This window comes from Salvelinus namaycush, chromosome 23 (genome assembly GCF_016432855.1).
Source record: "Salvelinus namaycush isolate Seneca chromosome 23, SaNama_1.0, whole genome shotgun sequence".
In the NCBI taxonomy this organism is placed as follows: domain Eukaryota; kingdom Metazoa; phylum Chordata; class Actinopteri; order Salmoniformes; family Salmonidae; genus Salvelinus; species Salvelinus namaycush.
Window position 1 is genome coordinate 31,845,724 of NC_052329.1, and position 142,898 is coordinate 31,988,621.

The 142,898-nt window shown below is 43.0% G+C and overlaps 8 protein-coding genes, 1 long non-coding RNA gene and 1 pseudogene across 13 annotated transcripts; 6 read left to right on the forward strand and 4 right to left on the reverse strand.

Moving 5' to 3' along the window:
- The first annotated feature begins 15,851 nt into the window (after window positions 1-15,851).
- LOC120018791 (sodium/calcium exchanger 2-like) lies at window positions 15,852-45,005 on the forward strand. Of its 2 annotated transcripts, XM_038962003.1 has the most exons (13): window positions 15,852-16,037; window positions 22,446-22,583; window positions 22,868-23,095; window positions 23,383-23,724; window positions 24,125-24,580; window positions 27,201-27,577; window positions 29,587-29,690; window positions 31,942-31,971; window positions 33,757-33,767; window positions 34,903-35,025; window positions 36,833-36,932; window positions 38,977-39,255; window positions 44,629-45,005. In XM_038962003.1, exons 1-13 carry the CDS (start codon window positions 15,966-15,968, stop codon window positions 45,003-45,005), a joined length of 2,637 nt encoding a protein of 878 aa, XP_038817931.1. In that variant the 5' UTR covers window positions 15,852-15,965. The 2 variants fall into 2 exon arrangements, with proteins under 2 accessions (XP_038817931.1, XP_038817930.1); XM_038962002.1 differs by lacking the exons at window positions 31,942-31,971; window positions 33,757-33,767 and having other exon boundaries at window positions 34,901-35,025.
- A 9,954-nt stretch (window positions 45,006-54,959) lies between these two features.
- On the forward strand, window positions 54,960-60,166 carry LOC120018315 (serine/arginine-rich splicing factor 7-like). 3 transcript variants are annotated; one of them, XR_005472209.1, is made up of 9 exons: window positions 54,960-55,155; window positions 55,700-55,931; window positions 56,137-56,319; window positions 56,783-56,863; window positions 56,958-56,999; window positions 57,210-57,254; window positions 57,372-57,458; window positions 57,971-58,645; window positions 59,480-60,166. XR_005472209.1 is itself a non-coding variant. In XM_038961444.1 (8 exons), exons 2-8 carry the CDS (start codon window positions 55,708-55,710, stop codon window positions 59,529-59,531), a joined length of 714 nt encoding a protein of 237 aa, XP_038817372.1. In that variant the 5' UTR covers window positions 54,960-55,155; window positions 55,700-55,707; the 3' UTR covers window positions 59,532-60,166. The 3 variants fall into 3 exon arrangements, 2 of the variants coding, with proteins under 2 accessions (XP_038817372.1, XP_038817373.1); XM_038961444.1 differs by lacking the exon at window positions 57,971-58,645; XM_038961445.1 differs by lacking the exon at window positions 57,971-58,645 and having other exon boundaries at window positions 56,961-56,999.
- Window positions 60,167-60,919: 753 nt separating this feature from the next.
- LOC120018316 (heterogeneous nuclear ribonucleoprotein L-like) lies at window positions 60,920-69,275 on the forward strand. Of its 2 annotated transcripts, XM_038961446.1 has the most exons (14): window positions 60,920-61,046; window positions 62,347-62,465; window positions 62,844-63,081; window positions 63,176-63,261; window positions 63,590-63,686; window positions 63,792-63,864; window positions 66,686-66,721; window positions 67,156-67,227; window positions 67,522-67,793; window positions 67,889-68,010; window positions 68,157-68,358; window positions 68,459-68,516; window positions 68,606-68,713; window positions 68,820-69,275. In XM_038961446.1, exons 1-14 carry the CDS (start codon window positions 60,972-60,974, stop codon window positions 68,876-68,878), a joined length of 1,617 nt encoding a protein of 538 aa, XP_038817374.1. In that variant the 5' UTR covers window positions 60,920-60,971; the 3' UTR covers window positions 68,879-69,275. The 2 variants fall into 2 exon arrangements, with proteins under 2 accessions (XP_038817374.1, XP_038817375.1); XM_038961447.1 differs by lacking the exon at window positions 66,686-66,721.
- A 133-nt stretch (window positions 69,276-69,408) lies between these two features.
- ech1 (enoyl CoA hydratase 1, peroxisomal) lies at window positions 69,409-75,310 on the forward strand. The gene is made up of 10 exons (XM_038961449.1): window positions 69,409-69,701; window positions 70,226-70,394; window positions 71,080-71,168; window positions 71,324-71,448; window positions 71,559-71,607; window positions 71,757-71,821; window positions 73,334-73,404; window positions 73,558-73,629; window positions 74,123-74,273; window positions 74,517-75,310. Exons 1-10 carry the CDS (start codon window positions 69,668-69,670, stop codon window positions 74,619-74,621), a joined length of 930 nt encoding a protein of 309 aa, XP_038817377.1. The 5' UTR covers window positions 69,409-69,667; the 3' UTR covers window positions 74,622-75,310.
- A 270-nt stretch (window positions 75,311-75,580) lies between these two features.
- Window positions 75,581-86,701, forward strand: LOC120018317 (thymus-specific serine protease). Its single transcript, XM_038961448.1, has 12 exons — window positions 75,581-75,777; window positions 77,296-77,471; window positions 78,367-78,466; window positions 78,687-78,816; window positions 79,149-79,272; window positions 79,401-79,478; window positions 79,647-79,694; window positions 79,816-80,100; window positions 82,690-82,831; window positions 84,032-84,211; window positions 84,915-85,069; window positions 85,374-86,701. The coding sequence occupies exons 1-12, from the start codon at window positions 75,717-75,719 to the stop codon at window positions 85,431-85,433; spliced, it is 1,539 nt and encodes a 512-aa protein (XP_038817376.1). The 5' UTR covers window positions 75,581-75,716; the 3' UTR covers window positions 85,434-86,701.
- Window positions 86,702-105,693: 18,992 nt separating this feature from the next.
- meis3 (myeloid ecotropic viral integration site 3) lies at window positions 105,694-113,698 on the forward strand. Its single transcript, XM_038962079.1, has 12 exons — window positions 105,694-105,705; window positions 109,022-109,161; window positions 109,368-109,542; window positions 109,716-109,766; window positions 109,913-109,963; window positions 110,157-110,306; window positions 110,553-110,661; window positions 110,966-111,111; window positions 112,461-112,537; window positions 112,886-112,944; window positions 113,114-113,200; window positions 113,508-113,698. Exons 1-12 carry the CDS (start codon window positions 105,694-105,696, stop codon window positions 113,696-113,698), a joined length of 1,248 nt encoding a protein of 415 aa, XP_038818007.1.
- Window positions 113,699-118,042: 4,344 nt separating this feature from the next.
- LOC120018861 (ras and Rab interactor 3-like) lies at window positions 118,043-122,333 on the reverse strand. Its single transcript, XM_038962081.1, has 5 exons — window positions 122,135-122,333; window positions 121,161-121,814; window positions 120,645-120,962; window positions 120,380-120,511; window positions 118,043-119,135 (listed from the first exon to the last, which is right to left on the reverse strand). Exons 1-5 carry the CDS (start codon window positions 122,172-122,174, stop codon window positions 118,519-118,521), a joined length of 1,761 nt encoding a protein of 586 aa, XP_038818009.1. The 5' UTR covers window positions 122,175-122,333; the 3' UTR covers window positions 118,043-118,518.
- Window positions 122,334-125,531: 3,198 nt separating this feature from the next.
- LOC120018801 lies at window positions 125,532-126,122 on the reverse strand. The gene is made up of 3 exons (XR_005472258.1): window positions 126,048-126,122; window positions 125,859-125,950; window positions 125,532-125,595 (listed from the first exon to the last, which is right to left on the reverse strand). It is a non-coding gene; the product is annotated as an uncharacterized LOC120018801 (long non-coding RNA).
- A 4,842-nt stretch (window positions 126,123-130,964) lies between these two features.
- On the reverse strand, window positions 130,965-135,773 carry sirt2 (sirtuin 2 (silent mating type information regulation 2, homolog) 2 (S. cerevisiae)). Its single transcript, XM_038961450.1, has 16 exons — window positions 135,593-135,773; window positions 135,369-135,415; window positions 134,969-135,020; window positions 134,776-134,883; window positions 134,421-134,462; window positions 134,139-134,245; window positions 133,956-134,012; window positions 133,772-133,840; window positions 133,545-133,674; window positions 133,310-133,369; window positions 133,101-133,156; window positions 132,859-132,935; window positions 132,640-132,691; window positions 132,469-132,536; window positions 132,294-132,360; window positions 130,965-132,113 (listed from the first exon to the last, which is right to left on the reverse strand). The coding sequence occupies exons 1-16, from the start codon at window positions 135,606-135,608 to the stop codon at window positions 131,763-131,765; spliced, it is 1,359 nt and encodes a 452-aa protein (XP_038817378.1). The 5' UTR covers window positions 135,609-135,773; the 3' UTR covers window positions 130,965-131,762.
- Window positions 135,774-137,671: 1,898 nt separating this feature from the next.
- Window positions 137,672-140,524, reverse strand: LOC120018640 (annotated as a pseudogene).
- Between the last annotated feature and the right edge of the window lie 2,374 nt (window positions 140,525-142,898).

Genomic DNA, 142,898 nt, shown 5'->3' on the forward strand with positions numbered 1-142,898 from the left:
CCTCGCTGAGGGTCACGACCCCGGGGAGGGAGGGATGCCATTATCCACGTCGGACACTGTTCCCTCGCCATAACGCTCACCGCCTCCACCTCCCGCCCCGCTGCTTACCCAGATGCCTCTGTGTTGCCCACTCACATGTGACATTTTGTTATGGACTGACACATCAGAGGAGGCTGGTGGGAGGAGCTATTGGAGGAAGGGCTCATGGCTGGAATGGAACAGAGTCAAACATGTTGTTTCTATGTGTTTGGTACCGTTTCCATTGATTCCATTCCAGCCATTACGATGAGCCCATCCTCCTATAGTGCCTCCCACCAGCCTCCCCTGTCACACATAAAGGTGATATAGGGACAGTGTGGATTCTTTAAAGATAGTGAAAGCAGGCCGTGTCATGAGTACTGCATAGTCTCTGGCAGACAGATATAACAGTAGAAATTCAGCATGAATAAAGAATTGAGATCAGCTTTGATTGTGCTGAGCAATCAGCTTTTATTGATGATGGCATTTCAAGCCTTTGCGAAAGCAGACCAATGGCAATTAGGAAAATGAGCTGAAGGACCCAGACACTTATCCAACTGAGTGCTTTGCACTTCTGATCTGGTTTGATTAAGGAATCTACTTCTCATCAATCAACCTCTTGAATCGGCTTTTGTGGGGGGTTTTCCTGAGAGAACAAATGGTGCGTTAGAAAAGTAGATGCCCTGCAAAAAGAGGGTGAGGGATGGCATGAGGGTTTGGCAAGGGCGTCTGAAGGGCACCTAGCATAAACAGAGCTGTCAACAGAGAGGGGGTTTCTGGGTGGGTAGAGTCTAAACCAGCTCAGAGAAGCAGACAAAAAATGGCAACAGAAATAGATTAGAGAAGTCCCCTTGGACGAGGCTGCCTCTTTGGAAGGCTGTCTGGCGGTCATCTCCACCTAGGGTGGTTTTTAGATGCTCGTTCAATGGGAGGAGAATTCCACAGGGATCTCTGCAGAAAGCTCCTCAACCCAACACCCCAGATGTAGTCAGTGGTATGCTCTTTGACATGAGCTTTTTTCCCCTCCAAGTACTTTTCCTTTGAAAAGTAAGCCGAGCAAGGTGTTTCTGGTGGGTAGCGTAGTGGTAATGGTTTCCTCAGTGAGAGCCTCTCATTCTCTCTGAATGTTGTATTGATATCTAGCATTGATTTTTCCATTTAGAATGTCCTTTTCTTAGGAGGCAAGATGGCCTGCCAATAGTCGCCAGCATGCAAGAGGAATCATACATTGATAGAACCATGCTAACGAGAATAAAATTACAACGTTACATCAGGTGACTCCTGACCGCATGGCCTCAACATCCATATTCCGGTAGATCTTGAAAATGAGCTAATATTATTGCTTCGAGCATGACATAGCTAGACATAATATGATGTATAACAGCATTGATGTACAGCACCGTATTGGCTTGTCTGACTACTGAAGCCACAACTATCATCAAGGTGTCACGCCCTGGCTATAGAGGTTTTTTATTCACTATTTTGGTTAGGCCAGGGTGTGACTAGGGTGGGCAGTCTATGTTCTTTTTTCTATGTTGTTGGTTTTCTATGTGTTTGGCCTGGTGTGGTTTCCAATCAGAGGCAGCTGTCTATCGTTGTCTCTGATTGGGAGCCATACTTAGGTATCCTGTTTTCCCGTTTTGTGTTGTGGGTGATTAATTTCTGTTTAGTGTGTGTTGCACCTGACGGGGCTGTTTCGGTTGTCACTTTGTTGTTTTTGCTTTTTAGTCTTCAGTTTCTATTAAACATGACGAACACTTACCACGCTGCGTTTTGGTCTTCACCTTCTTCCGACGACAGCCGTTACACAAGGCTCCTCCCTAAGACAGCACTAGATAGGGAATAGGGTGCTATTTGGGACGCATAGTCATTATTTTCTGGGTACTGTGTGTCAGATGAGTGGGATAATTATGCATGGTCTGTTTTTACTTCACAGTTACTTGATCATTGAAAATAGCTTTTCTAGGGCCTCCCGAGTGGTCAGCGGTCTAAGGCACTGCATCACAGTCCTAGAGGTGTCACTACAGACCCGGGTTCGATATCGGGCTGTATCACAACCGGCTGTGATCGGGAGGCCCATAGGGCGGTGCACAATTGGCCCATAGGGCGGTGCACAATTGGCCCAGCGTCATCCGGGTTAGGGGAGGGTTTGGCCGGGGGGGCTTTACTTGGCTTATCGCGCTCTAGCGACTCCTTGTGGCGGGCCGGGCACCTGCAGGCTGACTTCGGTCATCAAGTGAATGGTATTTCCTCCAACATATTGGTGAGTCTGGGTTCCAGGTTAAGCGGGTTAAGCGGGCGGGTGTTAAGAAGCGTGGTATGGCGGGTCATGTTTCGGAGGACGCATGACTCGATCTTCACCTCCCGAGCCTTTTTCTTTTTTTTTTTTTTTTTTAGGGGTGGATCAGCTTAATATTGCGGAAAGAATGTTGCTTCCAATGTAATCGTCTGCATCATTTCCAATCCCCCATATTTTTTGGGGTAAATATATATATCCATACACGTATGCATACATATACACATATATACATACACATACCTATATAGACATACATACTTTTTTAAAGAATATACCTTTATTATTATTCCCCGCAAACCCTACCACCGATCCCCCAATTGGAGTAAACTGATAAACATTTCCGTTTTTACCTTCAATTTATACATCTTATACACATTTTACAGACACAGTCTACTTTATAATAGTTCTCTCTTGTTTGTTCTTAGTCCTTCCTCTATTTCTGTTGTCCATCCAGTTTGATTTCCACTTGTAACTGTGCTATTTCACAAAAGCTCCGCCCCTATACACATTTCACAGATCCCGTATGCCCTACATTGTTTATCTTGTTATTAGTCCCACCCTTCAGCTCCACTCAACCCTTCCCATCTATCTTCCAACATCATCCATTTCGGATTTTTATTTGCCATATATTTTTCAACTGTGCTGTGATGCTTCACAAAAGATTTGAATCTTCCTATTCTCATAGCTTCCACGGATTGTAAATTAAAAATAAACATTTTTGCTAAAATAATTATTATATTATTGATTGATTGACTATGGCTTTTCAAATCCCCCAGTATTGCTATCTGTAGCGTTAGTTCTACGCAAATGTTGCAATTCTTCAGCCATTCCTGGACCTGTGACCAAAAACGAGCTACATACGGACAATACCAAAATAAATGATCTAGTGACTCTGCCTCCTCACAGCAGAATCTGCAGAGCTGGGAAGATTGTATCCCCCATATATATAACATTCTATTAGTTGCAAGAATTTTGTACAGTAATTTAAATTGAAAAATTCGAAGTTTTGAATCCGGCGTTGTTTTGCGTATCAATTCATAAACCATGTGCCATGGAATGGGTACATCAAAAATCTCTTCCCAACTATTTTGCAATTTATATGGCACAGCTGTCAGTTTTTTGGTCCTTAAATTAAATTGGTATATGTTTTTATTTATCACACTTTTCTTTAACCATTTATGTTCTTTAATATAGGGCCGACATACAAGTTCCTTACTTTTTTCCCCTTCTACTTGCCTCTTCCATTTTTGTGGTAATGCTGCAATTAATTGGTTGTAATTTTGGGTAGAGCAGACATTTCCATATGTCTGTGTTAGCTGCATGTGTGACATTACTCCACCAGTCCTATTTATGATATCATTCACAAAAATTATACCTTTTTTAAACATTTCTTCGATAAATACATTTTTTTTTATCAATTACTATATTTGAATTTAACCACAATATTTGTTGTACTATTTGTTCCTTCCTTTCAGGTGGATTAAACTGAAATTGCAACCAACTTTCTAAGGCTTGTTTAAAAAATAAAGATATTTTGGAGATTATTTCCTTTTCAAACAACCGAAAGTGAGCAGGTGTAATCTGAATAAAGGGAAAAAGGCCCTTCTTGAACATAGGATGAGACATTCTTACCAATTTACTAGAGAACCAGTTTGGATTTAAGTATAACTTTTGTATGACTGATGCCTTTAGTGAGAGGTCTAACGCTTTAATATTTAATAATTTCTGCCCTCCGAATTCATATTCGTTATATAAATAGGCCCTTTTAATTTTATCTGGCTTGCCGTTCCAAATAAAATGGAATATTTTTTGTTCATATAATTTAAAAAGCAGGTCACTAGGTGTAGGCAAAACCATAAGCAAATAGGTAAACTGTGATATGATTAAAGAGTTAATCAGGGTGATTTTCCCACAAATAGACAGGTATTTTCCTTTCCATGGTAGCAAGATCTTATCTATTTTTGCTAACTTTCTATAAAAATTTATTGGAGTGAGATCATTTCTTTCTTTTGGGATTTGTATACCGAGTATGTCCACATCTCCGTCAGACCATTTAATTGGTAAACTACATGGCAATGTAAAATGTGTATTTTTTAGTGATCCAATACGTAATATGGTACATTTATCATAATTTGGTTTTAATCCAGAGAGGATAGCAAATGTATCTAGATCCTCTAAGAGGCCGTGGAGAGACTCTAGTTGTGGTTTTAAAAGAAAACATGAATCATCAGCGTACAATGACACCTTAGTTTTTAGGCCCTGGATTTCTAATCCCTTAATATTAATGTTTGATCTAATTTTAACAGCTAACATTTCGATGGCAATAATAAATAGATATGCCGATAGTGGACAACCTTGTTTTACTCCTCTAGATAGTTTAAAACTTTCTGAGATGTAGCCATTATTTACTATTTTACACCTAGGGTTACTATACATAATTTTAACCCATTTTACAAGAGATTCCCCAAAATTGAAATATTCTAGGCATTTATATATAAACTCCAGTCGTACTTTATCAAAAGCCTTTTCAAAATCAGCTATGAAAACCAGGCCTGGTGTCCCCGATATTTCATAGTGTTCTATTGTTTCCAGTACTTGCCTTATATTATCTCCAATGTATCGTCCATGTAAAAAACCTGTCTGATTAGGATGAATAATATCTGACAAAACTTTTTTTATTCTATGCGCCAAGCATTTTGCTAGGATTTTTGCATCACAACACTGAAGTGTAAGAGGTCTCCAATTTTTTTAAATGGACTGGATCTTTATATATACCACTTGGGTCCTGTTTCAGTAATAATGATATCACACCTTCTTGTTGCGTGTCTGATAATCTATCATTTATATAGGAGTGGTTAAAACAAGCTAATAATGGTCCTTTGAGTATATCAAAAAAAAAATGGTATACTTCCACTGGTATGCCATCCAGCCCTGGAGTTTTCCCATCCTTAAAGGCCCCAATTGCATCAAGTAGTTCCTCCTCTGTAATTAGGCCTTCACATGAGTCTTTCTGTACAGATGTTAATTTTACATTATAATTAGGGAAAAAATCCATACAGTTAGTTTCAGTTAGTGGAGATGGAGGAGCCTGAAACGAAAACATATTCTTAAAGTACTTTACTTCCTCTTTCAAAATATCATTTGGTGAATCATGCGTGACTCCATCATTTGTAACAAGTTTTAATACGTTTTTTTTGGTAGCATTTCTATATTGAAGATTGAAAAAGAATTTGGTGCATTTTTCCCCATATTCCATCCAGTTCGCTTTATTTTTATAATATATTACACCGGATCTTTCTTGAATAAGTTCCTCCATTTCTTTTTGTTTTTCCTCTAACTTATTCTGTGCCTCTATGGTACCGTTTTTATTGTTATCTAACTGTACTGTTAGTCCTTCAATTTCCTTTGTTAATATGGACTCTTTTGATCTAAATTGCTTTTGTTTTATAGATGAGTACTGAATTGCATGGCCTCTAAAGGCACACTTAAAAGTGTCCCATACAATATGGGGATCTGCTGTACCTATGTTATGTCTAAAAAAGTCAGTTATAAATTCTTCTGTCCTAGTTCTAAACAATTTATCATCTAGTAGGCTTTGATTAAATTTCCAATATCCTCGCCCACGTGGAAATTCTGTAAGAGTAATATATATGCCAATTATGTGATGGTCCGACCGCATTCTGTCCCCTATCAAACACTTTTTAACTTTTGGTGCCAGAGAGAATGATATAAGAAAGTAGTCAAGGCGACTAGCTTGATTAAGCCTCCGCCATGTATATCTCACTAGGTCAGGGTATTTAAGTCTCCATATATCCACTAATTCCAATATATCCATGACATTCCTGATTTCCTTAAGTGCCTGAGGGTGATAGTTTGTAGTGTGATTTCCTTTCCGGTCCATAGAGGTATTTAAGACCGTATTAAAATCTCCCACTATAATAATAGAGTCTAGTGTTGCTTGTAGTTGATACATTCTTATATATATTGTCAAAGAAGCTTGGATCATCATTATTCGGACCGTATAGGTTAATAAGCCATATCTGTTTATTGTCCAATAACATATTTAAAATAATCCATCTACCTTGAGGATCTGTTTGGACAAGTTGCACATTTGGATCAAAATTACTGTTAATTAAAACCATCACCCCTTTTGAATTTCTTTGCCCATGGGAGAAATATATTTCGCCCCCCCAGTTCTTTTTCCACAAAACTTCATCTAAAACTGTTGAATGGGTTTCCTGTAAACAATAGATATTATAATCCTTCTCTTTTAGCCAGGTAAATACTGATCGTCTTTTCTTATTGTCTGCTAAGCCATTACAATTGTAACTGGCTATACTTATTTCACCACTTACCATAATGAGACACACCTTTCAATTATTTTTATCAAAATATATGTTTGTAAACGTCCTATTAAAAAGTAACATAATGATTGAGTGTCTATATAGTTGTACCATGATATTTGCATTGCTACTAAGTAAATCTCCAATTGGTCCCTACTATTGCACCCGCTAAAAGCCCTCATCTCGAGTTGGGTTGTCATCCCAATGCCCGGCAGACCACCCTCGACCCCCTGTATCCCATAGCCCTGGACCGACTGGGATCCATCCTTTGAAAAGGGCACACAGCGCCATCCACCGAACCGAAGCAGATCCATTGCCAAATGCATTTCCATCGCCCTCACCTCGATTTGTATTATATATTGCTGTGGATCATCCTCTATAGTCCCTAACATCTTTTACTTCTTTCTTCGCAACAGTTGTGGGATACACACATACACCCACACACATTCAGCCCTTACCCCCACACAACCATAAGCTCACTTTCTCAACAATTGCACCATCCCAGAGCCCAACTCAAGATAGGTCATGATTTACAAATGTACTTGCAGTTGCAGCTGCATGAGAAGGCCTGCAAGACCGCACAAAAAATGAGCATAAATGTAGAGATTTATTTACCATTGTCACATCCTAGATGATGGAGGTCAAATGTACACCTTCTTCCTGAAACACCCACAATACGGTCATCTGTCATGACCATGTTCCCAAGCATCTCCATGCAGTCCGACTTTGATTTCGTGCCACCAGGGCCACAATGATATACCCCCTCTCTGAATGTCCGAGTGTGACCCCCTCCCCATGGGTTACTGCAGCTAGTGTTGCCAGCACTGCCACTGCCTGGGTGGGGGCACCCCACCGGAATCCCCACCGGCTAGGTACAAGGTCATCAAGGTTCTCATTAGCAGCTTTGAGAATTTCCTTGTTTATTATGCTCTCCCTTTAGGGGGCTTTGGCTTTGCAGGACCAACCCTGCCAAGCAGGCTCAGAATCTTGAGGGGGCAGTGCTGCTCTTGGTCTCTGACCTCATTTTGGCTGCATACAGACCGCTTACAGCATGCACATAAAACAGTTAGGGACTTCTCCTTAGTATCTGGGCCATTCATGTGGGTGTCTAGGGTATAGGGCCATGGACCGTACCATTAAAAATAGGATATTAAATAATTAGATATAATATATTTTAAAAATGTAGTTCCCCATGATAGGACAATAAATAAATAAGACGTATAATTCATTATAAAAGTATATCCATCATCTGAACAACATTGAAAGCCCTCTCATACCCGGCTCACAGCAATACATTGGCTCTGGGATATGCAACCATTTCATTACTCACTCACTCAACTTTCCAAACATAACAAATAAAATAAACACACACCACACCATCCACACATACTGTGCCTTCTGTTTACTTAGTTTTTATCTTCACTATGTAGAAATAGTGCTTGTGTGTTCAATTAGTTATATGTGAAGATTTATAGAAAAGCTATATTTTTTATTGTATTGTTACAATCAATAACCGGGCTTGAATTGTGTTTATTTTCCTCATCTATGAGAACTTTGTAATTTTTAAAATAACCATGGAGTAGTCTTTGTGTCTCTGAACAACTGGTTATCAATATATAGTTTATCAACGACGAGAGCTACTCGTTTCGCTTTTAATCTATTTTCTTTGAAAATTGGATACAGAACTTTGCGCCGTTCTGCAATTTCCTTCGGAAACTGATCATTCATGCCAATTTTGGTCCCAGCAAGTCTTTTACCCAGGCTTTTAACCATTATTTTATCTTTAAATGAAGCAAATTTGGCAACGATTGGGCGTTCGTACCTCTGCCCTCTCTGTCCGAAGCGGTGTACACGTTCAAGTTGGATCTTGTCGATAACTTCGCGTGGAATCTGAAGCGCTGTAAGAAGGAACTCTCTAACTACAGATTCAGGAACTTCTCCTTCTTTCTCTTGGATATTTGTAAGTACCAAATTCTCTCTCATGGATCTAGTTTGTATGTCCAGTAAGGCTTCCTTCAGAACGGTGTTCTCCTTTTTAATTTCATTCATTTCGGTTTCAATCTTATTGACTGACCCTTTTAGCTTGTGTGTTTCCTTCTCCAATGTCGCAGCTTTTTCATCACTCATCTCTAGGCTTGCCTTCAACTCTTTTATATCTTTACTAACTAATTCAAGTATACCCAGTTTGTCATTTATTGATTTTAACAGATCGGTTTCGACCTTTACCATTCCCGGTGGTGAGAATATTAAATCATCAGTGTCTGTTGAAGAGTCACGTTTTCGTTTTTGAATCGGTTGTTTTCGTAATATTTGTCGATAAATGTCTCTAGTCTTAGGATTTGTTTTGTGTTATTATCCAGATTGAAGGTTATCACCCACCAGATTATTTAGTGCTAATATTTTAGTCTAATTTAGCAGATATTTCGAATATTATGTTTTATCTTGAGGTGCTCTACATAACTTCGTTCAGTCCGCCATTACCTTTACGTTACCTTTACGTCCGCTGAAACCGGTAGTTACCTGTGGTAGGACCTCCCGAGCCTTTTGGGCAGTTGCAGCATTGAGACAATCGAAAAATGAAATTATATTTTAAAAAGTATTTTCTAAATATACCCAACAAACAGATGACATTCATATTCTAACTATCTCTGAAACGCACTTAGATAATACACTACGATTAAAACATTTGGGGTCACTAAACAGTACCCACAAAACACCAGTCTCAACGTCAACAGTGAAGAGGCGACTCCAGGATGCTGGCCTTCTAGGCAGAGTTCCTCTGTCCAGTGTCTGTGTTCTTTTGCCCATCTTAATCTTTTCTTTTTATTGGCCAGTCTGAGAGATGGCTTTTTCTTTGCAACTCTGCCTAGAAGGCCAGCATCCCAGAGTCGCCTCTTCACTGTTGACGTTGAGACTTGTGTTTTGCGGGTACTATTTAATGAAGCTGCCAGCTGAGGACTTGTGAGGCGTCTGTTTCTCAAACTAGACACTAATGTACTTGTCCTCTTGCTCAGTTGTGCACTGGGGCCTCCCACTCCTCTTTCTATTCTGGTTAGAGACAGTTTGCACTGTTCTGTGAAGGGAGTAGTACACAGCGTTGTACGAGATCTTCAGTTTCTTGGCAATTTCTCGCATGGAATAGCCTTCATTTCTCAGAACAAGAATAGACTGACAAAATTCAGAAAAAAGTCCTTTGTTTCTGGCCATTTTGAGCTTGTAATCGAACCCACAAATGCTGATGCTCCAGATACTCAACTAGTCTGAAGGACAGTTTTATTGCTTCTTTAATCAGAACAACAGTTTTCAGCTGTGCTAACATCATTGCAAAAAGGTTTTCTAATCATAAATTAGCCTTTTAAAATTATAAACTTGGATTAGCTAACATAACGTGCCATTGGAAAACAGCAGTGATGGTTGCTGATAAGGGGCCTCTGTACGCCTATGTAGATATTCCATAAAAAATCTGCCGTTTCCAGCTACAATAGTCATTTACAACATTAACAATGTCTACACTGTATCTCTGATCATTTTGATGTTATTTTAATGGACAAAAAATTAGATTTTCTTTCAAAAACAAGGACATTTCTAAGTGACCCCGAACTTTTGAATGGCAGTGTATGTCAGTGGCTTGGCCGTATTACTAGAGATTGAAGAGGGACTTACATATATCCTCCTATCTGTTTGCGCTTACACATCTGTCACACTGACTAAAGTGGCCTGAACAGTATGGTCTAAGCAGAACAGATCTCCCCGAGCAAATGTTTGATGCAAAGTTTGGAAGTGGAATCTTGTGTGTTGACAAAGCTACACTACCCCCCCCCCCCCCCCCCACCAGACATTCCGTGTCTGACACCTGCCGGTCTGATAATGGCTGCTCAACCTTACAGAAAGGCTAACTCGGATAGGGACTGAACTCAACAAAGTATACAAGGGCTTTTCTTTTACAGTGTGGCGGGCAATCCTCAAGTCTAATATCCTGACTCCCTCACCCCTCCACCTACTCACTTATTTGGTAAGGGCCTCCACCTTAGAATATTACACAATAATCTGCCTGGCTAAAGCCTAGACTAATTCCATTCAAACTTCAACCAATAATTTGCACAATCACTTAAAAATCTCTCATTGATTTTGAACAACATACATTTGTATGACTCTTTTGATGACACAGGGTTGTAAAATAATAAGGTAAACAGGTAGAATAGTCCCAATTATTATCACAAATTCACACAAGCAGTATGATAAGCTGATAAATCAAGATATGTCCAGCTCCCTTATCTACACCTTGTTAGGCTACCAATGCACAATTTTTGGTCTATTCAAATTGTATGAGAACCACAGCTTTTAATAATAAGAAAATGGGGTCTTACCTCTCTTACAATACAAATAGTATTTCAATGGTGATCGAGAACTCTAATCCACTACTTAGATCTATCAGTAAGGTAACCTTAAAGATTACTCCTAGACTAGACCTAAAACTTAACAGTAAAAACAAAGTAGAATATTAATAATGAGTAATAATAACAATAATAATAATAAACTCAAACTATAAAGCTGTGTAACAGTATAACTTTACGGCGTCCCCTCGCCCCGACACGGGCGCGAACCAGGGACCCTCTGCACACATCAACTACAGTCACCCACGAAGCGTCGTTACCCATCGCTCCACAAAAGCCACGGCCCTTGCAGAGCAAGGTGCAACACTACTTCTAGGTTTCAGAGCAAGTGACGTAACTGATTGAAACGCTACTAGCGCGTACCCGCTAACTAGCTAGCCATTTCACATCCGTTACAGCTGTAGCAATGCATCAATGACCAAGGCATGAATGAGCGTAAGGGACAGAAAGATCTAATCTCCTTATATACCTTACAGCTTCACTTACATTTGTACATTCTAGTCATTTAGCAGACGCTCTTATCCAGAGCGACTTACAGTTAATACATTCATCTCAAGATACTGTAGCTAGGTGGGACAACCACATATCATAGGCAAAGTACAATTTTCCTCAAAGTAGCTATGAGAAAAGGGTTGGTTCAGGTTAGGTCAGCTTTACCACAGTTTAATACGTTTCATCCATTCCTTCCATAATATGCATATTCTTACCCAACCTTAAATGAAGCAATATTATACATTCTTACAGCATCTATCTCTGCACCCCATCTAACCTCCGTCCATACACATGCTATAGGCCTTTTACTCCTTAATCAACTTTTTTTTACCTACTTGGCACTAGCTATCACCTGACTACAATCAGGTACCATTGACCCAAGGCTGGGCACATACTCTAACTCTGGGTCCGTGAGTCCGTGGGTCCGTGGGTCCGTGAGTCCGTGAGTCCGTGGGTCCGTGGGTCCGCGGGTCCGTGGGTGTGCACAAGCCCAGACTTCTGCCTGATGCATGCAAGCATAACCAGAGTGGTGCCTCTTTCAGTCTCTATGCCCAAAAATGGACTTCCCTTTCTTAGAGCTCTGGTTAGGGGTCACCCCAGACCAGACCAATTTATTTTATTAATTTGTTTTTATTTAACCTTTATTTAACTAGGCAAGTCAGTTAAGAACAAATTCTTATTTACAATGACGGCCTACCCCGGCCAAACACGGATGATGCTGCGTCAATGACTTATCCTAATCCTTCATATATATATGCAATTATAATTAAACAGCAATTTTCCATATTAACTCCAATTCAATCAAGTCTCCGTCCCAATTCACTTCTTCTCATGTGTCTCTGGATTCAATGTTCATTGTCAATGTTCACTGTTCACTGTTCTCTGTGCTTCGTGTGTGTATGCAGGTCACTGCCTGCACATCTGTAACCACAAAGCGCTTCATGTCACATAAATGTCACAGGTCACATAAATGTCACAAAGAAATATAGGCCCAAGCTGATTCTTCTTGACTGTGTGTGTTTGTGTACGTGCAGGATTGTGTGTTTACATCTGCTTCGAGCGTGTGTGCGTTCGTGCGGTTCAGCAGTTTTGATGAGGCAGCTATACATACCCCAGGCCCCGAGTCCCGCCCCCAGATCCAGCCTAGCCAACCGGGCTGCTTGAAGAGCCCTTCCCCACAATACCCAGCCACAGAGGACACTAGTGGACACGTCCATGAAAGGCAGTATGCTTGTGACGAAGAGTCCTCCTAGGCTCTTTGTTTCTTCCTCTCTTCTCTCTCTCTTCTTCCCTCTCTCTACTTCCTCTCTTCTTCTCTCTCCTTCCTATCTTCTTCCCTCTCTCTCCTTCCTTTCTTCTTCTCTCTCCTGTTCCATCTGTGATGCATCACCCTCCCAAACCTTCACCAGGTCGTCATGGAAACACTCTGGCCGTGCTGAGAATATCTATTAATGCACTCATCATAGCAGGACTACCCCACTATTTATTTTTTCTCTTTCCCTCTCTCATCTCTCTCTCTATGGTTTTCTCACTCTCTTCCTCTCTCTCGTCCTCTTTCTGGTCCTCTCTCGCTCTGCCCTTCTCTCTCTCTCTTTCTTTTTCACTCTCTACATTCAATTCCCCCTTCTCCCTGTCCATTATACTTAGTATCAGCAACCCTCCTCTCATGGACACCTCAACCGTCCTCTCATCGCATCTCCCATTTAAACATCTCTTCAGATTCCTTTTTCCTCTTTTTTTGTCCTGCAGCATCCCTCCATGTTGTCCCCCAGCCTTGGAGTGGCTCTGATTAACAGGTCACAGAGGAACACAACACAAACACTCTACTCTGAAATAGAAATTGCATCCTTAATGGCAGCATATTCCCTATATAGTGCACTTCTTTTCACCAGAGCCCTATGGGCCCTGGTCAAACGCAGTGGACTTGATATGAAATAGGGTGCCATTTAAGACCCATCCAGAGAGTGCTGCTCTCTGAACAAGCGCAGACCCAGTGTAAGCAGCCATCCTCCCCTTCTTCCCACAGTGTCCCTCTCTTATTCTCCTGCTTGATATTCAGGTATGGTAGTGTGGTGCTGGAGGTGCATTCTGGTAGAGTGCAGTACGGAAATGGGCTACATCAGCTCTGCATCATTAGACATCCATCAGTCAGACTGGACTGTCAGCCTGAGGAGACAGACCGAACACGACTGCACACTGGAGGGGTGTGTGTGTGTGGGTGTGTGTGTGTGTGTGTGTGTGTGTGTGTGTGTGTGTGTGTGTGTGTGTGTGTGTGTGTGTGTGTGTGTGACAAAATAATGTGTGAGTGAGCGAGTGTGTGCATGTGTGAGTTCAAGTGTATGTATGTGTACGGAAATATCTTCTACTGTTGTCCGTTAAGACCAATTACATAGAATCCCAGACTGAGTATGACCTGCAGTAGCAACAATGCATTGCATATAACCTGAGATATTCCTACTGCAAATGCATTAGAGGATGGTTTTTGGGCAGCCTCTCAATATAATATTTTTGACAAAGGGATACTCATGACTATTCAGACATACACTGGCATGTGTATGTTTGATGGATGTGTCTATAGCAGTACAAGCATGTAATACAATTATTTTCTGTCAGATAAATCCTACTTATTGTTGTCTGGTGCATGTCAAATTATACTGTATATAGACAAGTGTATTGAGATGGATAAGCTTTCAAGGGCTGCTCTATAATGTTAACGCTGGACAGGCAACGTGACAGAGAAAGATAAAGAGAGAGAGAGTGTGCGTGTGTACGCATTTGAGTGTGTGTGCGTGCGTGTGTGTGACCAGGTGTCTTCACCCCAGGCTATCCTCAGCAGGTCTCACATTGTGACTGTAATCGACTAAACTGGCTCTCTGCTCTATACATTCTCCCTTACATATGGTGCTCACACACTGCTCACAGAAACTACACACAATACAATACATACAGATACATTGGGCTGTAAATGACACCCGGTGAAAGAATGGTTGAATAACAGCGACTGTATACACACACACCCTCATATACTGGACATGTGAGTGTATGTACAGGCCTAAAGTTGTATGTATCTGTTCAACAATTCTACTCACTAGCCCCTTCATCCCAAATGAAATGGCACCCTATTCCCTATGGGCCTGGATCAAAAGAAGTGCACTATATAGTACATAGGATGCAATTTGGGACACAAGCTAGTAGAACAAACAAGCAAGCAAAGAAACTAACTTTCTGTACATCCCGCTTCAAAACCACACTGCCAGTCAGCCATGGACACTGACCCACTTTAACAGCAAGAGAGAGTGTGTTAGAGAGTTTCTGAGTGTCTTGCTGCTCAGTGTTCTGGCTCTCAGGGTCATTGTGTTCTCGACCGAGGGAACAGGTCTTTGTGCAGAGCCTGGTGCAATGTCACGAAGCCTGTTGGAACAGCGTCACAGAATCCACCATGAACTATCTCTCCCATCCAAACCCCAGCCTTCTCTCTCTCCAGGGCCAACATTCTCCCCTCCGCTTTGGGCTTTAATGACAGCACTGTCATCACAGAATCCGCCATGAACTATCTATCTATCTCTCTGTCTCTCTCTGTCTCTCTATCTGTCTGTCTCTCCTGTCAATAGAAAGCAGAGAGCACGTAGGCCAATCTGGGAACCTCCGACTTGAATAGCCGTGAAAGGTTTATATTCATGATTCAGGGGCATGACTTTAACATTTACTATTCATGTGCATGTTGACATTTTTGTTCTCATATTGCAGTTGGAAACCTTCAACAGCAACTGGAAACAAGGACGATGGTTGAAAAATGATTTATTCTATGTCAACTGCAGTAATATCTCATGGTTCAGTTTTAATTTAGTTTAAAAAAACTGAAAATGATTTTGAGGTAGATGGTTTATTTATTTACAGGTCCATGAAAGGCTGGTGTATGTTTGCTGCTGGCTACGCCCAACATCTAACCAAGTATTGTTCTCTCTCTCTCTTTTCTCTGTCTTCTCTTTACTCTTCTATCCATCTCTCTCTCCTCCTAGGTGAGCTAGTCCTACCCCTCCCTGGCATCTTCTCCTCGTCTCTCTTCGTCCGCCTCATCCCTCTCTTCCCCCGGCATTCTCCACCATGGCACTCCTCCCCATCTCTCTTTCTGCCTCCGTCCCCTTCCTCCTCTTCCTCCTCCTCCCCCTTCCTTCACCCTGCGCCCTGGAGTCTCTACGAGGAGGAGTAGGAGAGGAAGAGAACCGCTCCATCTCCACCATGTCCTATCCCTCCATGTCTCCGGAGTTCTGGAGCAACAGCAGCACGGGGCTGGGCGGCAGTTCAAAGTGTTCGCAGCCGGTGGTGTGCAGGCCGGGCACCCTGCTGCCCGTGTGGAAGCCCCTGAGCCCCGGGCTGGGCGACCAGGTGGCCAGGGCCGTGGTCTACTTCACCTGTCTCATGTACATGTTCCTGGGAGTGTCCATCATCGCAGACCGTTTCATGGCCTCTATCGAGGTCATAACCTCACAGGTTGGTGCTGTGTGATAGATTGACTCATATGATAGACTGTGTTTATGTAGAGTTGTCATTCACCACATAATGGAAATTACATAGAAATAGAATGAAGAGATTGTATTTCTACAGAGAGAGCTCTCCCACTCTTAGTCCCATTGGTTGGCTCTCTCTCACCTCTCCCTAGACTACATTAACTGTCACTCAAACACAGTGAACATCGAAACAGGTTGAACATTCTATGATAAAGTCATTGTAAAACTCGCCTGTGCAGAGGTGATAGACATAACAGTTTCTTTCTCCAGAAATGCCGCCTTGCTTTTCGGTGTTACCACAGACAGCTCAAATGAACGTGTTATTTCTATGTTTGGGTTTTCACATTTCTTGTAGTGACTGACTTTGGGCCCATATGGAATTCCACTATTTACAGTATGTTCATTGAAACACATCCTGATATGCAGACTTAGTGTATTTAATTATTGGTTCCATCTGATTTAAAGTTTGGGTAATTGGTTCAGATTCTGACATTGTTATGAATTGGATTTCTCTACTGACGAGAGATAGTGTTGACTCAAGAAACTAAAATAGATTCTAACCTTGGGCTGGAACCAGTTCAGGGAACAAAACTGGAAAATAACATTTTTCAAGGAACAGAAACAGATCCAGGAACGACAGTGATAGATACTGTTCCGGAACAGAACCATTATTTTAAAAGCATGGGAACCGGTTAATAGCATTATTTTACATACCGGGCATGTTTTTATAGTCCCACAAAAAATGCAACAAAGTGCCTATGTAAAGCCCTCACTCTGTCACTCAAACTTCTTCCAGTGTCTGCCTGCCTGCCAGCTGAAATTTTTTGCCAGTGTGTGTGCACGTGTGTAAGCTACCTGCCCCTCCCCCTCCGAAGCATAGGCTACTGTAACCTACTGACGTTTCAGCATGATTCAGAAGATGGGGAGAGAGCGCGCGGGCGACGGAGAGAAACAAAATGGTGCCATTTGAGGCCATGTGGCGGAGAATGATGCGGGCGCTGGAGATGGGGTTGTGAGCATGTTCGTCTGGGCAGGTGTGATGTAGTTGATGTTTGTGTGATGTCGTTTATATGTGTATGTTTTGTATTGTTAAAACTAAAAAACTAAAATCTTAGAAAAAAAGACAATGGGAAGAGATTTTTTATTAGAGAAGAATGGATTTTCAATGCTAGTTAAAAAAGGAACAGAAAATAATGATATAAACAGGTACTTTTCAAAGTTTTGCTGGTCGGAACAGTGGAACGCGACCCCCAAAAAATAGTGGTTCTGTACAGAACGAAACAATTGGAAAATAATATGAGACTTAGTGAATTATTGATTCCATCTGATAAAAAAAAATGAGTTCCTACAAATATTGAAATTTACATGGTTTTTAGAGTGAAATACATTGGAAAAAAGCAAAAGAAAACTGCAAGACTGAATTGGAGACAAAACAAGCAACAAACAAAGAAGATAGGCTTTGGAAAAAGTAACTATTTTTCATAAAATTGTAGTTATCTTAGCTAGCTGAATTGTTTACCAGTTGCTAAGCAGTTGCTAGGGACTCTCCTGGAAGAAGCTAGCTAGCTAACAAAGAATAACAAAGAATATCTAGTTAACAGAAGAAAAGAAAGACAAAATAAGGACAGAAGAAAAAGGACATCAAAGTGAAACAGTCCTCTAAAGACAACAGTACAAGAGACAACGCTTCTATTGCGTTTATATTCTATTTCTATAGCTTCTTCAAGGTTTCCAAGATGGCGTAGCAGTCAGACGTCCTTTGTCCTCGTCTTGTCCCGTGTATATATGTTTTGTATCTTTTTCTTCGCATATCTTTTTATATATTTTTTCAAAACACTCTCATGCAACCCGCCTCACAAAATGTGGTGTGGATCTGTTTTTTCCCCCAAAAGTATTATTCACCTCGTATCCGAAATCCACAACAGAAGCTAGCCAGCTCACTAGCTAACGTTAGTATTCAGCTAACCACGGCTAGCGGTCATCAGCTATCCTTTAGCTCGGAAAGCTTCCAACGATTGTGACAAAACTCAAAAAAAGTTCTGTGATATTGTAAAGTCCATGGAGAATAAGAGCACCTCCTCCCAGCTGCCCACTGCACTGAGGATAGGAAACTCTGTCACCACCGATAAATCCACTATAATTGAGAATTTCAATAAGCATTTTTCTACAGCTGGCCATGCTTTCCACTTGGCCACACCTACCCCGGTCAACAGCACTGCACCCCCCACAGCAACTCGCCCAAGCCTTCCCCATTTCTCCTTCTCCCAAATCCAGTCAGCTGATGTTCTGAAAGAGCTGCAAAATCTGGACCCCCACAAATCAGCCGGGCTAGACAATCTGGACCCTTTCTTATTAAAATTATCTGCCGAAATTGTTGCAACCCCTATTACTAGCCTGTTCAACCTCTCTTTCATGTCGTCTGAGATTCCCATAGATTGGAAAGCAGCTGCGGTCATCCCCCTCTTCAAAAGGGGAACACTCTTGACCCAAACTGCTACAGACCTATATCTATCCTACCCTGCCTTTCTAAGGTCTTCGAAAGCCAAGTTAACAAACAGATCACCGATCATTTCGAATCACACCGTACCTTCTCCGCTATGCAATCTGGTTTCAGAGCTGGTCATGGGTGCACCTCAGCCACGCTCAAGGTTCTAAATGATATCTTAACCGCCATCGATAAGAAACAATACTGTGCAGCCGTATTCATTGACCTGGCCAAGGCTTTCGACTCTATCAACCACCACATCCTCATCGGCAGACTCAACAGCCTTGGTTTCTCAAATGATTGCCTCGCCTGGTTCACCAACTACTTCTCCGACAGAGTTCAGTGTGTCAAATCTGAGGGCCTGTTGTCCTGGCCTCTGGCAGTCTGTATGGGGGTGCCACAGGGTTCAATTCTTAGGCTGACTCTCTTTTCTGTATATATCAATGATATCGCTCTTGCTGCTGGTGATTCTCTGATCCACCTCTACGCAGACGACACCATTCTGTATACTTCTGGCCCTTCCATGGACACTGTGTTAACAACCCTCCAGACGAGCTTCAATGCCATACAACTCTCCTTCCGTGGCCTCCAACTGCTCTTAAATACAAGTCAAACTAAATGCATGCTCTTCAACCGATCGCTGCCTGCACCCGCCCGTCCAGCATCACTACTCTGGACGGTTCTGACTTAGAATATGTGGACAACTACAAATACCTAGGTGTCTGGTTAGACTGTAAACTCTCCTTCCAGACTCACATAAAACATCTCCAATCCAAAGTTAAATCTAGAATTGGCTTCCTATTTCACAACAAAGCATCCTTCACTCATGCTGCCAAACATACCCTCGTAAAACTGACCATCTTACCGATCCTCGACTTTGGCGATGTCATTTACAAAATAGCCTCCAACACCCTACTCAACAAATTGGATGCAGTCTATCACAGTGCCATCCGTTTTGTCACCAAAGCCCCATATACTACCCACCACTGCGACCTGTATGCTCTTGTTGGCTGGCCCTCACTTCATACTCGTCGCCAAACCCACTGGCTCCAGGTCATCTATAAAACCCTGCTAGGTAAAGTCCCGCCTTCTCTGCTTGCTGGTCACCATAGATGCACCCACCCGTAGCACACGTTCCAGCAGGTATATCTCACTTGTCACCCCCAAAGCCAATTCCCCCTTTGGTCACCTCTCCTTCCAGTTCTCTGCTGCCAATGACTGGAATGAACTACAAAAATATCTGAAACTGGAAACACTTATCTCCCTCACTAGCTTTAAGCACCAGCTGTCAGAGCAGCTCACAGATCACTGCACCTGTACATAGCCCATCTATAAATAGCCCAAACAACTACCTCTTCCCCTACTGTAGTTATTTATTTATTTTGCTACTTTGCACCCCAGTATTTCTACTTTGCACACTCATCTACTGTCAAATCTACCATTCCAGTGTTTTAATTGCTATATTGTATTTACTTCGCCACCATGGCCTATTTATTGCCTTTACCTCCCTTATCTCACCTCATTTGCTCACATTGTATATAGACTTATTTTTCTACTGTATTATTGACTGTATGTTTGTTTCACTCCATGTGTAACTCTGTGTTGTTGTATGTGTCGAACTGCTTTGCTTTATCTTGGCCAGGTCGCAGTTGTAAAAGAGAACTTGTTCTCAACTTGCCTACCAGGTTAAATAAAGGTGAAATTAAAAAATAAAGCTTTAGATAATTGGTCCAGACTATTTGACATTGCTATGAATTGGATTACTCTGCTGACAAGAAACTGAAATAGATTCTAGCCTTGGAATCAATTAAATAATCAATTAACTGGGGCAGTTAATAATTTTTTCACGCGTTATTAATCCATTTCAGTTTGTTGGGCCATCGGACACCATTGTGAATTTACTAGTTATCTGTTTGTAATATTGTCCTCTTTATAGCCAACCATGCGTTCAACATCTGTTCATAATCCCTTTTTCAATTTTCTCTCTGACCGAGCAAATTACACACCATTTTTTTTCGTAAGTTCACAATACGAGCATCTATCATGAGAGTAATTTCCAGAAGTTCATCCATTATGAAGGATTTAGACCACCCCAGTCACCTAATTGGAGTGTATTGTAACAGGTGGGCTGTTCCACTGTATGTCCTGAGGTAATGCAAGCTTAAGCACACTATGAGAGTGTCTGGATTTTATGCTGGCTCTCTGCGAGGGGGGGATGGATAGAGGGATATGGAGATGGGGGGATGGAGATGGAGGGATGGGGATGGAGGGATATGGGGATGAATGGGGATGCGGATGGAGGGATGCGGATGGAGGGATGGGGATAGAGGGATGATATGGAGGGATGGGGATATGGGGATGGATATGGAGGGATGCGGATGGAGGGATGGAGGGATATGGGGATGTGGGGATAAGGATGGAGGGATGCGGATATGGAGGGATGGAGATATGTGGATGGAGGGATGGAGATATGCGGATGGAGGGATGGGGATATGTGGGGATGGGGATGGAGGGATATGGGGATACAGATGGAGGGATGTGGATATGTGGATGGAGGGATGGAGATATGCGGATGGAGGGATGGGGATATGTGGGGATGGGGATGGAGGGATATGGGGATACAGATGGAGGGATGTGGATATGTGGATGGAGGGATGGAGATATGCGGATGGAGGGATGGGGATATGGAGATGGAGGGATGGGGATATGGAGATGGAGGGATGGAGATATGCGGATGGAGGGATGGGGATATGCGGATGGAGGGATGGGGATATGGAGATGGAGGGATGGGGATATGGAGATGGAGGGATGGGGATATGTGGGGATGGAGGGATGGGGATATGGAGATGGAGGGATGGGGATATGGAGATGGAGGGATGGAGATATGCGGATGGAGGGATGGGGATATGCGGATGGAGGGATGGGGATATGCGGATGGAGGGATGGGGATATGGAGATGGAGGGATGGGGATGGCGGGATTGAGATGGAGGGATGGGGATGGGGAGATGGAGGGATGGGGATATGGAGATGGAGGGATGGGGAGATGGAGGGATGGGGATATGGGGATGGAGGGATTGCGGGATGGGGATATGGAGATGGAGGGATGGGGATTGAGGGATGGTGGGATGGCGTAGCCATTTCCGGCAGTCAAATGAGTCAGTGGCCTCATAGGTGGAATGTTATTCATATTTTTCATAATTTCATCATTAATAAACATCAGGTTTCTATATCAAACGGTTTTGTTATATTTCAGTCTTCTGTGATGATATAAGGGGTAATACTGGGATGCAATCTCAAAATTGAATAGATTTCAACTCTTTATCTGACATGGTACAGATGTCTTCTTCTTTTTTAAGCCCATAACCATGTGTGTGAGGTGTATACCTTTGTTTGAAAGTAGATTTGTTTAAGATTACCAAGAAACACTCTGTGACCCTGATTTAGCCCACTTCAGTAAAATTAACCAACCCTACATGTCAAGGTCACTGTAAATGTAAAGGAACCTGCAAGTAAGCATTTCGTAGGACGTTGTATACCATGTGTATCCCGTGCATACGACTAATAAAATTTGAGTCTCCATAGCCCGCCATCCATCACTCCTCCATTCACTAGATTAGAATAACAGATTGTCCCCTTCCCTTCTGTCAGGGTCGCGTCCTCCCTGATGGTAGGATACTGTAAATACCATCCGTCATGCTTATATGTGGAGAAGAAAGAAATCTGTAACTTCCCACTACCATCTCTGGCCTATGAGCAGTTGTTTTTATAGTAACTGGCTAGATGAGATTAAGATATGTATGAGTCTGGTGGTGAGATACTGGAATGGTATGGGGGGAATAGAGTGATGACCTGTGTGTGTGTATGTATGCATTCATGTGTGTGTGTGACCCCTCTCTGTCCTGCAGGAGAAGGAGGTGACCATCACCATGCCAAGCGGTGAGACATCTGTGGCCACTGTACGTATCTGGAACGAGACTGTGTCCAACTTGACTCTGATGGCTCTAGGCTCCTCCGCCCCAGAGATCCTGCTGTCTGTCATCGAGGTGGGTGTCGTGTCATAAAGACTCCCCGAGCACAACTCATAAGTGGGTGTCACATCAAAAATACTCCCCCCAGCGACAACATATCCGTGTTTGCAGTGTATACTAGTACTGGAATGAAGCTGAAAATGACAAAAAGAAACGGATATCTACTTTAAAGTTATTGTGAAATCTTACCAACATAACATTTGGCCTTTTTATGACATGGCCTTTTTGATTTATACTGCACAAAAGTTCTCCAAAAGGAAAAGTTCTTGGTCTTCCTCTCCTCTGTCTCCCGGTGTTAGGTGTGTGGGCATGGGTTTGAGGCGGGTGAGCTGGGCCCTGGCACCATCGTGGGCAGCGCCGCCTTCAACATGTTTGTGATCATCGCCATCTGTGTGTGGGTCATCCCTGAAGGAGAGACCAGGAAGATCAAACACCTGCGTGTGTTCTTCATCACAGCCTTCTGGAGTATCTTCGCCTATATCTGGCTCTTCCTCATCCTCTCTGTCATCTCACCCGGAGTAGTGGAGGTACACTTTTGTGTGTGTGTGTGTGTGTGTGTGTGTGTGTGTGTGTGTGTGTGTGTGTGTGTGTGTGTGTGTGTGTGTGTGTGTGTGTGTGTGTGTGTGTGTGTGTGTGTGTGTGTGTGTGTGTGTGTGTGTGTGTGTGTGTGTGTGTGTGTGTGTGTGTGTGTGTGTTAGCAAATGTGTATAGATACTGTATGTGTGTGTAACCAAACAATCAACCCCCTTCCAGTTTGGATGTATGTCTTGTAATGGTCCCCTGTCTTTGTGTGTGTGTGTATGTGTGTGTTCAGGTGTGGGAGGCTCTGGTCACCCTGCTCTATTTCCCAGTGTGTGTGATCCTGGCCTGGATCGCCGACCGACGCCTGCTCTTCTACAAGTACATGGCCAAGCGTTACCGTGCCGACAAGCACGGCATCGTCGTGGAGACGGAGGGGGACACAACCCCGAAAGGCTTCGAGATGATTATGGACGGAAAGTTCCCTCCGAGCGGAGGGGGGGTGGGAATGATGCCCAGTGAGAACTACCAGGATGGTGCCAACAATGCGGCGGGCACCATGGCTTATCTGCCCAACTCCAACAGCACCATGGTGACCGTAGAGAATACCAAGGAGCTAGACGAGAGCCGCAAGGAGGTGAGAGAGAGACCTGCTGTTAGAGGGATTCAAGAACGTCAGGGGGAGAGAAAGAGGGATACAGGTACACAGTATGGATAGAGAGAGAGAGAGAGATGAAGAGTTATAGAGGATACACTCATCCCATTCATGTACACCCACATAGGCCCTCTCAGGAATATATAAAGGCACAGTGGGGTTAGAGAGAGTAAAAAGAGATGAAGAGGATACACTCAGGCAGTTCCTGAACACCCACATACTGTAGGTACTCACCTCAACCACACATACAAACACACTCAAGCAAAGGAGACTATTAAGAGCTACTAACGTGCTGAACCTACAAGAGTTACAAACTTTCTCTCTGTGTCGAGGTTGTGTGTCTGTGTCCCTCTTTTTTCACCCCCTGTTCCTCTGCCCCCAGGTGATCCGCATTCTGAAGCAGCTGAAACAGAAGTTTCCGGACAAGGAGCTGGATCAGCTGGTAGATCTAGCTAACTACTACGCCCTCCTCCATCAGCAGAAGAGCCGCGCCTTCTACCGCATCCAGGCTACGCGCATGATGACCGGCGCCGGCAACGTGCTCAAGAGGCACGCCGCCGACCACACCCGCCGCGCCGCCGCGGTGGACGAGGAAGTGGTCTGCGAGGACGACGACCTGGCTGAGTGCAGCCGACTGGCGTTTGAGAGCACCCACAGCCAGTGTATGGAGAACTGCGGCGTACTAAGGCTGGCTGTGGTGTGTCAAGGGGGCCTGGGGGAGAGCACCTTCTACGTGGACTACCGGACCGAGGACGGCTCGGCCAATGCCGGGTCCGACTACGAGTACAGCGAGGGAACGCTGGTGTTCAAACCCGGAGAGACACGCAAGGAGATCAAGGTGAGGGGTCAGTGGAAGGGGAGGAAAGGAAACAGTAAAGTACAGTTATAATTAATTATAGCAATAATCGTTGCACAACTGTGCTGCCTAGCAGATCCCCAGCTAGGTCGTTAGACCTGCTTGGGAGTAGTGCCTTTCCTCAGGCACAGTGTGTTATATGTGCAAAAGTACTATCTCACAACTCGATGAAACCTTCACTCTTGCGCAGACATTTAGAAACAAAACATGGCAATTTGAAAAAATACGCCACGGCAGTTTTTGGAGCGAGAATAAAGACGACTTTCGATTAGAAACACATGTATAAAAGCAACAGATACCATTAATAAGAAGGGTCTAGAGGTGTCTTATATGGTGAGCTACCGAGTGGCTAGGACAGGCAAGCCCCATACTATTGTGGAGGACTGAATTCTTCCTGCTGCCACGGATATGGCTGGGACAATGCTGGGGGAAAAGGCCCAAAAACCTATACAATGACTTCATCAAACAACACTGTTTCGCGACACATCAGTGACATGGCAGGAGATGTTTTGAAACAATACCTGCTTTTGAAACAAGACATCCTCTTCTGCAAACCACTGGAAACCAGGACAACAGGAGAGGATATTTTTAAAGTACTGGACAGCTTTGTGACATCAAATGGACTTTGGTGGTCAAGATGTGTTGATATCTGTACTGATGGCACAAAAGCCATGACAGGAAGACATAGTGGAGTGGTAACGTGTGTGCAAGCAGTTGCTCCCGACACCACTTGGGTACACTGCAGCATCAACCGAGAGGCTCTTGCTGCCAAGGGAATGACTGACAGCTTGAAAGATGTTTTGGACACTACAGTGAAAATGGTTAACTTTGTTAAAGCAAGGCCCCTGAACTCTCTTGTATTTTCTGCACAATGCAATGATATGGGCAGACCCCATGTAATACTTTTACAACATACTGTGCTGGTTATCAAGGGGCAAAGTATTGACACGTTTTTTTGAATTGAGAGACGAGCTTAAAGTTTTCTTTACTGACCATAATTTTCACTTGTCTGACCGCTTGCATGATGAGTTTCTCACACGATGACGAGTTTCTCACACGACTGGCCTATCTGGGTGATGTTTTTTCTCGCCTAAATGATCTGAATCTAGGATTACAGGGACTCTCCACAACTAAATTCAGGCTATGATTAAGAAGCACTTCTCTGTCTGCATTAGCACAGGTCTTTCCATCATTGTATGATTTCTTTGGTGTGCAAATCAACTCAAGCTTACGGACAATGTCAAATGTGATATAGCGAAGCACGTGATTGATCTGATTATCTTGGCCAGGTCGCAGTTGCAAGTGAGAACTTGTTCTCAACTAGCCTACCTGGTTAAATAAAGGTGAAATAAAAATAAATAAACAAGTTGGGTTGGGAGCGCAATTACGCAGGTACTTTCCTGAAACAGAAGACACAAACAACTGGATTTGATTATCCCTTTTATGCCCTGCCTCCAGTCCATTTACCGATATCTGAACAAGAGAGCCTCATTGAAATTGCAAAAAGCGGTTCTGTGAAAATGTAATTTAATCAGAAGCCACTGCCAGATTTCTGGATTGGGCTGCGCTCAGAGTATCCTGCCTTGGCAAATCGCGCTGTTAAGACACTGATGCCCTTTGCAACCACGTACCTATGTGAGAGTAGATTCTCGGCCCTCACTAGCATGAAAACTAAGTACAGGCACAGACTGTGTGGAAATTATTTAAGACTGAGACTCTCTCCAATACAACCCAACATTGCAGAGTTATGTGCATCCTTTCAAGCACACCCTTCTCATTAACCTGTGGTGAGTTATTCAGTTTTTGATGAACAATTAAGGTTTTACATGTAAGATGGTTAAATAAAGAGCAAAATGATTGATTATTATTATTTGTGCCCTGGTCCTATAAGAGCTCTTTGTCACTTCCCACGAACCGGGTTGTGACAAAAACTCACACTCATTCTTATATTTAATAAATATATCGTATAGTGTGTGTGTGTGGCAGGCTTACAATGATGGCAAAAAACAACATTTGAGAGTGTGCTGGCCCTGGTGCTAGAGGGGTTGAATGTTTGAAGGGGTACGGGACTATAAAAAGATTGGGAACCACTGTCTTAGAGGAACCGGTAGAGCTGGAGAGTCTTCCGGAAACTAGAGCACATTAAATTCTGCCTTATCGTCCTGACTGACAGTGAATAGGACTTCATCTGAATGGGAGAGGGGAGAGACGGTGAAAAGAGGAGGAAGTGAGCTTTGAAGTATTTTGTCCTTGGAGATGATGTTTCTCTCTTTGAACGCGTCGTAGTTTTCGTGTCATTTCATGTTCACGCTTAGACAGAGGACAAAGAGAGTGTATTTCTGGATAGCAGGAGGAGTGTTGAGGAAAGGGAGAAAACAAGGAATGTGTAGAGAGAGAGAGTTAGGAAACAACTCAATTGCTACTCAACCATTAGTTATGAATGAGTGACTACAACAATCAATCCCCTAGTGTCCCATGACTATGACCATCAGTGTGGTTGGTTTGATGCGTGTCTCTCAAGCGTTTATGGTCTAAAACAGCTGCCACTTTCTATCTTCATCTCTCCTCCACCCCTCCTCCCTCCATCCTACATCTTTCCCAGGTCGGCATCATCGATGATGACATCTTCGAGGAGGATGAGCACTTTTTCGTGCGGCTGCTCAACCTGCGCATTGGTGACGCCGAGGGGATGTTCGAAAGTGATGAGCCAGGAGCGGGACCCAAGGGCCACCTGGTGGAGCCACTGGTTGCCACGGTGACCATCCTGGACGACGACCATGCTGGCATCTTCACATTCCGTGATCGGCTGGTGCGCGTCAGCGAGAGCGTTGGCACCATGGAGATCTCAGTGGTGAGGAACTCGGGCGCCCGCGGCACGGTGATCCTGCCCTATCACACGGAGGCGGGCACTGCGAAGGGGGGCGGCGTGGACTACGAGGACACCCGGGGAGAGCTGGAGTTCTCCAACGACCAGACAACGTGAGTAGTGATGGACGGACGCACAGAAAGGCAGATAGATAGATAGACATACAGACTCCCTACCTCTACACATCTACTCTATTTGTTTATTGGTTTCTTCCATTTCATCCATCTTCCTCTTTTCCCACTCCCCTCTCCTCCCCTCCATCTTTTCCCACTCCTCTCTCCTCCCCTCCATCTTTTCCCACTCCCCTCTCCTCCCCTCCATCTTTTCCTTCTCTCCCCTACTCCTTCATTCTCGCTCCCTCCCCCTCCCCTCTCCCTCCTCCATGCCTGACACTGTTCTCCATTATTCATCAAGGCCAACCTGATGGGAGCTTTAACTCCATCAATGGCTTGAGTGTTTGTGCTCAACTCATAACCAATACTGTATTCACACTGCTATGTGTTGCTGCCTTAAAGTAGGCTACACCATGCTATATTACCATGCTATCTGTATTCATGTCTGTCTTCTGGTTATCTTTCTCTCTCGCCACAAATCTGCACAGTAATGGTAATTTTAACATCTTGTTTATTTCTCATTCATCTCTAATTTCGCTCTCATCTCGCTGTATCTATTCTTCCCTTCCTCTTTCTCTATTGTCTCTCATTCTCTTTTCTTTCTCTTGCTCTTCTCTTTCTCTCTCGCCTCGCTCTCTCTCTCTCTCTCTCTCTCTCTCTCTCTCTCTCTCTCTCTCTCGTCTCTCTCTCCCTCAGCCTCTTATCTTCCTGTATCTACAGATGTAGGATCTCAATATGATCACCCTGTTGCAGGAGAACAAGGCTTCTGAAGTTTGTAATTTCCACTTTGAAATTTCAGGCTTGATTTTTACCCCCCAAAATATTTATCAACCCCTACAAAAATGTCCGTTAATTATAATTCACATAATAATTTACATTTCCTGTTGCTGCAAGATTGTTTTCCTGCTGTAGCAAATGTGGCTCAAATTAAGATCCTACATCTGCATCTCTTTCTTCTCCCTCTTTCTCTCTTCTCTCTTTGTTTCTCTCTCATCGCTTGTTTATGTTTGCGCCGCCAACAGGGAGACTGTTGCTGTGGTGACATTTTCAGGCACAATGTCCTGGGAGACATTATCAGGACTAATGTGCATAATAACAAAGTGAAACACGTCTTCCAACTCCTCCTCCCCTCCACCCCCCCTATTTCCTCTTTTCACCAGCCACTCCGCATCAGCCTGAAGTAAAAGCTGACCGCCAGCCCTGCACTACTCTGTAGGGGGGGGGGGGGGTGTGGACCCTATGGTTGAGTGCCAGTGGGATCCCCAAGAGACGCTTAGGCTAAGGTTGCTCAGTAGTAGGTAGAGTAAAGGACTTACAGTAGGTAGTACATTAGGTAGTACAGTAGGTAGAATCACAGGATGGAAGGAGCTAGATGAGGGTTGGAGCAGTGGCTGAGGGTTGGAGCAGTGGCTGAGGGTTGGAGCAGTGGCTGAGGGTTGGAGCAGTGGCTGAGGCTTGGAGCAGTGGCTGAGGGTTGGGTCACAGTAATAGGGGATGATATACAGCCGAGGTGACGCCCCTCTGTGTTGCAGACCTCTGGGTGTCCCCTCACTGGCTGGTGTGCATGTCTGCATCTGAATTATTCAGCCGTGGAGGGATATTGCCGTGGGTCCTCTGTAGTAATTTAAGTGCAAGCTGTGTCTGTTAATATGTCTGGGGCGGCACCGGGGAGGAAGACATCTTTGTCTGGCATTGTGCCGCTCCCCTCCCTGCCTTTTGCTCAATAGCTGTACATGGAGTACGGTTAGCTCATTGATATCTGGGAGTGACCCATGGTGGAAAGAGAGCCTTGTGGCTCTACATTAAGGGGGGGGGGGGGGGGGGGGGTCGTCATCTGTGTGTGTGAGGTGAGCTCTCTCTGTAAAGTAAAATCCCTGACTAACCCCTGGGACTACATCCTTCCACTGATCTCTTTAACTGCTGAATAAAGTTAAAGAAGACAGTCTAATCCATTTGTTGGTTACTGACCTCTGATACTGACCTGTGTGTGTCTGTGCGTGCGTGCGCAGTCAGACCCTGCAGGTGAGGATCATTGACGATGAGGAGTATGAGAAAAAGGAGAACTTCTTCATCATACTAGAGGAACCGCGCTGGCTGAAGAGGGGAATCTCAGGTGTGTGTACTTGTAGTGTGTGTGTCCGTTTGCATGTCTGTGAGTGTCTCCTTTCCAGTTTCCCAATATCAGCTGAACCTCAGTGAACCATGCCAGCCATGTTGACCTAGCACTCTCTCTCAGGCTCTCTGAGTCTCCAGTAATACAACAGGTGTGATAACAGCTGATACGGCCTTTCTCTCTCTCTCGCTCTCGCTCTCTCTCTCTCTTTCTTTCTCTCTCTCTCTCTCTCTGGCTCTCTCTCTTTCTCTCTCTGTCTTTCTCTCTCTCTGGCTCTCTCTCTCTTTCTCTCTCTGCCACTGTTTGTAATCTACAGTCAGTCTACCCACAGACAAACAATAAATTCAGCTGAAGCTCACATTTCAGTCCTTGCAGGAGAAAACAAACAGGGAGAGAAAGAGAGAGTGAGTGTGTAGGGGTTTGTTTTTCCTGATGTCAGTGGTTGGGAATGAGTTGGTGCTGACGGGTACAGAGTACTACACCTTTAATGAGTTGTGGCACGTCTTATAGAATACTGGCTCTAAAACACAAACCCAGGTATGGTACAATTAAAGTAAGTACCTGTACCTTTTTCATTCCATTTCAGGCACTGACTGAGTTGGGCCTTATAGCTAGTACCAGTCAGGCACTATAGGTAGCTTTGTTTGGTAAAGAATGGATTTTCAATTCTGCTGGTGAAATGAAGATACAAGTAGAGAACTGTCAGAGTCGCAAAGCCAACCAAAGCGTGATGTCCAATTGAATGTGAGGCGAAGAAAATAAAGAGGAAATAGCCCTAGTGTCTGAGTGTGTGTTTTGTTTGTGTCTGTTTTGTTTGTGTGTGAGAGAGAGAGAGAGAGCACACACTGGAGGGAGTTTCCACCATTCTTAAATCAATGCGATAATCTTTGCAAGTGTTCACTTTAGGAGAAGAGTGGAGAATCAGGGTACAACCAGAGAGAGAGAAATAGAGAGAATGTTTCAAACAAAAAAACATGTTTTTACTGAACCGAGGCACTTAGAGGAGAGTCCACAATGGCTGTCATGACATCAGAGCTCTTAGTTGGTGAAATCTCACAAGGTCAGGGAAGTGTAATGGTGTGATAGCATGTCATACTGCCCTTTGACTTGTCTGGAGTTTGGACTGCTGTACTGACTGTTCTGTTCTTCTGTTTGGACTGCTGTACTGACTGTTCTGATCTTCTGTTTGGACTGCTGTACTGACTGTTCTGTTCTTCTGTTTGGACTGCTGTACTGACTGTTCTGATCTTCTGTTTGGACTGCTGTACTGACTGTTCTGTTCTTCTGTTTGGACTGCTGTACTGACTGTTCTGATCTTCTGTTTGGACTGCTGTACTGACTGTTCTGTTCTTCTGTTTGGACTGCTGTACTGACTGTTCTGTTCTTCTGTTTGGACTGCTGTACTGACTGTTCTGATCTTCTGTTTGGACTGCTGTACTGACTGTTCTGTTCTTCTGTTTGGACTGCTGTACTGACTGTTCTGATCTTCTGTTTGGACTGCTGTACTGACTGTTCTGTTCTTCTGTTTGGACTGCTGTACTGACTGTTCTGATCTTCTGTTTGGACTGCTGTACTGACTGTTCTGTTCTTCTGTTTGGACTGCTGTACTGACTGTTCTGATCTTCTGTTTGGACTGCTGTACTGACTGTTCTGTTCTTCTGTTTGGACTGCTGTACTGACTGTTCTGTTCTTCTGTTTGGACTGCTGTACTGACTGTTCTGTTCTTCTGTTTGGACTGCTGTACTGACTGTTCTGTTCTTCTGTTTGGACTGCTGTACTGACTGTTCTGTTCTTCTGTTTGGACTGCTGTACTGACTGTTCTGTTCTTCTGTTTGGACTGCTGTACTGACTGTTCTGTTCTTCTGTTTGGACTGCTGTACTGACTGTTCTGATCTTCTGTTTGGACTGCTGTACTGACTGTTCTGATCTTCTGTTTGGACTGCTGTACTGACTGTTCTGATCTTCTGTTTGGACTGCTGTACTGACTGTTCTGTTCTTCTGTTTGGACTGCTGTACTGACTGTTCTGATCTTCTGTTTGGACTGCTGTACTGACTGTTCTGATCTTCTGTTTGGACTGCTGTACTGACTGTTCTGTTCTTCTGTTTGGACTGCTGTACTGACTGTTCTGATCTTCTGTTTGGACTGTTGTACTGACTGTTCTGATCTTCTGTTTGGACTGCTGTACTGACTGTTCTGATCTTCTGTTTGGACTGCTGTACTGACTGTTCTGTTTTTCCTTCTTTCTTCCAGCCCTTCTGCTTAACCAAGGTAAGACCATCAGCAACTTGCCTCACACAACCAGCCTAGAAACAGCCCACAAAGAACATTTTATTATCCCTAAAGGCCCATGTGGGGGAATTGGTTTTGGTTCAGAATCATCCATAAAAACAGCAAACATTTCACATGAGTTGGTACACTATATAACAACATCAATTTAAGGGTTTCTGAAGAACCATAAATGGGATGGCTCTTTGAAGAACCATACAAAAATCAAAATCCAGAAATGTTTCGGCCCTCCAGGACCAGAATTGAATAGCCCTGCATATTATTTGCATATTTCCCAGAGTGCCTTTTGAGTGAATGTTAGTGTTACCAGTATCACACATGACTGTGTTTGCTAGTGACAGAGACATGGTTGTCGAATTCATTCATTTTCAGTCCTGTTGCCTTGACCAAGTAAGATCCTAAGTGAATACATTGTCGTATAATATTTCATAAAGCCTTCTTCAGGGGGCCTAGTTTTACCCGAATCCTCCCTGCAAATCACTTTATGCTGGCTTGCAAAGTGATGTGTAATTCCAATTGGAATCCAGCCAGAGTGGGGATATCCAACGTTTAGAATTTATTCACCCACAACCTGCATTCAGAATGACTGTCAGGGTTGCGAAGACAAAGATATGAGACTACCTTAAACATCTAAACTGAAACAACCATTTCAGTATCGGGGGCAATAAGTCCAAGTAACAGATTGGAATAGTTTATATTTGAGTAGCATAAGATTAAAGGTAGACTGAGCTAAATGACGTTGCCACAAGCAGCACAGCAGATATTTAGATGAGCGAGATTCACGACTTCACTCTCTCACAGTCACACACAGTATCTGCGCGTGTGCACAGGTTCACTTCACGCTCTTACAGCATGGGAGCCACAAGACCAAAACAGAGGAGAAGTTGAGCCTTGCGCTTCAATGTTTAGTTGTTGCGGAAATTGACCCACTATGCTGTTTACTTTCTGCATCTACGTTATATCGCTGAGTCTACCTTTAAATGAATCAATCAATGTGCATGCAAAAACATAGATATTGAAACAAACTATTCTAAAAATCAACCTGCAATAGAGCATGCTGGGAAATGTGATAGTAAATGATGTGGTTTTGGTTCAACTCTGGTATTAACATCAACACTGGGGTTCTGTTAATTTAACTCTTTAATCAACACTAATTAACACTGGCCAATTTGCTGTGTGCTATGAAAGGCCACCTTTTAGAATTCTGAAGAACCGTAGATGCCACGTCAAGAACCCCACACCTAACTCAAAGGTACTTTATCGGGCAAAAGTTCTCCAAGGAACCTTAAGAGTTGAGGACCCTTATTTTGATCACACCTCTGACGCAGTTAGCCACTTAGGGATTAGCCCTCAGTGTGGCCTTGGCTATTGTGACATCATTTATTGATGGAAATCTATTTACAGCATAAATCCAAGATAAGGACCTGCTCGCTCCATAAAATGCATCACTCTTACATCGATTTGTATCCATCCCTGGAAAAATATGATATAGGTATATCTTGCACAACTGGCCTCTCTTGGATAAATATTAGAGTACTGTCCTTCTACAGTAAGCTAACAGTGTCCCATGCCATACTTTATTCGAATGCAGATCTTAGAGGTGTTGACGAGCCCTACCCAATCAGGGTACATATTCATAAAGCGTCTCAGAGTAGGAGTGTTGATCTAGAATCGGTTTTGTTTTCTAGATCATAAGAGATGGACAGAGATGGGGGGGGGGGGATCTGATCCCAGATCAGCATTCCTACTCTGAGATGCTTTGTGAATATGGACCCTGAGCTGATGATGCAGTAATGTACCCACAGTAACCGCAGACCAGCAGTATACTTCATCATCATTAGAGTGTATTAGTATTTAGTATTTATTAGGATCCCTGGTGTAACCCTGTAAGAGCAACATGGTGAAGGAGCTGGAGCGTTGGGGGAATACAGTGGGACAGTTGCCATGTGGTGCCTGGCAGCTCTCTACTCCTTTCATAATTACAGCTTGTGCTTTGAAGGCAGAGGAGAGGAACAAAAAGAGGAATAATATCTGCCCACTCGCCACGCGGCGACGACGACACACAAGAAAATCTTTCCGTGCGTCTTCGCGGCTCACAGTCTTTGTCGTCCCTCCAATGAGAGGATGAGTAATTATACGCTATATGTAGACATGGAATATGATGCTGAATGGAAGCAGGGCAAATGGGTTTAGCCCAGCTGTTTATAGTGTGTTTGAGGTGTTATTTTAGATGGGACTTAATGATGGCCCAGCTCAATATTTGAATAACAGCCACTAAATCACACTATTGGAACATTGGTCTCTGCCCACCTCAAGCATATATGATTGACAGCCACAAAATCAATCATTTGGGACATTGGTCTCTGCCCACCTCAAGTCAGCATAAATCTACCCTAATTTACACTCACCTTCTGTCTGTTTCTTTCTCTAACAAAATGTCTGGCTATCTTTTTGCTGCTATGTCTCCCAGTCCTACTTTCCTCTTCTCATGAATCTACCCCACTAGTCTGTCCTTAGCTCTTCTCTTTTCCCCTCTTGCTTCCCCATCACACCCACACATTCACCACCAACCTCTCATCTCTCCTTCTCTCTGACTGTCTCCCTCCCCCACTCACACACATCTCCACAAACATGCGCTAATACACATGAGTGATATACTGTATGAAGAAATAATGCTGACTCAAACTCAATTATTGATAGGACTCTGGCCTTATCTATTTGTGAGGCATGTTGGCATGTTTGAGTTACACTTTCTCTCTATCTCTTCCCTCACCCCCCTCTCTCCACTCTCCACCCCCCTTTCTCCACTCTCCACCACCCTCTCTCCACTCTCCACCCCCTTTCTCCGCTCTCCACTCTCCACTCTCCTCTCTCCTTCACTGATCTATGTATCTCATCCCTCCTCTTTCCTTCTATCTCTTAGAGGATCCTGATGGCCAGATGAGTGCAGAGGAGGAGGAGGCGAGGCGCATTGCAGAGATGGGAAAGCCCATCTTGGGGGAGCACAGCCGGCTGGAAGTGGTCATTGAGGAGTCTTATGAGTTCAAGGTATGTTACCTCTCTTCTCCCCTGCTTCACTGTATTGGCCACATCAGAGCTCAGTATATGTATCAAGGATCTAGGATCAGTTCCATCATGTCCATATCATCTTATTCATTGTTATCTACTAGGCAAAACTGATCCAAGATCACATACAGCCCCAGAGCCACACAGTGGTTTAACTCCAACCCTTCTGAGGACAGACACTGAGCAGAGTGAGGGCCGTTCCACTTCAAAAAATTATTTGCAAGTCAATGGTACCTATATTAGCATTTTCACAATTCGTATCCAAATAACATTGAGTTACACAATCAATTTTTAGTTACCTTAAGATGATTTGGGCATGAAGCATGAACATGCTAATATAGGTAACATTGACTTTTCTGAGGTGGAACGACCCTCCACTGTGCTCAGAAGGGTTGCTTTTTAAGTGAACCAATGGTTGTGACGGATGACAGCTAACTCATTGAAGTCCTATATCACCATGGCCAGGGATTTAATCCAATCAGTCCATGTGCCTCTTCTTGACTTGATTAAGATTCATTTATTATTTATAATAAGATTGCGCTTGTCACTCATGATTTGTAGCAGCACAAAACAAGCACAACAGGTAATTGAACTCTCAAGTAATTTCAATGACTGGCACTTGACTTTACGAAATCCTCGATCAATGTCACATAGTTTAATAGCATTGTTTACTCTATGGATGGGTGGACGGTGCACGCAAAAACCCCACAAAAAAGACCAGTGAGAAATGTTTACACAGGTGATGAAGTTTCCACATTTAGAAAACAAGAAGGAAACACTACTAATGCTGAGCATCACATACTGTATGCCCAGGCAGCTCCTATACGGTGGCAGTCAGAGACAACGTTCACATCAGTGGAGGCTGGTGGGAGGAGCTATAGGAGGTGCCAGCACCAGTAGCGTGAGCCTCCCTCTTATGCGCGAGTGAAGTGAGTTCGTAAAAACTGAAAGTATGCATCTTAGAATTAGTTTTCACCTACAAACTTTATATGTCCGAACTCAGAATCAAAAATAACCTGGCTTCTGTGGTACAGCGCTTATTTTTACTGCCAATTTTCTGCATTTATTTACCACATCAGGTAGCCTGATATCAAGTAGCCTGAAACAGGATTATTCAGACAATCGTTCTTCTTGCAAAGCATGTAAATGTTTTAAACAAACGATTATATTAATCTGACTATCCACAATAATCATATTATTGTGTGCATGTAACCATACTCATTATTGAAAAGAACAGTATGTCCCAGTTACCTAAAGGCTGAAGTCCATCGCCTATAGTCCCCAGTCTTGCAGAAGTTTACCCACAGTGGTGAGACCTTTCTAGCCAATGAAACCTCCTATCCAGTTGGGTTTGGCTAGGGTATTTCATAGGACGGTTTTATTGGTTTGTTTGAGTAGGAGGAAGTTACGGTTTGGTGCAGTCGTACTTGAGTGCTGAATATGATGCTTTCCTTTAGTGTCTGAGTGGATCCCAGGACTCAGCATGTGCTTGGGGGGAGTGTCCTTATAAACCAATGTGCCACAGCACGTGTGTGTTTACGTGTGTGTGGTTGCGGTGAAACCAAAATAGTGCTATTGTGAATTCATATTACTTCAGAAATGGACCCCAGAAAGAGTAGCTGCTGTCGCAACAGCTAATGGGGATCCTAATAAAATACCAGATAATACTTCTCATGGTAACGATGCCACTGTCTCTAACTTCTTCATTAGAGTTCCGGTCACGCACATAAGTTTGCCTTCTTCTCTATAATAGGATGTTGACTATGCGCTCTTTGTTTGTGATTGGCAGAGCACCGTTGACAAGCTCATTAAGAAGACCAACTTGGCCCTTGTGATTGGCACGCACTCCTGGAGGGAGCAGTTCGTGGAAGCTGTGACTGTCAGCGCAGGTCAGCTTTTGGTGTTTGTGTGTGTGTGTGTGATTTCTATTGAGTGAGAGAAAAATGAATAAGGTGAGTCTCACTGTTGACATTGTATCATACACACACACTGACTAGAGCCATAATGAAGGACTTTACAGCTGCTTTATGAATGTAATTACTCGCTCATGCTTTGAGTAGCGGTCTGAGGGCTTTTTGTACAAAGCCGTAATTACGTCAAATATTTGTCCTTTATTTTATTGTCCTTTATTTTTCATACAAAAAGTGTTCCACGCTTTCCATTTAGGAAGTGAGTGTTAGCTTGCTCTTTAAGTGTGACATGTCAAGGGGTAACAAGTGAGGACACATTCCCTTCATTTTTGAACCTCATTATAGCAGGAAATAACTAGTTTGAAAGGTGATAATTGCAAACCCTCAGACTTCAAATGACAAGGTTCCTGTGATATTTATGTTTGTAATAACTGTTATAAAATGTAATGACTAGAAAGCAAAGCTGTCTTCCACGGTGTTGAGGTAATGGGAGAGATGTCTGACTGTGTCTGGTGTAAAAGCTCTCCCCGGTGGACAGTTATATTCATTACAGACACACATGTCTCACCGCAATCCAACAATACACAAAGTAATACACGGTGTGTGTGTGTGAAGGCTCCTCAGAGGAGGAATGGGAGGACCATCCTCAGTGAATTTCATAAAAATACAAATTGTGAAACATTAAAAAAAAGTTATCCTTTTATAGATTAAACTTTACTATAAATATACTCACATGTCAACAAATAATTGATTAAAATACACTGTTTTGCAGTGAAGGTCTATAGTAACCTCAACAGCACTCTGTATGGTAGCACCATGGTGTAGCCAGAGGACACCAAGTTACACAGTAATAATGACAACTTCCGGAGGATGTCCTCCAACCTATCGGAGCTCTTGCAGCATGAACTGACACGTTGTCCACCCAATCAAAGGATCAGAGAATGAATCTAGTACTGAAAGCAGAAGCTACAGCTAGCTAGCACTGCATAAAATGTGGTGAGTAGTTGACTCAAAGACAGAGAAAGACCATAGTTCAACCGTTTTAAACAAATTAATTTCTTCAAAAATAAAGGAGAAGCAAGAGAGAAGAGAGAAAGCTAGCTATATTTCATTTTATTTATTTTTCTCACTTTTAATTACTTCACTTGCAAATGCAGAAAGCTAGTTTTGCCTACTCAAACACCCGGCTCAAACAAAGAGGGATGCTATGTTAGCTAGCTGGCTATGGCTATCCAACACTGGAACTCTTCCAAGTCAAGGTAAGCTTTTGGTTTTATTAATTTGTTGCCACCGGGGCTTGCTGGTGTAACTGCTAAACTGCTTGCTGACTGTACACTGTACTGCATGATTGTAGCAGGTTTTTTCTCCTGGTCACAGACAGCTGATGTGTTGTGCACTGAAGTCCACAAGTGAAGCGAAAAGGTGTGCGTAGATGTGAGAAGGGATATACAACGAGCAAAGTGATTATACTGTTTGTATGTGGCTGCTATGAAAGTGAACTGTGTTTGAGTGTGATCATGGGTGTAATCATTCCGCCGATTCTGTAAAAAAAACATCTTAAACATAAGAAAACAGAATGAAATGGGGATAAACACACCTGCATTTGTCCAATATAAACTGTTGTTTGCAACTGTTGGACTAATGAGTACACCCTAGATCAGCTAGATGCAAGCAAGAGTGTGCAAGGTGGTACCGAATGTGTCACTGTCTGTCACTTATATTTTTCTCATGACCTATACACCTACGCTGTAAACTTTCATTCATAGGCTAGGTTGTAGCAACCTCATGATGGGTATAGGGAAAATTTGAGTATCATGTAGTAGCCTAAACCTATCGACTTTACATTGAGCTGGGTGAATGGAATGAGAGTCATCCAGTATGCTGTAATAGATAATAAGGCCATGCTCATAAAAAATGTATTGTCCTCCCTCATCTTAAATGGCACCGACCACCACTGGTATGCGTCCGTGCATGAGTGTGTTTGTATATGTGGCTCTTATGTTTTACTGTGTCCCCCTCCCAGGTGATGGTGATGACGATGATGAAGAGGGGCGTGAGGAGCGTCTGCCATCCTGCTACGACTACGTCATGCACTTCCTGACGGTGTTCTGGAAGGTTCTGTTCGCCTTCGTTCCGCCCACCGAGTACTGGAATGGCTGGGCCTGCTTCTTCGTGTCCATCTCGGTTATCGGCATCCTGACTGCTGTCATCGGGGACCTAGCCTCCCACTTCGGCTGCACCGTCGGTCTCAGGGACACTGTCACTGCCGTGGTGTTTGTGGCTCTGGGTACTTCCATTCCCGGTGAGAGCTAAACTGAACAAAAATAGAAACATGCAACAATTTCATTGATTTTACTGAGTTACAGTTCATATGAGGAAATCAGTCAGTTGAAATACATTTATTAGGCCCTAATCTATAGATTTCACATGACTGGGAATACAGATATGCATCTGTTGGTCACAGATACCTTTAAAAACATGGGCCTCACTGTATTTTTGTGCATTCAAATTGCCATCGATAAAATGCAATTGTGTTCATTGTCCGTAGCTTATGCCTGCCCATACCATAACCCCACCACCATGGGGCACTGTTCACAACGTTGACATCAGCAAACCACTCGCCCACAAGACACCATACACGTGGTCTGCCCAGGGCTCTACGCTATCTTTTTTCCCAAGGAGTACATGCGCTCCTAAATGAAAAAATGTAGGAGCACACAAAGAAATTTAGAAGCACAGTGAAAAATGTAACACAGTTTATTAACAAACAATCTATTACATACATATTTATACTGCGTGTGAGCGTGTACTAAGGGACACATCTGTGGAACAGCACATACCACCAAAACCACACATTGACCCATGGCTACTAGACGCAAAGGATATCAGTTGTCCAGCTGCTTTTGTATGTTGGCCGTCTGGCACGCTTAGAGGTCAGCCAGCGGTCCACGGCAGGAGTGGGATCCAACTCCTCGACAGGAGGCCCCTCCAGGCTGATCCTCATCAGGTCTTCGGTGGTGGAGACCCCAAGGCAGCGTCTTGTCGAATTCTTAATCCGGTTCTGCGCAGAGAAACCTCGCTCACACTGGGCGGCTGAAATGGGCAGCACCAGCATAAGCTGCACCAACTCCAGTATGTTCTAGGGAAAATATTATATCTTTCAATTTAATTTAAACTCTTACCATTAACTTATCAAAACCAACCATAGGATACCATACATAACCACTCAGGACTGTTAGTCTACCTTGCAATTGTGCCTGTAGGGGTCCTTTGTCAACATGGTCTCCCACAGGCCACTGCAGGACTTGTCCTTGAAATTGTGTCTGACCAGGATGTTCAGGCCCTGCCACTAATCCTGGATTACAGTCGTGTTGCACCCCGATCTGCAGGATTGAACAGAGCAAGTGAGTTTGAAAATATGCAAACATAACATTGTCTCATATGGCAATGCAGTGTCAAATAAATTCTTACCACCTCCCGGGTGGCGCAGTGGTCTAAGGCACTGCATCGCAGTGCTAGCTGTGCCACTAGAGATTCTGGGTTCGAGTCCAGGCTCTGTCGCAGCCGGCTGCGACCGGGAGGCCAACGGGGGGCGGCGCAAAATTGGCCCAGCGTCTTCCGGGTTAGGGAGGGTTTGGCCGGCAGGGATATCCTTGTCTCATCGCGCACTAGCGACTCCTGCGGCGGGCCGGGCGCAGTGCACGCTGACACGGTCGCCAGGTGTACGGTGTTTCCTCCGACACATTGGTGCGGCTGGCTTCCGGGTTGGATGGGCATTGTGTCACGAAGCAGTGCGGCTTGGTTGGGTTGTGTTTCGGGGGACACATGGCTTCGCCTCTCCCGAGTCCGTACGGGAGTTGCAGCGATGAGACAAGACTGTAACTACTAACAATTAGAAATCACAAAATTGGGGAGAAAAAAGGGGTGAAAAATACAAATAAATAAATAAATCAAATAAATTCTTACCTCTAGAGGCTTCTTGAAATGCCTCATCAGGTCTGCCACACCATCATCGCCAAAGGTGAGAAGGCTGGCCTGGTCTTCTGGTCATGTGTCAGGGTTTAGCACTCTGAAAGACTCCACTGGGGTCTGGACACCTTCATCCTTCAGCAAACCACCAAACCTGGCTTTGAGATCATCCACGCTGATGTTGATGGCCGCCTCCATGTGCTGCTTCAGCTGGGGATTGGTGAGGTCCGTGAAGCCTTTCAGATTCCCCTAACAGAAATAACACACACACACACACACACACACACACACACACAGACAGAGAGAGACACACACACACCAACACACAATGAAATGTCTGGCCATTTGTCTGTCTCCCATTAAAAAAAATGTTAAGACTTCTCCACTGCATTTCCCTCCTTATCTCAAATCGTTCTATTGGGCAACGAATACATTGATTCTCACACTGTGAATCTGTCTTAATCATCGATTTCTCTTACATTATAACAAGCTCTCATCCTAACACACCTGGAATCTCCTCTCATCATGAGCAAGCATGGTCTGGATCTTCTCCAGCATGCCTCCTGCCTTTGCCCTAAGCTTTAGTGCTACCAGTCTGGTCACTGTCTTCCTCAACTCTGATGTGGCTTCGGGGACGTTCAGGACATTCCTTTGCAGTGTGAGGCTAAGTGAGGATAGCTCCTCAAACATGTCTGAAAGAAAATGGCAGAATACACAAAAGAGTGCATTCTCCATTTCCCGCTTTATCTGTTAAGTAGTGAGTAAATAAACTGTCACCTGCCAATTACTTGATTCTGAAAGTTCATTTGAGTCTTTAACCTATTTTTTTTAAACTAGTGTGGAATTACATTTCCTGTGTAAAACTGACCTTCTTTGCCCGCCCTTGAACTTCCTCTGTTGTTGATGCTACGGCCATGTGCTGCAGAACAACGGAGTACTGGCCTTCGTCAGTGGCACGGTCCTTGTCTTGTCCATGCCTTCAGGAACACTTTGAGGGCTCTGTGGACATGGGGGATCCAGTGAGTTCCCTTGACGCTAGACGGTGTGCAAATATCCACACCGATGAGCTCTTGCCCAAGAACATAGAGTTCTCGTTTGGATTTTCCGCTGAAGTGATACGTCTTCCATATCAGATTCAGAAGATCGTACACGACAGACACCTTTTGGCTCTTTCTTGTGAATGGTCAGTATTGCCAGCTCTAGTCTGTGAAAGTCAGAACAGAATCTTCCAAACAATTCACAGTCTCCTTCCCCCTGTCTCTTGTGCCAACAGAAAACAATAATTCTGTGGTATTTACCATTCCAGCACTTAGCGCGCGCACACACACACACACACACACACACACACACACACACACACACACACACACACACACACACACACACACACACACACACACACGCGCACACACACACACACACACAGAGTATTGTTTAACATTCTCTGCTAGCAAATAAAACTAAATCATAGAGAATTTATTAGTTACAAACCTATGTGGCATACAGTGGATTGGGATTATATGCCCCCCTGCCTCTCTCTGCAGGTGGGCAATCACTCCCCCACGGTGGCCCATGTTCACAGAGGCACCATCTGCCCGAAGGAGATGCCCCTCTTCATCCATTACCCTCCATCCTCCTCTGGGCAAACAGCACGAAATGTGGCCTTGGTGGCATCCAAAACACCTCGAATGACAACACAAAAAAACAATTATACACAAGTATTTCTGACAAACTAAATTATATCCATTATGAATAATGATTCAACTTTACACAAGAATAAAGCCTATAAAGAGGAACAATTTACCAATGGCATGAGAGTGCTCAAGTGTCTGTTGTCCGACCAGGAGATTGACTGGCTTCCCATCCTCCAACAAGCGTACGTAGACAATCTCGCATTCGGTGTTGGATATATCAGTGTCTCCGTCTATTAGAATGGCAAGATACTTCGCCGCTTTCAGCTTCGCTGACAGGCTCTCTTTCATTATGTCAGCAATTTGACCGATCATCTCCGCACATCTTACATCATTGTCGTATGTGGGATTAATGTCAACTCCGTTTTTGTGGTGGAGTCTGATAAGCGGCCCAAATTTGACGAAAGGTTCTTCTTCTTTCGCAATGAAGTATGCAATGTTTATCTTTAATTTCAGCTGCCTCCTCTTCTCCTCCTCAGACAGCAGCACTTGCCTCCTCAAGGCTGCTGACACCGTGCCTGATGGTTTCTCTCAACAGGTACAGATCTCTGCACTGGATATGCAGCCGCGAGATGTAATGTTTCGCTACGCTATCTCTTTTCAGATGCGGGTTTCCTGACACGAAGGACGAGCCCGCCTGTTTCTGCCCTCTATAATATTTGCAGAACATGACGTTGTTTTCGAACTCTAGCCATGGGAACATTTTGAGCCAATTCGCATTGAATCTATATGTTCTCCCTCCACCGGCTACAGTGGACGTTGAAGTGACAGTGGGGGTCACGGTAGCGTCGCTAATGTTGTTTTCAGCATCCCTAACGTTAGCCGCCTCAGGTAAACCTTGTGAAGAGGCTTCATTAGTTGAACCTTGCGAATCCCCCTCGCCGGATTCCTCATTCTCCTCGTCTCTTTTTTGCTTAAAATAAAATTGAATGGGCTTCATTTTTAGCGATGTCTGCACGTTAACTTATAGCCTATACCGATACTATTTTCCAGTGTTGTTCACCTTTCTCTCTCTGACTGGACTGCGTCATCACAGAAAACTCTACTGTGGTTGGCGCATGCCACTTGTGGAATGTGGGACTTGTTGTTTTTAAACAATTAGCAGCGGGGGGAAATAGATTACGGTAGGTTGTAATCTTTAATCTCACACTGTGCTCGTAAATATTTGTTCAGGTTCGCACATATCTATTTTTAGGGGCAAATACGAGTGAAATACTTGCACTGTAGAGCCCTGGGTCTGTGGTTGTGAGGCCGGTTGGACACACTGCCAAATTCTCTAAAACGATGTTGGAGACGGCTTATAGTAGAGAAATTAACATTAAATTCTCAGCAACAGCTGTGGTGGACATTCCTGCAGTCAGCATGCCAATTGCACGCTCCCTCAAAACATGAAACATCTGTGACATTGGGTTGTGTGACAAAACTGCACATTTTAGAGTGGCCTTTTATTGTCCCCAGCACAAGGTGCACCTGTATAATGATCATGCTGTTTAATCAGCTTATTGATATGCCATAACTGTCAGGTGGGTGGATTATCTTGACAAAGGAGAAATGCTCATTAACAGGATGTAAACTAATGTGTGCACAAATGTTGAGAGAAATAAGCTTTTTGTGTGTGTGGAAAAATTCAGGGATCTTTTATTTCAGCTCATGAAACATGTGACCAACACTTTACATGTTGTGTTTCTGTTTTTGTTCAGTGTAGATCTTAATGTCATTTGAATACCATACCCAGCTCTCATTTTATGAGGGGTTAGGTATAAGGTTGCCAGTAATAGCGTTACGGTTTGTGAAATTGCAGAACTTCCTGCTTGCAGCTTGGCCAGTTAGTGAAATCCTTGTGTGTATGGTGTGTACAACGAAATATGTTTATGGTAACAGGTGTTGTCTGTGGTTGACTTATGACAACAGTATGACTAAGATGCTGAAAGCCGTGATGACAGGTACTTCTCTCTCACTTCTTCATTTGTATTTCTTCTCTCCCTACCTTCCCCCTCCCCTCCCTCCCTCCTCAGACACGTTTGCCAGCAAGGTGGCGGCTACGCAGGACCAGCACGCTGACGCGTCGGTGGGCAATGTTACGGGCAGCAACGCGGTCAACGTATTCCTTGGCATCGGGGTGGCGTGGTCGGTGGCGGCCGTCTACTGGAAGGTGCAGGGCAAGGAATTCCGCGTGGACCCGGGCTCCCTTGCCTTCTCCGTCACCCTCTTCACCAGCTTCGCCTTCATCTGCATGGGCGTGCTACTGTTCCGCCGGCGGCCCTCTATCGGGGGGGAGCTGGGCGGGCCGCGGACAGCACGCATCATCACCAGCCTCTTCTTCCTGGGCCTCTGGTTCCTCTACGTCCTCTTCTCCAGCCTGGAGGCCTACTGCCACATAGAGGGCTTTTAGAGGACACATGAGAGCAGAGACAGGGCTACTAGTCAAAACACTGATATACATTATAGTTATTATAATACACACATCTACAACAGGACAAGGCCCAGGCCAAATGTTGGGACCTGGTCATTGTCACTTGATCACTAATACCTAAGGGATCTATAGACATACCAGATATACACACACAATTACATACAAAACACATACACACACATACTGAAACAACTGTACATATAACTACATGCATGCGCAAACAAATGCAAATGTGGTCTCTCACCAAGACAAACACACACACATACAGTACTGTAACAAGGGCACCACACAGGTTGTGTGTGGCCTGGATGACACCCAGTTAACATCAACCTCCTATTGCAGGCTCAAATGTTATACACGCTCACTGGACAAATGAGGAAGAGAAGGAGAGAAAAGTAAGTATTGGTCAAGCAAGTGATGAAGGAAGTAAGACAGGAGAGATTTCAAAGAAGGAAGCATGTTCAGAATGTAAACCAGCATGTGGGAAAGAGGGAGAGAGAAAGAGAGAAATTGACAGACAGGTGTGTAGAAACTAAGTGTTGCAGTGGCATGCTATTCATTACAGCTGGCTGCATAACATGGTTTTGGGTCCAGCTAGACTGCTTTAACTGAAGCAGGGTAGAGTGACATGGGTTTTGCAGGGATAGCCATAGCTCTATCACCGGTGCAGCAGAGGTAAACCAGACTCAGTCCACTCGACTCAAAGTACAGTGGTGCAAAAAAAGACTCAATTGTAAGACTTGAGTAAAAGTAATAAGTAAAAGTAAATGCTATACATCAAATTCCGTATATTAAACAAACCAGACCGCACAAATGTGTTTTTTATGGACAGCCAGGGGCACACTCCAAAACGTACACAGAATTTACAAACGCAGTATTTGTGTTTAGTGAATCCGCCAGATCAGAGGCAGTAGGTATGACAACGCGTTATATTGATAGGTGCGTGAATAGGACTATATTGCTGTCCTGTCTGAGCATTCTAAATGTAACGAGTACTTTTGGGTGTCAGGGAAAAGCTATGGAAGTAAAAAATAACATTTTCTTTAGTAATGTTGTTGAGTACAAGTCAAAGTTGTCATTAATATAAATAGTAAGGTAGAGAACAGATAACTCGTGTTTGGGGTAAGTTTTAAGTCAAAGTATTTTTACTTACAGTTACTTTACACCACTGCATAGTAGTGGAATGGGTCCATCTTCAGTCGCTATGACGGAGCACCATGAAAATGGTTGATCAATGAGTAAAATGTTTACATTTAGCAACGGGAGATACTGAGTAAAACAGCAACAACAAAACTGAAAGCTCCAAGTTGCAGTTATAATTTTCTATAGAGAGGTGGGAATTCCGCATGACATTGAAACAAGGTCTCAATGCTGTGTTGGTGTAAATACATGCTTATATACTATAGGAGAGTAGATGTATTTATTAGAGGGACTTCTCTACAGATATGGTAGAATGGGGTGGCCAATGGGAACATATATAATGCATGGGGTTCAGAAACTAGTCACCACTCTCCGACTTGACAGGAAAATGACTTTTGGAGATAGCTTGTGTAAGTTATGGCTCCTATACGAGACATCATTCTTTCTCATAACTACAATCCCATCCATTGAAGTTAAACAGAGCGATCCAGAGGGATTAAATATAAATTTGCCTCATCTGTGGACTTCTGAATGAAGGGAAGACAGAGTTTCTGGAGGCATCACTCTGAATAAAGAAAGTCTCACATCCACCTCTTGAGGCTCTTACTGTTCACATCTCACTGGACTTCAGATATTACAGTGGAGATCATAGATCTACATTCCACTCCAGCAGACAGTAGAGTCCTCCATCACCATCATGTTTGAGACATTGTACATTTTTATGACCTTTCGCAACCGCCATGAGTGAAACGATGATTTAGCAATGAAGGCACATTGATGGTGTAAATATTATTTGATGTTACTGTCCAAGGGTGAGTTAATATCCACTGAAGCACAGCACAAAACACATTCATCTCCTAGAAATATGATACGACAAGAGTGTATCGCTATCTAACGTATACTTTAAAAAAAAATCCTTTACCTGAATACAGGTATAAAGTCAACTTTACATATACAAATATACTGTATCCCTTTGGCTCCACGCTTGCTCAGTGGACAGTAACTATTCATTGTACTTTGGTGGATGTAAAGGTAAAACCAGAGAGGGGTGGTGAGGTTGAGGGTAGCGTTTGTTTGGTCCAAAATATATCATATGTGAGGATATTGGCCACCTGTGTAAGACTTCAGGACCAAAAGAGTTCTGTATGGAGATGTCTATATTGTTGTTCATTCAATCGAAATCTATCAATATTTGTGAAGGGGGAAAAATGTTGCTCGTTTGTGATACTTGTGATGCTATAACGGAGCAACTTTTAGGTGTGGAGGGCTGTAAGTCTTTGCTGTGGAATAGTGGGTAGAGATGCATGACAGAATAATAGTGACAGCACGGCACCGGCATGGACAAAAATAATGATAATGATGCATGGTGGTGGGGTGGTGACATGAGAATACAGTGTTTGTGTATTTCATGGGAGAATGGTTCACATAGAGCAGGACGTCCAGACTGCAGCCAGACCTGTGAAGAGCATGCAGACTGCTTCTGCTCCTCACCTGTTAATAGTAAAGGCTGCTCTGGAAACATCCCAACACAACCCCAGCTAATTGGCCCAAAATACAGCAACACTGGGCCACCATCAGTACCTAAGACCATGGCATATAAGTTATCTTATTTTGGAGTGAGGCTTACTGTACTCCAACTTGTCCAACAGTGTTAGTTCCAAATGCTCCTATTCCTCTGGTTATTCTGGTTTCTTACCTTTTTAAATCGAAACCTCTCCGTTTGCGTAACAGTGAAACTGGGAGAGATTACATTTCAACCCATGGGTTCTCATCATGTTCTCATCAGGTACAGACTGTTATGCGGTAACTACAGATCGCCGCTACAGTAATTCTGCGTCATACCCATTTAATGCCTTAAAGTCTAGTATTTAATATTTTGTTTAATTTGACTTGTCTTGCACTTTGTTGAGTATGTATGTGTATGCTTGGAGCGGGAACCCGAAACCAAATTGATTTGTGTGCAATATGTGGAACCAGTGGCAGCTCAGAGCAATCTCTACTACTTAGCTAAGAAAAGTGGCAGAGGTAATATACACTATATATACAAAAGTATGTGGACAACCCTTCAAATTAGTGGATTCTGCTATTTCAGCCACACCCGTTGCTGACAGGTGTATAAAATCGAGCACACCGCCATGCAATCTCCATAGACAAACATTGGCAGTAAAATGGTCTTACTGAAGAGCTCAGTGACTTTCAACGTGGCACCGTCATAAGATGCCACCATTCCAACAAGTCAGTTCTAAAAATGTTTGGCCTGCTAGAGCTGCCCCGGTCAACTGTAAGTGGTGTTATTGTGAAGTGGAAACATCTAGGAGCAACAATGGCCACACAAGCTCACAGAACAGGAGCACCGAGTTCTGAAGCTCATAAAAAATCTTCTGTCCTCGGTTGCAAAGCTCACTACTGAGTTCCAAACTGCCTCTGGAAGAAATGTCAGCGCAAGAACTGTTTGTCGGGAGCTTCATGAAATGGGTCGGGAGCAGCCGCACACAAGCCTAATTTTCACCATGCGCAATGCCAAGCGTCGGCTGGAGTGGTGTAAAGCTCGCCGCCATTGGAGCAGTGGAAACACGTTCTCCGGAGTGATGAATCACGCTTCACCATCTGGTTTGGCGGATGCCATGAGAAAGCTACCTGCTCGAATGTATAGTGCCAACTGTAAAGTTTGGTGTAAAAGGAATAATGGTTTAGGGATGTTAGGGATGCCCCCGTGCACAAAGCAAGATCCATACAGAAATTCTTTGTCGAGATCAGTGTGGAAGAACTTGACTAGCCTGCGCAGAGCCCTGACCTCAAACCCATCGGCCACCTTTGGGATGAATTGGAACGCCAACTGCGAGCCAGGCCTAATCGCCCGACCACACTAATGCTCTTGTGGCTAAATGGAATCAGGTCTCCGCAGCAATGTTCCAACATCTAGTGGAAAGCCTTCCCAGAAGAGTTGAGGCTGTTATAGCAGCAAAGGGGGGACCAACTCCATATTAATACCCATGATTTTGGAATGAGACCTTGGATGAGCAGGTGTCCACATAATTTTGGTCATGTAGTGTATGATTACATATAAACTGAAATAACATCTTCTTGAAAGATCCACTTAGGTATACTGTGTTTACTCTGGATTTGACTCTACTTTATAATATTTTGTTACTCCTGCCCCATTCTCAATGAGATGAAAGTGCAATAAGTAAGATAGTGGGAGATGGGGAGGGGCAGTGAACTGTTAGAAGACTGTCCGTGGTCCTTACACGTGGCTCAATCGTCCGACTTACTGAGTCGCTAAGAAAACATGTATGATAACAGAAGACAACAAGGCTGACACAAAATGGAGGTGTGTTTATCTCAGTATTGCCAGGTGTTCTGAGGTGGATATGGAGAGAGAATAGAACACAGCAGTGAGGCTCTGTCAATATGCTGCACAATACTAGAGACAGATGTTATATCGTATGAGAGTTTTCCCCACTTATTTTAGAGTTCAGGATAGTTGAACTCTAGTTGAACTGTAGCATTGTCAGTGAGTACAACCAGTGAGAATGATTAACATTTAAAAATTACAAATGCAAAAAGTGGATTAATGAGTAATGACATTTTGGAAATAAAGTGAGTAAACAAACTGACCCCTTCAACTACAGATGTACTGATTCAAATAGCAACTTAATGAAATTGGAATGCACACTTAAGAATAGTTATGTATAAATATGGTTATTGTTGCTTGTATAACATACATAATATCAACAAAGATTTCAGTTACCTTGGACCTCCTCAGTGTTTCCCCACTGACAGTGTTAGTCAACTTTTGAAAAGCAACTTTTTATCTCTTCTTCAACAACAAAAAATCCAGAAGTTACATTTTTCTATTTTCAAATGATATTGGTAATGGTGGAAGCACCATAGATGCAGCCCCGATGGTTTAGGCAGGTAATAAAGAGACATTTAGATATTTCTCTAATTGTCCAATTTGAAGCCAAATTTCCCCTTGAACTGTTAATTTGATGTACCACTAGCTGATGTATCCTTTCTCTCTTCCTAAATCACTGTGTCTTATGTTTTTGTACTCTACATGCACATTTATGTTGCCCAGATTATTTACATTTATGAATTATATCTTATTGTTCAACAGCTCCTTGAAGCAAACCATTTGAATCGTTACAATGTTTCAAAGAGTAGTTGCAATGTGCAAAAAATATAAACCTGAATCTTCTTTGCGTTCATCTTGATGAGCAGTCAACTCAGCTCACTCAGTGGGAGTAAAACACTTATTTTCTCTAGTGTTTGTAGCACCCTCTACCAACCGACATACAGTACCAGTCAAAAGTTTGGACACACCTGCTCATTCAAGGGGTTTGCTTTATTTTTACTATTTTCTACATATGTAGAATAGTAGTGAAGAAATCAAAACTATGAAATAACACATATGGAATCATGTAGTAACAAAAAAAAGTGTTAAAAAAAAATCTAAATATATTTTATATTTGAGATTCTTCAAAGTAGCCAACCTTTGTCTTGATGACAGCTTTGCACACTCTTGGCATTCTCTCAACCAGCTTCATGAGGTACTCACTTGGAATGCATTTCAATTAACAGGTGTGCCTTGTTAATTTGTGGAGTTTGAGACAATCAGTTGTGTTGTGACAGGATAAGGGTGGCATACAGAAGAAACCCTATTTGTTAAAAGACCAAGTCCATATTATGGCAAGAACAGCTCAAATAAGTAAAGAGAAATGACAGTCCATCATTACTTTAGGACATGCAGGTCAGTCAATAAGGAACATTTCAAGAACTTTTAAAGTTTCTTCAAGTGCAGTCGCAAAAACCATCAAGCGCTATGATGAAACTGGCTCTCATGAGGACCGCCACAGGAATGGAAGACCCAGAGTTATCTCTGCTGCAGAGGGTAAGTTCATTCGAGTTACCAGCCTCAGAAATTGCAGCCCAAATAAATGCTTCACAGAGTTCAAGTAACAGACACCTCTCAACATCAACTGTTCAGAGGGGACTGCGTGAATCAGGCCTTCATGGTCGAATTGCTGCAAAGAAACCATTACTACAGGACACCAATAAGAAGAAGAGACTTGCTTGGGCCAAGCTATGGACATTAGACCGGTGGAAATCTGTCTTTTGGTCTGAGTCCAAATTTGAGATTTTTGGTTCCAACCACCGTGTCTTTTTGAGATACAGAGTAGGTGAACGGATGGTCTCCGTATTTCTGTTACCCACTGTGAAGCATGGAGGAGGAGGTTTGCTGGTGACACTGTCAGTGATTTATTTAGAATTCAAGGCACACTTAACCAGCATGGCTACCAAAGCATTCTGCAGCGATACGCCATCCCATCTGGTTTGCGCTTAGTGGGACTATCATTTGTTTTCAACAGGACAATGACCCAACACACCTCCAGGCTGTGTAAGGGCTATTTGACCAAGAAGGAGAGTGAGGGAGTGTTGCATCAGATTTGCACAGTCATCCAACCTCAACCCAATTGAGATGGTTTGGGATGAGTTGGACAGCAGAGTGAAGGAAAAGCAGCCAACAAGTGCCCAGCATATGTAGGAACTCCTTCAAGACTGTTGGAAAAGCATTCCAGGTGAAGCTGGTTGAGAGAATGCCAAGAGTGTGCAAAGCTGTCATCAAGGCAAAGGGTGGCTACTTTGAAGAATCTCAAATCTAAAAATATATTTTGATTTGTTTAACACTTTTAGTTACATGATTCTATATGTGTTATTTCGTAGTTTTGATGTCATCACGATTATTCTATAATGTATAAAATAGGAAAAATAAAGAAAAACCCTTGAATGAGTAGGTGTGTCCAAACTTTTGACTGGTACTGTATATTTATTTAATATCCTTGAAGACTATCAAGTGAGATTAGCATGTTTACATAAAAATAGTAATGGACATTGCAAGTATCTTGTCAGTTTGTTCAGCGTTGTGATATATAGAATGCCATTTACATTCATTGGGTTGGTTATGATATGCCTTTTCCTGAATAGAACTGTCTACAATGTTCAGTTTTTTTTATGACTTCTAGTTAACTGTCTGGCTTTTGCCATTGCTGTAGATGAGATATCACTCCCAGATGTTTTATGTGTGTGCAGTAAATGTCATCCTATCTGCAAATGCATGAACCCCTTGTGTGTTAGCATGGTCTCTTATGGACATCTAGGTTTACATTTGGATCGAGTTATCCCAAAATAGTTTCTCTTCTTGTCCTGTGTGGCTGCTTGCGTGGTCTGCTCACGCTTGCAACAAACTGAGCAATGTCGACTTGGTCTAGCAGCAGGTGAATTGTCATTTTTTGATTACGTGTCTACAGTCTACTTATTTATTCACCAGCTACAAAACCTGTGAAAAGAAAGCCTGACTTTTCCTGTCTATGTCTGAACGTCTCTGATCATTTGGTTGTCAGTTTGTTGGAGTATGATATTTCTGTGTCTGTTCGTGCCCCTCAACTTTCTGTATTGGGGTGATCCACCCCAGGTCGTGCTCTTCAATGTGTCCTTTGTGCAGTTTGATCTGTGAACCTTTCTCTCTGACTGACATTTGTATGGAATAGTGACTGACTTGAAGAAGATATGTGATATTTACATTCATTCAATACTGTAATAAATTATTTGAAAATTATATTGAATTTTTTTATGTAGGTAAAAACAAAGAAACTATGGCATGAGGTGTAATGTGTTCAGAAAAAACAAATGTAATCAACTCAAGTTGACCTTATTGAATACAGTTTATTTATTTTCAACACTTACTGTGTCTGTAATCCTTTTTTATATGAGAACTTGAACGCAAGTGACAGACATTGACAACATTACAAGTCATTGAGTAGGCTACCATTCAAGACTTTCTCTCCTTATACAATGAACAAAAATATAAACGCAACATGCAACAATTTCTAAGATTTTACTGAGTTACAGTTCAAATAAGGAAATGAGTCAATCGAAAACATTTCATTAAACCCTAATCTATGGATATGACATGACTGGGACTACAGATAAGCATCTGTTGGTCACAGATACCTTTTTTTAAAAGGTAGGGGCGTGGATCAGAAAACCAGTCAGTATCTGGTTTGACCTATTTGCCTCATGTAGCGCGACCCATCTCTTTCGCAAAGATTGATTAGGCTGTTGATTGTGGCTCTTGGAATGTTGTCCCACCCCTCTTCAATGGCTGTGCTCAGTTGCTGGGTATTGGCGGGAACTGGAACATGTGGTCGTACACGTCGATCCAGAGCATCCCAAACATTCTCAAAGGGTGATATATCTGATGAGTATGCAGACCATGGAAGAACTGGGACATTTTCAGCTTCCAGGAATTTGTACAGATTCTTGCAACATAGTGCATTATCATGCTGAAACCTGAGGTGATAATGGGCCTCAGGATCTCGTCATAGCATCTCTGTGCATTTCAATTGACATCAATAAAATGCAATTGTGTTCGTTGTCTATAGCTTATGCCTGGCCATACCATAACCCCACTGCCATCATGGGGCACTCTGTTCACAACATTGACATCAGCAAACCACTAGCCCACAAGACGCCATACACACATACATGTACCAGCAGTCTGCCAACTGCTGGTACAGTTGAAACCGGGATTCATCCCATTTAGAGCACACTTCTACAGCGTGCCAGTGGCCATCGAAGGTGAGCATTTACCCACTGAAGTCGGTTACGATGCCGAACTGCTGTCAGGTTAAGCCCCTAGTGAGAACGGCGAGCACAGATGAGGGCTCCCGAGTGGCGGAGCGGTCAAAGGCACTGCATCTCAGTGCTAGAGGCGTCACTACAGACCCTGGTTTGATTCCAGGCTGTATCACAACTGGCCGGGATTGGGAGTCCCATAGGGCGGCGCACAATTGGCCCAGCGTTGTCTGGGTTTGGCCAGGGTAGGCCATCATTGTAAATAAGAATTTATTCTTAACTTGTCTTGCCTAGTTAAATAAAGGTTAAATAAAAAAATGAGCTTCCCTGAGATGGTTTCTGACTGTTTGTGCAGAAATTCTTCCATTGTGAAATCCCAGTTCCATCAGTTGTCCAGGTGGCTAGTCTCAGACAGGTGAAGAAGCCGGATGTGTAGGTCCTGGGGGGCAAGATGGACACCCTGCCAAATTCTCTAAAATGCCTTTGGAGATGGCTTACGGTAGAGAAATTAACATTAAATTCTCTAGGAACAGCTCTGGTGGACATTCCTGCCGTCAGCATTCCAATTGCACGCTCCATTGGATATCGCCAATTTCCACGAATGATATAACATGTAAGGAGAACCCTAATTACTTTTGCATAATTAAACCAACAAGTGAAAGTTCCAGAGGTCAAGTAAGAGATGTCTGAGGAATTGTGTGTGACAAAACTCCACATTTTACAGTGGTCTTTTACTGTCACCAGCACAAGGTTCACCTGTGTAATGATCATGCTGTTTAATAAGCTTCTTGATACGCCACACCTGTCAGGTAGATGGATTCTCTTGTTAAATAGAAATGCTCACTAACAGGATGTAAACAAATTTGTGCTCAAAATTTGAGACAAATAAGCTTTGTATGCATATGGAACATTTCTGGGATATTTTATTACAGCTCATGAAACACTTTACATGATGCTTTTACATTTTCTTGTTCAGTATATCTCAATCTCAAAAATAATTCAATATATGGAAAATTGTAGGTATAAAATCAAGACTGCTCTCAAACCTGTATGGAAGATCGGGAGCAAGAGGATGGTCAGTTGCCAAGGCCGATAATAACCATCATAACCAATGTGAAGAAAAACACATGACCTCACTGTAGCGGGGCACGTTACTGCGCAAGTGCATTCTTGCACGGGTAGTCTGACAGAACAGCGAATAGGTTTGCTGCCTAGTGAAGAATTTGAAATCTAGTAAAATAAGTAATCAAAATAAGAAATACTTTAAGATTGAATACGTTTCGCCCATGTTTTATTTCTGTAAATTGAGCGGAGACTGATAAATTAATCGCGGAACTGTTTGGGGATAAAGGTAATCGCACGGACGCCATTGTTTACTTGATCTAGCTAGTTTGATAACGTTGTTTCTATCTAGCTAGCTATATTGTCTCTGGTTAATTTGAGTATGGCACTAGCGATACAATTGTTAGCAACACAGTATAATAAGGAAGAAACATTGTCAGTGAGATAGTGAGCAACGGGCTATTGTCGTCTACCAATATTTAACTAAAACAGCGAGTGCAGAACTGGTGCGTATTCATTACGCCGATTCTGTTGCAAAACGTTTCGTAAACGGAAGCCGATTGAATGAAACGGGGCGGGACCTACCTGAATCTGTCCAATATGAACTCTCGTTTTGCTGTTAGCTTCTGTTTGGTTCTTATACGGATTCCGTAATGAATACACCCCTGGCTAGCTCGTTTTCTTGCTTGTATTTATAGCTAACGTTAGTTAGCTAGGTTATTTATATTAGTAGCTAGCTTCATACTCTCAAGTACAGCTCAATTTTCCTATGTTTACTTTTCAAACAACTTTAGCTAGTTAGCTGGTTCACGGTGTCTCCCTCTTTCCTCCAGGTGGGGAGATGTCATACCACTCGTCTTCTCGCAGCTCTTCTCGTAACACCGATTGCAAGGTCTATGTTGGCGACTTAGGCAACGGGGCTGCCAAGGGTGAGCTAGAGCGGGCGTTCAGTTACTATGGCCCTTTACGCACGGTTTGGGTGGCCAGGAACCCCCCAGGTTTCGCCTTTGTGGAGTATGAGGATGCCCGTGACGCAGAGGACGCAGTTAAAGGCATGGATGGAAAGTGAGTAACTTTATATTTATCTGCACATTTCACAGCCCATAATGTTGTCACATAAGTTTATATATATTTTGGTTTAAGTGGTGTCTTCAGTTTTGGGATATTAATTGTGATTCAGGCATTACTCTTGCAGACTTTGCCCAGTATTACACATTATTTTCTTTTTTGCCCTGTTATCACTAAACTCTGCCCTCTCTCCCTACCTCAGGGTGCTGTGCGGCTCTCGGATCCGTGTGGAGCTGTCCACTGGCATGTCACGGAAGACCAAGCATGGCCGCCCCAGCCGCCGCCACTTTGACCCTCAAGACCGCTGCTACCAGTGTGGGGACAGGGGCCACTATGCCTACGACTGCTACCGTTTCAGCAAGAGGGGAGGAGGTCGTCGGAGCAGGTATTCTACTTGCCCAATGTCTGCTTCTGATATACTGCCAGTAGCAGTCATAATTCTGCATAAGGCAGGTGATGTAGTTTTCCCCTTATGCAACATTGTTCTTATTACTTCAAAGTATCACTTGGTGTGAGAAAAAATTCACTGTATTATGTCGAGAAAAACTATGACACACAGACAAAATTTGCTGACCTGGTTGGATTCATCTCTACTGCTGAGAGGCAATGCCGTCCTCTTTGTTTCACTACTGTGGTTACATATTAGAGCGGTGGTTACATATTACATCTTAAACCATTTCAGCTCGAGACCCAAATGAGAAATTGACTGTCCTCCCGTGACCCAAATCGTCCTCCAAATTAAGTAGAAATAGTGTGTGGTTATAGGTTGGTCACGAGTTATGAGAATACATCTATCACAGAAAAACCCTGTATTATGCCGTCCTCACAGCCTGTTTCTTGTATTCCAGATCACGCTCTCGCTCCCGGTCTCGTTCCGTCTCCAGGTCACGTGGCAGCCGCTATCGATCCCGCTCCCGCAGCAATGACCGGTAAGTCAACAGGGTTTCTCCTCCTACCCCCTGCTTTTCTACTGTCATTCAAACCTCTCCCTGTGCTGATACTGGTCTCTCTCCTACAACACAGCAGCAGGCACCGCTCCCCATCTTATCCCAAACGTAGGAAGAGGTAAGAGTCTACGGGTAATTTTGCATGCTGATGACGTTGCGTTTTTTCTTTTTATTGGTTTCATAGGAAATATAGTTTCCATTTGCATTCTGGGCAAACCTGTTTGATCATCCCTGTTTTTCCTGCAAATGTATTCATATGATTGTTTTAATTTATCTATTGGCTTCAAAACATGTAATTTTCTTGAAACACTTCACCCTTCCATAATAGGTCTGGTTCCCCTGTGCGGTCAAAGTCTAGGACCTCTGTTAGGAGGTAAGCCATTTTGGAATAACAGTTGCACAATACTTTCCTTTGAAAGCTGACCTGTTTCTTGATCCCATCTGGAGTTGGTGCCTGCGTTTGACCCCCCCATGTTTTTTTGTGTTGCAGTCGTTCTCGGTCGGGGTCCCGGGCCAGAGGGCGATCGGCGTCTCGCTCTCGCTCCAGATCCCGCTCTCCCAGCCATAAGAGGAATAGGTAAGCTTTCTTCCTCGTCAACCCATACCTTCAAAGCTATTACTGCACTGTGTAAATGCCATGACTTAGCCCATATTGTACAATACTGCTAATTATACTTAATTTGGGATATTGTTTTGCAAATGTGCTGGAAGCCTCCCTTCTCCCCCCACCTCTTTTAATCATAAAATCACATTTTTCAAAGATGACAGTCCACACATTCACTCAGCTTAAGTATACTGCCATCTGTTAGACAGGGCTAGGTGTGATCAGGTAAGTCATGGGTAGCTGCCCCCTCAACCTCAGACCAGCCTCCACCCGAAGTCTGCTGAGTCGACCTTCCAGAAGGCACAGAGCGACAACTCATCAGAGAGATGGCTGCTGCAGGAGATGGGGCCAGGGAGGGGGAGTGAAAATAAATGGTCAGGGACTCTAACGCACCCCAAGCTAGAGTGAGGAACACTGCCCCACCCCCAACCCCCCCCTCTTTATCTTTTACAAATACCTGATTTTAATGTTCTTTTCTCTTGGAGGTCCCTCTCCTAGAATGACCAGGCCAGACCTTGATTAGCTTCAGAGAGTCGCACACAGAGCTGATGAGCCTATACTCCGAGACAGAGGGGCTGTTTGGGTGACGGCTGGGGGGAGCGGGGCTCTTCTCTTTTCTCTTCTCCCTCAGATCCAGCCTCAATTTGATTAGCTTCAGAGGGTGAGAGAACCTCAAAAATCCAAAAGAGAAATCTGTCGTGATCAGACTCCAGTGACCAATCGCATCAGGCCTTTTTTTAAAGAGAGAGTGTGGGGAGTCGACTGACTGCACAAGCACTTACCAGGGTCATCCCTTGCGGTGTTAACGTCCTCCCGGAGGGTGACAAAGGCTGACCAGAAATCAGCCTACACCACGCTGGTTAAAGAGGTCGTCCGACGCACGTTTTGACGAGACACATCCATCCTACGCGCGCACACACAGTTGTTCCACCCACCCCACTCCCTCCCAGAACCCACGCACCACAGACCTGAACGCTGAGCCGAGTTCAGTCGACCAGTTAAGGCCCCCTCCCTACAGAGCCCGGCCTCTTGCTTAGCTTCTGAGAGGGTGAGAAAGGAGAGCTGACGAGAGATCAGACTTCAAGACCCTCCAAGTGTGTCTTCGAGTTCTAGCATCCGTCGCTTCTCTGTACATGTTGTTTCTGCCACTGTCTCCAAAGGTAACGAAAACCCAAGAGTCAATGTCATTCATGATCAGATCGCAGACGTATAGTCTGATACTCCCTAACATACTGTACACTAACATTCAACTATACAGAGCATGCACTGTCAGAATCCACAGGTGTGTGTGTGTGTTTCTGTCTGGGTGGGTGTATGAGTGTTAAGTATTTGGAATACATTACATATTATCCTGGGTGTAGTGATAGTGTTTTATTTTTTAGGGAGCATGTAGCTGATTTACTTACCTTGATGGTGGCTTGTCCTGATACTGTATATTAGGTCAACCTATTTGAATGTTTGCGCTGTTCCCTTTGGTTTTAAGTAACTGTCTGCACATAGTTTACCATATCAAGGTAGGATTCTAACGACTTGGGCTTCCAAAAGGCAAGTCTTTTGTCATTTATTTGGTCAGTGTTTGTTTTGGGTGCCATTTGTAAAGTTCTGGTCTTTTGTCTAATTGTGTGAAAATGCAAGGGATGATTTTTAGCACCTCAAACCCCCTTTAAAACATCCCAGTCTCTCAACACCCAGCTCCTCCATTTACTTGACCTCTGGAACTTTCACTTGTTGGCTTAATTATGCTAAATTAATTAGGGTTCTCCCTACATGTTATATCATTTGTGGAAGTTGGCGATATCCAATGAAGCTGTAATGTGTTCTATTTATAAAGTATGAAAGTGACTTGACCAAGGCAAACTGGTTGTAGTGGGACAGAGTTCATTATGGGCCAGCAGTGTTGGAGCTGTGATTGGTTCTGAGATGGGTGCCGGGCTAGTTATTGAGAGGACATGCTGTGTCTGCCCTGTACTTACACCTCTCTCTGTCTGTTTCAGTCGTTCCAGATCTCCAAGCCAGAAAAAGAGCCCCACCCCAGGCGAAGATTGATTTGAAGACTAAACTCGTCCCCATCCCCCTCCAACCAACTGGCTTTAGCCTTGCAGCTATTTGTTTTGTCTTTGTTCCCTGCATTGATTAGAATCTACCCCTTCCTTTTCTGATGCTGTGTAATTACTCTACAGCACAGGTGTCAAACTCATTCCACGGGGGCCGAGTGTCTGCGGGTTTTCGCTCCTCCCTTGTACTTGATTGATGAATTAACATCACTAATTAGTTAGGAACTCCCCACACCTGGTTGTCTAGGGCTTTATTGAAAGGAAAAACCAAAAACCTGCAGACACTAGGCCCTCCGTGGAATGAGTTTGACACCCCTGCTCTACAGGATTAGCTTTATATCTAACCCTGCATGCCTTACATGATGTCACATTCCTAAAATATCTCTCCCATATGTCCAATTTTGTTTTATTTAGCAAAACAGTTCAAATATCTAATTTCAGAAGTGGGATTTGTGAACCAGAACTTTGTATTTGTTCTTATTTCCTATACTATATTCAGTGTGGCATTGTGTTCAAGAGCTGTAACAGATGTACTTGAAGTTTTGCTTTCCCTGGCTTATGACACTAGCAGATTTTGGAATAAATCTTGACACGTTAATTCAGTGTTTTTGTTTTAAACATTGAGAACACCTACAGAATGTTCATGGTTATTTACTTATAACCCATTGTCAAGATGTCCATTGTATTTTTATTTTTTTAAATAACCCTTTAACCAGGCAAGTCAATTAAGAACAAATTCTTATTTACAATGACTGCCTACCCCAGACGATGCTGGGCCAATTGTGCGCCACCCCATGGGACTCCCAATCATGGCCTGATGTGATGCAGCCTGGATTTGAACCAGGAACTGGAACTCTAGGGTAGAGAGTGTTGGACTAGTAACCGAAAGGTTGCAAGTTCGAATCCCAGAGCTGACAAGGTACAAATCTGTTGTTCTGCCCCTGAACAAGGCAGTTAACCCACTGTTCCTAGGCCGTCATTGAAAATAAGAATTTGTTCTTAACTGACTTGCCTAGTTAAAGGTAAAAAAAAAAAAATTGAGATGCATTGCCTGGTGCATGTCATCTTGGCTCTCTTTTCAACCTTATTAATTACAATCCATTCTCAAAAAGCTGTAACTACCTAGATCACTCACCTGAATTGAAATTGTATTGACTAGAAATAAAATGGTTAATATTGTTTACATTTTTATTTTTACAGATCAGTGCTCAATACAGTAGTAGTGGGTTGATCTCTGACTAGGAGATATTCAGAAAGGCTTGTTTTGTGCATTTTAACTGGTCGTCAGTTGATGAATACATTATTGACGTGCCTTTTAGGCCAATTGGAAACCGTAGCGGACTCTTCAAGGCGGGCCCATATGTGTGACTTTTCAGGACTTTCCCGTCCATTTCACACCGTCACCGCTACCAACCTTTTTAACTGGGACAACATGGCTATGGCAGGCCGTTATTACGAAGGCGGCAGGGCAACGAAAAGACTAAAAACCAACGACGGAATGGCAACGGTAAATAATTAATGTTGATTTCATCAGCGTTAACAATAAAATGAATTTAAACGCATGCATTTAAATAATCTTTAGTTGTAAATAACAATTTCAGACTCATGACGCGGCGTTACAAAAATTGAGTGCACCCAGTAACGTTAGCTAGCTCGTGCTAGCTTGCTCTCCCGTGTTCCACGATGTTAAACAAAACCACAAGTATTTTTATTGTAGAATAACTTTCGGTTTATTTTATGTTTAACTTAAATTTACAGTAAACATATCGATATATAGCTTATTAACTAACTGGCTAGCTAGTTCTGTTATTTTTTTCCAACCATTGTCTAGCTAACGTTAACTAGCTAACGTTAGCCTTTTTTTCTTTTTAAATGAATGGGAGTGTGCAATCCAGGCCACGCCATATTTTATGGTAGCTAGCTAGTGGTAGCGTAACGTTATTGCTTTGTTCTAGCCTAGTAGTTTCGTTTTGCCAGGCTCAAACCAACGAACACGAGTTGGTGTTAACTTCGTCTCGGGCCTAACACCCGTGCCAACATATCCAACAAACACCGGCTTCTCGGGCAAAATCACTTAAATAAACCTAACTAGATTCATTGACTTAGCCGATAACTAACGTTATCTAGCGGGCGAATTAATTTTCTACTTCTCGAATATGCATAACCTTCTGAGACCACGTTCTCGTAATATTACGGATAAGAAAATAAATTTCCTCATTAATATTCCCAGAATGTTTTGCTGACTAGTTACCCCTATTTCATGACATGTTGGTAGGTAGTTAATATTTCCAGCCAGACTAAACTCAACTCCATGGTGAAGGAAGTTTGATTAACTCCAGCAATGGAGTTTAGTAGAGAGCAGGCTACGTCGATTCGCCAAGGTCAATACTTCAAACCATTTAAATTGAAACGCTTACCTTGTACCTATGTTTGGCCTCTGTGGTTGCATGCCTTTGTTTCCCGAAATCCATATATTTTTTTTATAAAACATCAAATACAACCACCGGTTTTCGTTGCGATTCAATTGGCACATGCTCAAACAGTCGGTGGTTCTATTTGATTAACGTTTATTGGGAGTGGACACAAGGTAATCGTTTCATAATTGACATTTTTCGAAGTATTGACCATGGACGAATTGATGTAGTCTGCTGAATTACACAAAGCTTGGTATCTGCTCAACTCCATTGGTGGAGTTCATAAACTTATTTTACCATGTAGTTGAGTTTATTCAGCTTGCCTCCTGCTATGAGCTGACCAGGAAACATGAGTTTATTGCTTGAATTTAGTTTACCCATTATTTTTTGCAGGAAGGCTATGATGACCCACATAAGACCCTTCCCTCTCCAGTTGTGCATGTGAGGGGCTTGGTGGATGGCATTACAGAAGCTGACCTTGTGGAGGCCCTGCAGGAGTTTGGAGCTATTAGGTGATGAATATGCACATTAATTGACCATCTGCTTTGAAAATCTCATGACAACTGAGAAATGGCTCAAGCAGAAGCAGACTGGTACCCTGACTACTTCGCTTACAATGCACACATTTCATGGTCCAATTTTGCTCCACGCAAACACAATCCAACCATTTTATAGTTGGGTACTGTTAAACCAGTAATGGCTATCTTTACCTCTGCAGAGCTTCTGTTCTAACACTTCTATAAAACAATTGATTCAACTCGTGTTCCAGATGAGTAACTATAATCCAAGCTGAAACAAAAGCCTGCTCACCCAGAAGCAATCCAGAGGAGCAAAGCAAATAAATAAACTTTGTTATGCATTCTTTATTAATATAACCTTTTTGTTTACAGCTATGTGGTTGTTATGCCCAAGAAGCGTCAGGCCTTGGTTGAGTATGAGGATTTGAATGGGTCTTGCACTGCTGTGACGTATGCGAATGACAACCAGATATACATTTCCGGGCACCCAGCCTTTGTCAACTACTCCACCAGCCAGAAGATCTCCCGGCCAGGCGACCCGGACGATTCTAGAAGTGTCAACAATGTGCTACTTCTCACCATCATGAACCCAATCTACCCCGTTACCACGGTAAAGTGCTGGCCACCTTTACCCAACCTGTTGAGTCTGTTGTGCTGTGTACTTCAGTATTAGTTCTGATCATTTGAATTACTTATGTCTACAGGATGTGCTCTACACTGTCTGCAATAACTGCGGCCCTGTCCAGAGGATTGTTATCTTTCGGAAGAATGGTGTTCAGGCCATGGTGGAATATCCTTTTCTGCAAAATACATTTTTCAAAATGACGTATTTTGTGAATCAGTTGCATGCCCGCTGGTAAGCCTTAGTGAAACTAAGACTTCTGGAATTTTAAGTTGACATACTGTCTACTTACCAAATCAGGAAACCAGCAGTCTGAAACATGTCATGTTTGTAGTATGTGATGAGTGATTAACCAGATTTATTTTTACTAGCACAAAGAGACTTGTAAACAAGGGCTTGTGCAATAAGCTCCGGAATTACTGGAACGTGTTATGGTGTCTGTGCGATGTACTGTTCTCAGAACTAGTCTGCATGACCTTTCCTTGACTCTCAACACGTTTGATTCAGTGCAGAGTGCACAGAGGGCGAAGGCCTCCCTCAATGGGGCAGACATCTACTCTGGTTGCTGCACACTCAAGATCGAATATGCCAAGGTAGAGGAACATGCACATTCATAGCCCCGAACAGCTTCTAGTGTTCCATGATATGGACTTGAAAAAATGCTTTGCTTTGGAATTAATTTGTATATTCTCCCACAGCCAACTCGTCTCAATGTGTTCAAGAATGACCAGGACACTTGGGACTACACCAACCCCAACCTGAGTGGTCAAGGTAACGCACACAGCCATCTGTGGTCCTTGCTGACACTACCAGCACCCTTACTGCCACTTTGGGGGAGGGAAGGGGGGTTGTATGGTAGACCTTCAGGGGTAATGCCACTGAGCACAGGAAATGCTCCTTTAACCAGATCAATGTTTACAGGGCTGGGTTGGTATCTTTCTCTCCAGCTGTTATATTGGTTTAGAAAATTACAGTTAACTCTTGCATGGGGCTCCATTTCAGTGGCATTATGACTGAAGTGCTGGTGTGGTCTTCTGGTGATGCACCGTCCGTCACACAGCCAGACACGCTAGGTATGCAAGGAGCAGCTGAATGGCCAGATATTCTTCACTAGAGACTACAGTTATTGCTCAAGGCTTTTAGTTGCACACCTAATATAAAACAGGATGCCGCCCTTGCTTGGAACACCCCGGAGTAAACTCCTTAACCTCAACCCAGTGCTATCAGATCTAAAGATATGTGGTCACTAAGGGTACCAAATCAAGGTCCTGCAGCTTTTCTAGTTTGGCGACGACTGACTCGTAGTAAAACTACCTGACAGTCATTTGTTACTCATTAAATGTGAGATAAGGAAGTGTTCTAGGATGTTGCTCATAAATCTCGCCACTGATCCATTAAACTCTTACTTTCTTGTCTGAATACCTGCTTGATGGCGTCTCAGCGAAGTCTGCTAGACGGTGATGTTATGCCTGTGTAAAAATATATATTGAGTGCTCTATTGTTTTTGCAATGGCAACCTATCTGATGCACTGCCCATGGATACATCAAGTTGTAAGACTAGACAGTCTGAGCAAAAATACCTTCCTGTTTACCCACTTGAGTCTCTTGTGAAGCTTGCTCTACCAACAGCCAATTGCTCCTTTCATTCCCAGTGCACTCGTCAATGTATAGATCTGTACATCTATACAGGCTACTTTAAGCATTGAACATAAACAGCCACTCTAGCTTCTCGTCGGAACACGTTGGAGCAACACATTTCCATATATGCATCGGAGACACATTGTTGCCGTCATCAACACTACTCCCAACACTACTCCTGCCGTCAACACTACTCTCAACACCACCTCAACCTCCACCGCTCCTACTTCAATAAGGACACATCCACTTTCTGTACCAAACAGAAGGAACACTTAGGACATTGGGGATGGATAGACTGCAAGACCATGGCAGCAGACATGCTTTGATAAACTGACATTTCCCCCCTTCCCCAATCCATGTCCTTCGTGCCGCAACAACATAGCTCCAAAGTCACGAAGACATCCCCTATACCTTTTCTATGGCATGACACATTTTCCATGGGGAGTTTTGGTTGCTGGTACATTGGCACTAAGCTGTGCTTTCCACACCCTCCCAATTTTGAGACCACAGCAAGACATGCCTGACACATTGAAACATGCCATCACCCAGACCTCATCTGCAAGTCATCACCTTACTGTTGACACGGAAGCTTTTTGACTGATACACATCCACAGAAGACCCACCTTATAAAGACAACATCCAGAGACCCGTAGTGACGAGCATGCTCACACAAACACAAAACAGATGAACCATACTGATACAAACCAGTTGCTCAAGACTACACAGCCCTGTCCTGTTCTCTGTACCTGCCTGCCTTTGGTGGTGCAGGTGGTTTTGCTCTCTTGTGCCCTGCTCCTGATGTTTAACACATCAAACACTACTCAAAACCCTCCGCTCCTGTTGCTGCACTGACTCCATAGATGATTCGCACCGTCACTGTCAGGCTGTAGCCAGTCACATGGGAAGGAATACAACAGACAACTGATGAAGACACTACAAACATGAACAAGCTTATGCACATTCAGACAGGCCATATTTTTCTCCTCATACATGCATACCTCATGGAGTCGGGTGTTCTGTTTTGCTTCTTTCCCCCCCCTTCCTTTCCTCCCTATACTGTTTTTGCAACATGCATCCCTGTTTAGTTTCTCCATCTTTTTCTGAATGCAGCTCTCTTGTGGAAATTTGACTTTTTTAGTTCCTGTGTAACACCTTCCATGTGACGCAGGTCTGGCAATTTGCGCCTAATGAGGACCCAGGTCTGATATGTTCCAAATGGCTGCTTTGCGGCCTGCCATTGGCAAGGAGTGTGTTCGATAAGGCACTTGGAGAGTGGACCACCAACCACAATGGAAATTGCCACAAAAAAAGGTGGAAATGTTCTTCCAAAGGGGAGTAAAAGATGAAAAGGATTTAAATGAAAACGGAGAGAAGTAATGGACCCACTGCCAAATAACAGCAAATGTCTCCAGCCTCAATCTTTGTCCTTCAATATATCCATGCTGTAAGTAAACTGACCCCCAGTTTGTTACACAACACACATTCCCATTTCTTACACTTGGGATGTCTTAAAAAATATATTGTGATATTGTCCTTTTTTCCTGTTTTTTTTCTGTATTTATATGGCATTCCACTCCCTCTGTTCTCAGTGCCACCATATTTCAAAGGTGGCCTTGTAGTGCATTCCCTGTGGGCATTTTGTCCTCCGTTGAAGACTTGTCTGAATAAAGCTGGTGTTTGGGTGGCTCTCCACTAGGAGGCTATATGTGTTCTTTTCATTTTTCGAGACTTGTAGACAGATTTGAAATGTGCCGCTTTCTTATTTGTATAACCTAGTTACAATATGAAGATGATGGACTGTGAATGCATTGAGATAGTTTACATTGTAGAATGTTGAAACAGTCAAATTTGTCTAATGCGCCAGTGTTTTTCTTAATTTCTCAACTATCCATGTGTAGGTGAGTGTGTTTAATCTGGCCTGAATTTAATGTGTATGAGATGTGTACCTGTACAGATGCAGAAGCTGATGGCAATGGGAGCAATGCTGGAGGTGTGTTTGCAAACTTACGTTGGCTTCATTCTCACCCACCTCATTCTCCCTTCTACCATATGCTAACAGATTTAAAATGGAGGATGTAGCTAGCTTTCAGGATTCTTAGCGTTTAATTCATTCTTAGCTGTTGTAATGACAGTTTGTTTACACTGAATTCAAGATAAAAAAAATGTCACCTTTGGCATCTGAATACCATGACTGAACCAGTAGATATACAGTACTATAGATAAAAAAATTGGTCTTGTTGGTGTTATTAATATTCAGTAGTTATTACGCTTAGTGTGCTTTCTCTAGATGTGAGCTATCCTTAATTCTAATTGAACATCCGCTACTGCGCTGCATTGTCATGTCCCCTGTTGTTTCTTGCCAATTTATCTATCGCTCTTCTCTCTTCCCCTTTTTTTCTGCCTCCTGCCTTTATCACCTCTCAGAAGATGGGAGTGCCAACCCCAACAAGCGTGTGAGGGCGCCGGCTCTGCTGGGAGACCACCCTCCAGAGTACGGTAAGGCTCTTAGGCCCAGGGGGGACACACGTGCTGGCCCGTGTAGTGCTCGCCTCACACTAAATTCCCCTTCGAGGTGCAGATGGTGGGTTAAAAATGGGTACCCCACAGTGGCAGCGAAGTGGTGCGGTATAGTCAATTTTCTTAGCTCACCTGGTAATGGAATGTGCCACCCTTTTATCAAAACCAGATGTTTTTACACATGGTGAGGTTAACCACTTTCTTTGGACATCTATCCTTTGTTCCCATCAAGCTATGTTCCCTGTATGATATTGTGGTCCCTTGTGTGTCTAGCTGGTGGTTACCATGGATACGACGAGAGCGGCTATGGCCCCCCACCACCCCCACATTACAGCGAGGGCCGTCGCATGGGTCCTCCCATGAGGGGACGAGGGGGGGCACACAGCTACGGTGGGGGACCTGGCTACGGCCCTCCCCCTCCACCCCCTGGCGAGTACAGTGCCCACGCAGACTCCCCTGTAGTCATGGTCTACGGTTTGGAGCCTGCCAAGATGAACGCCGACAAAGTGTTTAATGTTTTCTGTCTCTATGGCAATGTGGAGCGGGTAAGTGTGGAGGGAAAGAGGGCAAGCCATTGCAGTAATTTCAATAAGATGCTGCTGGTATTGAGTTGCCCCATGCATCTGATCCCCTACCTCAGGTGAAGTTTATGAAGAGTAAGCCAGGAGCAGCCATGGTGGAGATGGGAGACTGTTACGCTGTGGACCGGGCCATCACTCACCTCAACAACAACTTCCTTTTTGGACAGAAGCTCAGCGTCTGGTGAGATGTTTATCTGAAACGCCTGTTCATTCAGTGCCTTGTCATTTAAAGTTGGTGCTTAATCTTATTTGCTGCCTCTTGCCATAATAAGTGACTGTTCTGTGAGGCTTGTACAAGTTCAGTCTAATGCTCTTCTCCCTTTACAGTGTGTCTAAGCAGCAGGCCATCATGCCCGGTCAGTCTTATGAGCTGGAGGACGGCAGCACCAGCTTCAAGGACTTCCACGGCTCCCGCAACAACCGCTTCACCTCCCCAGAGCAGGCTGCCAAGAACCGCATTCAGCACCCCAGCAATGTCCTGCACTTCTTCAACGCCCAGCCAGACTCATCCGTCGAGATTTTCACTCAGGTGAGTCCCAAAGCACATCGGGGAACCACTTCATGTATGGAGCAGTGAAATAAAGACCAATATGCCTACAAAAGTAATCAATTGATTGTTTTCTTTTCAGATCTGTGAAGATGTTGGTGTCAAAGCCCCTGCAAATATCAAACTTTTCACAGGAAAGAGTAAGTGTACACTTGAGCTTCATTTTGAAACGACGTACTCTTTTGTATGTATGACAGTGGTGCTAAACTGAGTTGGGCTGTCTTATTAGGTGCAGGTCCAGGTGAGCGCAGCTCGTCAGGGCTGTTGGAGTGGGAGTCCATCAACGACGCCATGGAGGCCTTGTCCATGATAAACCACTACCAGATGAAGAACGCAAGTAAGTGTTTGAGATCGAAGCCTATGTATTAAAAAGATCACTTTTATTCAAATGGTGTGGTGATGGCTGTTTTTAGGTTTCTAATCCTTTCTATCTTTCTCTTCAGCTGGCCCGTACCCATACACCCTCAAGCTGTGCTTTTCTACCGCTCAGCATGCAACCTAAATGGCCTCCAGGATCATGGATAATGTTCCACAAACTGTCATCCCTACAGTCTTCACCCCTATTTTGACCTTGTGTGTTTTAGGCCGTTAGTGAGTTTGTCCGCAGTCATATCGATTTGTCCTAATTCTTTGATATTGAGCTCATAAAAGCAAGGTGTGTGAGAACTGGTAAATCACAGATAATTTGAATTGTTTTTATGCCTGATGGATGAACAAGGAAAGGCTTTTGTATTGTTTCACCTTTTATTACTCTCCCCCTTTTTTTTTTTATTGCTGCTTACCATTTGTCTGTATTTAGAGGAAGGAGAGTTTCTTTAGTTGTAAGAAATAAAACTCAATTTCAAGTAGTGCATCTTTTGTTACAGCCCTCAATAAATAAACCTCTTTATGCCAGTTAACTTGGTTATTCAGTGAAATGATACTACAAACACAACTATAGTAATAATTATAATTTAATCGTGTATTTGTTCCGTTAAACTATTCCGTTCATAAGAGCTAGAAAAGCGACCTTATCTTTCCTCTTTGAATGCCGCATTTTGACTAACTAGATGCTGTAGCTCAGAAATTGTACAAAGCCAGCTAGTTTAGTGGAACTACTCTTGAGATTGTGTTTACAGCATGCGCTCTTTGCTCACAGTAATAGTAAATACCCTTATCTGCTTTCTATACCTTTTGTGCTTGTAGCGTTGAAAAACACTACATTTTTACTTGACAGACAGCTGGTTGCGGCAAGTAGACCGACTGCGCCTTTCATTTGTTTCTTGCTCTCGTTTGATTTAGTCGAAGGGCTATGACATTCATTATCAGATCAGCTCTCATGAAAAGTAAGTACATTGTTGTGAGTTTTAGAATGCAGTGCTTTGTCAGCTCTTAACTGTAGCTAACGTTAGCTAAATGTGTATTTTGTAGGTCGCATCCGTTCAACTAACGTTAGCTACTTAGCAAGCTACAGTACTAGCAAACTTAGGTTAGGAATTAGCAAACGTAATTGGTTATCGCCATAGAATAATTCGAGACTCGGACCAGAGCTTATAGCTAGCGAGGTAACTTATTTTTTTTTTTACATATGTCAACACTTAGCTAGCTGGCTAAGTAACGTTAGCTAGCTAGTAATTACCATCAGCTAACGTAAACCGTGTTTGGTTAGCATCTTGGCTAACTAGGTGAAAGGTGACTACTATGTAACTATTCTGTATAGGAGTGGATAGCAAGGTGGTTTAGTAGGTCTAAACCGTGCAACTGACTATTAGCGGAAATGTGTTGCGCTCATTCAATATGAATTTGGCTTTGTTGTAATTCATTGTTATTCAATCACCCCTCTCCCTCTCATTTCGGTGCTGATCATCAGACAGGAGTTTATGGCTTCCAGGTCTCGGTGCTGTAAGGGCCATATCCTCTCCGGGGGGCCCCACTCCTCCTTTTACCACCCTGTCTGTCAGTCAACCTGCCACTGCTGTCACTCACATAGAGCTGCACCGGCCAGAGAAACGCAATGCCATGAACAAAGCCTTCTGGAGGTAACACCTGGCCCAAACCAGTGGTGGAAAAAATAACCCAATTATCATACTTGAGTTAAAGTACCTTAATAGAAAATTACTCAAGTAAAAGTCACCTAGTAAAATGTTGGTTTCAAATATTTAAATATTAAAAGTATAAATCATTGCCAACCAGACGGAACCATTTTCTTGTTTTTTATTTGTTTATGGATAGCCAGGGGCTCACTCCAACACTCAGACATAATTTACAAACTAAGAATGTGTGTTTAGTGAGTCCACCAGATCAGAGGCAGTAGGGATGACCATGGTGTTCTGTTGAGAAGTGTATTAATTGGACCATTTTCCTGTCCTGCTAAGCATTCAAAATGTAACGAGTACTTTTGGGTGTCAAGGAAAATGTATGGAGTAAAAACATTTCCTTAAGGAATGTAGTGAAATAAAAGTAGTCAAACATATAAATAGTAAAGTACAGATACCCCAAAAAACTACTTAAGTTGTACATTAAAGTATTTTTACTTAAGTACTTTACACCACTGGCCCAAACACCACTACTTGAACACAGCTGAAACTTTCCCGCCTTTCTAATTGTACTTTTGTGTAACTCAGCACTACAGCACTGTGTTCCCTTATGAATTCATGTGCATCCTATATTTCTTAGAAAAAATATATTAACCCTGTCTTCCACCATACATCCATCCTCTTTCAGAGAAATGGTGGTGTGCTTTACACAGATAGCTGAGGACCCGGATTGCCGGGTGGTTGTCGTCTCCGGTGCAGGAGAAGTCTTCACAGCTGGTAAGAGAATTATGTTTCCCAAAAGCTTACAATTGTCTCAGGTTGAACTGAGTGCTGCTTATCAATAGGCTGTGCCAACAATATACCAAACATAGCAATATACCAGTAATAAGACCGGTATACTGTAACCTCTGTCGCATTTTGACTGTGTGTAGGCATTGACTTGATGGACATGGCCAGTGAAGTCTTGCAGCCTGAAGGGGATGACATGGCCAGGACTTCCTGGAACATGCGACGCATCATCGCCAAGTACCAGGAAACCTTCAGCGTCATTGAAAGGGTCTGTATATGAACTTGTGAAATACTTACTCCTGCACAATATGTTAGGGGTTGATAGTGAACAAGTAGGAAAATGCATTCTCTTTCCCACCACCACCTTTCTACTTGTAGTGTCCAAAGCCAGTGGTTGTGGCAGTGCAGGGAGCTTGTGTTGGAGGAGGTGAGTTTTCGTGGTATATTACTGATTAGCTTGTCACCATGAAGCCTTGCAAAGCTTTCATATATTATTTACAAAATGTGACTGTTTCTTCTCCCGTGAAGGTGTTCTGTAATGGCTTGTCATGTAATAACATGTACGTGTCCTGTTAGGAGTGGATCTGATCACAGCCTGTGATATCCGTCTCTGCACTCAAGATGCCTGGTTTCAGGTGAAGGTAAGTGGGCTTATATACATCTCCTCAGCCCCAATGACCGTCTCCATGAGGACCAAGGTCCAGGGGACATCTAAAGGTCTTTGCAGACTTTACGTCAGATTCAGCCTTTTTACGATTATCACTTCACACTGCGATCAACCTGGCCAGATTGTACAATTTGCTTCAGTTCTGTCATCACATTCTGCGATTGGTTTGCGAGGCTCCGTAAGCCGACGTAGGATACATCAACTGCAGCGGTGTATTTCATCTGCGCATGTGCCAGCAGCGCAAGCCTCACTATGCTTTTGCCCCGAGTTAAGTGAGTTTTGAAAAACTAAAAGCATTCATCTTAGAAATAGCTTTCACATACAAACTTCATATGTCGAACTCACAATCAAATAAGCTTCCCCAAAATAACATGGCCGCTGTGGTAAAGCACTTATTTTGATTGGCCATTTTGAGCATTTATCAAAATCCAATCAGGTAGCCAGATATCAGATGTCATGTAAACAAGGTTATTATGGAAATCGCTCTTCTTGCACTGCATGAACATTTTTAAATCAAACTATTATATTAATCTGACTATTCACTATTGTAGTATTGTGTGCATACTCAGTGCCGGCCGTATTCCTATGGGTCAGTCACCAGGATCGGCTCGTAACATCAGCCACACTACACGATAAAGGCCCAAAAATTTGGAAACTGACAGAACTTTGTCGAAGACTACGACCGCACGTATTGGTACTTAATCAGCAGACCTAAACCCTGTCACACTGAACGAGCCAAGACGTAGTGGTACTGAATCAGCAGACCTAGACCCTGTCACACTGAACGAGCCAAGACGTAGTGGTACTGAATCAGCAGACCTAGACCCTGTCACACTGAACGAGCCAAGACTTAGTGGTACTGAATCGGCAGACCTAGACCCTGTTACGCTCAACGAGCCAAGACGTAGTGGTACTGAATCTGCAAACCTAGACCCTGTCACACTGAACGAGCCAAGACGTAGTGGTACTGAATCAGCAGACCTAGACCCTGTTACACTGAACGAGCCAAGGCGTAGTGGTACTGAATCAGCAGACCTAGACCCTGTTACACTGAACGAGCCAAGACGTAGTGGTACTGAATCAGCAGACCTAGACCCTGTCACACTGAACGAGCCAAGGCGTAGTGGTACTGAATCAGCAGACCTAGACCCTGTTACACTGAACGAGCCAAGACGTAGTGGTACTGAATCAGCAGACCTAGACCCTGTCACACTCAATGAGCCAAGACGTCCAACGATCATTTATGACCTAAGAATTTGCCCACAACGTGGACATTTTGTCTGGGACGGCAAAATCGTGGCATAAGACAGCTAAAATCGTGCAGTCTACAAAGGCCGTAACTGGTATCTGTTTTCATTCATGTGTTTTCTGTAGCAACCACCAGGGGGACTCTCATAGTGAAGAAAAGGCAGAATGATAAGAAAAATGTACTAGTTAATCCTGCTTTGTATCTCTGAGTGATGTGAAAGGTCTGCCTCTCTTACAGGAAGTAGATATTGGCCTAGCAGCTGACGTTGGAACTCTGCAGCGCCTACCTAAAGTCATTGGGAGCCGGAGGTAAGAGCAAGCATTTGATATGCGTTCATTACACCATAATGCTGCGTGGTAGTCCCTCAGCTTGCATTCATAAACCAAGGAACACTGAGTGCTTCCCTGTATTGTTCTGAAGAGAGATCCCTTATCATATGTATCATCTTCTTTCCTCTCCAGCCTGGTGAATGAGTTGGCTCTGACAGCGAGGAAGATGTACGCTGATGAGGCCAAAGAAAGTGGATTAGTCAGGTATGAAAACAACGTGTGCGTGTATTTGTTGTGTATGTGTGTTGGTTTTGGGTACTCATACACTCTTTTCCTGTGTAGCCGTGTATTTGTTGTGTGTTGGTTTTGTGTACTCATACACTCTTTTCCTGTGTAGCCGTGTATTTGTTGTGTATGTGTGTTGGTTTTGTGTACTCATACACTCTTTTCCTGTGTAGCCGTGTATTTGTTGTGTATGTGTGTTGGTTTTGTGTACTCATACACTCTTTTCCTGTGTAGCCGTGTATTTGTTGTGTGTTGGTTTTGTGTACTCATACACTCTTTTCCTGTGTAGCCGTGTATTTGTTGTGTATGTGTGTTGGTTTTGTGTACTCATACACTCTTTTCCTGTGTAGCCGTGTATTTGTTGTGTATGTGTGTTGGTTTTGTGTACTCATACACTCTTTTCCTGTGTAGCCGTGTATTTGTTGTGTATGTGTGTTGGTTTTGTGTACTCATACACTCTTTTCCTGTGTAGCCGTGTATTTCCGGACAAGGAGGCGATGTTGGCTGGAGCTCTTGAGATGGCAGGGGAGATAGCAGGCCGCAGCCCTGTGGCTGTCCAGGGAACCAAGGTCAACCTGATCTACTCCAGAGACCACAGTGTGGCAGAGGGCCTGAACTACATGGTGAGGCTCAGTACTACAAGGATGCTCACAACATCACACACGTCACCGTGGCAACAACATAGGCTATCAAGAACACAACCCAGTATAGATAACGATGTCTCGTAAACAAATGTACTGTTCTGATAAGGGGGGTGGGATTTTTAAAAAGTAGATGTCATTGGAAGTCCAAAATCTGAAATATATATATTTTTTAATGAATTACACAATGAGGCTGAGTTCAGTCTGTCTCTCTCCTGTCTTCAGGCAACGTGGAACATGAGCATGCTGCAGACGGAGGATGTCATGAAGTCAGCTGCAGCCTCCATGGAGAAGAAGAGTCCTAAAACAATAACTTTCTCCAAGCTCTGAAGCTGAGGAGCAGAAAGAGGCTGAAGTGCAGCTTTTCTTAGCCGAGGAGGAATGGATGGAGGGGCGGTGTAGAAAGTTAAATTAAAGGGATTATCTACTTACCCTGAGTCAGATGAACTAGTGGATACAATTTGTATGTCTCTGCGTCCAGTATTAAGGAAGTTCGAGGTAGTTTTGGGCGCTAGCGATAGCTTACATTAACATTAGTGCTGGAAGTCTTTGCTGTACCCGAACACTTCCAGTGTTTGCACTCTAGCATGCTAGCTGTACCCGAACACTTCCAGTGTTTGCACTCTAGCATGCTAGCTGTACCCGAAGACTTCCAGTCTTTGCACTAAGCTAGTTAATGTTGGCTCGCAAAACTACCTCGTAACTTTCATACTGGACGCAGAGACATGCAAATAGTATCCACGAGTTCATCCGTCTCTGGGTAGGTTGATAAAATGCCAAAATGACCAACTATCCATTTAAGCTAATATGAAAAGTACTTATTTCGCCTCCTGCAGATGCATATGTTTGTGTGTTGGTGCCTTGCTGTCAGTCAGAATCACCCAAAGCAGAGCTGTCTGTAAACTGTAAAGAGTTAGTGGCCTCTCTCTTGCTAGCTCCACATGCAGGATTCAGGTTGGGTACTCTACCAACCAGCATCACACTTTTGTAAATCTATAAAAATGATTGCATCATAAAAACGTGTATTTAAATTTTTTATAAAAGATGAACTGAGCCTAAGGGCCCTGTTTCAACATGTTAAGTGTTTGTGCTGAGTTTTAGGCTTTGTGCATACAATTCAATACCTAAATGTGAAGTGTATGCATCTTTCACCAAGCCAATGCCCATAGTGTCGTTCTAGTTTGGACCACTGCCACCGTTGGAGGAGATATGCCTATTGCCCAGACTCACTGCTGCGTCTTGATTACGCTCAACTGGCGGCTTGTTTACTATAAATACCCACAGTGGGCATCAGGGGAGCCCGGGTGGACTAAAAACGTTGGTCACGCCTTAAAAGCAGGCGTTCTCCTCGCATTGAGACGGCAAGGTTGTCTGACCATAGTGTAGACCTATATCAGTAAAGAGGTCGTAGTTGGAGGTCTGAAGATGCTTCTGTCTCCCATCCGTTGTATCATCCTTCTTCTCCTTGTGAACTTCGTCTATTCTGGTACGTTAACGATCCATAATGAACTGATCATTTAAAAAAATACGCATGGTAAAAAAGTGGTAAACAAGTTGCGTTCAAAAACAGTTTTTCGCCAAGTTAATTTAATGTGTTAGAGGTTTCATGATGCTTGTAATGAAACAAAAGTAGATCATTTTAATATTGTCCTATACATCAGTTGGGGTCTCTAAGCTCCGATATGAGGTTTTATACCTAGCATGAAAGTACATCCATGTATCTGTGTGGGCTGATATAATATACACTTTGATTGTATATAATTTTAATTATTGAGGTGAATCCATAAAATTGTGGTATTCAGAGAAATGAAATTGGCTAATCTAGAAGCTATATTTAGATAGTTATGTGAAATTGGCTGCTTAAAAATTGAGCACCTTCTATAGCAATAAGTTTATTCTGTTCCTAACTAATACATGGTTTATTAACACTAAGTATGTATTGAATTATAATACAACCCATGAAAAATAAAATAAACATGGGCTTGGCTGTCGGGTATGAATTAGACCGATAAGGTTATGGCAGAGGGTTATCAATAACTTATCAGCAAAAGCCATGTGCTGAGACCATCAGGAATAAATACAAAATTGTATCCAATCCAAAAAAAATTGTGACACGTTTAGATAGCCCTTTTTGTAGAACGAAATGTGAGAGATAATTGTCGAAATTGTTAAGGAGTTGCATATGCGCACATTCAGATGTTCAAGTCTAAGGAGGCTCTCATGGTTTGACCAACAAATACGTGCGTAATTTAGGTCCATATGTGACTTTACGCGCAACTACAAACAATTTAGCTTCTGTTGATAAAACAAGTTTACTGGAGAACTGAGACGAAGTAGAGACTCTGGACAGGGTGGATAAGGTTTAATTAAAAGCAATTTATTCAGAGGTAAAGATATCTGAAATAGCGTGCACGGACCCTTTCATCAAGCTCAAATGGAACTATCCGAAAGAAGCCCAGATAACAGAGTGCATAGACATTTTATACAAAGATAGAAAGTAGGTTGAGTCTGGAAGTTCTTGTCCTCTGGTTGGTTCTGGACAGGTTGTTGTCTTCTCAGATTGGTCCTGATGAGCTGGGCGTCATCCTTCTGAGTCTTATAGCAAAAGTTCTTTGTTATCAAATGTTCAGCTAAGCAGGAGATTTTGTGTGTGCGTAGTCAGCCCTCTGTCCTTGGTTATGTGTGTGTGTCTCATTATTTCGTGAAATGCGGACCCAAGCACTCTTTTGATCAAAGCCTTTCCTTATCAGTGTTTATGAAAGGTTTACGTCAGCCCTCTGTCCTTGGGTGTGTGTGTGTCTGTCTCTGTATCTGTTTATAAGTGTGTGAGAAACCCTGCTTAGAAAGAAGTTAGTTATAACAATGTAATAGCAATATGCTTGTGTTATTTTAAATGGTATTTATTACACTTCTCGTATTATCTCTATAATTGCCCGTCCTTTATTCCTGTCGTTCTTGCTGTGCACAGTGCATTGGATTTCATATCACATTTGACATTTCATAGGACGAGTTCTGAGGAAGATCAAGGAGCACGTGCGTAAAATCCAGTATGAGAAAGCGAAGAAGAATGTGCTGATGAGCGCAGTCAACGGGCATAAGCCCATGAGCGAAGTGAGAGACGGGAAAATTCACCAACCCCTGAACCACTTCGACAGTCAAAACGATGAAACATTTCCTCAGGTGACCCACCACCGATACGTGCACCTACAGTGAGGTCCAAATGCATTTTTGGTTGTTTTGGCTCTGTACTCCAGCACTTTGTATTTTAAATGATACAATGACCATGAGTTCAACGTGCAGACTGTCAGCTTTAATGTGAGGGTATTTTCATCCATATAGCGTGACAGCACTTTTTGTACGTCGTTCCCCCATTTTAGGGAACCAAAAGTATTAGGACAAATTCACTTATATGTGTATTGGAGTATTCAAACGTTTAGTATTTGGTGCCATATTCCTAGCACACAATGACCACATCAAGCTTGTGACTCTACAAACTTGTTGGATGCGTTTGCAGTTTGATTTGGTTTGGTTTCAGAGAATTTTGTGCCAAATAGAAATTAATGGATAAATAATGTATTGTGTCATTTTGGAGTCACTTTTATTGTAAATGTTTAGAAATGAATGTTTCTGAACACTTCCACATTTTTGTGAATGGTACCATGATTATGGATAATCCTGAATGAATCGTGAGTAACAACAAAACAAACTGAAAATGCATCCAACAAGTTTGTAGAGTCACAAGCTTGATGTGGTCATTGTGTGCTAGGAATATGGGACCAAATACTAAACTTTTGACTACTTTAATACACATGTAAGTGAATTTGTCCAAATACTTTTGGTTCCCTAAAATGGGGGAACTATGTACAAAATGTGTTGTAATTACACTCAAATGCATATACCACTGACGGTGCACTTTAACCTCAGTCATTGTATCATTCCAAAGTGCTGGAGTACAGAACCAAAATAACAACATGGGTCGCTGTCCAAACACTTTTGGACCTCACTGTGTACAGGTTATTTGCAGCCCCCCCCCCCTCTTGTTCTCTTGCTTCCTCTCACCCTCTCTCTCTCTCAGAGGTTTTTTGTGAATGAAGCCTATTGGGAGCGTCCTCATGGCCCAGTGTTCCTGTTCATCGGAGGGGAGGGCCCCATCTCTGAGTTCAATGTGCTGGCAGGTACACACAAAGCTCCCCCGTCACGCTCTTAAGTAATATGAAAAGAAAATGGAAATGCATTGACACGATAAGTTAGGCTTACATAGGTGTTATGAATTTGATACTTGTATTTAGTTACAAGTCAATGCCTGTTCTTTGTTTTTTGTGTCGTTGATACCTCAACCAACTCTTAACCTCCCCCTATTTTTCCTCTCCGCTCCTGCTTTGTGTGTATCTGTAGGCCACCATGTGGACATGGCTGAGGAGCACGGGGCCCTGCTTGTGGCCCTGGAGCATCGTTTCTATGGCGAGAGCATCAACGAAGATGGCCTGGAGACTGAGAACCTGGGAGACCTGTCCAGCCAGCAGGCGTGAGTACTGGTGGGAAGAGGGAGTCAATGTGTTGACGTTGAATCAATGTGGAAAACTGATTGGATTTGCAAAACGTCATCAACGTGTGGGTATTTCATATTTTTAATTAACCCAACTTTGAACCTAAATCCAACGGCAAGGTGCCATTTTTGGTTGATTTCAAGTTGAATTCACATTAGTTGACAACTCAACCAAATGTAAATCAAAACTAGACGTTGAACTGATGTCTGTGCCCAGTGTGTTGCTACTTGATGTCGGCAGAGAGCTTTTGAGTGGGCTTGAATTGGGCAGACATTGAATTGCATTTTCTCTGCCATCTCTTGGATTCAAGTCTTGCCGACGTCGCAGAATTCCATCAATACATCAGCGATCGCTTTGACCTCTCTGACAAGAATACCTGGATCAGCTTTGGAGGTTCCTATGCTGGGGCCTTGTCTGCCTGGCTCAGGGGAAAGGTACAGTAGAGATAAAACAACACTGTCTATATTTATACTTATGACTGGACAGCAGTGTTACTGTATGCTGGTCTACTCTATTCCATGGTAATAATACTAAATAATGTTCTCTGTTCCTGCTCTTCCAGTTCCCTCACCTGGTCTACGGTGCTGTGGCCTCCTCTGCTCCTGTCAAAGCCAAACTGGACTTCTCCACCTTCAACAAAGTAAAGATCTCATCATTAGTATTAATTGTAGTAGTAGTGGTGGTAGTTGCAGTAGTAGTAGACAAACTAGTAACTGTGGCACTATTTATAGTGTTAATAGCATGGTAGATGTGATGTTCAGCTGTACAGACCACGGTGAAAACATACCCTGGTGTTGCTCTCTTCCAGATGGTGGGTCTGAGCCTTGCGGTCGAGGACGTTGGAGGTTCAGATAAGGTATGACAACATTTACAGTAGATGTGGGTGCTTGACATCATGTGTTGGAGTGTCTGACTGTATGAGTCTCCTACTGTGGGATTTGACTCTCTCTGTCACTGTCTCTCTCTCTCTCCTCCAGTGTGTGGGGAACATCTGGGAGGCCTTTGCTGCCGTGGAGGCCGCCCTGTTTGCAGGGAATGCCACTGAGGTGGGGAAGGACTTTGGGTGCTGTGAGATCCCTGAGGATCTGGAGGACCAGATCGAGCTCATGCAGAGCCTGGCCGACATCGTCATGGGAACCGTGGAGTACAACGAGGAGGGGGGAATCCTGACTATTGAGGAGATATGTAAAATAATGACCAATGAGACAGAGACCTACGATTCGGAGACTGAGGCATACGACCGGCTGATCAAGCTGGTGCAGGTATGAGGTGTATTGTGTGTGTACACACACCACACACACACACACACACACACACACACACACACACACACACACACACACACACAAAAAATCATTGATTAACCAGCAGAGGGCTGTATTGATCTACAGTTGTGCATCGCCTTGGCTGATCTATTTAAATTGTATTTGTCACATGCGCTGAATACAACAGGTGTAGTACACCTTCCCGTGAAATGCTTACTTACAGGCCCCTCACCAACAATGCAGTTAAAGAAATAGAGTTAAGAAAATATTTACTAAATAAAGTAAAAAAGTAAACACAATATAATTACATAACAAAAACTAAGCTATATACAAGGGGTACCGGTACTGAGTCAGTTTGCGTGTGGGTATCTGTCTCATAGCTTGGGGGTAGAAGCTGTTAAGGAGCCTTTTGGACCTAGACTTGGCGCTCCGGTACCGCTTGCCTTGCGGTAGCAGAGAGAACAGTCTATGACTTGGGTGACTGGAGTCTTTTACAATTTTTTGGGCATTCCTCTGACACCGCCTAGTCTACAGGTTCTCGATGGCAGGAAGCTTTGCCCTAGTGATGTATTGGCCATACGCACTACCCTCTGTAGCGCCCTACGGTCGGATGCCGAACAGTTGCCATACGAGGCAGGGAAGCTCTCGATGGTGCAGCTGTAGAACTTTTTGACGATCTGGGGACCCATGCCAAGTCTTTTCAGTCTCCTGAGGGGGAAAAGCTGTTGTCGTGCCCTCTTCACAACTGTCTTGGTGTGTTTGCACCATGATAGTTTGTTGTTGATATGGACACCAAAGAACTTGAAACTCTCGACCTGCTCCACTACAGCCCCGTCGATGTTAATGGGGGCCTGTTCGGCCTTCCTTTTCCTGTAGTCCACGATCATCTCCTTTGTCTTGCTCACATTAAGGTAGTGGTTGTTGTCCTAGAGGCGAAAGAAACGCACACCTATTTAGGCGAGGTGTTGGCTAGCGGAGTTGAACACTTCAAAAATTAAAGGAGAGCCGCACACTCTAGGAGCTCAGATACAATAATTTAATAACCTACGTTTCGACAGACAAGCTGTCTTCATCAGGGTATAATGACAAACACTGCGGGTCACTAGTTTATATAGTGTCAAAGGACACACACAGGTGTCTGTAATCATGGCCGGGTGTTTCCTGATATCATTGGTTAATCTTCAGATATCAAAATAACAAACCAAAAACATGGATAGCATATGATCATAGATACAATTTGGCTGCATAGGCCTACAAACATTTACAATAGCAAAATCACAATAATCACAAGAATGGCTTCAGATCAAAGTCTACGTTGAGAACGAAGGGAGCAAGCGTCTTTAAATTAAAGATCCAGACAGCCTCTCGTTTTAACAATAAATTGTCGAGGTCACCCCCTCTCCTAGGGAGGGTGACAAGTTCGATGCCGATATAACGTAGGGACGAAATCGAGTGGTTCGCTTCCAAAAAGTGGGCTGTAACTGGGTAAGTCAAGTTTTTGCACCTAATGGTGCTACGATGCTCCGAGATTCATACTTTTAATTTGCGCTTTATTTTACCCACATCATTTTTTAACACAAGGACAAGTTATAAGATAAATAACTGCCTTAGTGGAACACGTGATAACACCTTTAATTGGGATCTGTTTCCCTGTTTGGGGGTGTTTGAAGGATCTACATTTATAAGTACCATTGCATTGAGCACAGCCATTACACTTGTACTTTCCGTCCAGTAGGGGCGCAAATAGACGTTGTGCAGGGATATATTGGGGTGGTAAATCAGAGTTTACCAGTTCATCTCTGAGATTTCTGACCCACTAGAACACGATCAAGGGAGGGTCTGAAAACACATTACCGAGACTATCATCGGATCTTAGAATGTGCCAATGTTTGTGAACGATTCCCATAATTTGTTCAGAGCACTTTGAATAGCAGGTAGTTAGAACGCAAGAATGCTTCTTTTTGCGAGACTGTCCTTGAAAAAGATCATGTCTCGGTTTGTTTTGAATTTTCTTAATGGTAGTATTAATCTAACCATTTTTGTACCCCCTCTCTTTGAATTTTCTTTGCGTCTCAGACATATTTCTGTCGAAACCTGATTTTGTTTTTTGCAAATTGCAAGTGGTTGTTGTCCTGGGACCACACTGCCAGGTCTCTGACCTCCTCCCTATAGGCTGTCTCATCGTTGTCGGTGATCAGGCCTACCACTGGTGTGTCGTCAGCAACCTTAATGATGGTGTTGGAGTCGTGTTTGGCCATGCAGTCGTGGGTGAACAAGGAGTACAGGAGGGGACTAAGCACGCACCCCTGAGGGGCCCCGGTGTTGTGGATCAGCGTGGCTGATGTGTTGTTACCTACCCTTACCACCTGGGTCCATCAGAAAGTCCAGGATCCAGTTGCAGAGGGAGGTGTTTAGTCCCAGGGTCCTTAGCTTAGTGATGAGCTTCGTGGGACTATGGTGTTGAACGCTGTAGTCAATGAACAGCATTCTCACATAGGTGTTCCTTTTGTCCAGGTGGGAAATGGCAGTGTGGAGCGTGATTGTAGAACAGTCAGGGAACACTGTTACTGTGTGTGTTTGTATTAGATCTACCGGGCCACAGGCGAGGAGCCCTGTCTGGATGCGTCCCACAAGCAGACCATCGAGGACCTGAGTGACACCAATCTGGACTCTGCCTACAATGGAGAGAGACAGTGGTACTACCAGACCTGCACCGAGTTTGGCTTCTGTGAGTACCGCTCCACCACACAACACTGTCACTCCTAGAGGAGATACATTGGGGTACGAAATGATTCACACCCTTGATAAAGATGAGCAATAATGACTGTAAAAAATATATCATTCAAATACTGAGCTACATTATATTGTATGCAAAAAAATTGGGAAATTATTTTATACTAAAACAATTTTATACTAGAACAACAAAGAGATTTTGTTTAAGAAGTAATACATTTTTTTTCTCTATAACAGGTAGGACATTATTATAAACATTATTTACACCCCTAAAGATTCCTGTAAAAAAAGTAGTCAAAAGTTTAGTATTTGGTTGCATATTCCTAGCATGCAATGACTACATCAAGCTTGTGACTCTAAAAACATGTTGGATGCATTTGCAGTTAGTTTTGGTTGTGTTTCAGATTATTTTGTGCCCAATAGAAATGAATGGTAAATAATGTATTGTGTCATTTTGGAGACACTTTATTGTAAATAAGAATGTTTTGAAACACTTCTACAGTAATCTGGATGCTACCATGGTTACGGATAATCCTGAATGAATCCTGAATCCAGAATGAATCTGTAATCATGTTAGCATCCAGATTACTGTAGAAGTTTAGGAATATGGGACCAAATACTAACCTTTTGACTATTTAATTTATAAGAATCTTTAGAGGTGTGAATATTTTTGACCACTACCTTTGAGAAAAAAATGACTTTTTAAACATCTTTCTCTGATCAATAGCATTAGTATAATCATATATAATTTCCCATTTTTTTGAGCATACAATGTAGCTCAGTATTTGAATAATTTATTTTATACAGTCATTATTGCTCATCTTTATCAAGGGTGTCAATAATTTCGGGCTCCACTGTACATTTACCAAACTTATGTCCCCACGTAGAAGCAAGGTATTTGTTTCAATCAGTGAGTTGAGTGCTCACAGCACTGGAGGGTAAAAAAACAAAAAACAGTCCAGACTCCAGAGTTAATTTCCCCCTAAGCAGCACATTTATAAGCCAAATGTATTAACACTAGCTGTGCAAAGCTCCCACTCTTTGGTACAGTATCACTCATTATAGGATCTGTATTATTGTATGCCCATAGCCACTCAGCTGTATCTTACATTACAGAAATAGAACTACACATCATAATTCAATAGAAATTCATTGTATTTCTATGGCTTACCTCATCATTGTTTTGTTGTGACAGTCCAGACGTGTGAGGACGCCAGCTGTCCCTTCTCCCGCATGTTGACCCTGCAGGCTCAGACTGACCTGTGTCCTGAGGTGTTCAACATCCCCCAGCACAGTCTGCCCGGACACATCGCCTTCACCAATAAGTACTATGGAGGAGACCACCCCGACACTGACAGGGTGCTCTATGTCAATGGTGAGCAGAGACTTCACAGATAGATACAGTAGATAGGCGATGCCTAACCAGCTGCACAACTGAATGCATTCAGCCGAAATGTGTCTTCCGAGTTTAACCCAACACCTCTGAATCAGAGAGGTGCTGGGGGGGGGGGGGGGGGGGGGGGGGGGGGGGGGGTGCCTTCATTGACGTTATCGGCGCCCGGGGAGGGAGGGGGGGGGGGGGGGGGGGGGCCTTCATTGACGTTATCGGCGCCCGGGGAGGGAGGGGGGGGGGGGGGGGGGGGCCTTCATTGACGTTATCGGCGCCCGGGGAGCAGTTGTTGTTTGAAGGCAGAATGGCTTGGGGATCCGAACCAAGCGACCTTTCGGTTACTGGCCCAACCACCGGATAGATCGATAGATGGATAGATAGATAGATGGAGGTTTAAACCATTACCTCTCAGTACATCATAGTGTAATTTATACCCACTGGCAGTGAATCAATGTGCTGTGTCTATGTGAGTGATTGTGTCACAGCAGAGGTGGTTGGTGGGAGGAGGACGGGCTCAAAGTAATGGCTGGAATGGAATCAATGGAATGGTATCAAACATATGGAAACCACATGATTGACCAGCCATTACAATGAGCCCATCCTCCTATAACTCCTCCCACCAACCTCCTCTGTGTGACAGTGAGTATATGACCTGTCCCTCTGGTCTGTGACCTGTGACCTCTGTCAGGTGACATTGACCCCTGGCGTGAGCTCAGCGTTCTGGAAGAGGACTTGGACAAGGAGGACAAAGACATGGCCATCCTCATCAAGGGCACCTCCCACTGTGCCGACATGAACCCCGGCGGCGCTGCAGACCGCCCCGCCCTGAAGCAGGCCCGCAAAGTACGGCACACGGCAGGCTAGACAACACTAAGTTGATGTAACTGAGAGAGACTCTGACTGTGAGCTTTGGTGGCACATGAAGAGTAATGTGTGCTTCAGAACTGTATGTCTCGATTGAACACTTTGGGCCGGTTTCCCAGAAACAAAAAAGCATGGTCAATGGTCAATAGCTTGTTAGTCCAAGACTAAACTAAATCTGTGTCCAGGAAACTGCCCCATTGTCTATCTCTTATGTCATTAGTGAATATTATTTTTAAACTTCTCTTCCCCTCATCCTGATCTGTCTTTTCTCTCTGGTTGTCAGGCCATTGAGAGGAAAGTTGCCAAGTGGCTGAAGGAAGCTGCCTGGAAGCTTGTGGGCTGATGGACCCAACGACAGGTCACCTGATCATCTGACCGTCCTGACCATCACTCAGCCAATCAAGCTTTGGGCAGTGAATCACATGCGCTGTGGACTGAGCCCCTCTCTTCATGTTTCTCCCCATGGGTCAGGCCCTCTAAGGTGGTGTTCTTCTGGGTTTTTTCTAACATTCTTCTAGTGTTTTTCCTAACGTTTTTCCTGGTGTTTTCCTCACGTTTTTCCTGGTGTTTTCCTCACGTTTTTCCTGGTGTTTTCCTAACATTTTTCCTGGTGTTTTCCTCACGTTTTTCCTGGTGTTTTCCTCACGTTTTTCCTGGTGTTTTCCTAACATTTTTCCTGGTGTTTTCCTCACGTTTTTCCTGGTGTTTTCCTCACGTTTTTCCTGGTGTTTTCCTCACGTTTTTCCTGGTGTTTTCCTCACGTTTTTCCTGGTGTTTTCCTCACGTTTTTCCTGGTGTTTTCCTCACGTTTTTCCTGGTGTTTTCCTCACGTTTTTCCTGGTGTTTTCCTCACGTTTTTCCTGGTGTTTTCCTGGTGTTTTCCTCACGTTTTTCCTGGTGTTTTCCTCACGTTTTTCCTGGTGTTTTCCTCACGTTTTTCCTGGTGTTTTCCTCCCGTTTTTCCTGGTGTTTTCCTCCCGTTTTTCCTGGTGTTTTCCTCCCGTTTTTCCTGGTGTTTTCCTCCCGTTTTTCCTGGTGTTTATCCTATTGTTTTTCTAGTGTTTTCCTAACGTTTTTCTAGCGTTCTTCTAGTTTTTACGTTTGTGGTTTTCTAACGTTTTTCTAGTGTTTTTCTAGCTTTCTTCTAATTTTTACGTTTGTGGTTTTCTAACGTTTTTCTAACTTTTTAGTGTTTTTCCTAACGTTTTTCTAGTGTTTTTCTCCTGTTTTTCTAGTGTTTTTATAGCGTGCTTGAATTTACTCCAGTATATAAGTTATAGATTTATATTTTAATAGACAGTTTTAGTAATTTTGGGAAACACTTATAATGCTGTACACAGTATTTAAGTTTCCTAACTACGTACTAGTAGTGTATAGCTAACCAGAGAGTCTCAGTATAAGACGACTTTAACATTATGGAGTGTTCTAAGGTTTACAGAATGTTCACACATGCATTTTCCTTTGTCTGGATTCAGTGAAGTTATCTCAGATAATACATTATCTGAATGTGTTTGATAAATCTTTGTAGCTTGTGTGGATCTTTATAGGAGGAGTTCATTTGATTTAATCCTGCGAGTTGGAAAAGTATCATCAATAAAAGTTTGCTGATAATCTGGTGTCTGTTTTCTGTGGATTGTGGGAAATTGTTGTTGACTGAAATTCATTTTAAGAGATATTTTACCCCCAAACTATTTTTTGTATTTTGTTCATTAGCCCACTGTTACTACAATCCCAGAAGAATGTGCATGTCAGCAGTCGAGTTTCAGTACAGAGCAAAAACTGTGATGATGCAAATTATATTCAAATGACTAAATACTCAAAGATAGTTCTTGACTAAAATATCACATTTTTTTAACTGTTTAAATCTTTAATCTCAGCAGGGGGCGCTAATGCTATGCCCAGTCAATGGCACATTTCCAGTTTATAAAACTCTGAAGACTATTGTGTGTTTGAGTTTGTTTACATGCATGTTTGTGTGGTCTTCATGAATATATTAACATAAACAATATATGTGCCAGCATATTGAGGTATTTAGCACAATGTGTGTCTTTGTGTATGTTTAATTATCTTTGCACTTTGAGTGGGTGAGTGTCTGATCTGTTTGTGTGTGGAGCCTGTCATCCATGCACGCAAAATAGTGTGTGTGTGTGTGTGTGTGTATGTATGTATGTATGTGTTATTTTTTGTGTGCATTGTTGAGTTGGTGCAGATACTGTGTGTGCGTGTGTGTGTGTTACGAGAGAGGTGAGCAAGAGCCAGTTGTCCCAAGGCCATCTGTTACCCCGTGGGGTGGAGGGGTGGTGATGGTCCTGCTGCTCAGGCCTGCCCCTTGCTGATTGATGATCTCCACTCCCCCGGATTCGACCAGGTCACGACCTCCCACTACTGACCACCCCACAGAGAGAGCTCAATCACACACACACGCACACACGCACTCATGCACACAACTCCTGTTAGTGATAATACACTACAGTTTATTTTACTAGGACACACACACATAATAACACATACACTCTCAGATACACTCTCGGTACTGTACTTCCATGCACACATATTCACATTCAAACACACACAGACCGTCTTGAGCAGTTACACAGCAGTCCATTTCCCACAGTACCCAACCGCATGGAGCCCCTCAATGTTTACATACACATACAGTGTGACTTAGGTTCACTCGCACCCCAACATGTTCCTTCTTGCTTGTCTCTCTCTGGTGGATGTTTGAATTATACCCAGGTTGTGGGGTATGATAAGACCTTTACTACTTCCCGTTCTGGGACTGAGTACACACGAGGACTAGCCAGGTGGCTCAGTATGCTTTTCTCCATGTCGTGCATATATTCCTGTTTGAATGAAAAGCACACATATTCTCCAACATGGAGAGAGAGAGTGACCACATTAGAGACACATGTTTCCCACAGATCACACAAAGAATTTGAAAACAAATCAAACATTGATGAACTCCCATATCTGTTGGGTGAAATACCGCAGTGTGCAATCACAGCAGCAGGATGTGTGGCCCGTTGCCATGACAAAAGGGCAACCAGAGGAGCACAAAAAATGTAAATACTACCCATATTTATATCTTTATTTTTCCTTTCATACTTCATCTACTTGCACATTGTTACAACACTGTACATAGCGAATAATATATTTTAAATGTCTATATTCTTTAAAACTTTTGTGAGTGTAATGTTTACTAATGTTCCTCTTGTTTACTTACCTTTTGTTTATTGTCTCTTCCATTTGCTTTGGCAATGTAAACATACGTTTCCCATGTCAATAAAGCCTATTGAATTGAGTGAGAGACCAACCTTCTGAGATTCTCGCACTTAATAACATTACTATATCACATTCTATACATCTATACTAGTATAGGCCTACACCAAATATGATCAAATCAAATGTTATTTGTCACATGTGCCAAATACAACACCTTACACCTTACAGTGAAATGCTTACATACAAGCCCTTAACCAACAATGCAGTTTTAAGAAAAATACCTACAAAAAAATAAAATAAAAGTAACAAATAATTAAAGAGCAGCAGTAAAATAACAATAACGAGGCTAAATACAGGGGGTACCGGTACAGAGTCACTGTGCTTTTAGGCCTTCTGACCAATATTCCTCATATCTACAGTGCCGGCAGGTTTTTTCCAAGCTCTTTTATCACCAATGTTACGTTATGTATTTATTATACACACACAAACACACACACACACAGACGCAATCACGGTATCAGCAAGCACTGACAGTGCGACAGGGAATGCTTTTTCTCTCATTCCCTCCCGTCTTCTCCCTCCCCCTCGCCTGTTCCCTTGATCAATGAGTAAGTTCCAGAGTCAGTTTTATTAATCAGAGCCTATCGGCTATCTGTCTCCCACAACAACCAATCACAGCAGCCCGACAGCTGGCCCATGACAAATGGAGCTGGGGGGGGCGGGGCGAGATGCACTTTATCTGATCTTAGTCAGGTCACAGCACATCTGCACTTACAGTTGATTCAAGATGATGATTGAAAACGCACACACTAGTGCACAGACAAGTGCACGCTCAACCACCTATAAGAGCACACATGCACACGCATGCATTCACGCAGTTGGACACAAAGGGACACAGCACACACATTAACTCACGTACATTAGGTGCTTGCATAAAGGAACGTCCATGTATGTAGCTGTAAAGGGACGTTTTACTAGTTTGCTAGTTTGCATTCCAACGCATTCTCTAGTGTTGGTGTTGACACGTTCTACTTGAAAAATGAATCTGCCACTTGAGGAAGAACTGATACATGATTCCATGTTCAGCTTGTCTGTTGTTAGGGGTAAACAAACCAGGGTCTGTTTCCATGCTGACAGTTCTGAAAACATTCTCAAACAAACACAGACAGACAGATAAACAGATAGACGTGCACACACGTACCCCCCCCCCCCCCACACACACACACACACATGCACATACACACAAAAACATACCCTTCTTGGCCTATGGGCTCTATAATGCACAAGAGGGCCAATGGGGAGAGCACTCTCTAAATGACTCTACTTTCAGTACTCTTGTTTTTTTCCCCTGTTCTCTTGACTCTCAGTGTTGTTACTGAACCTCCAGTCTCCTCTCCGCTGGGCCGTAGAACTACACAATGACTACACAATGGGTGTGTCCCGATAATATCTCCTGAAGTGTACACTCGTTCACTACTTCCCACAAATCTAAAGGCATTGGATTGGTCGAGGCATGGGTTAGAGGGAGTTTTCACCATATTTCCTATACCAGCCATTTTCTTTTAAATCATTGTGCACACTGAGAGGAAGGAGAGAGGTGTCCCACTATCAATGGAACCCACAGTCACTCCTGTAACTCTCGGCTAAGCCCAACTGTGAACAGTATGATCTATCTGCTGGTTCTGCTATGGCCTCCGTCCTCACACCTGAACCTTGATCAAAACAAATACATTTTTCCTTTGCATTATGACCCATTGCCAGAGATTCATTCAGATATTATTGCTAAGATTAGATTGCATCTCTTGCCATTACTTACATTTCCAGCCTAGGTTATCGTGGCTCTGGGAGATCTTATTAATGTGGGATGCAGACCACATCGCTTCTCTCCTTTGCCCCCCTCTTTCTTCTTCCCTCCCTACATTTTTCCCCACATCTGTCCATCTATCATTCCCATGGCCAACGGAAGAGAATTAATCCCTCCATCCCATACCTCACTCTCCTGGACAGATGAGAATAAGGAGGGGAGTGAGAGGAGAGGCTCGGATTAGCTTTCATAATATTTCTCTAACATTGAGGAGAAAAACGAGTCAGAACCATGCGCTTCTTTTAAGGTGGTCGCTTCTTTGATACCACCAACAGGTGTGTGTTGGTGTGTGCAGGCCATGGGCCATAGCACAGTGTGTGATGGCGTGATGTGAGTGTGTACGTGTGTGCATGTGTGTCTTGGTGCATGTGCTTAATTGTGTGTGTTTGCACATGTGTGTACTGGGTATTTGAAACATGTAGATGCACAGTACTACCAAGGTGCATTAAATTATCTCAATGCAAAAATGTTTCCCTTCAAACCAAACAAATTACATTCTCGAGGCTTCGTCTCCTGACCTGTAAATAAAAGAAGTTATGACCCATCAACAGCACACATCCACATAGCGTAACAGCATACCGTATCTGATGCAACACTGTTAAGCAGCCAGACACACACTGGCACACAAACATCCAGAATTCAATACGAAATTCAATAACCTCAAGACAATCAATTAGTTAATGAGGACATTTAATTACTGTAGTACTGGAGGGCATCTTTTCATGTAATTGTTTGGGGGAAGGACAGAGCAAAAGAAGGATATGAAACCTTTAACCAATAGTCAAGGCGCTGCATTGGCCAGTTCTCCTCTCTTCCATCCTCACTCCCCCTCCTCCCACCTCACCCAAGGCCCAGCCTCCTTCCCCAGCAGTGACAGGTAGATTAAAGGGCGTGATAGATGCCCCTCTCTCTTTCTCCCTCCTCGCTATTTCTCCATCTATCACTGGACCTGCTGTAATTGCGGCTGCGTCGAGCTGGCACTGCAAGCCTCCATCCATCTCCTTAATAACAAACAGTCAGGGAAACGGATGGGGCTCCAGCCCAGACTTAATCTCCATCTATAAGGAGAGTGAAGGAGGGAGGGAGGGAGGGAGAGAGAGAGAGGGAACTAGGGAGAAAAACAAGGGGAGAAAATGAGAGAATGGCTGGCGAAAGGCAGTGATGACTTCACCAAAAGAAGGGAAACATGAAATGGTGGAGGGATGGAGAGGAGGAGTATAGGGCTTGAGTGGGAGAGAGAGTGTTTAAGTGTAGTGAATGAAGTACAGTGTCAAAGCAGGTGGAGACAGAAATGCAGACAGGCAGAGAGAGAATAAGTTCACAGACAATATTTTCATGGTGATGAAAATGGGCTGGTAGGATGATAGAGAGAGAGAAAAAAAGAGAGAGACAGAAAGGGAGAGAGAGAGAGAGAAAGGGAGAGAGAGAGAAAAAGGGAGAGAGAGAGAGAAAGGGAGAGAGAGAGAGAGAGAAAGGGGAGAGAGAGAGAGAGAAAGAGAGAGAAAGGGAGAGAGAGAGAAAGGGAGAGAGAGAGGGAGAGAAAGGGAGAGAGAGAGAAAGGGAGAGAGAGAGAGAGAGAAAGAGAGAGAGAGAGATAGAGACAGGGAGATGTCCTCATGTGTGCTACCTATATCCCCCCAATATAATCCCCATACTTTAATAATGACAACTTCTCCATCCTAGAGGTGGAGATCAACAATTTCCAGGATCAGGAAACATGTACTAGTCTGTGACGACCTAAATGCAAGAACTGGACAAGAACCCGACACCCTCAGCACACAGGGGGAAAAACACATACCTGGAGGTGACAGCATTCCCTACCCCATATGCCCCCCTAGACAATATAACCAACAAAAACGTAACTCCTGCAACACAACTCCTGCAGCACTGACTGTAGTTGGGTATGTACATAGTCAATGGTAGGCTTTGAGGGGACTCCTGTGGTAGGTACACCTACAGCTCATCTTGTGACAGTAGTACTGTAGACTACTTTATCACTGACCTCAACCCAGAGTATCTCAGTCAGTCAGTCCACTGACACCCCTATCAGATCACAGCAAAATCACACTCTACTTAAACAGAACTGTGCTCAGTCATGAGGCATCAAAGACAAAGGAACTGAAGAATATTAGGAAATGCTATAGATGGAAGCAAAATAGTGTGGAAATCTACCAAAAAACTTAGGCAACAACAAATTCAATCCCTTCTAGACTATTTCCTGGACATAAGGTTTCACTGTAATAGTGGTGGTAAACTTGGCAGTAAAAAACCTAAACAGTATATTTGACTTCTCAGCTTCCCTATCAAACCAAAAGAAATTGAGAAACCTATCCAATCAAAAACATAGAGACCCAGAAAACCTGAGCCTGTGCCTTCACTATGGTGACTCACTAAAACAATACAGAAATACACTATGGAAAAATAAAGAACAGCACATCAGAAATCAGCTCAATGTAACTGAAGAATCCATAAAATCTAACCACTTCTGGGAAAATTCGAAACAAACGTAGATGTCACGCCCTGATCTGTTTCACTTGTTCCTGTGAATGTCTCCACCCCCTCCAGGTATCACTTATTTTCCGCAGTGTATTTATCCCTGTGTTTCCTGTCTCTCTGTGCCAGTTCGTCTTGTATGTTTAGTCAAGTCAACCAGCGTGTTTTTCCCATACTCCTTTTTGCTATTCTCCTTTTTCTAGTCCTCTTGGTTTTGACCCTTGCCTGTTTCTGGACTCTGTACCTGCCTGCCTGACCATTCTGCCTGCCTTGACCACGAGCCTGTCTCCCACTCTGTACCTCCTGGACTCTGATCTGGTTTTGCCTGTCCACGACCATTCTCTTGCCTACCCCTTTGGATTATTAAACATTGTAAGACTCCAACCATCTGCCTCCTGTGTCTGCATCTGGGTCTCGCCTTGTGCCTTGATAGATGTATGGATAAACCACTTCTCCAATCTTTTTGGCTCTATAACAAAGATCCAACAGCAAAAACATAAACATGATCAAATACAATTCTTAGAATCAAATATTAAAGGCTACCAGAACCCACTGGATTCTCCAACTACAGGACAAAATACAAACCCTCCAACCCCAAAAGGCCTGTGGGGTTGATGGTATCCTAAATTAAATGATAAAATATACAGACCACAAACATTATCCTCAGCTCTGGGATCTTCCCCAAAATTTAGAACCAAGGACTGATCACCCCAATCCACAAAAGTGGAGACAAATTTGACCCCAATAAGTACCGGGGGATATGTGTCAACAGCAACCTTGGGAAAATCCTCTGCATTATCATTAACAGCAGACTCAAACATTTCTTGAGCGAAAACAATGTACTGAGCAAATGTCAAATTTACTTTTTACCAAATTACCGTACGACAGAGCCCACTGGAGCCCACTATTCACCCTGCACACCCAAAACAAAGGCAAAGTCTTCTCATGCTTTGTTGATTTCAAAAAAGCTTTTGACTCAATTTGGCATGAGGGTCTGCTATACAAATTGATAGAAAGTGGCGTTGGGGGAAACACATAAGACGTTATGAAATCCATGTACACAAACAACTGTGCGGTTAAAAATGGCAAAAAACACATTTCTTTCCACAGGGCCGGGGGGTGAGCCAGGGATGCAGCTTAAGCCCCACCCTCTTCAACATATATATCAACAAATTGACAAGGGCATTAGAACAGTCTGCAGCACCCGGCCTCACCCTACTAGAATCTGAAGTCAAATGTCTACTGTTTGCTGACGCTCTGGAGCTTCTGTCCCCAACCAAGGAGGTCCTACAGCTGCACCTAGATCTTCTGCACAGATTCTGTCAGACCTGGGTCCTGACAGTAAATCTCAGTAAGATAAAAATAATGGTGTTCCAAAAAAGGTCCAGTTGTCAGGACCACGAATACAAATTCCATCTAGTCACCGTTTCCCTAGAGCACACAAAAAACTATACATACCTCGGCCTAAACATCAGCATCACAGGTAACTTCCACAAAGCTGTGAACGATCTGCGAGACAAGGCAAGAAGGGAATTCTATGCCATTAAAAATAACATAAAATTTGATATACCAATTAGGATCTGGCTAAAAATGCTTGAATCATTTATAAAAACCCATTGCCCTTTATGGTTGTGAGTTCTGGGGTCCGATCACCAACCAAAAATTCACAAAATGGGACAAACACCAAATTGAGACTCTGCAAGCAGAATTCTGCTAAAATATCCTCAGCGTACAACGTAAAACACCAAATAATGCATGCAGAGCAGAATTAGGCCGATACCTGCTAATTATCAAAATCCAGAAAAGAGCAGTTCAATTCTACTACAACCTTAAAGGAAGCGATTCCCAAACTTTCCATAACAAATCCATCACCTACAGAGAAATTAACACGGAGAAGAGCCCTCTAAGCAAGCTGGTCCTTGGGCTCTGTTCACAAACACAAACAGACCCCACAGAGCCCCAGGACATGAGAAAACAAAAAATAAATGACTTGACACATTGGAAAGAATTTCGAAAAATCTGATCAAACTGGAATGCTATTTGGCCCTAACCAAAAAGTATACTGTGGCAGAATACCTGACCACTGTGACTCCCCCAAAATTAAGGAAATCTTTGACTATGTACAGCCTTGCTATTGAGAAAGGCAGCCAGAGGCAGACCTGGCTCTCAAGAGAAGACAGGCTATGTGCACACTGCCCACAAAATGAGGTGGAAACTGAGCTGCACTTCCTAACCTCCTGCCAAATGTGTGACCATATTAGAGACACATCTATCCCTCAGATTACACAGACCCACAAAGAATTTGAAAACAAATCCAATTTTGATAAACTCCCATATCTATTGGGTGAAAAACCAGTGTGCAATCACAGCAGCAAGATGTGTGACCTGTTGCCACAAGAAAAGGTCAACCATTGAAGAACAAACACCATTGTAAATACAACCCATATTTATGTTTATTTTCCCTTTTGTACTTGAACTATTTGCACATCATTACAACACTGTAGATAGACATAATATGACATTTGAAATGTCTTTATTCTTTTGAAACTTTTGTGAGTGTAATGTTTACTGTACATTTTTTATTGTTTATTTTGCTTTTGTTTATTATCTATTTCACTTTTTTGGCAATGTAAACGTATGCCCTTAAATTGAAATTGAATTGAGAGAAAGAGAGAGAGAGTGAGAAAGAGGGACATAGAGAGAGAGAGAGAGAAAGAGAGAGAGCGAGATAGAGAATTTATGTCCATGCGACCAGACAACCCAGAAACTGGAGAGGCACAAGCTCGTAAAAAAGCACTCTGCCCCTCCCCTTCGTGCTTTTATCCCTCTCTCTCCCACCTCTTCTCCCCTTTGGAAAGTGCCGCTCCTTGACTGGCAGGTCACCTCACTCTGATGTTCCCGCTGGACCGTGGGTAACCCAGGGTCACGGCAACCATATTCCCTTCATGGCGGAGTCAACCGTGTCAACTAGCCTGGTGGGCCAAGGTTACCAAACCAAGGGCAATCGGTAGTGTTTATCCCAGGGGCTCCCTCCTCTTCCACAAGCAACTATGTCAACGGCCCACCGTTTTACCGTTAACATGCTGGACACGAGACACAGTCTATGTCAGAGATGGGCAACTTTGATGGGGCTGGGGGACCCCAAAAAATCTGATTCTCATCATGAGGGGCCACAGTGGTTCGCAGGTCTGCGTATCCTCAACCATACCCACACATGCAGTCAGTTGGCCCTAGTGTTTAGGGGGCTCTACGCAAACATTTTAGTGGCACCCATCTTGACATTAGACAGAAAGTGTTGAAGTTTTCGAGTTAAGGTCCTACAATTCTACACATTTTGCCATAGGGTGGAGAGAAATCTTTTCAGTTTTTAATATGATATCTGAGTGAGAGTGACTAACAAAATCAATAGGGGCCCCTCCGGTCGATAATTCAACCATGATTATTACAAGTTTAGATAGCTGGCTAGACTAACTTACTTAAAACTGCTGATGCACAACCACATTTCAATATTGCAACTCTCAACAATAACTTCTTCTAGATCCCACCTGTTTTGAGACCCACATTTTTTGCAAACAAATAATAATAAAAAATAAATATATAAAAAAAATATATATGTATATATATATATATATATATATATATATATATATATATAAAAATGGGGGGCTTGCCTGTTTGGCATGTTATTTTGGCATTAATACGTGTCACATATCAGTTTGCAAACAATGTAAAAACAAATATATACAGCTGAAGTGGGAAGTTTACATACACCTTAGCCAAATACATTTAAACTCAGTTTTTCACAATCCCTGACATTTAATCCTAGTAAAAATTCCCTGTTTTAGGTCAGTTAGGATCACCACTTTATTTTAAGAATGTGAAATGTCAGAATAATAGTAGAGAGAATGATTTATTTCAGCTTTTTTTTTCTTTCATCACATTCCCAGTGGGTCAGAAGTTTACATACACTCAATTAGTATTTGGTAGCATTGCCTTTAAATTGTTTAACTTGGGTCAAACGTTTCGGGTAGCATTCCACAAGCTTCCCACAATAAGTTGGGTAAACTTTGGCCCATTCCTCCTGACAGAGCTGGTGTAACTGAGTCAGGTTTACCTTGACTTAGTTGTCCTTAATCCATTTTGCCACAACTTTGGAAGTACTTCAACGGTATGCTTGGGGTCATTGTCCATCTGGAAGACCCATTTGCCACCAAGCTTTAACTTCGTGACTGATGTTCCTCATGGTGCCATCTATTTTGTGAAGTGCACCAGTCCCTCCTGCAGCAAAGCACCTCCACAACATGATGCTGCCACCCCCGTAATTCACGGTTGGGAGGGTGTTCTTCAGCTTGCAAGACTCCCCCTTTTTCCTCCAAACATAACGATGGTCATTATGGCCAAATAGATCAATTTTTGTTTCATCATAACAGAGGACATTGCTCCAAAAAGTACAATCTTTGTCCCCATGTGCAGTTGCAAACCGTAGTCTGGCTTTTTTATGGCGGTTTTGGAGCAGTGGCTTCTTCCTTGCTGAGCGGCCTTTCAGGTTATGTTGATATAGGACTCGTTTTACTGTGGATAAAGATACTTTTGTACCTGTTTCCTCCAGCATCTTCACAGGGTCATTTGCTGTTATTCTGGGATTGATGTTCACTTCTCTCACCGAAGTACGTTCATCTCTAGGAGACAGAACGTGTCTCTTTCCTGAGCTGTATGACGGCTGCGTGGTCCCATGGTGTTTATACTTGCGTGCTATTGTTTGTACAGATGAACGTGGTACCTTCAGACATTTGGAAATTGCTCCCAAGGATGAACCAGACTTGTGGAGGTCTACAATTATTTTTCTGAGGTCTTGGCTGATTTCTTTTGATTTTCCCATGATGTCAAGCAAAGAGGCACTGAGTTTGAAGGTAGGCCTTGAAATACATCCACAGGCACACCTCCAATTGATTCAAATGATGTCAATTAGCCTATCAGAAGCTTCTAAAGCCATGACATAATTTTCTGGAATTTTTCAAGCTGTTTAAAGGCACAGTCAATTTAGTGTATGTTTACTTCTGACCCACTGGAATTGTGATACAACAAATTATAAGGGAAATAATCTGTCTGTAAACAATTGTTGGAAAAATTACTTGTGTCATGCACAAAGTAGATGTCCTAACCGACTTGCCAAAACTATAGTTTGTTAACAAGACATTTGTGGAGTGGTTGAAAAATGAGTTTTAATGACTCCAACCTAAGTGTATGCAAACTTCCGACTTCAACTGTATGTACAATAGCTTTGATTGGACTGATCATGTCAACATCTTACTTTCACAATCTTAGCTAGCAGTCATCATCATGAATCAAGTCTACTGGCAAATCATTTTTAATCCTTGTCATATGAAGAGAAAATATAGATAAAACGTATCGGTGCTCATCGGCCATTGGACATAAATATTACACAACAATTTGGAGATCGCAAATTCAACAATGAATGGTTTGTAAGGAATCGGTGACAGTGGCTAACTGCAAGCATTGCAACTGGGAAGTCGGGAATAAACAGCTCAAACTGGGAAAATACATTTTGAACAGTCATTCAACTTGGAATTTTAAATCCGGCATCTTTCCATGTGATGACTAAATTTGCCCACGAAGGACCACCGCGCCACTTTCCTGTTCAAGCACATCACAACAACTTGAGTCCAAAAATGTCTTATGCTGCTTCATAAATTATGTAGGATGCAAGAGAGATATGTATACAGTAGCTAAGAAAGTAATATTAAGTGTATGTTGTGTAGTAAGCTGTTAGTAGCCTATGTGCCTCACCCTAACAATTTGGTCTATTTTCACCAACGCGGTATTGTAAACACATCGTTCGTGGCCGGTGTGTGCTTGTTTGCTAACTTTTTTGTACAGCTTTGACAGTGCTACTGATAGTAGTGGTGGCACTTGGCTTGCACGTACAAATTCAGCACACACAACATTCTATAATAGAATTGTGTTATTTGACGTATCAAATTAAAGCTTATTTAACGCGCAAAGAGTGTTATATGACGTGTATCTTTTTTTGACACACAAAGACCCAAACAGCTTTCAATGTGCCTCACCCTAATAATTTGGTCTAGTTTCACCTCTTAATTTCGCCTACTGTTCTAACTTGGTGGTGCACATGTAGCCTATAACCTGTTTTAGAGAAATGTAATCATCAAATATTGTAAGAGCTTTCATTGTCTGACATTTATTTATCCTACGGTTCTGACTTGTTGTACACTGTAAGACTGGCCCATATTCTGAATTCTGTCGCTGTACATTTAAAAAAAAGGGCTGAACAAATAGTTATATTGACTACGCCTGTCGTCGCTCGCTCAACAATGTCTTAATCAACATTACGGATTGCCTCTTATCTGATTGTCGTCCCCTTATGCCATAGTTTGTACATCTCAATTGTCAGTAGAAACCACATTTGTTTAAGCAAGTCAGCCATATCAGCTATGTTTTTTTTAAAGGCAGTAAATAAGCCTGAATGAACTGTTTCGCTGCCAGACAAAGCTCCGCTGAAAGCCAGGTGTAGCAGCTGTAAGGTGTTGGGACTCTGCAATGAATGTATTGTTTAGTGTTGTGTTGTGTAGGCCATCATTGTAAATAAGAATTTGTTCTTATCTAACTTGCCTATTTAAATAAAGGTTAAATAAAAAACTTTAAAAGTAGTGGCTTTGCTGGCATGCATCCCACTTTTTTTTTGCCCCACCAAGATTTAAATGCTAAAATCACCACTGGAAATAACACATATGGAATCATGTAGTAACCAAAAAAGTGTTTCATATTTATCTTTTTAAAATATATTTTAGTTTTGAGATTCTTCAAATAACCACCCTTTGCCTTGACGACAGCTTAGCACACTCTTGGCATTCTCTCAACCAGCTTCGTGAGGTAGTCATCTGGAATGCATTTCAATTAACAAGTGTGCCTTCTTAAAAGTTAACTTGTGGAATTTCTTTCCTTCTTAATGCATTTGAGCCAATCAGTTGTGTTGTGACAAGGTGGGGGGGGGGGGGATGGGGGGGGGGGGGGGGGGTATACAGAAGACAACCCTATTTGGTAAAAGACCAAGTCCATAATATGGCAAGAACATTTCAAATAAGCAAAGAGAAACGACAGTCCATCATTACTTTAAGACATGAAAGTCAGTCAATCCGGAAAATTTCAAGAACTTTAAAAATTTCTTCAAGTGCAGTCGCAAAAACCATCAAGCTCTATGATGAAACTGGCTCTCATGAGGACCGCCACAGGAATGGAAGACGCAGAGTTACCTCTGCTGCAGAGGATAAGTTCATTAGAGTTACCAGCCTCAGAAATTGCAGCCCAAATAAATGCTTCACAGAGTTCAAGTAACAGACACATCTCAACATCAACTGTTCAGAGAAGACTGTGTGAAACAGGCCTTAATGGTCGAATTGCTGCAAAGAAACTACTACTAAAGGACACCAATAATAAGAAGAGACTTGCTTGGGCCAAGAAACTCCAGCAATGTACATTAGACCGGTGGAAATTTGTCCTTTGGTCTGGAGTCCAAATTTGAGATTTTTGGTTCCAACCGCTGTGTCTTTGTGAGATTTAGTGGGACTATCATTTATTTTTCAACAAGACAATGACCCAACACACCTCCAGGCTGTGTAAGGGCTATTTTACCAAGAAGGAGTGATGGAGTGTTGCATCAGATGACCTGGCCTCCACAATCACCTGACCTCAACCCAATTGAGATGGTTTGGGATGAGTCGAACCGCAGAGTGAAGGAAAAGCAGCCAACAAGTGCTCAGCATATGTGGGAACTCCTTCAAGACTGTTGGAAAAGCATTTCAGGTGAAGCTGGTTGAGAGAATGCCAACAGTGTGCAAAGCTGTCATCAAGGCAAAGGGTGGCTATTTGAAGAATCTCAAATATAAAATATATTTTGATTTGTTTAACACTTTTTTGGTTACTACATGATTCCATATGTGTTATTTCACAGTTGTGATGTCTTCACTATTATTCTACAATGTAGAAAATAATAAAAAATAAAGAAAAACCCTTGAATGAGTAGGTGTTCAAAAACTTTTGATCGGTAGTGTATGTTTAATAATAATAATAATAATAATATTATTGCCCCAAAAAAATCTAAAACTGTTTTTGCTTTGTCATTATGGGTTATTGTGTAGATTGATGAGGGGGGGGGGGGGGGGGGGGGGGGGGAACAATTTAACCCATTTTAGAATAAGGTTGTAACCTAACAGAATGTGGAAAAAGTCAAGGGGTCTGAATACTTTCCGAATGCACTGTACGTGGGTACCTGTGCTATCTACGTGAAAGCCACGCAGTAGAAATCATGACTATATGGACCGCTGAGGTTTTGTACTGCCATGGATGTAGAGGGAGAGAGTCCAGCTAGAGATAGGCCTAGTGTTAATAATGAGGAAATGCTGATTGTTTCTGCCTCTGGATACAGCAGGAGTGTATTCATTAGTGCACATTGCAGTAAACTTTTTGTTATGGAAAAGGTTTTGCAATAGAAACAAGCGTTTCTTATTGGACAAATTTAGGTTAGTCGCTCCCCGTTTTGGCCCATTTGCTTCCATTTGGTTCCTAGTGAATACGCCACAGTAGACCAAGAGATCTCCCAATGGGCTGGCTGATGTGATGTACAGGTCCAGTAGGGGCGGAGGGTTTGCACAATGTCAATAAAAAACATTTTATCAATGTAATGTATTGGCAAATTTTAATCAGTCTAGCAGAAAATTGTGATATTTGGTTAAGAAACAATTCTCAAATGACTTAGTTCTATCCAGAAAACACAAAAATAGACACACAGATGAACATGGATATGCAAACAGGTACACATACACACCCAAGCACATACTCACACACACCTTTTTCATCATCTCCTGCTGTTGTTTCCTGCTCAGCCTCTCTCTGCTCTTTAGCCTTGGGCAATGTCTGCAGTAAGGCCTAGCTTTGAATCACGAGCACCTTGACATTGACCCCCCCCCCCCCCCACACACACACACACAAATACACAGCAGCAGCTGCTCCAACCCTGACAGGGCCTGACAAACAACTGCAGCAGCCTTGCCATATAGGCTACTCAGAACTACTCCTTTTAGCATCCTCTCCCTACACTGAAAATATCGTATATAGTATGACGTCCTTAGTACACCAGCATCCTTGTCAAAAGATTCCGACCCCTAATTGCATAGGTGGGTTGGACTTAAGCCTTGTTCACACTGCAGGCCTTAATGCTCAAATCAGTTTTGTTTTCAAATATATTTTGGAATACTGACTGTCCAAACAGCAAGTTACAAGTGACCAAATCAGATTTGTGTGTGGTTCAGACAGCAGTCATTTGCTGACATGGCTACACTAGTTGTCATAGTAACGACGGGTGTGTGCGCAGTGGTGTGGGCTGATTGGTGGTGGTGCTCACTTAGAAGTTATGTAGCAAGCTAAGGTGACAACAATGCCTGCCATGGATGTTTCCCAGTTGCTCGGCATGTTCAAAATCATAGTGTAAGAGCACTTTTTTAAAGCCTCAAAGGATAAGATGATTCAACTTTCAAAGTGAGTTATTTTTGGCTAGCCTCAGCAGTCAACTAGCTAGCTAACCACAGCAGTCAACGAGTTAGCTAGGTAGCTATTTAACTTTCTAGCACATTAACGAATTTGTTTGTAAACCATTAACAAGCTAGTTAGTTACCACATGTTCTTGTCAAACTGTCAACAGAGTAGCTAGCAAGCAACAAAATATGCCGAATAACGGTCTAAAAACCACTTGAGGGCAAATAAATCAGATTTGACTGTTCATGGTCAGGAAGTAACATGGCCAGGAATCAGATTTGTATCTGATTTCAAACTACTTACTAAGGTGGTTTTAAATGTGTATTTAAATATCCAATTCCATGTGCTTTTTGGCTATTCAGACTGCAGGAAAAAGAACAGATTTGAATCGGAATTTGCAACAACAACAAAAATGGATTTAAAATCAAATGATATTGGTTACATACACATACTTAGCAGATGTTATTGCGGGTGTAGCAAAATGCTTGTGTTCCTAGCTCCAAAAGTGCAGTAATATCTAACGATACACACAAATCTAAAAGTAAAAAAATTGAATTCAAAAATATATAAATATTAGGATGAGCAATGTTGGAGTGGCATTGACTAAAATACTGTAGAATAGAATACAGTATATACACATGAAATGAGTCAAGCAGTATGGAAACATTATTAAAGTAACTAGTGTTCCATTATTAAAGTGACCAGTGATTCCATGTCTAGGTACACAGGGCAGCAGGGTTGAGTAACCTAGTGGTAGCTGGCTAGTGACGGGAGTCACTTCAAACTGCCAGTGCTAAAGAGATGCTAGGCTGTAAGGCTATAAGGGGGCAATCTGCATCCATTGTTTGACTTTTAAATGAATGATATATAGGCTACCCATTGATTCTTGAAGAATATATGTTAGAAATGCCTCAATGCCTCATGTTCAACTGTCGTACTCCAACAGAACCCAAAATACATAGGGTGGCCGCTTTGTTGTTGTTTCAACTGCAGATTCCCCCTTTAAGTCCTGAGGCTTTACCTCTAAAGTCATTATATTGGTGTCAGAAACGGGATAACATGGACTTCATTGAAGCACAAGGGTGTGCTTCCACAAGGGAATAGTCTAGTGGTTCATCCCTACAACACCAGCAACCTCATCAATAAGTTTAGATCTTGTACAATAATGGCTTGGATGTTGGACTGACAAAGATAAGGGCATAGGGCACAAGTTCCAGTCTACCCCCGAATTTGCTGCAGTTGGCTACTATGCACAAGTAATCTCTTCATGAAGCCCTACACACAATATTGAAACATGCACCATACATGCATCGATTATATTTATGTTTTTTAAATGTTGCCTATTAAATGTATACATTATTTTAACTCATGATGACAAACATAAACAAATCTGAATAGAACTTGAAATGGATGTATCCCTGTCAATCAATTAGAAATATCCTATTAAGCCGTGTAGTTAGTGACTTTTCCTGTCCGTTCACATTTTTCATTGATGCTATGGATTCGATGTTAGTGGGGTCTAAAGGCTATGATCATCGCTATTGTGAATTAACCTCCCGCGGTGTTAAAAGGCCGCAGATTGGTTGATGTTACGGCGCTCGCTGGCTGCACCCCAAGTCATGCCCTAAGCCGCCCGCGGTGAAGCCTTGCCCCGGCCCATGTCCCTGCAACCGCGCTGCCGATTGAAGTTTGGCCGCCTGTTGGTCCCTCGCCGCGGGAGAGGGGAAAGAGAACCGTTTTCAATAATTATTATATTACTTTATAGTAATTTACAACACAAGACGAGGTCCACGGAGCTGTGAAAGTTTCCCCTCCAGTTAAAACGAGAAAACACGATTTTTAGAAGGCTAGCCTGGTTTTCACACATCTTCTGAACAATAAAATGGCCTGCTGTTCCAAGCAAAGTGGGGACATTAGGGCACTGTAATGGAGAAGACATATCAATTACATTAAGTCAACAAAAACAAAACCCCACTACTATAGTCATCATCAGCCAATAAATGTATTGCCATGGGCCTATCCTATTGAAAACTATTTATGACCTGATTTGTCATGATAAAATAATGTTATCATGCGTAAAAACTATAGGACATTTAATAGCCTATTCTATAATTACTTTTATGATACCAAAATGCACTGTGGGGGGTTGTTCCAGAGTTGTTAAATTAACCTGGCTATACAGAAATGTATCAGAATTCTGAATTGTGCGGCCAATAACCAACATGGTAATATAGCCTATCAGAAAGAATCATCAGCATTTTCTGTGAATTGTACTTAATTTGACATGCTACTCAAAACAACAAATGCAGTTACTGAGAGTTGGGATACCGCAGATGCTTGAGGCGAGTGTTGGAAACAATACAGACATTATTTTCAGTAGCAATAACGATTGTATGGCGCCAATTAATAAATGCGCGCACTATCCTGCAGAGTATGGAATATAAAGACGACGAGATAATATTAAGAAAATGCTGTGTTCGAGCTCAAATCTTGGAGTTATCAGATATTAACTTGTCATGGCTCAGCAACGGTGAAAGGGAGCGAATAAACTGTGCTAATGCATGCTATGTGAGTGTAGAGCGTTCCATTGGAATAAAACGAGGGGATCCTGCGTTTGTAATGCGCGAGTGTGTGTGATAAGAAGGTGGGGGTTAGAGACCCCGTCGTGTTTTGACCCCCCAAACAACTCCCAACCACCATCTCTCCCCTCACAGTCTCTGCCTCTCTCAATGTCTAAAGCAACATCGCCCATGTCGCTGTGAAATTTTCCAGCCTGTCGCGACAGCCCATGGACAGCGAGAACGACCAAAAAGGACGCAATTTCCCCTCACCAAGCATCTCGCCTGCGAGCCGGACCCAAAGACATAACGTGCGGACCCAACAGCGCGCTCTCGAAACCGAAGCCAATGCAGGATACCACGAGCACCGCCTGAGAGTGACTATAACCTACACGTCAAATCTAGGTTTCGGTGGGATATTTTATGAAATCATATTTTTCTGAAATAGTGTACTGTATTTCTGTAATCTTTGATGCCTGCATGTAACATAGCCTAATGGTTTATATGTTCTTATTAGTGATAGCTGTTCAATACACATCGCTTTTATGGTCGTGCACCTCTAAGTTTGGATCATAAAGCTGCTTGATTGCAATAAAAGTAACGATTCGATTCACTTCGGAATTATATGTAGTGTATTGTAGCCCATAGTAGCCTCGGCTATTGCTATAGCATAATCATGGTACACTCTGGGTCAGCTCTTGTTTTTTTATAACCAAACCCCTTCTTAATAATGATGAGATTAAATGTTTGATTCTACAACTGTTATAATTTCACCTCTATTCGTATATTAAAGAGCGCATTATTTCATCAGATAATCTATACAGGAGGCAGAACGCCTGCGCTGGACAGCCGCTCTGGTCTCATCCTTCCCAGAGTAGGATTGGCTTCCGTGTCGCATGGATAAGAGGGTAGGATGGCTGTTTACTCTATTCTATTGCATTCTTTACACTCACTCGTCGTTTGTAGTATCACGGTAGTGCGTATCCTTCTCTCCAGATAATAATCTTGCTAGTTTGGTTATTATGTAGCATTTTGCCTCTTTGCTCGGTCCTTACGTTTTGATGTAGCGCCCCTCGCTGTCTGTCTCGCCTCCCTCCATGTCCTCCCTCGCGTAGGCCAAAGCTCCCAGCTATACAGCGCCAACGAAGGCAGCATCCAATATGTCAAGGAGTTCACATCAAGCTATCAGAAGGAATAACCTTATTGACATAATTGTGCATGCTCTGAATATTCCTTAATAGACTGACCTGAACTAAATCATTAGGGTCGTGTCGATATAATGTCAAGCAGCCTAGTTTGACATGTGGAAATATCCTATACATTTCATGTAGGTTACATTTCACATATATTATCTTACTTATAAATTTGCTGTTCATTTTTCTTTATATTTCAATATAGGGTCACGTATAAATGAACAAGTGTCAGAATGATACTATTCTCATTATTTTGCAAGGGCTTTAGGACTATAAACATATAGCTTTTATATAGGGTGTACAACGTCTCCCTTGATAGCCATAAACGTTTTCTGGATTTCAATATGCATAGTGAAATATTTGAAATATAGGTTATTTAAAAGTGAAAATGTGTGTTTCCTGCAGCAATTAACAGTCGATTATAGGACCAATAAAAGTGGTTGTGAAAGTGGAAAGACATGACATGTCCATATACAGTATGAGGTGAAGTGAGTAGGTCGAGGAAAAAGAGAGACAGGGAGAGGCAGACCAAGTCGTTAAGTAGGTCAACTCTTTTGCTACAGTGAGTCCACGGCTCGCGGATCTCGTTGCTATGTGAACTATGCAGTCAGTGGCCACTCTTTTCCATTCTTAAAGATAATTGCCATAGTAGGCTACTCCTGACATTGTATCACACACACAACACACACACACACACGTAACACACACGTAGCAATAACCTGCTGAATATCAAAGGCTGCAGACATAGGGTACCATCTTTTTTGAATAACTTGTCAAACTCCCATACAGTGAACGGTTGCTCTTTTCTGTATGTAATTACAATTTTAAAAAGATAATAGGTCAGATGAAATTTAGGATATTTGTTATCTGTGTTTTAATAACACGTTCGGCTTGCAGTTGAGTGAGGAAATTAAGAAATGTTGTCATATAGCCCGAGTGTCAACGGCTTCGTGTCGTGCAAATCAAAGAAACTTTTCCGGATAGGATTTTTCGGTTTACTGTAATTAGGCCTACAGATGACAATTACACAGTCGCTTTTTATTTACATTTTACATTTGCTTTTCGTTATATTAGTGTAATCCGGTTACGAATTGAGTACTTTACGCAAATTAAAGTCAACAAAACAGGTACTTTCTTTGTCCAATTTGATTACAATTCAGACATAGCCTATAGGCTATAGGCTATAGGCTACTTTAGTTCACTGAAACAAGGTCAAGAAAGTGTGTCAGTCAATTATCCATAATTAGCCTAATTCCGGTTATATGCAGTGGGAAGTGAATTTGATAAATTATATATGTTGTCCCATGCACTGTAAAATATACAGTGTATCCCACTGTTTACAATTGGTGACACTAGTCTGTCATTTGAGCATATGGCTATTAGGCGACCTTCAATAACGGAAAGAAAAGGCATCCGTTTGGAAACCTGCCGACCATTCTGTTTTCACATAACTACTTACGAATATTAGGCCTACATGTATGCTAAATGGAAAACTATTGACAACAACTCTATCACTTTTGATTGGAATAAGCAGGGTGTTGGGACAACATAGCATACGAATTTTAATTTACGTTCCCATTGTTGCTTTTTATTTTGAACATAGGCTACTCGAATGAAATACATTGCATTTGTCTGAATAATGAAACTGTGGAATGGATTTGGAAATATAGGCCTATAGTCGAATGTTTGCTAACTTTGTTTTTGCCAATAGGCAATCTGGTGGAAAGTGATTTGTATGTATTGAATATATTGGACATTGCAAGTTCAAACAAGTATTTGTATAGTTTATTCTAACGGTTTTATTACTTAAAACAACTGCAATAACAAAATATGAAGGAAGCGCATGCTGCTATGTTATCCATCCACTGGTCTGTGGTTAATTGTTAGCATTAATATTTCTAATATATGTCATAGCCTATGTAGTAAAACACATGTTCAATTTAATTGCTGAAAAAAAAAGAACGATATAGCCTATCCCTATATATTGTATAGCAAACTAAGCTCTCTCTTTGAACTATCCTGATTACGATGAGGATTGCAGTAAATTATAATCGTATTAACACCGTAAGTATTTCTCACATATGAAGCCCTTCTCTCAGCCTCATGCCTTTTAGGAACATTTGAAGAATTCATCTTCTTGATTTTGGTGCTTTGATCAGATGACGCACAGCCGCTACAGTCGCACTGTAATCAGAGAGCTCCTGAGTACACAAAGGCGCGGAATCTGATAGTGGTGATTGTGTTAATAGCGAGTATTCATAAAACAAAAGGTGGCACGACAAAACCGCAGAGCAGGTGCACGCTGTGATCACGCAGCCATATGGGACTATGATTGGCCATGCTTTAATCCAGGAGAAAACCACTGGCTTTTGCTGAAGAGCCTTGGAGACTGAAGTCAGCTACAGTTGAACACACATCAGCTCTGTAATGTTGAGAGAGAGATATGAGACTGACAGCGAAATAGAGAGCATAGGCTCATGTTTATGTATGAATCTCTGTGTGTTTGTTTATCTCATGTCAATTGTCCCAGGGTGGATGTAGCTTTTCCCTCTGAAAAACTGCTCAGCAAGGAGCCTCTAGTCAGTGTTTATGAAGGAGGAGAGAAAATTAGATACAGCTTCGAAGTGATCTGCTTCCATATTCACAGGGGTCCTCATCTCCTAATTTCTCTCTCTCTCTCTCTCTCTCTCTCTCTCTCTCTCTCTCTCTCTCTCTCTCTCTCTCTCTCTCTCTCTCTCTCTCTCTCTCTCTCTCTCTCTCTCTCTCTCTCTCTCTCTCTCTCTCTCTCTCTCTCTCTCTCTCTCTCTCTCTCTCTCTCTCTCTCTCTCTCTCTCTCTCTCTCTCTCTCTCTCTCTCTTGCTCTTACTCACACACAGACACACATGTGCACACGCACGCACAGACACACACACACAAACTTTCTCTACTTCTCTCCACAACTCCTAGGTGTAAAACCAAAACAACACAATAGAGATAATTGAAATACACCCCAACACACACGTTGAACATGTTATCTCCCCCTGTTCCTCAGTATGAAGACCTGGTGCACTACTCAGGGTCAGAGGGCATGCCTGTGGGGGGGTATGGAGAGGCCATGAGGTCACTGCCCCCCCCTCACTATGGCCACACTGTCCCAGATTCCCTCAAACACCACAGGGACCAGATCTATGGGTGAGCAGAAAATAACTATTTCAGTGCAGAGTGTGTGTTTGTTTCATTTCATTCTAACAGTATGCATGTATATTTACTATCAGTGTGCTCTGTGCCTATATGCATTTTCCTGGATGTGTGTGTATGTATTGTGTACATGCATGTGTGTGAGGTGTGTGTGTGTGTGTGCATAATGTGTTAACACTGTGTGTGTTCTGTGTGCACAGTCATCCCCTGTTTCCACTTCTGGCCCTGGTGTTTGAGAAGTGCGAGCTGGCCACCTGCTCCCCGCGGGATGTAACAGCCCTCTCAGTGCCACCCCACCTCCAAGGCTTGACCAATCATAGTGATGTATGCTCCTCAGACTCCTTCAACGATGACATCGCAGCCTTCGCCAAACAGGTGAGTTACAGCTCTCCGAGCCGGCAGTGATTCATGATTGGATTTTAGATTAGAAGTTTAATAGTCACATGTACAGGGTTGCAGGTGTAATTACAGGGTACAGGGAAAATCTTAAACTCCGAGCTCCAACCATTATCCAAATGACCGTGGACGCCATTCCTTGTGTGTTTCAGATTCGCTCAGAGAAGCCCATTTTTTCAACAAATCCTGAACTGGACAACCTGGTATGAAAATAAATACAAATGTATATACTGTAACAGCAAAAGAACCAAATGCTTATAGCCTACATGTATCGACACACACAGTAGAGATCGATTAAGAATAACTCAACGCATTGTGTTCATAGCTACCAATCTGTTCTTCTCCTCAGATGATCCAGGCCATCCAGGTACTACGGTTCCACCTGTTGGAGCTGGAAAAGGTGTCCTTCTTCACTCATCTAAAATCTATTCTCTCTCTGTCTCTGTCTCTTCTTACCCTTTATGATTCAGACTAGTGACTGCTGAAAGCAGGCAAACCAAATATGATCAGCCATCATACACCTAAACCATTACAGTACTATGCTATTTCCTGACAGCATCTCTTCTCCCTCTTCTTTGTCTTCTATTCTCCAGGTTCATGACCTGTGTGATAACTTCTGCAATCGCTACATTACCTGCCTGAAGGGCAAGATGCCCACAGACCTGATTTTGGATGACAGGGAGGGCGGGTCCAAGTCCGACGTGGAGGATTTCACTGGCTCCTGCACCAGTCTGTCGGAGCAGGTAGGTGACACCTGAATGACGATTGGCTAGACTAAGGAGAACATGAAAAATGAGCTCAAAAGTCTCAGATTTCTCAGCATATCTCTCTCTCAATATGTCTCTGAAAAAGACATTGATGAAGCCCTATTGGGCAAAATACTTGTCACTAAAGAGTGAATAAATGTTCATTTCTTTCGCTACATTCTCACATCTTTTCCTGTTAATCTCAATATGTTTCTATCTCTTTCCTTCCCTCCCTCTCTGTAGAATCAGTCGTGGTTGCGGGACCCAGATGACTGTGCGTCCACTCCACTAGGGACCCCTGGCATGTCATGTGGCCTGCCTTCACACAGCACAGACAACTGCAGCGATACGGGTACCTCTAACACACTAACTCATACACACACCTGCACAAACACACACTCATCTTTCCAATCACTTATGCTGACAACATAATCGACATACACACATAAACCCATAAACCTGACATCAATAGGACATGTTAACACACACACACACACACACACACACACACACACACACACACACACACACACACACACACACACACACACACACACACACACACACACACACACACACACACACACACACACACACACACACACACACACACATGCGTACTGTGCTAATGCCATATCTCTATTGTCCTCTGGCAGGGGATGGTTTGGATGGGGGCGTGGCCTCCCCCAGTACGGGAGAGGAGGACGAGACGGACCGAGACAGAAGGAACAACAAGAAGAGGGGAATTTTCCCCAAACTGGCAACCAACATCATGAGGGCATGGCTCTTCCAGCATTTATCGGTGAGAAAAGAGAGACAGTAGAAATAATAGTGAGAGAAGAATGATAGATAGAAGCAGAGAAAAGCAGAGGAGGGGAGCCAAGAGGAGAGGAAAGAGGGAGCGGATGAAAGGAGGAAGGGGACATCGTACAGGGTAATGCAAAAAAATTAAGTTGAAAATATAATTAAATGACAGAGAGATAATGTGTGAATAAGACGTTAAACGTTGAATAGTTCTGAACAGAGAGAGAACAATTGATGGTGAAATGTAGTAGTTCTGATAATTAGCAGTTATACTTAAAAACTCCAAAGTCATTCTCACTAATTATGACTGTTCTAGAGGAGAGAGAGAGAGAGAGAGAGAGAGAGAGGGAGAGAGAGAGAGAGAGAGATGGAGAGAGAGACAGAGAGAGAGAGGGAGAGAGGGAGAGAGGGAAAGAGCCATCAAATTTTACAACCATCTAAAAACAAGTGACCCCAAAACATTCCATCACACAGCTCTACAATGTCAAGAGATGAAACAAGAGAAGAGTCCCCTCAGCCAGCTGGTTCTGAGGCTCAGTTCACCAACCCAAACCAACCCCTTAGAGCCTCAGGACAGCCCTCAGAAAATCTGGCCCAACCAAATCATCACAAAACAAAAATAAAAATATATCACATATTGGAAAGACACCACAAAAAATCAAAGTAAACTTCAATGCTATTTGGCTCTAAACAGACAGTACATGGTGGCAGACTATCTGACCACTGTGACTGATAGAAAACTGAGGAAAACATTGACTAGGCACAGACTCAGTGAGCACATTCTGGCTATAGAGACCGGTCGTCACAGACAAACCTGGCTGCCCAGATAGGACAGGCTGTGCTCACTCTGCTCCAGGGGAGAGGTAGAGACAGAGCTGCATTTCCTATTACACTGTGACAAATACTCAGACCTAAGAGAATATTTCTTTCCCAAAATTATAATTCAATACAAAGAATTTGAAACTATAAATGAAGAAAAAATCTAATATTTATTAGGTGAAAAGCCAAAATGTGCAGTTTTGGCAGCCAAATATATGTCCTCCTGCCACAACCTGAGGGACAGCCAGTGAAAAGTGCAAAGTAATGTTGATAATATTTCCCATCTTGTTTTGTTTTGTCTTTCATACCAGGTCATGTGTCTTCTCAGTCATGTTGACACTGGTCGACTACCATTGCTTTAATGTTGTGGAGCCATTTGTGTGGGGTGTATGTGTGAGCCAAAATGATACATTTGATGATTTTATGGAATGATAATGTATGCCAAAAGCAAAGGCTAACCATGCTCTTGCTGAATCTCAACCAGTTTTGCAAATTCATAATGCCGTTGTTCTGAATGTCCCTTCGCAGCATCCATACCCTTCGGAGGAGCAGAAGAAGCAGCTGGCACAGGACACAGGACTGACCATCCTGCAGGTCAACAACTGGTCAGTACCCCCCTGATCAATAACCAATGATCAGCTCGTGTGTTTTACTACTGTACTGTGTCCCTCGTCGCCCGGTCCTTAGCGTGACCTTCACTGACCCCATCAATACTGATCAATCCATTATCACCCAGATACCCATACGCCCTCTGTTCTAATGTGGCTTGACGGTGAACCATGAAAGGGTTTAAGTGGTTGAAAAGTGAAAGGTTAATATTCCACGCGTTAGTATTTTTCTCCATTAACTGGTGTTCTCTCCCTCTCCCGACTCTCCTTCTATTCCATCCTCCCTCTCTTTGTGTTCTCTGCTCCTATTCTCCCGCTTTTTCATATCCCCTCTTTCCTCTCCAGGTTTATCAATGCAAGACGGAGAATAGTACAGCCCATGATTGACCAGTCAAATCGCTCAGGTAATAATACCATGTTATTACCACCGTATTCCCGCTCTAATGTATTGTTACTGATGTAGCTAGGTTGTATTAATACTATAGGTGTGTATTTTGAGTGAATATATGTATAGCTGATCTATATGGACATTCAGGCTAGGTGAATGATGTGGGTGTGTGTTTGGTTGACCAGGTCAAAGCGGTCCTTACAGCCCAGAGGGAGCAGCACTGGGGGGCTACGGACTGGACGGCCAAGCCCACCTGGCTCTCAGGGCAGCAGGTAAGAGACAGAGATAAGGACGACTGGGCCATGTTCATTTAGGCAACAAAGAGAATAAAACGGACTCCTTTCAGTTTTTCCGTTTTAAAAGGTTTCGCTATGGTGAACTAGTGTTTTATGGTCATGCCAGGTGGGCATGACCCTAGTGTTTTTACCAATCATTTGGTGCACACATTCAGTGGTAAACTGTAGTACCTACTAATATCAATTTCTCTCTCTCTCTCTCTCTCTCTCTCTCTCTCTCTCTCTCTCTCTCTCTCTCTCTCTCTCTCTCTCTCTCTCTCTTCCCCCCCCCCCCCCCCCGCAGGTCTTCAGGGGATGCCGTCTCTTCCAGCAGAGTACCCCGGGGCCCTGCTGTCCCAGTCTGGCTACCCCCACGCCGGCCCGTCCCTGCACCCCTACCCCGGCCCCCACCCCGCCATGCTGCTGCACCCGCCGCCCCACCCCCACCCCGCCGATCCCCTCATAGGCCAGGGCCTGGACATACACGCCCACTAACTGAGAAGGAAGGGTGTGAAGGAGAGGGGAGAGGGGAGAGAGGGGCCATCCTGGGAGAGATGGGGGCTCACACACCCGACACACGCTAACTACGACAGCATGGCGCAGTCCAAATGTTTACATTCCCTGACCTCCACATAGTCACTCAACCCACTCAACCCACTGTCTGCAACATTCATACACTGCCCTTAACATACCACCGCTGGCCCCTCTTATACCATCAATAACATACTTACATTCCATCTCAGACGTAGACAAAGACACACACCACACTGAGCCCTTGAGTGTGAGCCAAGCCCACTTCAGGGTGGAAGAGGCGAGCGTCCTCAGCCCCTTCCCTCTCTACATACTCTATGGTGACAGTGAGCTGTCTGAATCCCAGGATAGCGCCCCCTCTAGGAGCATAGAGGAACACCCCACACGGACCACTGATCAGCCAACTTGCCTCTCTCTCCCACCTGGCCTACTGGCAAACCAAGCGGAAAGACAGAAGGACACATGTCGGACACACAGCTCCCGATCTGCCTGTGTCACCTTAACCTCTATACCCCTCAACGCCCCTCCTCCCAGCCTTATATGACCTCACACAGCCCAGGCTTGAAGTGTTGTGATTGGACAGGACGCCAGTGATGCACTCTGACCCCTCTCCACCTTATTTAATTTAATTTGAGTTTTTTTAGATCTATTTTTGTATTTATATGTGTGTCAGACAGACGCGACCTCACAAAAGTCCTGTGAACAGCGATCTTCCAGGGCGTCACTCTGCATGACTCTAATACAATATGAATGAGCTCAATTTGTCTCTCTCAGTACCTTGGTTTGTTTAAATACGTTGTAATGAGTTGATCACTTACCTCCTTAAGATCCTGTCAGACATGAATAGTAGGGTTTACTGTGGGATCCACATCATAGGCCAAACAGTGAACACACACACACATGCACACACACACGCACACACACACGATCCTGTCGAACCATTTCATGGTCCATGTTGTCTGCCATTGGGTTTAAGGAGGACAGCCAAAGGACTTTACACATGCTGCATCTTCCTCAGTCCCTTATGGGTCTGATCAAATAATTTATTTCCAAATGTTAATGATGATAATTGATGATAATGATGTTACAGTTATGATTATACTTATAGTATTAAAAGCTTTCTTTTGTAAAAATGTGTGAATTACTTATTCTTTGAGTTTGCCCTCTAATTATTTGCAGTTAGATGTGAAAGGTATACACAGTAGTGAAATACACAAATCGGTATTAGGTAATCTTGAAAATAGTCCTATTTTCTTCCTGGTACAATCACATGTTGTCACTATATGCTATTTGGCTCATTTTCAACTGATGTTTGCAGCAGCATTGTATCACCTTCTCTTCTTGTTTCTCTACTAGCCTAGCATCCTCCCTGACCCCTCTCCCCCTCTCCTTTAGTTTAGCTCTTTGTTTGTTTTTTACTCCTCATTTTCACTCTGTCTTTCCACATTCCTTCCTCATTCACTTCATACCTCCTCCCATCTGCAGGGCCATGTGCAACAAGGTTCAAATCCAAGCCAAAGTGATTACTCATTAAATGTCAAACACAATTCAAATGCATTTGGCCTGGCCTAAACCCTCCTCCTCCACCCGGCCATCCATTCAATCCCCACCTCACTCCTGTCATGTGATAGATGCAGCCTGCAGCAGGGGTCAGAGTTCATACAAGGGTCAACAGGAAATGGCCTGGCTTTCTGACCCTTAGGGCTGACCCTAAGTCCCATCACTTATTTTCCTGTCCACACACTCATTCGCCTTGTCCATCTTGTCACGCTACCCTCCAGACATGCTAGTCATGTCCAGCTGTAAATGTTGTCCCCAATCCGTGGACACACAGTTGGTTCATAATCTGTTGCACTGCAGGTCTATTGTTCACATCGAGCTTCCTGACCATATGCATGAGTTCATTTATGAATGTGTTCATTTTTCTTATCTTGACTTTGGAGCTTGAAAAAAAAAAAAAAAAATGTATTATTATTATTATTTAAACACTATGGTCCCATAAAGAAAATAATTGACTGTATGATAGTCTGAAGGAGATCTCAGAGCCAACAGACAGACAGCAGCAGTGAGATGCTATTCATACTGTTTTCACTTTATGATTGCTTTTGATAGCTAGAGTCCGTAGCCTCACACAAACACAAAATCCATTAGCTAGTGGAAATTGCATTGCATAAATGTGCCAATACTGGGAAAGAGAAGGGAGAGAGAACAGTGTGTACAGCCACAGAGCTCAGTGAGGGAAACGTATAGTGTGAAGTCATTATGACAACGAAGTCTATCTTAATAATGAAATAACCTTAAACTGGAGGAACTCGAAGGCTAGAGCAGGAGGAAATATTATAACACACATTTTGGGGGCATACAGCTTTGTCAATATAACTGAAACCTAACCTAAACCAGATGTCTTCAATATTTGTGACAAAATTGTACAAATATAGTGAATCACAGCATGATTTTGGCAGACGTGTGTTACAGATGATTTGTGTTACATAAATGCTTTGAGGATTGTGTTTTGAGAAAGAAACCTATGCATACTCTGAATGATATAGCCATCAGTTCTGAATGAATGAAAATGTGCACGAAAAGACGAACAAATAAACTATTGGTAAGAAAATAGAAGTTTAGATGTCTGTGTGTATGTGGTTGGTTTTTAAGCGGAATGCAAAATGCTGAATGTGTGTGCGCGCACGTGTGTTTGTGTTTGTGTGTGGAGGAGGGCCTCTGGTTTATCATTAATCATTCAATTACACACCTGTCAGAGTTCAGACAAGGGGGAGAAAGCAGCGCAAAGGGAGGAGGAGAAAGAACGCTAGAGGAAAAGTGTCCAACTACAATGCCTCAACAAAGGGAAGCGGTTTGTGACAACGAATGAAAGAGCAGAATAGGACAAAGGGACAAACAAAATAAGAGTGAAGGCCAGAGAGACAGTGACAGACTGAGCAGCTCGGTGACGTGATGTCCCATATGGAACGACCATAGTCAGAGCAGACAGGTCAGGAACGTACGATGACGCTCCACTCACTTTCATAAGCCTTCATTAAAACTCATGCAGGACGCGATGAAAAAAAGGAACCATATTATCTGTCAGCCGAAGAGGAAAACCAGAGTTTGTAGCGCCTACTGTCATTTACCACCGAGTTTAAACACTGTTTCCAGCCTGGGAACAACCGGGATGTGTAGCAGCCTGATGATGCATAAATTGGAGTAATGTTGTGAATAATTGATTGAAAAGTGTTTGGTCTTGATTCACAAATGCCTCTCATCTATTTATCACTATTAGGAGAGGCTGCCAGGCCCATTACAGCAGCTGCTCGTTAGATGTCTGTCAATCAAGGGGGAGGGGGAACACACACCAGGCACACTGATACTGGTATACATTTAGCGTGACGAACAGGTGATTGTGATATACTGTTAGTGTGAATATTCATGTTTTTCAGTATGTGTGTGTCTGTATATTGTCCTGGTGTTGCCTTGTGCTTGGATGTGCATGCACGTTGCGTATGTGAGTGGGTATCTTTGTGTGACCATCTTTTTCTCTCTCTTTCTCTCTCTCTGCAGCAGGACGGCTCCTACGTTTAGCTGCAGCTAGCTACCGAATCCTAGCTTTAAATGCCCCAGGCGTCTGCCATCTGTGCGCTCGCCACCGCCATATATCTAATTTATGGCTGGAATGAATGTGTAATGTAGTCCCATGTATGCATAATATATCACGTGATCATATATGTAAGAGGTGTGTGTAGTAGATGTTAAGTCTCGCTCCCATCAGGTTTGACTGGGCTGATGAAGAGCCCAGATGTTTCTTAGACCTGGTTAAAAGATCGAAATGCAGGCAGAATGCCAGATGTCTCATTAGGCAAATTTGATTGGGTTTCTAATTTAAAATTCTGAATGAGGCGCTTCCATATGTATGAATGTATGGGAGGGCACGTGTGCGTGCGTTCATTTGCATATAAGTGTGTATATATTACAGTAGGTCCGTGTGTGCGCGCTTGTTTGTGTGACTTTGTCTATGGTAGTGGTACCATGTGTCTGTAATACATGTGCTTGTATAAATAAGGACCTGTCTGCGCCACTGTTCACTCTTTAGCATCAAAGTATTCTAGTGTGCAGATGTCTATAATACTGTCTTTGCAGTCTGCCGAATTACAGCATTCTAATGCATGGTCAAATAATGTAGATTAAAATAATATAATGACAAGTTAAAATCAGAGTGCATATTACACACAACATAATACAGATCAACAGTAATTTCGTTATAGATGTTATTTCAGGCATCTCAACACATTTCTCTCCCTTTCTCAACATCATTATGCGCTTATGAGCTCCACTGTTATCATGCTTGACTACTAAAACCAAGACGAAACAGACAAAAAAGGTGTGGTACTGCAACCTAGTGGTCAACATGTAAAATACATCAACAGTGTTCTAACCATGGAGCCAGCCTGCTGATGGCCTAGCCTCCATCATTTGCCCCAAATTGACCATTTAATTGGCCCCACTGAGAGTAATTTCTCTAAGGAATGTCAATGAAAATATTACAAACGTCACAATTTGCAACACTCATGGGAAATATCTTCTACAAACAATTTAAAGCACATAATATTTCAAATGACCCAAATTCAACCTAGTCAGACCATTATCTTTGTCTTATTGGGTGTATTTCAATGCAACTGAAACCAGGAGTTGTAAAATAAATGTTTTGCTTAACACGTTTACATTACGTTTGCCAGTTAAGTGCTTGCGGCAAAGCCCAGGGTTCTAGACAGACTGGCTCCTCTGGGTCATCAGTCTCCCAATGGCAGCCCAGTCCACTCTGACCTCTGCTGACCTATCTGTGTGCCTGTCTGGTCATCTAGCTCCACTGACCTGGCACAGAGTTCCTCATGGACCCTGTGGAGACTAGCCTGCCCTTCCTCACTCTCTAAACCCTCTACAACACACCTCCATGGTCTGACCCCTCCCTCCAAGTCCACTTCACTCCCGGCTGGATGTCCGTCCAACTCTTCTACTATAATCTCTTTCTCCTTCCGAGGCGAGGCCTGGAGTTGTGCAGCTGGGGATCCTTGGCCCTCTGCTCTGCTGCCCTCTTCCTCCGCTACCACCACCTCTGAGATTATGTGCAGTGCCTTGGCCACAACACTAGAGGGCGCCGGTAGGGCACCAGTTACAGTTCCTGTGCCAGTTTCAGTCTCTGCATAACATAACTTCTCACTGTGCCCAGGTCTCCGGAGGGTCCTCCGATTTGTGCTGCGTCGTGACTGGTTGCAGTGCAGGGTGCGCCTGCGATGCCATTGGCTCAGCGATTGCTGGGCCTCGGTGCTGAGCTGGCGCGTGGCGAGACGAGGGCGGAAGCTGCTGATGTAGAAGAGAGAGGCATACAGGGACGTCAAGTAGTAACCTCCTGCAGAATAGAGAGACAGAGACAAAGGTAGAAAGAGAGAGAAACAGACAGAAAGGGGGTTACTATAAGGTGTATGTGTCCATGTACACATACACGTACAGTACCAGTCAAAAGTTTGGACACACCTACTCATTCAAGGGTTTTTCTTTATTTTTACATTGTAGAATAATAGGGAAGACATCAAAACTATGAAATAACACATGTGGAATCATGTAGTAACCAAAAAAGTGTTAAACAAATCAAAATATATTTTACATTTGAGATTCTTAAAAAGTAGCCACACATTGCTTGATGACAGCTTTGCACACTCTCTCAACTAGCTTCATGAGGTAGTCACCTGGAAAGCATTTCAATTATTAACAGGTGTGGCTTGTTAAAAGTTAATTTGTGGAATTTCTTTCCTTAATGCATTTGAGCCAATCAGTTGTGTTGTGACAAGGTAGCAAAGAGAAACGACAGTCCATCATTACTTTAAGACATAAAGGTCAGTCAATGCGGAAAATTTCAAGAACTTTGAAAGTTTCTTCAATTGCAGTTGCAAAAAGTATCAAGAGCTTTGATGAAACTGGCTCTCATGAGGACCGCCACAGGAAAGGAAGACCCAGAGTTACCTCTGCTGTATTAGAGTTAGAGTTACCAGCCTCAGATATTGCAGCCCAAATAAATGCTTCACAGAGTTCAAGTAACAGACACATCTCAACATCAACTGTTCAGAGGAGACTGCTTGAATCAGGCCTTCATGGTCAAATTGCTGCAAAGAAACCAATTCTAAAGGACACCAATAATAAGAAGAGATTTGCTTGGGCCAAGAAATACGAGCAATGGACATTAGACCGGTGGAAATCTGTCCTTTGGTCTGATTAGTCCAAATTTGAGATTTTTGGTTCCAACCGCCATGTCTTTGTGAGACGCAGAGTAGGTGAACGGATGATTTCCGCATGTGTGGTTTCCACCGTGAAGCATGGAGGAGGAGGTGGTGTGATGGGGCTTTGCTGATGGCTACTTTGAAGAATTTAAAATCTAAAATACATTTGAATTTGTTTAACACTTTCAGTTACTACATGATTCCATGTGTTATTTCAAAGTTTTGATGTCTTCACTATTATTATTAGAAAAATAGTAAAATGTAGAATGTAGAAAATAGTAAAAATAAAAAACCCTTGAATGAGTAGGTTTGTCCAAACTTTTGACTGGTACTGTACACTTTTCTGTGGGTCTGCATGATACGTCTGTATAATTCGTACCCTCTCCCTGCAGCTGTGTGGGGTCCAGTAGCTCCATCATGTAGTTAGTGTCCAGCTGCAGAGTGACCACATCACTACGCAGAAGCACCCAGGTCAGACACGGCAGGAAGTCATCAGCCCCATACACCACACCTGAGACAGAGGAGAGGAGGGAGTCAAAGGTCAAAGAACTCCAAACATTATCCTTAATAGAGAGAAATACCCTAACCAACTCTATTCATACACATACTGAGGCTGAGCAGGTCTACCCTGCACCACCACCCACCTGGGTTGGCATTGGCCGTCATGCTGTGGTAGATGGTCTTGCAGACCTTGAGCAGGATATGGACCTTCCTGCTGGGGGAGTAGGACTGGTGCATGGCTGACCACCTCTGCTGGATCTTCTCCAGGGTGACAGGGTCAGGGACCCCCGCCCCAGGCGTCCCTTCCAGCTCCTCCACCCCCCGGCCCTCCAGGAGCCGCTGGTTCTCCCTCAGCTTCCGCAGGCTACCGTCATGGTCCCAACAGCTCTGGAGGCAGGTGTACAGGTGGGCGCTCACAGGCTTTAGGGCCACCTTGTGTAGGGAGAGCTCCAGTATGGCATCTAATGTAGATAGAGGACAGAGAGAATGGAGGATAAGGAGAGACTGAGGTGTTAGAAACCAATTCTGGAAAATGATGTAGTTGAGTATTTGTCCGTTTTGGCTTTGTAGTGCATCCTGAACTAAAGCTGAACCGTTTTTTTGTATAATAGTAGTGATATTCTGTTTTCGAACACTAATTTGTTAATGGATGGACTCACCCAGCTCCCCGTCGGGTGTGTCCGCCATACTGTCTATGAGGATGTGTATCTCAGGACAGTCCAGCAGTGTCTCTCTCAGGGCAGTGAGAGCCGTACGCACCTCCTGAAGCAGGTCCGCACCTGTCATGTCAGGGATAAACCCAGCCCCTAGGGTCATCTCAACGAATCCCATCACTGCCTCGGCAAACAAACCGCCCCTCCGCTTGCTGAGCTCCTGCACCCGCTTGGTCACCCTCTTCTGTGGACACCCCAGCCCACCAATGGCCAGGCCCACAGCCGAGAGGCGGTGTTTCACCTTGTCGGCCAAACGATGCGAGGGGTGGGGGGAGTGGGAGGGGCTGGTGACCGACTCCGGCTCCTCCTCCATGCTGCTGATTGACAGCGAGTCCATCTCCAGGGAGGGGGGGCGGAGGAGGGAGGGGGGTGGCGGTTTGGAGAGCCATACCCTGTCCTCAACCCAGGACACCCTGTGAGGGGACTGAGGGGCAGGGCTGAACAGGGGCTTGGGGTCTGAGGGGGGCCTGGGGTTGGTAGTGCGGTCCTGGGTCCATGTTCTATCGAGTGACTCAATGGAAGCATCCCTACTGGGCCTCCTCAGAACCACCCCTCCTGTTGGGGTGGGGGGAGACGGGGTAGCCTGGACTACAGGAGACCCTGGAGATAAGGAGACAAGACCAAACATATCAGTTAGTCATTGGTTGATCTTGGTATAATGGCTCTATGATGTCTCATTAGCTCCTACAGTGAGAAGGGTGATTAATGCGGTGACATTTTCCCCACAGACAGGATGGACAAGGATAATAAAACAAGGTCCAATGCAGCCATTTTTTTTAAATCTCAAGATCAAATAATTTCAGCTCTTACATCATTTTCACAATTTTATTATTCCAACCTCATAGTGTGGAAATAAATATAAATCATAGGTAAATCATGTTTTTGACCACACTGGGCCTTTAACAGCAAAATCACTTTACCTGGATTATCAGACCTGGAGCTGTAGGACTCCTGCTCCATTGAGATAGCTCTCTTAGTAAGAAGGCCCGCCCCTGACCAAGGTCTTGTTGTACTCAGTCGTCTCTCACGCCTATAATTCGCTGGCCGATTAACTCGCTGTGGGCTGGTTGGTTGATGGGTCAGCCAGTCATCGCCATGCTCATGGAGATAGAGTGGGTTGATGATGCACAGAGCACCATTGGCTGCTGTCAGCTATTGAACAGAAGACACAGTTGAGAGGGAGCTTGACTGTGTATTTAAAAGGCATGAACCACATGAGGATCTTTCCGAAAATTAAAAATGATTTGAATTTGATACAATGGTTTATGGTTTCAGTATTAAAGGCCATTTTTATCTCAACATCAAATCATTTCTGGGGAACAAATAAAATACCTTACTATATTAGTTTAGCATTAAAATGGTCAAAAAGAAACAAAAAAGTTTTTTTTAAGCAAAACAATCTTTCTCAATCAAGAATTTTGCCAGGTCTGTCTGGGAGAGGTCTGAGTGGAGAGGGGAAGGGCCCCAAAGCAGAGGGGCCTAATGAGAGAGAGGTTATTGACAGAGAGGTTTGGTACTCTCTTTGTCATTGGTGTATTACACCTTATTCCGCCTGGTGTGGTAACCAGGCAAGCCAAAACTTTACCCATGCAAAACTCCACACATGCATCCTGTATATGGGAGCCAGCAACTATCAGGAAATAACACTAACCACGTTTCCTTCCACAGTTTACGTGAGTAAAGTCATACCGTATAAAAAAAAGTAATGACAGCTTTGATGGAAACAGGAAGTTTCGGTATAATTCTTAAAATGCAGACAGATAATTTGTTTGTTCGACATGGTGGGATCTTTTTGTGTCTGTAAAATGTATTATTTGAGAAATTGCGGTGAAAATGCCTTTATGCGCAAATATTGGTATAATAACCATAATATTGAAGTAAAATCCCACAATGATATGGTATGTGGTCCTCCTACTATGACTGGGGAAACCATGCCGTTTGATAGGCTACAGATTAAATACATTATGATGAGCCTCCCGAGCAGTGGTCTAAGGCACTATCGCAGGGATTGAGGCATCACTACAGACCCAGGATCGGTTTGGCTCATCGCCTTCTAGCGACTCCTTGTGGCGGGCCTGGCGCCTGCAGGCTGACTCCGGTCATCAGTTGAGCTGTGTTTCCTCGACACATTTCTGCAGCTGGCTTCCGGATTAAGCGGGCGGGAGTTAAGAAGAGCGGTTAGGCGTGTCATGTTTCGGAGGACGCATGACTCGACCTTCGCCTCTTCCGAGCCCGTTGGGAAGTTGCAGCGATGAGACAAGATAGTAATTTGATCGCAATTGGATATCACGAAATTGGGGAGAAAAAGGGGGTAAAAAAATAAATATGAATAAGTTATGATGAACTTCACAGAGTGATGAAAGTGCACGGTGATGTTAATGCTCCTTTCCAATAAATATCGAGTGTCTTATTCTGGTGACATGATGATCGATACTTGACTGCCATTTGATAAATACAATTATTCTTGCTCTTATCCATAATAATCTCATCATGTAAAGTAGCCTATCCTCACTGTATCTGTGAGCTGTTGGCTAGAGCACACGTGCCAAGACCAGAGTAGTCACATTTGCTATTTAACACAGCACTTTTTGTGACAAAACTATCAGTAGACTTGAAAATGTGATGGAAGCACATTGAACTTTCAATTTTTGTTCAGTACTTGAAAACTTAAGCGAAAATGTACATTGTGTGTGCACTATGTCATTGCGCACTGATTTCTATCCACAACAAGTCCGTTTGGTGGAAACACAGCACTGGTGGGAAAATGTGCAAATTTTCTTTATGCAGAATCTAGAATATTCACTAATTGGAAGGAAACCTAGCTACTGATATAATTACAGTGTTAGCATTGTAGCGGTATTTATTAGAGAGGGGCAAAGAAAGATTTTGTTCGGGCGCCAGGCAGGTATTAACCATGCCGAAAGGAAAAGAGTAGAATAGAGAGAGTACCACTACCAGACCCACACACATCAGCAGAAGAGACTGCCTAGAGTGTAGCCTGTTTACCAGATAGCCAGTGGAGAGAAAAGAGAATACACACCCTATAAAACCCACATCACAGCACAGGGGTAACCCCACCAAGAATACCTCATACAATAATAATAATAATAATAATAATAATAATAATAATAATAATAATGGCAGAGCAATTGAACAGCAACTTCATACCAGAAAGAACCCAGTCATCAACAGAGGATTAGCAATAATCTGTATTATCTTCCAGTGGAGGAGTGCAGAGGGTATGAATGTGGGGGGTGTTCATCGACACAACAAAGGCCTTAAAAATGTCCACAATCTTCTCGGCTACATGTCATTAGTACACCCCACCTCAATACAGTTCAAATAACAATACACAACTTTAAAACAACCTCCATTTTAACTAAAATGTCCACCCAAATACTTCTGGCAGGGCAATAATAGTCCAGCTCCAATGAACTTCAATGGGAAGTGCATTAGGAAAATAGAGAGTCTGTTTCAGGGTAAAGCACTGGAATGATGGAGGGAAGAGAAAGAGAACAAGAGAGATCTTAACTGTGGTCTTCAGGCGTACCGGTGTACTGTCTGACTGTCCGATGGTTTGTTGGTTTGTAGTTTAAAGCTTCACAACAATGTTGCTACTAATCCATGCGATCCATAACCGTCGCGGTCCCAAACGAAAACAACCACGACGTAGCGCGATCACACCGATGATTGAGTTAAATACTTTATAACTATATACGCTGAAAACAAACAAAACTTCTGCAGCATAGCACACCCAATCAAACTGTCGCGCCACCCAAGAGCTCCTCCCCAAAGAGCTGAGCGAGCTGTCTTTATTTCCTCCTTCCTTACTGCTCATGCGCTCTTAAAGTGGCAGCGCACGGTGAAGGCTCCGTGCAGGATTTCGCCACAGCTTCTTCAGCTGTACAATATGACATCAAAACACAATAAAAACATACTTTTTACTGAATGCCCTGGGCCTTTAAAACCTATATAGATTTGAAAAAGGACATACAGTATTCAAATGTAAGATACAACTCTTTGAATGAAGAGCAAAAGGACCTGTGACATCAGTCTGAACTGAGGTACACTGCATCTCATCTATGATGCTGAGAGTGACAATTGACTGGATAACATTACAAAGCACTAGGAGAACCCAAAGCAGACATCCGCTTTTCTGTGTGAACCACGTCAAACCATGGCAACACATCCACTAGAGTGGGTCTCTAACTACATGTCATGTTAAAGCGGAATACAAGCCAGTGAATAGGTCCCAACCTTTATAGACAAGTTATGAAGCTATGAATGCAACTGATTACCTGTATGGTGCACATGGCAGTACCAGTAGCCCTCTGAGTCATGTGATCAGGCTGGAGGTCAGAGGTGGGACACAGCCAGGATTCTATATACAAACAGACACACAAAAAGAGAGGGAGGAAAATAGATGAAACATTAGAACGAGAGAAGAGGAGGTGGTCGTCGTCAAGAGGAGGTAGAGGGAGGAAGAGTAAAAAGAGGAGCACATAGAGGACAAGACGTTTGATATGAAGTGACTAGGATGGATGACAAGGAGATAGTTGTGCAGAAGGACTGAAAGGAAGATGATAAGTGGAAGAGAGCGTGGGTGAGGAAGAGGAGAGATGGAGAGGGTGAATTCAGACGTACTGGGACCCAGCTGGGACAGACTGTTGGACTGTGGCTGATCTGTTAGACTGTAGAGCCACGGAGGGATGAACAGACACACTGGCAACACGTCCCTGGGAGAGAGAGAGAGATTCATGAAATACATCAGATGCATAACTGATAAATACTGTAGTTAGTATACAGTATATACCGTAGGTTGTTGTAACTCACCTGCTCATAGAGTAGAAGACCACTAACTGGGCCAGATCAGAGAAGCCTAAAAATGACTGAGATAGCTGATAAGCTGAGAGAGAAGAACAAAGAGGTTATTATAAGGCGTACAACAAATTTGAGATTAACTTATTTTTAAACAGGGAAGTATATGAATGTTGAGGTTCTGGTCAATAAAAAATGCATGCGTGTCTGTCTTGCCTACCTGCACCAGTGCGTTGTATGGGGTTGTCTCTGACATGTCCACTCTCTCCTCCAGTGACCACACACAGCAGGACGGGCTGGGAGGCAGAGTCCCTCAACACCAGGAAGCTCTGTGAAAGGAGAGAGAGAGGTGACGAGAAGCCTCATTACTCTGTGTCTGGGCGTTAGGAAACATTGACTGTGCAGAGCAGCTTCACAGAAAAGGACAAGATGGATTTACATTTTTCTGTGGAACAGTCATTCAAGGCCTAGAGAAGTGAGCAAGCCAGGCTAACCTCACACCAACGCTAACTAAGTGGCAGAGAATGTGCAAGCACAAATAACACACACATATTCAAATACATGTACGCACCAAAAACTCACAGCGAAATAAGTGAGCATGCGCACACACACGCAATAGACCTACAGACACACTGCAGGAAGTGGGTTTGATGAACAGTGTGTTCAGGAATAGATGACTGACTGTGATAGCGAGAGACACATTGTTTTTGACTTGACTCAAAGTGAACATACCAAACTATAGGTATCAGCAGTTTGATGCAAGGCAAGCTATATTTAATATCAAGTTCTCTAAATATCGATGCATATCGTCAACTAAACCTGCGGAAGAGAAATTAACTTTGTTCACATCATCATTTGCAATGACTAGATAGTGCCTTCACAAAGTATTCATACCCCTTGACTTATTCGACACTGTTGTGTTACAGCCTGAATTCAATATGGACTATAGATATTTATAAACTGGGTGGTTCGAGCCCTGAATGCTGATTGGCTGACAGTCGTGGTATATCAGACTGTATGCCACGGGGATGACAAAAAACGTATTTTTACTGCACTAATTAAGTTGGTAACCAGTTTATAATAGCAATAAGGCACCTCGGGGGGTTGTGGTATATGACCAATATACCATGGCTAATGGCTGTGTCCAGGCACTCCGCGTTGCGTCATGAATAAGAACAGCCCTTAGCCGTGGTATATTGGCCATATACCACACCCCTCGTGCCTTATTGCTTAAATATATTCTCACGATACCCCATAATGACAAAGTGAAAACATGTTTAAAAATATTTTTGCACATTTATTGAAAATGAAATATTGAAGTATTAAATTTACATAGGTATTCACACCCCTGAGTCAATACTTTGTAGAAGCACCTTTGGCAGCGATAACAACTGTGAGTCTTTCTGGGTAAGCCTCTAAGAGCTTTCCACACTGGGATTGTGCAACATTTGCCACTTATTATTTTCAAAATTCTTCAAGCTCTGTCAAATTGGTTGTTGATTATTGCTAGACAACCATTTTCAAGCCTTGCCGTAGATTTTCTAATAGACTTCAATCAAAACTGTAACACGGTCACTCAGGAACAATTGATGTCTTCTCGGGGTAAGCAACTCCAGTATAGATTTGGCTTTGTGTTTTAGGTTATTGTCCTGCTGAAAGGTGAATTCATCTCTCAGTGTCTGATGGAAAGTAGACTGAACCAGGTTTCCCTCTAGTATTTTGCCTGTGCTTAGCGCCATTCCTTTTCTTTTTTTATCCTGAAAAACTCCTCAGACCTTAACGATTACAAGCATACCCATAACATGATGCAGCCATCACTATGCTTGGAAATATGGAGAGTGCTACTCAGTAATATGTTGTGTTGGATTTGCCCCAAACATAACACTTTTTATTCAGGACAAAGTGAATTGCTTTGTCACATGTTTTGCAGTATTACTTTAGTGCTTTGTAGCAAAAAATATGCATGTTTTTTAATACTTTTCACTGTCATTTAGGTTAGTATTGTGGAGTAACTGCAATGTTGTTGATCCATCCTCAGTTTTCTCCTATCACAGCCATTAAACTCTGTAACTGTTTTAAAGTCACCATTGGCCTCATGGTGAAATCCCTGAGCCGTTTCCTTCCTCTACGGCAAGTGAGTTAGGAAGTACACCTGTATCTTTGTAGTGACTAGGTGTATTGATACACCATCCAAAGTTTAATTAATAACTTCACCATTCTCAAAGGGATATTCAATGTCTGCTTTTTTATTTTTACACATCTACCAATAAGTGTTCTTCTTTGCGAGGGCACCTCCCTGGTCTTTATGGTTGAAACTATGTTTGAAATTACATATAATTGTGTGTGTGGGGTACAGAGATGAGGAAGTCATTCAAAAATCATGTTAAACACTATTATTGCACACACAGTGAGTTCATGCAACTTATTAAGTGACTTGTAAAGAAAATGTTTACTCCTGAACTTATTTAGGTTTGTCATAACAAAGGGGTTGAATACATATTGACTCAAGACATTTCAGCGCTTATGTAAAAATGTCAAAAAACACAATTCCACTATGACACTATGGGGTATTGTGTGAAGGCCAGTGACAAAAAAAATCTCAATTGAATCAATTTTAAATTCAGGCTGTAACACAACAACATTTAGAAAAAGTCAAGAATAACATGTTAAGTGTTGCTCGTTCTTACAGTGCTACTGCCTATCCACATGGATAATGTGTTGGGGGGAAAAAACGTTGTTAAAGTGCTTTTCTTATCCCACCAATTCAACCTAAACCCTGACATACAGTCGTTTTTAAAGTGTAATAGGATGCTGTATCCAGATACTAGATCCCCATTGTCTCACCGTACTCACTTGTCACAGAGGCTGATCTTGTTAAGAAAGGTTCCTTAGGATAGCTGGGGTTCTTTAGCAAACCGAAAATATTTTCTGCATCGATCAACTTCTACGCCACTACTCAGTTTGCTCCTCTTTCTTTCAGTCCATCTGTATCTCTCCTCTCTTACTCTCTCACACATGCAACACTTCTGCATTAATTTGCTTTTATGCAAAGTAAGGAGAACTACAAGTGCAACTCGACATGCTGTAAGTGCCTGCTTCCATTTCATCTGTAATATCGCAGCCTGTCCACATGCTAACCTAATGTACCACGGTCACCTGGAGGATAGGCCTAAGGGCCTGAATACAGAGAGGTCAACCATGAGGTCAGATAGTAGGTAGTGGCATGGACCTACAGTGTGTGGCCGTCCCAAATGGCAGCCTATTCCCTACATAGTGCCCTACTTTTGTCCAGAGCCATATGGGCCCTGGTCAAAAGTAGTGCACTATATATGGTATAGGGTGCCATTTGGGACGGACACACACTGTGTAGGTCCATGCCACTATCTACTATCTGACCTCATGGTTGAGGGTAGTGGGGGGAACTCACCCCAGCAGGCCGGCCCCAGAGGGCAGCATGGGCACCGTCTCTATCCCAGGGGCCCCCAGGGGCCCAGGCGTCCTGACACAGTCGCAACCTGTCTAGCAGGGTCAGGGTCCTCCTTGAAACTCCATCAGTAACCTCATTCTCTGTCCTCACCGTGCCACTCACACCTCTAGAGACATTGGCACAACAAGGGGTAATTAGAGGCTCCATAATATGCTGTTACAGCATACAGGGGCGGTTTACCAGCCTAGTCCTGTACTAAAAAGCAAGTAAGATTTAAAATGCCTTTTAATCCAGGACGACGTTTAATCAGTGTCCTGGAAACCGCCACAGAGCTTGTATAAAACTGAGATCTATACCCCGAGTAGGTCCCATCCATGGGGTGGAGAAAAGATCCTCACCTGTGAGAGTCATCCTTCTTATCCTGATCTTCCAGTCCCCTCATCATCCCAGACTAAAGAGGATACCACAGAAACATAGTTGTACAGAATGTTTAGTGTATGCCAACCGCAAATAGATTACGATTAAATCCAATATATCAACATTAAAGATTTTTTTTAAAGAACATTAGAAAAAAATTGCCATTTGAAAAAGTTATTCTGGAATAGAAGAGTGATTACATCCTTCTTCAACACACATTTAAAGGGATAGTTCACCCAAAATACATTATTTTGTCATTAAAAAGGGTTACTTACTGTTAATAGGCCCTATATGGCTGTTTTCAAAGTAGCTGTGACTTTGTGGCTTCCCTTCAGCCTGACAGAAACTCCACAGATCTCTTCATGTTGTAACCTTGTGCCAACAGATTGTCCTTTCACATTCTAACTACGTTGCTCAACAATTTATCTTATTGGTGAAAAATTACAGGGTAAAAAAAATCCTAATGCAGACTTCGTACCTTAGCAACATAGCATTTCGCTGTTCCGTCAGAAGTATATATTGTGTCGACGCTTTACCTGCCTCTACCACACTCGACTACACACCTTGACATTTGATGTTGCACTTTCACTTGCTCACAAGTTCTCAACTTATTTTTGTTTTCTCATTCTCTCCTCCTCCATCTCCCACCCCCCCCACGTGGTTAACCTTGCTAACACATTTAACATAGAAAGAAATGAGTCTGCTTAGCCTTTTTTTCTCAAGACCTGAATAATACTGATCTCCCTCTCTTTTACTCACAGACAAATCTGTGTGTTGCACTTTATAGAGGTGAAAACACAGACAAAATGGATTCACAGTCACTGCCATTTAAAAGCTGAGTCAGGGAAGTGGTGTGAGTATGGTGGGTGAGATGGTGTGAGATGGTGAATAAAAGATGGAATTCTAAGTGTAAGTGTACAACAGCATTTTCTGTTCAAATAATGGGTACAATACCCTCTACATATAAACAAACCATGCACCCTGTCACAGACAACATCAATTGTACCAATCAACATCAGTTGCACCAGCTGTGTTTGAGCTCAATGGTTAAATGTACTGTATGTGTATGAAAAATATCAAATTCAGCGGGAGACTGACACTTTATTTTGTGTTTTTACTTGTATCACACGCAACCTTTTAGAAAGCATCGAGTTGCATTTGGTCAACACCAGAGATGTACTGCGACATCATCTCACACCACTGTGGTAACTTCCTGCTGCATCATTTGTGCTGAAATAGAAACCGTCCTACACCAACAGCTACAGGAAGTAGAGAAACTAAATGTCACAGGTACGCTTAATAGATTAAAACATATTGTTAAAAATAATTATATTCAAACAATTGATAGAAACAAGGAGCACAGAAAGCAATGTCATGAAAAACAAATCCATAATTAGAATTGATTATAAATAGTAAGTCATAAAATGCTATATTATACTTTTTCCCCCATTTTATTTACAGTAGTTATGTCACTGCATCAGCAGATGAATCAGATATTCATCATCTTTGTTACCCTGCCATGCCCTCTATACTTTGTCATTTCAGTCTAAAATCATCAACTATATGACTCAACAGAGCTAGTTGGCATGCTGACAGCTCAGTGTCTGTAGGTCTCTCCCTCAGAAGGAAAAGTATGATCATTCTAGTGTGTATTGCTATAAACTCCATCTGTGGGAACTGTCAAAAGACAGACCAATACACACAGTAGGAGTCAGGAGGTGGGTTTATGTCAAACAGAGGTTGGAGAGGAGAGAGAAGTTAGTAAAGTGCAAACTAAAGGGAGAAAATCCAAAACAGACAGTAGAGCACAGTCCAGGTTAATGTATGGAACTCTGCTTCCAGACTGAAGCCAAGTGATGGGTTGGAGCCGGCCGGTCTCTCATTAGTTATTCTACCTCCGCCTTCCCTGACTCCGCCTTCCCTGACTCCGCCTTCCCTGACTCCGCCTTCCCTGACTCCGCCTTCCCTGACTCCGCCTTCCCTGACTCCGCCTTCCCTGACTCCGCCTTCCCTGACTCCGCCTTCCCTGACTCCGCCTTCCCTGACTCCGCCTTCCCTGACTCCGCCTTCCCTGACTCCGCCTTCCCTGACTCCGCCTTCCCTGACTCCGCCTTCCCTGACTCCGCCTTCCCTGACTCCGCCTTCCCTGCAGCTCCAGAGCTCTGATTTGTCTGTTTCTCTTCGGCTTTGCTGTTAATCTTCTCATGCTCCCGTTTCACCATCTCTTCCAGCTCCACCTTGGAGAAAGAGAGATAATGGAGAGAGGGAGAGTGAGAATGGTGAGCGAAAAAGAGAAGAAAAAAAGACTACTTTAAGATTTCAAGAACTTTCATCGAATTCAACCATCTCTGTCTCACTCTTATCACGAATGGGTCCATAGAATATGGGTATTTACTAAGCATGTACAGTATATTTACCTTCCATCCCAGTAGCTCAGCAAGTGCCAAGCATCCATCATCACATGTACTAATATGAGCCACATCCCTGAGAGAGACAAATCATAACCAATTAATATTCATCAGCAAAACTTCCAACACCATCTCCACCATCATCATTATCACTGTAGTTCAAGTGAAAGTGATAGCTTCTCGCCTGTATGCTTTCGCTGAGTCAAAGTCCATCCCTCCGCCAATACCAATCATCCCTAATAGAGGATCTGCCTACAGGGAGACGCAGACAGACAGATATACACATTAAAATACAGAGGTGGATAGAGGAAGGAAAGTCTAATGCAAATCCAGAGGGACAGGACAGAGGACTTACACCGCCTGCTTTCTCCAGGTTAATGAGTAGTCTGGGGCAGCTGTTTGAAACCCTGCAAACACAAACATATATTCCATCACACACCATTTATGAGCTTGTTGATGCTTGAGTACATGGCTGAAGAGGACAAATGTTGAAACGCAACACTATACCAATATAGTAGTCTATCAGATAACATTATAATCATGGTTCTGTGAAGAGTCAGACAGAAAGACTCACCTGCCAACCAGAGCAGCAAAGGGCTGAACCTGCAGGGAGGTCCCCATTATAATCAGCAGATCACAGCGAGGAAAGTCCTGGAGGAGAAAAGAAACAGGAGACGACGGTAACAGGAACCAGTACTGTGCCTTTCATTATGGTTCATCACTTCATTAAGGGTGTACACACTCAAATCTGCACATTCATGGAAAAGACAGAGGCACCTAAGTAGTCTATCAAGTCAACACCCAGACCACACTCACCACGGTCATTGAGGTGAAGAACCTCTTCGGTAGATTCTCACCAAAGAAAACAATATCTGAAAATGGAGAACAAGGAGAAATCAAGTATTTTACAAAGAAAGTGTAATAAACAGGTATGAACTTTGAACTATAAGGAACTGAAAAGGGAGAGAGCATATTCAAGTAAGGAGGGATAAGAAGTAAAAGGAAATGACAAGGCAGTCACTCACCTGGTTTCACCAGATTGCTGCACTTGTCACATTTGGGGATGTCATCCGAGAAGATTTTCTCTGCGGGTCAGAGGTAAACAAGATTAGAATGCAACACTTATTTTAATAGCACGAACACCTCCTTTTAAGTGACAACTTAATTAGCATATCCATGTAAATGAGTGTCTGCCTAGGTGGTATAACAGCGTTTTGTTAAACCACCCCAGTTAGATATTACCGTACCACATACACTAACCTTTCATCCAGTCCAAGTCGTACTCTTTGCGGCACATAAAGCTGACACAGTGTGAGGTGTAGAAGGTGCCATGGGCTTCAATCAGGTCCTCTCCCTCCAGTCCTGCTACACGTTCCAGGGTGTCAATATTCTGCACAGGCAGAAATGGACGACCCCAATAACACTTCAATACAGGCTGTAGGTGACTAAGTCAGACACAGAACAAAGGATATGAAAGAATACCGAACCTGTGAGTAGCAGCGTTTGAGTAGCCCCTTGTCCTTCAGCAACTTGATGAAGTAGTGACATACAGTGGGCTTAACATACAACAACAATGCTGTTAGTGATACCTAAAAATACACAGGCACCTACTGCACAATTCAGGAAATTAAGTTAAGAAAATGAAAGGCCAGAAAATAAGCTAGATCCTACCTTAAATTGTCCTGGGTACAGCTCCCTGGCCAGGGCAAAGAAGGGCTCAGGGTGTTTCTGATATAGAAAGAGGTAAATCTTGAGTGGTGATAGCAGCAAAGAACAAAATAATCTGTGCAGATCGTTAGTGTAGCAAGCTAATTACTTTCTTAAGCCAAAAGAATCCGACAGAAAGTTTCAGACCTTAAAGTAGTCTATCTGGAAGATAGCCTCAGGGTATGGCAAGCTGTACTTCTGCAGGTTAGCATAGAGCCCCGTGTCTGGGGAGCGGAAGTCAGGGATCCCAGCCGCTGAGGGGGACAGAGGGGCAGTGTCATCATCACAAAAGCGGTGGGTACATTATACACACAATTTAGAGGGAAATCTATTTGTATTTGGGCTAAGTGTCTTATTTGTCCAACAAAACAGGCCTAGACTAATTATGTTATGTTCAGCCCACAGTTATGGAAGAGGGGAGTTACTCACATGTAGAGATCCCTGCCCCCACCATACAGATTATGTTTTTGCCTGTGGAGGATAGAGGAGCAGAGAGAATCCTTTAACTTCCTGGATTGTACCGTTTGTTAACCAATGAAGCAGTATCACATAGTCAGGTAGTTGTAGTAACATACTTAAATATTGGTATGTTGTTCAGCAAATTATATGGCCTCAGGCTAGACAGATGATGTTATTCCTAATACAGTCTATTTTCTTGTGTTGACTAATGGCACATGTACACTAGACCTAGATGCTGACAGATGCACTGTTTGCTGGGCTACATAATCATCAACCCCTACATGAAATGTGTACACACTGGGTTAGAAATTAATAATATACTCACATTTGCCACTCTGTATGTAACTGGCCACCCCCTCAAGAGTCAGCTCATCCAAAACCTTCTCTCCAGATATGCCCAAGGTTTTAGAGAAGAGATTGCGCAGGAAATCCACTGTACGAAATAAACAAATAATTATTCTGATGAAAATATGAGACTTTGGTGTTGACAGCAAAACCTTGAGGTTTTTGACACCTACTCTCTGTGTCCCCTGATGCTTCGCCGTCGTCACTGCTATCGTCTGACTGCTCCTAGCAGAAATCATGAGGAAATTCAGTGTAAACATGGAAACATTAGTTTGATCAAGAACATTACAATATAATCCTTGCTTGGTTTTATGCACATCATAAGAAGCTATACATTGTATTGCATGCCAATACAGTGTCGGTGTGTCAACATGTCAATGGATGCAGAATACACAGTCTACGATTGGTGACAAGTCATGACAGGTTCTCTACTAACCGTGTGCCTGACAAACTAGTCGTGACAACTAGCTACTAGCTAGTTATTGGCTAACGTTAGCCAGCCAGGTATCCATTCATAGGGCAAGGCATGCACACACACTGACAATTCCTAACCACAGATGTAGTATTTCTTACCTCTGGTTCAGGGGTGTTGTCCTCGACCTCTTCTCGGTTAGAAGATTCTGGAAAATACGAAACAAATCCATGTCATGTTACTATTTACAAGTAGCTAACCACAATGCTGAACGCTTTAGTTGACTAGCTTTACCTAGGCAGCTAGCTAGCAAGCTACATTAGCTAGCTGGCTGGCTCCACTTAATTTTCAAGCAAAGGCCAGTCCAAGATGAAAAAAGGTATACCTGGTACATCAGACATTTATTCGTCTAGACTAATCCTACACAGATGTGTATGCTATTGTGTGTGTTGCTCCCGTTTGTTTAACTTAACTTGCTAAATATGCAAGTTGATTCGTACAGTTGCGATATGATTGTTGTTGTCCGTCGCGAATTAATTCCGTGTTGCTAACTTCCGCATAAGAACTATTCCAACAAGAAACAAGCACATGCGCACGCGTTGCCCTACTTTTGCAGATCGCGGTTGGATTTATATATTAACCGAGCTGTTTTGTATCGTGCAAGTAAAACACAATCGGTTACATTGTCATCATTTAGCAAAGATAAGCAAATAATATCACTGAGATGACTCAATATGGTTATATGTACCTGCAGAAGTAGTTTAAGCATGAGCTCATGACAGCATTTTTTTGTTACAGTATGATTGCAACAGTATATCATGTAGTTAATACACAATTACCTCAATCTACAAAATATGTTCATCCCTCTGTTTACCTCTTGAATGGTTATTCCTATTATTCAACCGCACCTTTAAGGTCTCCTCTCCACTCTTCAGTCTCAAAGGATTATAGGATTTACATCCCTCACTTATAGTTAATAAGATTCACACACGTTTTAAAATGCTAACCATAACATCTGTCCATTTGGTTTTCTGTGTCTGCTCTATAAATGTCTGTATTGATCCAGATGTACAACACGAAGCATACTTTACAAATAAATATTTAATTGCGTCACCAATACAATGTATAATAATAATCCGTACCATCATCATATATACAGTACCACACCTACTCATTCCAGGGTTTTTCTTTATTTTTACTATGTTCTACATTGTAGAATAATAGTGAAGATATCAAAACTATTAAATAACACATATAGAATCATGTAGTAATCAAAAAAGTGTTAAACAAATCAAATTATATTTGAGATTCTTCAAAGTAGCCACCCTTTACCTTGATGACAGCTTTGCACACTCTTGGCATTCTCTCAACCAGATTCATGAGGTAGTCACCTGGAATGCATTTCAATTTAGGTGTGCCTTAAAAGTTCATTAGTGTAATTTCTTTCCTTCTTAACGAGTTTGAGCCAGTCAGTTGTGTTGTGACAAGGTAGGGTTGGTATACACAAGATAGCCCTATTTGGTAAAAGACCAAGTCCATATTATGCCAAGAACAGCTCAAATAAGCAAAGAGAAATGACAGTCCATTAATACTTTAAGATATGAAGTTCAGTCAATACAGAACATTTCTAAAACATTGAAAGTTTCTTCAAGTGCAGTCGCAAAAACCATCAACGCTATGATAAAACTGTCTCTAATGAGGATCGCCACATGAAAGGAAGACCCAGAGTTACCTCTGCTGCAGAGGATAAGTTCATTAGAGTTACCAGCCTCAGAAATGACATCCCAAATGCTTCCCAGAGGAGAATGCGTGAATCAGGCCTTCATGGTCAAATTGCTGCAAAGAAACCACTACTAAAAGACACCAATAAGAAGAGACTTGCTTGGGCCAAGAAACATGAGCAATGGACATTAGACCGGTGGAAATCTGTCCTTTGGTCTGATGAGTCCAAATTTGAGATTTTTGGTTCCAACAGCTGTGTCTTTGTGAGACACAGAGTAGGTGAACGGATGATCAATGCATGTGTGGTTTCCACCGTGAAGCTTGGAGGTGTGATGGTGCTTTGCTGATGACATGTCTGTGATTTATTTAGAATTCAAGGCACACTTAATCAGCATGGCTACAACAGCATTCTGCAACGATACGCCATCCCATCTGGTTTGTGCTTTTTGGGACTATCACTTGCATTCCAGGTAATTTTGATTGCTTAAGGAGGACAATGATGCTCAACAAATAAGTAAAACACTTATCTGTGCATTTTGATTTTTTTCATCAGTGAGGTTCTACATCACAAACTAAATTGGCATCCCTCCCAGCCTGTTTGTCTGTGTGAGTGTTAGTTAAAGAGACAGAAAGAGAGTGAATACGATCAGACTGCTTGTATGTGCATTTGTCACCATGCCCAAATTTAATTGTGCCTCTCCACTTCTCTAGTCTGTCTTTGAGGTCCTGACTTTATCTGTGTCTAGGCCTCTATCCGTGTCCGGGAGTCTGTCTGTGTGGGGCTGTAGGTCAGGCTGTGGTCGTACACAACAGCAGTAACATGGCAGTGAGGAAGCATCTCCTCCAGCAGGATGGCGACCAGCCCAGGGTTCTGGAGCCTGGGGAGGGAGGACACATCCAGCCACCGCAGACCCCTGATACAAACCTTCCTTCTCTTCCTCTTGTGTATCAATTAATGAAGTTAAGGAGTCCATTGACCCCTATATATACATATGCTAATATATCTTAGGCAACTGCCATGAGGAGGTGCATGGACATTTGAGTGATTTTGTCTCTTTCTCAATGAATCTTCCCTTGATTCCTTGTGTCCTCTCTCCTCACCTTCTTCTCAAAACACATGGGAGGAGAAGGTCCAAAGAGAGGGACCTTGTATTTTTTTCCTCCAATACATTTTAAGGACGAAGCGAGTGGGTGAGTGTACCTCAGCTTCTGCAGTGTGGCCAGGCCCCCCATAGAGATTCAGGGACAGTTGGAAATGTCCAGCTCCTCCAGGGTGTCCTGGGAGATATGGAGGCGGGACAGGAACCAGTCATCCACCACAGCGCAGCCACTCACAGAGAGAGTAAGCAGCCCCAGCTGTATCAATGAGAGAGAGAGAGAGAGAGAGAGAGAGAGAGAGAGAGAGAGAGAGAGAGAGAGAGAGAGAGAGAGAGAGAGAGAGAGAGAGAGAGAGAGAGAGAGAGAGAGAGAGAGAGAGAGAGAGAGAGAGAGAGAGAGAGAGAGAAGAGAAAAAAGGAGTTACGTTTTACAGCACAGAGCAGTGGTTCACAAACTTTTCCATTCCGGGGATCACCAAATCACTGCCGAAAGCTTGAGGACCACCATCCGCAGAGTCGTATAACTTTTTAACATAAAATCATGCGGTCAAATTTAGAGTACATTTTATCAGTGAATGTAACAGAATAAAGGCCTATTATAATTTTTTGAATCAATTTTCATTGTGAAAAGTAATGTAACATTTCGTATAATACCATTAATACTCCCAACTGTTATTTATTGTTTTAAAAAAACCTGTGGGAAAACAGGTTGAATACCACTGGCATAGGGTACAGTAGTGGCCAAAAGTTTTGAGAATAACACAAATATTAACTTCCACAAAGTTTTCTGCTTCAGTGTCTTTAGATATTTTTGTCAGATGTTACTATGGAATACTGAAGTATAATTACAAGCATTTCATAAGTGTCAAAGGCTTTTATTGACAATTATATGAAGTTGATGCAAAGAGTCAATATTTGCAGTGCTGACCCTTCTTTTTCAAGACCTCTGCAATCCGCCCTGGCATGCTGTCAATAAACTTCTGGGCCACATCCTGACTGATGGCAGCCCATTCTTGCATAATCAATGCTTGGAGTTTTTCAGAATTTATGGATTTTTGTTTGTCCACCCGCCTCTTGAGGATTGACCACAAGTTCTCAATGGGATTAAGGTCTGGGAAGTTTATTGGCCATGGACCCAAAATATCGATGTTTTGTTCCCCCGAGCCACTTATGGCAAGGTGCACCATCATGCTGGAAATGGCATTGTTTGTCACCAAACTGTTCCTGGATGGTTGGGCGAAGTTGCTCTCGGAGGATGTGTTGGTACCATTCTTTATTCATGGCTGTGTTCTTAGGCAAAAGTGTGAGTGAGCCCACTCCCTTGGCTGAGAAGCAACCCCACACATGAATGGTCTCAGGATGCTTTACTGTTGGCATGACACAGGACTGATGGTAGCGCTCACCTTGTCTTCTCCAGACAAGCTTTTTTCCTGGGTGCCCCAAACAATCGTAAAGGGGATTCATCAGAGAAAATGACTTTACCCCAGTCCTCAGCAGTCCAATCCCTGTACCTTTTGCAGAATATCAGTCTGTCCCTGATGTTTTCCCTGGAGAGAAGTGGCTTCTTTGCTGCCCTTCTTAACAACAGGCCATCCTCCAAAATCTTCGCCTCACTGTGCGTGCAGATGCACTCACACCTGCCTGCTGCCATTCCTGAGCTAGCTCTGTACTGGTTGTGCCCCGATCCCGCAGCTAAATCAACTTTAGGAGACGGTCCTGGCGCTTGCTGGACTTTCTTGGGCGCCCTGAAGCCTTCTTCACAACAATTGAACCGCTCTCCTTGAAGTTCTTGATGATCCGATAAATGGTTGATTTAGGTGCAATCTTACTGGCAGCAATATCCTTGCCCGTGAAGCCCTTTATGTGCAAAGCAATGATGACGGCACGTGTTTCCTTGCAGGCAACCATGGTTGACAGAGGAAGAACAATGATTCCAAGCACCACCCTCCTTTTGAAGCTTCCAGTCTGTTTATCGAACTCAATCAGCATGACAGAGTGATCTCCAGCCTTGTCCTCGTCAACACTCACACCTGTGTTAACTAGAGAATCACTGACATGATGTCAGCTGGTCCTTTTGTGGCAGGGCTGAAATGCAGTGGCCATGTTTTTTAGGGATTCAGTTCATTTGCATGGCGAAGAGGGCCTTTGCAATTAATTACAATTCATCTGATCACTCTTCATAACATTCTGGAGTATATGTAAATTGCCATCATACAAACTGAGGCAGCAGACTTTATGAAAATTAATATTTGTGTCATTCTCAAAACTTTTGGCCACGACTGTACATAAATAAAAATACATATAAACCAAAATGCAAAGTTACCCATGAATATTTATGAAGGGTAACTTGCTTATTGATCCTGCATTGTAAAATAAATACAAATCCCCACCCCCCAGACATGAATAAAGTGGTATGTACCCAGGTTTTCCAGGCCTGTGTAGTTAATGAGTGTGTTGCTGACATCCACTTCCTCTATGGCGCTGTCCCGGCGGTTCATGATATCCCAGTTGAACTTCCCTCCTCTGTCTGATCGGAACCACTCTGACTGTCATGCAAACTTGGAGGGACAACAGACTAGTCATCACTAACAACAAGTGAGCGACACAGTGATCAGCAAATAGAACAACAACAAAAAACATCCAAATGCACGACAAAAAAAGCACACTAATACTCACCAACAGGTCAAAAAGGGGGCATGAACAGGCAGTTATGGGCAGCCCAAAATGGCATAACAGTTACCTGAATCCTCCCTTGAGGCTAAGGATGTAATAAGCAGCTGCAACGTTGTCCACATAGTTCTGCTGGGTGTAACCATAGAAACTGTGAGGGTAAAGAAACAGGGGCTGGGCTGAGGGCAATGTTTATGGAGTTGGGACAGTCAGTTCCACTTCGCTCCCTACACATTCGCCTTAGCCCTAACCCTTCATTGCATGCAGATCTAAAGGGTCTGGATAGAAAAAGCAGCGTTGGAGCGTCCACCATTTTGCTCACCAACGCCTTACAGATCGTGCATTGAAGGGTAATGCGCAAGGGGGAGGGATAGGGAACGATTTGGGACCGGAAGATAACACACATTAATCTTAGACCATGGCGTGCTGATAGAAATGCATGTAGCTAGAATAATCTGTGTGTTTTCCTGTTACACATACAAATTCTTCTGACGTAGACCTCGGTTCTTGAACCAGAAGTTCCAGCTGAGGAGAGTCTCGATGTCATGGAAATGCTGGCTCAGGAAGAGGAGGAGCCTGGCTTGTAGTGAGGGCGGAGCCACAGGGATAGAGCTTGCGTAACGCGATGTGGCGACCAAGAGGGTCACCTGACTACAGCTTCGCCGCATCAACTGACAGACAGATACAAAGGACATGGACAGTGAGAAAGAAGAGAGACAAATGCACAATGCAAAGGAGAGGGAATCTACTAGGCATGTTGATATGCTGTAACCATAAACCCAAGAGTGGTGAGAGGAGTGCTTTAGTTTGCACCTCCACTCTCATCCGTGTGTGATGTCACATTATTTGGATTTGGACTTCATAGATCAGTTCCTGTTCCTGTTCCTGGAGGGCCTCACGTATGTGTAGAGTTTTGCACTCCAAAAAGGTTTTGTTGTTGATTTGATTAGCTAGTTACTTTTCAGCTCTCAACGGCCCACCCTGCTCTAGTGTGGAGGACCAATCATATCACTCGATCCCCAAAAGTATATGATTAGACATCACATCTATTTTATTGATCATCTTGAAAAATGTGACAGGTAGGACCTTTCTAGACGTCCACCACTAATTTGTCTGTGACACTATAAAACAACATTTGAGCAGGCAGAGGTGAGAAGACCATTTCACTGGGGTCATAGCTACGTGCTATGTGCGAGGAAAGTCTCACAAAAAGTCTCACAAAAAGTGCAACTGGTGATTTCACCAAATTATACGTTGTACAACCCTTGCCTTCAAGAAGCTATTGTAATTTGGCACCAAGGTATGTCGTGATTTAGGCCTTTCCATAATAAATGAGGCCTGATACTCCATCATCACAGATATTGTTGTTGTTGAATCATTCTCTTTGGCAATAGCACTAGACATTCTGTGAATCTGTTTAGTCTCTGCCCTTTCCTCTCAATGTCTCCTACCTAGACCACAGCCCAAATAACTTGAAGAATGACAGTAAGGTAAGCTATTATTAACCGTCTGAGAGAAGGTCAGTCCCTCTAGATTAATTTTAGGATATGGAAATTGGTGGATCGGTTAATCATTTGGTGGTGCAGGACTGTAGGTGGTGTGTTGAGTGAATGATTTTAGAAAGTATGACTGGGGAATACAGGCAACATGAAGAATTGAGAGTTGCAGTAACTGAAAGAGACTGATATAATAGCCTAAGTAAGAATGTAAAAGGGAGGCAACATCTCCCCTGTCTCATTCCAATCCATTTATTCCACAATCCCATTCTCCCAATGGCTTCTCTCCATCTCCCATCATCCCCATTTCCACATACGTTGCCAGCATAGGAGAAAAACACGTCTGACAGATGAGGGGACGGCTCGATACATGGAAGAAACACTAACATCCCCTTCGTCTCTCCTCCTCTCTTCTCCCAGGGTCCACTGGGGCAGCTCCGGACCAACAGACGGCTCTCCCCTGTTGTCACTGGCAACTAGCAAATAAGATCAGCCTCGCTGGTGATTTACTCAGGTGTTGATTATAGAGGGAGAGAGATGGGAGGTGGAGGGATAGCGGTAACAGTTTACTATGGTGGGTGTACTTAAGGCATTCATAACACCGTTATGAAACCACGATCCCTTCATGAATGTTGTAGTATCATTCACAACAACCTTCATACTCAAAACCCCTTATGAATGTTGTAGTATCATTCACAACAACCTT

Bases quoted from the DNA above. Each gene is read 5' to 3' on its own strand.
- ech1 (XM_038961449.1), top strand. From the start codon at position 69,668: ATGACATTCATTATCAGATCAGCTCTCATGAAAA. The intron at 71,169-71,323 runs GTAAGAGAATTA...GACTGTGTGTAG, and splicing joins AGGAGAAGTCTTCACAGCTG to GCATTGACTTGATGGACATG. The intron at 71,608-71,756 runs GTGAGTTTTCGT...GTGTCCTGTTAG, and splicing joins GGGAGCTTGTGTTGGAGGAG to GAGTGGATCTGATCACAGCC.
- meis3 (XM_038962079.1), top strand. The intron at 110,662-110,965 runs GTACCTCTAACA...GTCCTCTGGCAG, and splicing joins AGACAACTGCAGCGATACGG to GGGATGGTTTGGATGGGGGC. The intron at 111,112-112,460 runs GTGAGAAAAGAG...GTCCCTTCGCAG, and splicing joins GGCTCTTCCAGCATTTATCG to CATCCATACCCTTCGGAGGA.
- LOC120018316 (XM_038961446.1), top strand. From the start codon at position 60,972: ATGGCTATGGCAGGCCGTTATTACGAAGGCGGCAGGGCAACGAAAAGA. The intron at 67,794-67,888 runs GTAAGTGTGGAG...CCCCTACCTCAG, and splicing joins TCTATGGCAATGTGGAGCGG to GTGAAGTTTATGAAGAGTAA. The intron at 68,359-68,458 runs GTGAGTCCCAAA...TTTTCTTTTCAG, and splicing joins CCGTCGAGATTTTCACTCAG to ATCTGTGAAGATGTTGGTGT.
- LOC120018791 (XM_038962003.1), top strand. From the start codon at position 15,966: ATGTACATGTTCCTGGGAGTGTCCATCATCGCAGACCGTTTCATGGCC. The intron at 22,584-22,867 runs GTGGGTGTCGTG...TCCCGGTGTTAG, and splicing joins TCCTGCTGTCTGTCATCGAG to GTGTGTGGGCATGGGTTTGA. The intron at 39,256-44,628 runs GTGAGAGCTAAA...CTCCCTCCTCAG, and splicing joins TCTGGGTACTTCCATTCCCG to ACACGTTTGCCAGCAAGGTG.
- sirt2 (XM_038961450.1), bottom strand. The intron at 133,157-133,309 runs GTGAGTGACTGC...CTCCATTTTCAG, and splicing joins CAGCAATCTGGTGAAACCAG to ATATTGTTTTCTTTGGTGAG. The intron at 132,361-132,468 runs GCGAGAAGCTAT...TGTCTCTCTCAG, and splicing joins GACTCAGCGAAAGCATACAG to GGATGTGGCTCATATTAGTA.
- LOC120018317 (XM_038961448.1), top strand. From the start codon at position 75,717: ATGCTTCTGTCTCCCATCCGTTGTATCATCCTTCTTCTCCTTGTGAAC. The intron at 78,467-78,686 runs GTACACACAAAG...GTGTATCTGTAG, and splicing joins TGAGTTCAATGTGCTGGCAG to GCCACCATGTGGACATGGCT. The intron at 78,817-79,148 runs GTGAGTACTGGT...CTTGGATTCAAG, and splicing joins GACCTGTCCAGCCAGCAGGC to TCTTGCCGACGTCGCAGAAT.
- LOC120018861 (XM_038962081.1), bottom strand. From the start codon at position 122,174: ATGGAGCAGGAGTCCTACAGCTCCAGGTCTGATAATCCAG. The intron at 120,963-121,160 runs GTGAGTCCATCC...TATCTACATTAG, and splicing joins CACACCCGACGGGGAGCTGG to ATGCCATACTGGAGCTCTCC. The intron at 119,136-120,379 runs GTACGAATTATA...TCTATTCTGCAG, and splicing joins CACACAGCTGCAGGGAGAGG to GAGGTTACTACTTGACGTCC.
- LOC120018315 (XM_038961444.1), top strand. From the start codon at position 55,708: ATGTCATACCACTCGTCTTCTCGCAGCTCTTCTCGTAACACCGATTGC. The intron at 56,320-56,782 runs GTATTCTACTTG...CTTGTATTCCAG, and splicing joins GGAGGAGGTCGTCGGAGCAG to ATCACGCTCTCGCTCCCGGT. The intron at 57,000-57,209 runs GTAAGAGTCTAC...CTTCCATAATAG, and splicing joins TATCCCAAACGTAGGAAGAG to GTCTGGTTCCCCTGTGCGGT.